Source organism: Phoca vitulina, unplaced genomic scaffold, assembly GCF_004348235.1.
Source record: "Phoca vitulina isolate PV1807 unplaced genomic scaffold, GSC_HSeal_1.0 scaffold23, whole genome shotgun sequence".
Classification (NCBI taxonomy): domain Eukaryota; kingdom Metazoa; phylum Chordata; class Mammalia; order Carnivora; family Phocidae; genus Phoca; species Phoca vitulina.
Window position 1 is genome coordinate 20,685,739 of NW_022589726.1, and position 129,478 is coordinate 20,815,216.

General features: G+C 49.6%; 6 protein-coding genes across 13 annotated transcripts; 1 reads left to right on the forward strand and 5 right to left on the reverse strand.

Moving 5' to 3' along the window:
* Nucleotides 1-8,410: 8,410 nt before the first annotated feature.
* On the reverse strand, nt 8,411-13,657 carry LOC116642278 (cytochrome c oxidase assembly protein COX14). Of its 2 annotated transcripts, none has more exons than XM_032420550.1 (2): nt 13,536-13,657; nt 8,411-8,818 (listed from the first exon to the last, which is right to left on the reverse strand). In XM_032420550.1, exon 2 carries the CDS (start codon nt 8,808-8,810, stop codon nt 8,637-8,639), a length of 174 nt encoding a protein of 57 aa, XP_032276441.1. In that variant the 5' UTR covers nt 8,811-8,818; nt 13,536-13,657; the 3' UTR covers nt 8,411-8,636. The 2 variants fall into 2 exon arrangements, with proteins under 2 accessions (XP_032276441.1, XP_032276442.1); XM_032420551.1 differs by having other exon boundaries at nt 13,349-13,648.
* Nucleotides 13,658-14,066: 409 nt separating this feature from the next.
* GPD1 (glycerol-3-phosphate dehydrogenase 1) lies at nt 14,067-21,935 on the reverse strand. Its single transcript, XM_032420549.1, has 8 exons — nt 21,180-21,935; nt 20,541-20,718; nt 19,600-19,740; nt 18,836-18,974; nt 18,496-18,608; nt 17,551-17,784; nt 17,222-17,328; nt 14,067-16,226 (listed from the first exon to the last, which is right to left on the reverse strand). The coding sequence occupies exons 1-8, from the start codon at nt 21,218-21,220 to the stop codon at nt 16,130-16,132; spliced, it is 1,050 nt and encodes a 349-aa protein (XP_032276440.1). The 5' UTR covers nt 21,221-21,935; the 3' UTR covers nt 14,067-16,129.
* A 1,860-nt stretch (nt 21,936-23,795) lies between these two features.
* SMARCD1 (SWI/SNF related, matrix associated, actin dependent regulator of chromatin, subfamily d, member 1) lies at nt 23,796-36,638 on the reverse strand. The gene is made up of 13 exons (XM_032420548.1): nt 36,336-36,638; nt 35,487-35,674; nt 35,159-35,201; nt 34,942-35,064; nt 34,355-34,477; nt 32,993-33,109; nt 31,616-31,717; nt 31,160-31,321; nt 30,966-31,063; nt 29,070-29,205; nt 27,424-27,546; nt 25,961-26,062; nt 23,796-25,834 (listed from the first exon to the last, which is right to left on the reverse strand). The coding sequence occupies exons 1-13, from the start codon at nt 36,510-36,512 to the stop codon at nt 25,781-25,783; spliced, it is 1,548 nt and encodes a 515-aa protein (XP_032276439.1). The 5' UTR covers nt 36,513-36,638; the 3' UTR covers nt 23,796-25,780.
* Nucleotides 36,639-37,445: 807 nt separating this feature from the next.
* Nucleotides 37,446-80,651, reverse strand: ASIC1 (acid sensing ion channel subunit 1). Of its 4 annotated transcripts, none has more exons than XM_032420545.1 (12): nt 80,562-80,651; nt 60,343-60,720; nt 59,493-59,688; nt 43,291-43,441; nt 42,535-42,662; nt 42,102-42,252; nt 41,661-41,717; nt 41,064-41,217; nt 40,537-40,628; nt 39,953-40,032; nt 39,762-39,866; nt 37,446-39,578 (listed from the first exon to the last, which is right to left on the reverse strand). In XM_032420545.1, exons 2-12 carry the CDS (start codon nt 60,702-60,704, stop codon nt 39,474-39,476), a joined length of 1,581 nt encoding a protein of 526 aa, XP_032276436.1. In that variant the 5' UTR covers nt 60,705-60,720; nt 80,562-80,651; the 3' UTR covers nt 37,446-39,473. The 4 variants fall into 4 exon arrangements, with proteins under 4 accessions (XP_032276436.1, XP_032276437.1, XP_032276435.1 ...); XM_032420546.1 differs by lacking the exon at nt 80,562-80,651 and adding an exon at nt 79,489-79,505; XM_032420544.1 differs by lacking the exon at nt 80,562-80,651 and adding an exon at nt 61,543-61,656.
* RACGAP1 (Rac GTPase activating protein 1) lies at nt 61,509-110,621 on the forward strand. Of its 4 annotated transcripts, XM_032420541.1 has the most exons (18): nt 61,509-61,527; nt 84,386-84,516; nt 91,126-91,214; nt 96,868-97,070; nt 98,092-98,228; nt 99,378-99,447; nt 101,390-101,443; nt 102,108-102,188; nt 102,799-102,925; nt 103,470-103,600; nt 104,242-104,406; nt 105,621-105,716; nt 106,003-106,201; nt 107,422-107,527; nt 107,704-107,836; nt 107,963-108,098; nt 109,019-109,127; nt 109,454-110,621. In XM_032420541.1, exons 3-18 carry the CDS (start codon nt 91,130-91,132, stop codon nt 109,527-109,529), a joined length of 1,908 nt encoding a protein of 635 aa, XP_032276432.1. In that variant the 5' UTR covers nt 61,509-61,527; nt 84,386-84,516; nt 91,126-91,129; the 3' UTR covers nt 109,530-110,621. The 4 variants fall into 4 exon arrangements, with proteins under 4 accessions (XP_032276432.1, XP_032276431.1, XP_032276433.1 ...); XM_032420540.1 differs by lacking the exon at nt 61,509-61,527 and having other exon boundaries at nt 84,273-84,516; XM_032420542.1 differs by lacking the exon at nt 61,509-61,527 and having other exon boundaries at nt 84,273-84,516; nt 91,130-91,214.
* A 10,138-nt stretch (nt 110,622-120,759) lies between these two features.
* AQP6 (aquaporin 6) lies at nt 120,760-123,274 on the reverse strand. The gene is made up of 4 exons (XM_032421096.1): nt 122,912-123,274; nt 121,973-122,131; nt 121,629-121,709; nt 120,760-120,972 (listed from the first exon to the last, which is right to left on the reverse strand). Exons 1-4 carry the CDS (start codon nt 123,272-123,274, stop codon nt 120,760-120,762), a joined length of 816 nt encoding a protein of 271 aa, XP_032276987.1.
* Between the last annotated feature and the right edge of the window lie 6,204 nt (nt 123,275-129,478).

Consider the following 129,478-nt stretch of genomic DNA (forward strand, 5'->3'; position numbering starts at 1 on the left):
ATTCTATATTATAAATACACATACATACACACATATACATGTCAGCTTTGTTGTTTCTATCATTCATTTCCTCTCAGTCCTTATTCTATTCTTCTAGCACTGTTCAGTTTTTTGTTTTTTGTTTTTTTAAGTAGACTCCCTGCCCAGCATGGAGCCCAATGTGGGACTTGAACTCATGACCCTAAGATCGAGACCTGAGCTGATATCCAGTCAGACGCTTAACCAGCTGAGCCACCCAGGCGCCCCTAGTGCTGTTCCAATTCTTAAAAAAAGTATAATAAAGTCTCTCACTATAATTGTATTTTTATCCTGTTCTCCTTGCTTTCCTAAGAATTTTTGCTTTAGTTTCTTAATCGCTTTGTTCGTTTCAAACAAATTTATGAGGGTCATCCCTTCTTATTTCTTTTTACATTAGCAAATGATCCTTTTACTGTTTAGTATTTGTTAACTTTTCTTAATATTATCACTCTTTATATGTCTGCATTTTCCAGGAATGTCTTACCCATCTATATTCAGTCTCTCTGTAATAATAATGAGCATGTTTATTAGAAACTACATATAATCTGATTTGCTTTTTTAGCCCAATCTATTAGTCTTTGTCTTTTAATTCAGTCCATTGATAGTGAAATAACTAATGAATTTGACTGTGTTCATCTTAATTTGATATGTCTATTCTTCATCAAACAGATGGGCGCCTGGGTGGCTGTCGTTAAGCGTCTGCCTTCGGCTCAGATCGTGATCCCAGGGTCCTGGGATCGAGTCCTGCATCGGGCTCTTTGCTCAGCGGGGAGCCTGCTTCTCCCTCTGCCTGCTGTTCCCCCTGCTTGTGCGCTCTCTCTCCCTCTGTCTCTCTGACAAATAAATAAATAAAATTTTTTAAAAATAAAGGGAGGGAGGGAGAGAGAGAGAGGGAGGAAGGAAGGAAGGAAGGAGAAAGAAAGTTCATGCTCAGTAAAGATAAAAAAAAAGATTAAACAATTGCTTGAGTTTAGGTTTTGACAAGCTGTATTTGAAATGACAGTAGGTGTTCCAAGTGAAAATGACTGTTAGACCATTAGAAGTAAGGGAGGACTTGAACCTGGGCCAGAAAACCAGACTGGACAGCTACATATTGGCATTATCTGCTCTATTAGGTTTTTTTAATAAAGTTTTTATTTAAATTCCAGTTAGTTAATATACAGTGTAATAATTAGTTTCAAGTATACAATACAGTGATTCAACACTTCCATACAACACATAGTGCTCATCACAAGTGCCCTCCTTCATCCCCATCCCCTATTTCACACATCCCTCCACCCACCTCCCCTCTGGTACCCATCCGTTTGTTCTCTATGGCTAAGAGTCTGTTTCTTGGTTTGTCTCTCTTTTCTTTTCCTTTGCTCGTTTGTTTCTTAAATTCCACATGAGTGAAATCATATTGCATTTGTCGTTCTCTGACTTACTTCTCTTAGCATAATACTATCTAGTTCCATCCATGTCATTGCAAATGGCAAGATTTCATTCTTTTTTATATCTAATATTCCACTGTGTGTGTGTATATGTGTGTGTGTGTGTATGTGTATTCCACCTGTTCTTTATCCATTTATCTGTTGATGGACAGTTAGTTATCTCCTAAATTTGGCTACTATAGATAATGCTGCTATAAACATAAGGGTGCATGTATCCCTCTGAATTCATATTTTTGTATTCTTTGGGTAAATACCTAGTAGTATATTTTGCTTTAGTGTAAATTGCTGGATCATAGGGTAGTTCTATTAACTTTTTTGAGGAACCTCCATACTGTTTTCCACAATGGCCGCACCAGCTTGCATTCCCACCAACAGTGTAGGAGGGTTCCCCTTTCTCCGCATCCTTGCTAACACCTGCTCTTTCTTGTGTTGTTGATTTTATTTTATTTTTTTAAAGATTTTATTTATTCATTTATTTGAGAGAGTGAGAGAGAGAGAGAGCACATGAGAGGGGGGAAGGTCAGAGGGAGAAGCAGACTCCCTGCCGAGCAGGGAGCCCGATGCGGGACTCAATCCTGGGACTCCAGGATCATGACCTGAGCCGAAGGCAGTCGCTTAACCACTGAGCCACCCAGGCACCCTGTGTTGTTGATTTTAGCCATTCTGATAGGTGTGAGGTGATAGCTCATTGTAGTTTTGATTTGCATGTCCCTGATAAGAGATGTTGAGCATCTTTTCATATGTCTGTTGGCCATCTATATGTCTTCTTTGGAAAAATGTGTATTCATGTCTTCTGCCCATTTTTTAAAAAGATTTATTTATTCATTTTAAAGAAAGAGAGCATGCATGTGAGCAGGGGAGGGGCAAGGGGAGAGAGAGAGAGAATCTCAAGCAGACTCCCCGCTGAGCTTGGAACCCAATGCAGGGATTGATCCCACAACCCGGAGACCACGACCTGAGCCGAAATCAGAGATGGACACTCAACTGACTGAGCCACCCAGGCGCCCCCACCCATTTTTTAATTGGATCATTTGTTTTTTGGGTATTGAGTTTTTGTCTTGTTTTTAAGATTTTTTTTAAGTAATCTCTACACCCAGTGTGGGACTTGAACTCACAATCCCAAGATGGAGTTGCATGTTCTACCGAATGAACCAGCCTAGTGCCCCAGGTAATTGAATTTTATAAATTCTCTGTATATCTTGGATACCAACCCCTTATCAGGTATGACATTTGCTCTATTAGAGTTCTCCAGGGAAACAGAACCAATAGGTTAGAAAGAAAGCAGAGTTAGAAACTTATTTAAGGAATTGGCTCATATTATTGTAGCAACTGGCAAATCTGAAATGCTGGAAGGCTGGAAGTTCAGGTAAGAGTTGATAATGCAGTCCATGATCTACAAGCTGGAGGGACACCTGGCTGGCTCCGTCGGTGGAGCATGTGACTCTTGATCTTGGGGTTGTGAGTTCAAGCCCCACTTTGGATGTAGAGATTGCTTTAAATTGGTGAATGGGTGGCTCAGTCGTTAAGCGTCTGCCTTCGGCTCAGGTCATGATCCCAGGGTCCTGGGATCGAGCCCCGCATCGGGCTCCCTGCTCGGCGGGAAGCCTGCTTCTCCCTCTCCCACCCCTGCTGCTTGTGTTTCTTCTCTCGCTGTGTCTCTCTCTGTCAAATAATAAATAAATCAAATAAATATTTTATTTATCAAATAAATAAATAAAATCTTTAAAGAAAAAAAAAAAAAGATCTACAAGCTGGAAACTCAGGGTTTCTATGTTACACTTTTTTTTTTTTTTTTAAAGATTAAAAAAAATTTTTTTTAAGTAACCTCTCCACCCAACGCAGGGCTCAAACTTACAACCCTGAGATCTAGAATCATATGCTCTACTGGCTGAGCCAGCCAGGCAGCCCCTATGTTACAGTCTTGATGTAGAACTCCTTCTTTGGGTACTCTCAAGTCTTTGCTCTTAAGGCCTTCAACTGATTGGATGAGACCCATCCACATTATGGAGGACAATCTGCTTTACTGAAAGTCTGATTTAAATGTTGATTACATCTAAAAATTACCTTCACAGCAGCATCCAGACTGATGTTTGACCAAACAACTGAGCACCATAGCCTAGCTAAGTTGACACAAAATTAACCATGACCTTAGCACCACAGCAAAAGATGACCAAAAGTGAATTATTTCTATGATGAGCATTTGTCACTCTCCTGTTGCTAACCTTAAATACAATTAATAATTATTTAACATACTGATGCACATAATTTTTAAAAATCAGCATAATACCCTAATAGTAACATAAAGGAGAATTTTAAAACAATTTGTAATAAAATGATTTCTGTGTGTAAATACTTGGACATAGTTATACTAGCATTTAGGTGACTGCCCTTCTGCACGTTCACCATCAATTCAGTGGCTACAAATGCATACTGTTACAATCACATTGTGTCAGAGACTCAAATACCAAGAACAGGCTTTGCCATCAATGACATGGCTGAGATGGTATGCAGAAGTTCTGAATAAAACGAATTACTGTAGTCTTCCCTCCATTTTATATAAAGTTGCATGCCTAGAGAAATCCGAGTACACTAAACCTGTACAAAAGGTACATTTGTGTTTATATGGAAAAGAGAGATTATAGGCTCGGCTAATTATAAACTGTCTTTTCACTTATTTGAATATCTATGGAGACATCTGATAGTTGTGCAGGACTTGGGACTTGTTGTGCCAAGACTATCCCAGGCATTGCAAAAAATCTAGCATCCTTGGCCTCCACCCACCAAATGCCAGAGGTGCTTCCCAATCATTGTGACACTCAAAACACTTTCACCTCAGGTGGTCATGGGTGGAGGGGGGCGATTACTACTTTGGCTAAGAACAACTGTAGTGAACAGAAAGCCATCAAAAATAGTTCCCCCCAAGTTTTTCTTTGAGCAATTGGAAAAAAAATGCAGAAAAATAAGGAATAATATATACTCCCATTATTTCCAACACCCAGAATTAACATCTCTAACATTTTGTCTTATCGCCAATCTTACTTGTAAAAGAAGTACAAAATTAGAGACCTGTGACATGGTGATATAAGAAACACAGGGGCACCTGGCTGGCTCAGTCAGTAGAGCATGTGACTCTTGATCTCTGGCTTGAGTTCAAGCCCCACGTTGAGGGCAGAGTTTACTTAAAAAAAGAAAGCAATACATACATACATATTTGGTCTTCTTCCCAGTTATTGGCAGTTTCTAAGACTCTGTAATCTCCAGAGTGATGTCTGTATGTTAATGAGGTGACTTGGTGGGCCCCTAGCTAGTTTCAGGATGGGAGGTGATTGCCATAGCAACAGGACCAAAGGCATAATTAGAGGACTGCAATTTTCAGCCTCACTCTCCCAACTTCCAGGCTGGGGCTAAGGGTTGGAGACTGAGCTAACTACCAATGGTCAATGATTTAATCAATCATGCTTATGTAATGGGACCTCCATAAAAACCCTAAACAATGGGGTTCAGAGAGCTTCCGGGATGGTGAACACACTAAGGTGTTGATAGGGTGGTATGCCTTTACCCTGCCTTAATCATCTCTTCCATTTGGCTGTTTCTGAGTGGTATCCTTTATAATAAACCAGGAATAATAAAGTGTTTCCCTAGTTCAGCTCTGTGAGCCATCATAACAAATGATCAAACCTAAGGTCATCATGGGAACTGATTTCTAGTCAAGACAGGCAGAGTGTGGATAACCTGGGGATCTACTACTTGTGATTGGCATCTTAAGTGGGAGCCAGTCTTGTGAGACTAAGCCTTTAACCTGTGGGGTCTGTGCTAACTCCAGGTAGCTAAGGGCAGAACTGAATTGTGGGATACTCAGCTGCTATCTGCAGAGGTGGGAAAATTGTTGTGTGTGGGAAAAACACATTTGGTGTCAGAAGTCTTGTGAATAGGGGCGCCTGGGTGGCTCAGTTGTTGGGCATCTGCCTTCAGCTCAGGTCATGATCCCAGGGTCCTGGGATGGAGCCCCGCATCGGGCTCCCTGCTCTGTGGGAAGCCTGCTTCTCCCTCTCCCACTCCCCGTTTGTGTTCCCTCTCTCGCTATTTCTCTCTCTCTGTCAAATAAATAAATAAATAAAATCTTTAAAAAAAAAAAAGTCTTGTGAATAGAAGGAACAGTTGTCATTTAAGAACCCCTTCTACCTCTGCCCTACTCCATCTCACCTCACCCCCAATATAACTGCTATTGTGAGTTTGGTGTGTCCTTTCAATCTATTTTTTTTTTTGTACTTTTACAATCATAAATATATAGGAGATATATATATATATATATATATATATAAAATCTCCACCTCCACAACATAGAGGACAGTTTTCCCCATGGGTTTGTGCTACTCTATCATACTCAATTTCTCACATACATGCTGATCTGTTTGAGTTTATTATACTACGACAATGACCTATTCATCTATTCCTACACTAATATCACTACATTTGGATTACTCTAAGTCTTGATATCTGGTAGGGCCAACCCATCTTCTTTGTTCCTCTTCAAAACTGTCTTAGCTACTTGTGCTTTTAAAGATTTTTTAAAAGGAAAAGTGGTATCTTCTACAGACATGTGGCCCAGTATGGGAGAGTGAAGAGTCCAAGAAACGTTATTGGAAAAAGAGAAAAGAGAAGATAAGGGGGTGGGGGGGATAGATACCTGGGATATTCTATTCAGAGAGAAAGCACAAACAGGCATGGAACAAGAAACAGCATGCAAGCATACAGGCAGTTGATATTACCAGAACAAAAAGGATGAGGTAGGGACATAGAATGGGTCAGGTCTTAAGGACCTCAGACGCCATACTAAGGAGTCTGGACTTGACTCTACAGGTCAAAGATTCTTAACCTGTTGTCTGTGGTTGAGCTTCAGAGGAGATCAAAAGCAAGAGAGTGCCGTAATCAAGTTAGTCCAAATAGAGGTCTCTGATAACAATGTGGCAGATAAATCTGATGAGGTCAAGATTGGAATCAAGACCTCTAAAAGGCTTCTGCAAAATTATAAGCAAGAAATGATAAGGATTGAACTGATTAAGTAGATGTTTAAATGGTAAAAATTAAAAAGACAATTACTTGGTTGGGAGGATACAGGAAGTCTAACAAAACTCATATTATTGGGGCGCCTGGGTGGCTCAGTTGTTAAACGTCATCTGCCTTCGGCTCAGGTCATGATCCCTGGGTGCTGGGATCAAGTCCCACATCGGGCTCCCTGCTCAGCGGGAAGCCTGCTTCTCCCTCTCCCAATCCCTCTGCTTGTGTTCCTGCTCTCGCTCTCTGTCAAATAAATAAAATCATTAAAAATAAATAAATAAATAAAATCTTAAAAAAAAACCTCCAATTATTTCTGATTTGATGATAGCATCATTAACTAAAGTAGGGGGAAAAACATACCAAGTTAGAGAGGACTATAGGATATTCAAGTAGGTATGTTAAGCAACTGGGTATAGCTGAAACCCAAAAGGTCTACCTGGAAGATACAGATTTGGAGGTCAGCAGTAGGCATTAACAGCTGACATCTACTGAGTGCTTATCATATGCCAGACAAAGAAATACTTAATTTGAATTATCTCATTTAATCTTTAAACTAATCTCTTAAATTAGGAACTATTATTTTTTTAATCCCCATTAGACAGAGGTAAACTGAGGAGTTAAGAGTAAGTAATTGGCCTACTGCAATATGGTTAGAATGGTAGAGTTGGGATATCAACACTGAGCACTTAACTATTTTCATGTTAAAACCACTGAGTACCTAGAATAATCTAGGAAAAACATACAGAATGAGAGCAATGGTCTAAGAACAAAACTTTGAAGCACATCAGTGTTTAAAGTGGGCAGAAATTCCCAAAGGAAATCAAAAGGAAAAGTCAAAGGCATAGGAGGAAACAAGATAGTGGTCCCACCCTGTGGCCAAAGCAGAACTTCAGTGCAGCTTCGAAACAGCCAGGGACAGACTGAAATCATCAGTGGGTGTGACACAATAGAGGCCATGTTAACCAGGAGTTTCAACACAATGGTGTTGGTGGAAGGATGTTATACTTTTTGAAAGTGCACAGGGGAGCTGGGAGAATGGTGATCCTCCGGGGATATAGGAAGTGAGAAAGCAGAGGCCGTGGAGTTCTTGGTTAACACACCAAGAGAGGATGGGAGTAAAAGGCCTGGTGGTATAGGAAAGCTGGATTTTTTTAATCACCGAAGAGGGCTTTCAGGTGAAAGGTTTAGGAGTAGAAGGACAAAGGTCAGAGCAGTATGCACAGAAAGCAGGAGAGAGGACAGATGTCCAAGAGGACTGTTATCTCGGGCGATGTGAAGTCTACTTGCAAGCCTCAAGGCTCAAAATGGAGTAAGTGGCAGGAACAGCTCTCTTCATAGTTGGGTTTTACCTTGAATGCACTGTCTTCTTTCAAATCCTCTTCACAACTTTGCAAAAAGACCTGCAGGCAGCTCTCCTGTGCAGTGGCACAGGGAGAAACCAACCCTATGCTAACGCTACACCCACTGAGCCTAAGGAGCTGGACTGCATTAGTATAGGCTGCCCAACAACCCTTCCCTTTGGGAACTACGCCTCCTCCACTTTGGGAAGTTTTGATAGGGCTGTTAAACAAGGGCCTCTGCCTTCCTTAACCGAGGGGCACACATGTGGCCATGAGCGGCCCAGAGTACCCCTTTACCTGAACACAGTACTTGGTCTAGGAATGGTCACTGACCAAAGAGCTGTGGTCTTTACTGAGTCTTTTCAGGGGATTTGTAGAGATGCTGGGACAGTCTTCTGTCTGAGATCATGAGTTGACCCTTCTACTCCTAAAACTGCATACCCCCACTTCACGGGTGCTGAGAGCTCAAAAGATGGAAATCCAGTCTGTGACTAGAAACTGGTAGTCAAGGCCCCACCTCTGCCTTCCATACGCTACGTAAGTAAACAAAAATACCAAGACACAGACGTGGCAAAATATTTAATGTGCACAGATGTGCCTCACCCTCCCATTCCTGCTGTGATCCCACAGCCGCCCAAACCCGCGGTACCAGGGAAAGCAGGGGCACTTTTTCTCAGCACGATTTGAAAACCATTAAGGACCTAGTTCTCTCGACTTGGAAATGACTGCAGGTGAGATCATTCCACAGCACGCCTCAGGCCTCTCTGCTCAAGGAGAAAAACCTGCAGTGCTACAGGACTCCTGAGGTCTTCTGTTCTTCTGCAGCCTGGCGCTGGGAGCTGCGCCGCTGGAAGTAACGGTAGACCCGGGCACTGCACAGGTAACCCCCGTACACAGTGAGGAGCATCATGGAGGTAGAGAAGGTCTTGTAGCCAATGTCAGCTAGCTGCTTGGCAGTTGGCATGTTGTCCCCTACAAAGAGAGAATGGATTTAGACCCAAGAATAAGGCCTCATCTGCCCAGCCCCCTTCTCTTTTTGAGGCCACTCCACATCTTCTGCATCCTGCTTAGTCTGCCTGGACTCTACTCTGAACGGCCCCTACACATATGCCAGAGGAAGGGGCGCCTGGGTGGCTCAGTCGGTTAAGCATCTGCTTTCAGCTCAGGTCATGATCCCCGGGTCCTGGGATCGAATCCCTCATCGGGCTCCCTGCTCAGCAGGGAGCCTGCTTCTCCCTCTCCCTCTGCCGTTCCCCTCCGCTTGGGCTCTCTGGCACGCGCGGTCTCTCTGTCAAATAAATAAATAAAATCTTAAAAAAAAAAAAGATTCAGAAAGATAAAGTCTGCAAAGGAGATACAGAAACACAGCTGGAAATAGGTGCATTTGAATGACATTACAGGGAAAACCTGGCCCTCTAAGTTTGTGAGATAAAGCACTGGTATGAACCACCCAGAAATGTTCTTAATTGATATACAAATACAAGCACACATCAATTTTTCTGGCTAGTAGGGAATTAATGGGGGTAATCGGGGATTAAACATTAGCAGTAAATTATTCTCTCTGGGAGGATCAAATGGGAGCCTTCTACACAATAACCAATTTGTTTTCCCATGAAAACAATCTTGTTCATGGTGGCTAAGTTCCCATGTTAGCCCTCAAGCATCTGTGTAAGCCATAATATACCTGAAATAATGCCAACAGTACACTGATATTATTTCAATTACACTTAACCTTCTATGGCATTAATTCTAAGTTCCAAACACAATACCAAGAACCTATCCCAAGGGTTAAAAAAGAAACTTACTGAGTCCCCAACAAATTGTTTGCAAAAGATAAATTACTTCTAATTTAGCAGTTCCCTGGATATTCTGAACTAGGGAATAAGATAAAGTTTAGCATGGGACTCTTTCATCCTGAACAAAATGTTCTTCAATTTAGAACTATGAATGTGTTCTTAGGCTCCTCACTGTTGAGGGAATTGATATTACAAGACTGACTGAGGGCGCCTGGGTGGCTCAGTTGTTAAGCGTCTGCCTTCGGCTCAGGTCATGATCCCAGGGTCCTGGGATCGAGTCCCACATTGGGCTCCCTGCTCAGCGGGAAGCCTGCTTGTCCCTCTCCCACTCCCCCTGCTTGTGTTCCTGCTCTCGCTATCTCTCTCTCTGTCAAATTAAAAAAAAATCTTAAAAAAAAAAAAAAAGACTGAAATTAGTGAGAATAGGTGTCTTAAAAGTCAAGAATTTGGAAGAAGCGAAGCTCAGGATTAGCTGGTTTAGGGGGTCAAGAGTAGGGTGAGACACATAAGCGCTTCTCAGAGTGAGTCCTGTTGGCTAAACACTGCTGTTGAGCCATTCCTTGAGAGCGGAACCCAAGATGAGCTGAGAGACAGCTTCCTTGAATTATAATCCCAAATGACTACAGAAAGTGACATTAAATAAGGCCAGAGGAAGAAAACCAAATGGCACAGGTTGAGGTAAGAAAGAGTTGTGATTGGGTTATCTGAGGTTTGAAAGGACCCCAAGCTGTGAGACTGTGAAGAAAACACACACACACACACACACACACACACAGAGCAGGACACTAAGGTGGTAAACAAGCTCCCAGCAAAGAGACCTGCAACCTTCAACGTCTTCCTCATTTATTCCTTCTCCACCTACCCCCCATTACCCTGGCTAGATGCTAACCAGTTATAGGACCACTTCTTCAAGGGGCTGGAGGAAGAAGGCCAGAAGCATTCACCAGCTAACAAAGTAAAAGGATGGTACACCTTGGCCAGGAGAATGACAGAAGACCTACTAACAGATGTAATTTTGGTGTCCAGAACTTCACTTCCGTCTCTTGTCTAATCCCAACGAGAGATTTCTATTTTCACATTAACCAAAACTCTCCACAGGCCCTGAGCTAAGGCAGGGCAGTAGAAAAGGAGAGGACAGATGCAGCAGTTATTTTGGAAGTAGAACAAGATTTATTAACGGAATGGATTAGGGCAAAGCTGAAAATATCTCCACGGCAGCAAATCAGGAAACTGTGGATTGGGATACTGTTAATAGGAATAAGAAATGAAAAAAAACAGGTGTGTATCACTGTGTGTATGGGGGTAGTAGTGGCAATGAGTGGCAGTCAAGATCATGAACTGGGTTTTGGACATGTTAAAACTAAGATGTTCAACCCAACATTCATGTGATGATGTCTTTCAGGCAGATGGATATGCAAATCTGGACATATCTTGGGAGAGAGGCTAGGCTACAGATACAAAGAGAGGTAACAAGTGACACCAAGCAGAGGATAAGACCGGAGACAGAAGCCAAGGGAATGCTAATCTGAAGGAGGAAAATAGTGAAAGAAAGCAGATGGGAAATTTCAGAAACATCTGGGGGGCTTTTTTATTCAACTACATCTCCCCTCCTGGTTGAAAATCACTCCTGTATCAAGTCACTGCCACTGATAGAGATGTGCTGTATCCTTCCCACCTGTTGAGCCAAAATGAAAACTGGGAACCATGACTGCAATTAAGTGCCATGAACACTGCTCAGATCGGATCGCTGGATGGGAAAAGGTGACTAGATCACAGGTAAACAAACAGTCCTAGGGTAGAAGTCAATTTAGTGCACTGAACTGGAACAGGCATTAAGTAAACGCACAGATTCTTTTTTTTTTTTCCTTTAAGGTAGGCTCCACACCCAAGGTGGGGCTCAAACTCACCACGCAAGATCAAGAGTCCCATGCTCTACCGACTGAGCCTGCGAGGCGCCCCAACAAAGCACAGATTTTTAGCTCCAGCAGGCCCACAAACCCCAAGTTTCATGTGCCTAGGCATTTTTCCGAGACAGAGAGAAACAGGTTATTAGAAGGATAACCCCTTCACCTCATAGCTAAGAATTCTTGTGATTTTCTGGTTAAGGGAATACAAGTGATAAGGCAGCGCTTGAGAAGGCAACAAGCTCAAGGAAATTCTAGTATGTCTTGCTTACTGGTAAGGAAGATTTGAATATGCTTTAGAGAAGAAGCAGCTGGTGGGTAAACAGAGGATAAAAGAGGTGGGCAGGATGCAACAAGATCTGGGATGGCCCAGGAAAAGGTGAAATTAGAAGCCCAGGTAGAAGGATTTACCTTGGAAATGAAACTTTTGAGGTTAGCAAAACACTGTCATGTGAGAGACATCAATTTCCTTTAAAAAAAAAAAAAAAAGTCGGGGCGCCTGGGTGGCTCAGTCGTTAAGCGTCTGCCTTCGGCTCGGGTCATGATCCCAGGGTCCTGGGATCGAGCCCCACCCACATCGGGCTCCCTGCTCGGCGGGAAGCCTGCTTCTCTCTCTCCCACTCCCCCTGCTTGTGTTCCCTCTCTCGCTGTGTCTCTATCTGTCAAATAATAAATAAAATCTTAAAAAAAAAAAAAGTCAATGCTGGGTCTGTTATGGGGTGATGGGGTTAAACTGAAGGTTTCCAAAAACAGGGGAAAAAAACCACAAGTACCAGTATGGAAAATTCCATAGGAGTGCAATCTGCAAAGTTCGGGCTCTTCTCTTTTTCTGCCCCCTAAACGTGGGAGTACCTCAAGGCTCGGGGTTCTCCTCTGGAAATCATTTCTTTCTTTTTTTTTTTTTTTTTTTAAGATTTTATTTATTCATTTGAGACAGAGAGACAGAGAGACAGAGAGAGAACACGCAGGGGGAGAAGCAGAATCCCCGCTGCGCAGGGAGCCCTACGGGGGTGGGGGGGCAATCCCAAGACCTGGAGATCATGGCTTGAGCTCAAGGCAGACGCTCAACCGACTGAGCCACCCAGGCGCCCCTGGAAATCATTTCCTCAAATGTGTTCCATCCACCTCCGCTTAGATTTACTCATTTATCTGTTTACCTTTTACTCCTGCAATGAAAGCCACGGAGAAGAAAAAGTCTGTCTCAAAGCAGCTTATGGCCGATGGGGAAAAGTCATAGATCCCTAATTCGGTTACATAACGTAGAAGACGGGCGGTGACCAGAAGAGAAGAAGCGAAGTGAGAGCTCAGAGAAAAGGTGGGGGCTCAAGAAGTTAGCAGTAAGCGCGGGGGGGGGGGGGGGGGGGGGGAGGTGTGGCTTTGTCCTTTAGAAGGACGGACAGGATTTATACCAGTAGGGAAAAGGGAGGGGGAAGAGCATTCCGGGAGCTGAAAGCGGCAAAGGAGTGGAGCTGTTTAATCCATCAGCACGAAGGGTGCCCGGGAGAGCCGCACACCAAGGCGCAGCTGACTGTAAGGCAAGGAAGGGTCAGAGCTACTGAAGTCAGAGCCTGGAGGGCCAAGACGCCGGGTTGGAGTCAAGGTTTGACAGGCACCTACGGCTGTCAGGGGTCTGCTGGGCTGGAAGCGGTGCGGCTGGCGGCTCGCGCTCCGCGGCCCAGGATACGCGGGGATCTCAAGGGCACTGAAGGCCGGGGCGTGGGAGGATGGGTAAACAAAGGCCGGCCCGAGACGGGGCGCCTCAGCGGACGCGCGGCCCCCGCGGGGCCCTGGCAACGGCGTACCTGGGTGCTGCCGCTTCCCGGCGTCCCGCCGCGGCCTCGGCCAGCAGCGTCTGGCCGCCGCACTCTGCGCAATTTCCTAGCGCAGCCGGACGCAGCACGCCGGGCCACGTACGCGAGGGTAGCGGCCTTTCCTGGGGCGCTACGGGAGCGGAAACCACTCTTTCTGCCTGCCACCCGTCCCGCTTACCCTCTAGGACTCGGCTCCCGACGCGAGAGAGGTCAGCACGCGCCCGAGCCAACACAAAGCCGCCCACTGTGGAGGGAGCCTGCGCACGGCGCAGCGCGGCGGCTCGGCGCCTTTGCGCTTCCGGGCCAGTCCCCCTTACTGCGCATCCTCAGACCGGTCTTCCTCGCGGAGAGGACTGTTGAATTCTGGGGGTTGTAGCCATTCTCCATTGACAGAGGGTATTTGATGACTCCCGCTCTAGAACCGGAACTTTTAGGATACACAGTCACCAGAGAAAAGACGGTCTTTCTCGCCGACTCAGAGTCAGCCAATCCCCAGCCTGGGCGCCGCGACGCCTCCGGGAGCTGGGTAGATTCTGTCGGGGGCAGCCCTCTGGAGGCGGGCCGCGCGCCCCCTAGAGCCTGGAGCTGCCCTTTTCCGCGTGGCCCGTTTCGGCCGAACTCAGGGAGGGACCCGACTGGCACCGCGAGGCCAGGACCGCCAAGAAGGCTGCAGGTTTGGTCACGGCCACAGAGTGGGTACGAGGGACGAATCTCTAACGTTTCTGGCCCGTGTTGTGAACTCCCCGCTTGCAAGAAGCGCGGTTAAGACCCAAAGACGCGCCGGGTTTAGGGTACCACTTGCGGGGAGAGGGACGGCGTGGGCACCCCTGCCAGGGGCCGGGGGTGGCTGGCATTATCGAGGAGGGATTTCCTTCTTTTCTTCATTTTTCCCTGTGGCATGACTGGAAACATATATGCAGTGATACACCACAGCGTACGAACTGGCGCATGCACTGAAGCGCCCTTCCCCAACTCCTTTCCGGGAAAACCACGATTTATTGAGTAGACAAGAGGTAGGCTTGATGGGAAGGCCTCAGATTGTTAACTGTGGAGTGAACAAAAGTAGGCAAAGGTGTCGGACTAGCTAACAAGGTTACAGCTGCAGCCGAAGGAAAAGAGCTGTGTGTCCGCCCCCACTTTGACCTCCTGGGGAGGCAGCTCTGGGTTCAGTCAGAGCCCTAACCTGGGCCCAGCCAAATCTGGGGTGGCTGTGCCTGCACTCCCGCAGTCTGATCCACGCAGCTCTGCCCTTCCCTGGTAAGAGTGAATCCTCAAGGGCTAGGGCTGAGGAGCCGAGCCCACCTCCCTGATTGGGCAGGGAGTAAGAAAGGGTTAACATAATGCTGGCCAGAGCCACAGTGTGCCAGGTGCTGCCACATAGGAAGCTGAGATCCTCTGCTGAACATGGCTGGAGCCTGGCAGGCCCACAGGGCCTATTTGTAGCCAGGGGCCCAGGCTGCTGACCTGTGACATTCCCTGGCTGCCAACGCATCCTGGAACAAGGCCAGTTCAAAGCACATTCCCTCCTCCCCTTCCTGTTCTTCCCTCACGACAGTGGGTAGGGTGGTTTTAATTTTTTCCTCCTTGACTTTCCCAGCTCCTGAGGTGCTGATGGAGTCAGCCTTCAAGTGACAAAGGAGGACTGGCCTTGGAATGTCGGGGGCCATCAACAAGGACCTGCTCACCCCTCCCTGCTCACAATCCCTGATCAGCCTTTGGGCCACTCTCTGGCCCCCTGGCCTCCTGATGCGGGTGCTGGTTAGCTGCCCTGGCTGCTCTGGGGGCAGCTGAGAAATAGGCACAGGGTTTGGGAGGAGGAAAGGGGTGAAGCCCAGGATGTCCTTGGGAAGATAGAAGCAGGAGGGACCCAACTGACACCTCCCCCAACCAGAGAAGGGAGGCGGGGCAAATACAAAGGTCATAGGGAGCTGAGTGATCTGAGCCTGCTATGAAAAGGTGTAGCTGTCAGCAGATTAGGTTCCTGCTCTCTGAAGAGGGTGCTGGCCAGGAGGGCGAGGGAAGGCTTAGAAAGGTCATGCATGGTGGGGAGGAGCTAGCAAGAACTAGGAAGTCCCTGGGGAGGATGACAAGCCCCAGGGCCAGAGATGCCAGCATGGCAGCAGCTCTGGTGCCAGGGCAGCTTGGGGGAGGTGGGGAGGAACGACCAGAGGTTTCTGAGGACGCAGATGTTGCCAGAAGCTAGGAGGGGGTTGAGAGCTTTGTATTTTGTTAACAGACACTGAGATCCATTGATGCTGTGTGGAGCCTGGCAGAGGTCAGAGCAAAGGGGTCCCTCAGGCCTGTGTCAGCTCAAAAGCCCGACACCTCCTTGGCAGCCCTTGCCTCATTCCTCCTGTGGCTGAGGTACTTCTTTAGCCATTTAACTGGGCTTCGGGATGGGACTCCTGGTCTGTGTGAGGCAGCAGTGGGTAGCTCTTGCCTCCCTCTCCCTTCATCCTCCCCCCAACACACACACCCAAAGCAGACAGCACTGGGCCTTGATTCTACCCCTCCCAGAAGACAAGGAGAAAGCCCCACATCTGGAGAGGGACAAGGCAACTCCATTTCTGGTGAGAGGTGGTGGCAAGAGGCTATAGGCTGCTTGATGGTTCAGGATCCCCAGGTAGATAGTTGGGCCCCACAGCCTCCTTATCCTCCAGGAGAAGAGGCTGCTCCATGGAGCGTCCCAGAGATCCTGGTGGCCAGGTACCCCAAGCTGCTGACTGTCTCCATTGGGATAAAGAAGCTGCCTGGCCTGGGCCCCAGTTCCGTTCACGAGTGTTCTGGATGATTCTGCAAGCAATGGATGAATTCACCCACTGGCTGGCTCTCATAGCATATCCTGTACACAGCCATGAACAGAGGAAACCTAGAATGGAGAAGGAAAGACCCAGTTTAGCCTTCTAGTATACCCCTACCCCCCTTTACCCCCGCCCACTCCCCCTCCACCTCCTAACCCTCCACTCCCCTACTCTCCCACCTTTGAGCTCAGGCAGACTCTGGCTGTCAATTTCCAGTTGCTGAGGATTTGAACTTCCTAGTCCTGGGTTTAGGGTCAGGTTGTTGATTGCCCTGTTCCCTATCATATTGAACTTGCCTATATGATTCCCTGGGATGAATTATTTGTTCTAGTTGGGCCAGCCAGTTAACCTCTCTAAGCCTCAGTATCATCAACTGTAAAATGGGACTAACAGAACAAAGTGCAGAAGGGATTATGTATTAATGTGAAGGTGCTCAATAAATGCATTTCCTTCTTCCCATCCTCTTGCACAGGCTGCTTCCTTTACCTGGGGCTTTCCCTTGACCAGCCATGAGCTGATCTTCTGAACCTGTTTCACACTCTTACACTAGGATTCTTTCAGACCAACACAGCTCCGCTCTGATCAGCCCATCACCCCCACTGTGTTTGTGCTCCCTGAAAAGGAGCACCTTGACACAGAGACTGTCCTCCTCACGCCTTAGCACCCAGGAGAGGATTCAGGGTACAGAAGGGTTGGCCTCCAGGTAGTGGCTTAGACTGGGGTGGAGGGACAGAGAAGTGGGACAGTCAGTTGAGTTTATTCCTGCTGCCCCAGAGCTCCAGCCCTCATAGCAGAGGACAGGAGGAAAGGACAGGAAGTGAGGCTACATAGAGGTGTCCAAGCAGTGTGGTTAAAGAACACTAGCCTGGAGGTAGTTCAAAGACTATGAACTAGCTGGGGGAGAGTGGACAGAGCAGACTCTTTCCACGTTCTAGTCTCTGTCTGTAAACATAAGGTTCCCTCTCCGCCCGCTTCACCGATGGAGGAGGGATGAGGAAGATGAATGTGGAGAGCACTTCTGGCTGTGGTTCCCTTCCCCAGTGGGGCTGGGGCAGACACCTACTTGTCCACCAGGCCCTTGTGCTGGAGGATGTTGTGTAGCTCCCGGGCTGTTGGGGGCCCCTGCAGCTTCTGCCCATTCAGCATCTCTCTCTCCAGCTGCTCAATGGGCTGTGAAGGAAATAGGACGGGTGATGGAAATGGGAGAGGAAGGTTGTCTGTGGGAGGTGGAGAGTCTGGGGCTCGGATGGGAGGTGGGGTCTTAGTAGGAAAGAAAGGCTGGGAATGCTCACAACAGTCTTAATGTTTGTGCTCAAGAGATGCCTCAAGCTAAATCCCTCTACGTTGAACCTGTTGGGCCGCCCTCCATCCTCCATTGTCCCAGGGTCCCACCTTTCCTGTGCGGGCGAAGGCTTCTGCCACCTTTCGGTTCCGCCCTCCGTAGCAGGTAGTGATGAGGTCAGCAATACCGCAGCTCTCCAAGAAGGTGGCACAGGACACAGGGCCACTGCAGAAGAGCTTGGCAAAGCTGATCATCTCCATGAGTCCCAGTCGGATCACTGCTGCCTTGGTGTTGTCGCCAAAGCCCAGCCCGTCACAGAAGCCAGCGCCCACGGCCACTACATTCTTTGGAGAGTGGAGGTCACAGGTGAGAAAGGATCCCTCCCTGCAGGCCCCTCGGCACCTACCTCACGCTCCTTCCATCAGCCACGACACGCCACTGAATTAAGTGAAGCACAGTGGGTGGGCTCCTCAACTATTTCCACCTCTTGAGTTTCCCACTTGCTGTACCCCTGGGCTCGTGCTTCCTGGCTCCCCAACCCTGCCCCATACTCCATCCTTGAGAACTTTTCCTGAAAACCAGTCTTCTGTCCAGCTGGCCCTCCCATCCATGACTGTTCTGTTCCATATCCCTGATGTCCTCAGCTCTATCCAAGATCCAGAGTTCTGGCCATCAATCTGCCTGGGTGTCCTGGATGTCTTATCTCCTGTTAGCCCGGGTCCTTCCCCAGGACATCTCCTCTTCCCCCTGGACCACCCACTGGAGGCAGGGATAGGGATGTCCCACAAGGAGCTATAGGAAGAAAGGAAGAAGGAGGTCCAGTGTTTGATAGTGAATAACTGGCAGGCCTGAATGACCCTGACCTTACTGCTACAATTCTTCGTGTGTGTGTGTGTGTGTGTGTGTGTGTGTGTGTGTGTGTGTGTGACTTGGTGGGGAAGGGGAGCAATTGCCCAAGAGTGAGAGCCCAGAGTACCAGCAACCTCGTAGAGCTAAGCCAGGCCCTCCTTCAGGGCCTTCTCCCCACCCCATAGCTGCCTCTGCACCCCTCTCACCTTTAAGGCCCCACAGATCTCTACTGTATCCACCTCTTGCACCACTGTGATGCGGAAATTGGGTGTCTGCATCAGCTTTTTCAGAAGCTGTCCTTGGGTCTGGTCCTTGCAGCCTAAAGTGGGAAGGGGGCAAGGCTTTAAAAGGGGATTCTTGACTCTTCCCACACCTGCCCTAAGCAGGACCTGCAACCCTTTCCCTGGGGGGATGTCCCAGTCCTCCCTCACCCCTGGTGCTTGGGACGCCTGATTAATGGGGAGAAGATGGCTAAATGGGGGGGCGGGGAGTACAGAGCGGGGACGTATGCTGTGCTGTGTATGTAGGTGACGACAGGGCTCTCACCAATGGTGGTCTCACAGAACTGCTCATCAGCCACCTCGCTGGCAATGTTGGCCCCCATCAGCACGCTCATGGGGAGGCCCAGCTGCTCCCCAATCACTTCAGAGATGAGCTTCAGCCCGTGAGGGCCCTCGTCTACCCCCTGGGCACAGGATGGAGCTCAGGCCAGGTGTCCTTTATGCCCAACTGAGGGCTTCCCACCCAGAAATCCTGCCCCTTCCAAATCCACTGTTCATCAGTGTCCATCCCCAAAGGCCTCTTCCCCCTGGACCACCCACTGGATTTGGGTGGAGCCTCCCTCCCCCATTCCAATGCAGCCAGAGCTTGCTGTGAGGACGGTAGATCGCACGTGAAAATGAGTCCTTTTGAAAATTCTCCTTCCAAATACCTTCAATCAACCTACGTCTCCAAGGCAGTGTATCCCCTCCACATCCCTAAACAACCCCCCACAGAGTACCCCAAACCAGCTTCCATCCCAGACACTGCTCCAAACCAGCCCACTTCTCATACCCACAGACATCCCTTGTATGCCTCCTAAATTCCTCAAGACATCGGCCTCCAAACCGATCTCTTACTCCCCAACCAGCCTCCCCTCCCCAGTGGCCCCCAGCACCTATTTCTCAGCCTCCCCAAAGCGACTCCTCCCCTCTCTCCAAAAAACTCTTGGCCTTCTTCTGCCACTTTCTGTTCTCTTCTCTTCCCCCACCCTGACCCCACAACAGTTAGCTGCACTCCCCCCCCCATCCACATGAAGATGTTCCTGGCACCTTAATAAGAGATACACCAATGGCGTTTGCCTTCAGGTGGCCCTTGAGCTGATCACAAATCTTGCCGATGAACTGATGAGGCACCACAAAGATCAGGATGTCAGCATCCGCTGCAGCCTGGACCACGTCTGGTACAGCCACCTGTGGGGGTGACCAGTGCTCATGGGCTTCACAGACTTCTAGCCTCTGTGGAAGCCCATTCAGGAGATCTAGGAGCTAAAGAGGGAGGCTGGTGGGGGGAGAAGGAAGGACAGTTGGGAGATTGAATCTGGAAAGGCTGAACCTGGAGGAATGAAACTGTCTTCCCTCCCCCTCATCATCATCCCTCTCCCTCCAGCTGCCCAGGGCTCTTGAGGACTCCTGGGAACCTCCACTCAGTACTCTTCTAGCCCTTGGCTGTGGGACAGTGAGGGAGGCCACAGGAGGCCTAAGCTTGGCAGGAGGAAGAGGCCAAGTAAGATTTCATCACCCAGCTTCTTAGGGCCCCCAACTGGGAAGGGAAAGCTCTCCCTGCTGTCTTCCCTGCTCCCCCTCTCCAGGTTGGGAGCAAGCCACATGGATTTGACCAGGGACCTTAAGTCCAAGGAACAGCCTCCAACTCAGCTAATAGCCCAGTGAATAAGTAACAGGATTAGAGCCTGAGGCAGGTGCTACCCAGACCCCCAGTCTTTGGTTGCCATGGAAACCAACTTCCTTGTCCCCCTCCCTTTTCTGCCTGGAAGCCCATAAGTGTATCGGGGGGGTGGGGATGGGTTCAGGTTCTCCTCAGTTCTAGAAAGTCCTGGGAGAGCACTTTGGGGGTTGTGCATAGGGGTGCCTTATGTCTACAGCAGCCATCCCAAGACGCTTCCTAAGTCCAAGTAGCAGCTGAAATGGCCCCCTCTCAGCAGGAAGCACCCCTCCACTTCCCTCTCCCTTCCTTGCAGGGTTTTGGGGCTCACCACGTTGGGGGGCAGCTTGTGCCCTGGCAGGTATTTGACGTTCTCATGCTGCGTGTTGATGATCTCTGTCAGCTTTCTCCCCCCGATGTCTTCCTCAAACACCCACATGGTCACCCGGGGGTCAAAGTGTGACAGCTGGGCTGCATTGCCTCCCACAATCTTGGCAATAGCTGAGCCCCTAGTGGGAGGGGGAGGACAGAAAGTAGAAGAGTCAGGGCATGAAGGAGGAACGGGGGCAGGGGAGGAGGCACAGGGTGGCGGTGAGGGGACAGCGCAGCAGCCCACCAGATTATTTCCTTGCGAGCCCCCGCCACCGTGAAAGTGTGTCCCTGGCAGTAGAAAGGAGACTCAGTCTACCTTACACTTTGCAGCTGGAGAAGTGGGCCAGACTTCTGATCTCCCCAAACCCCACCCCCAAGCAGCTTTTCAGGCAGGGAGCACTCTGGAAACTCCCTTTCTGTGGCAAACAGGTGCAGCTGCCCAGGCAGGCAAGGACCCGAAAGGTTTGGGCACCATCTGCCCTGTGGGGGTAGGCACAGAAGATAGCAGGGGTGGAACAGAAATTGGAGGGCACTTCCTACCCACCGTCTGCCTCCTGCCCCTCGCCCTAGCCTTGTACTCCTTGACAGGGCCACTTACCAGTTGCCGGAGCCTACAATGCAGACTTTCTTGCCAGCCATGGTGCCACTTCTCTAACTGACCAGCTCAGTGCTCTGCTCCCCAGCTCCTCTGCCGACTAGGAGCATATAACTCTGCCACACGTGGGTGCAGCCAAGTCCCGCCCTCCAGGGGCGGGTTGGGAGGCGGGTGCCCAGGGAGACAGGGACTCTGGTAAAGCCAGGGAAAGGGGAGAAAAGGGTAGAGACAGGTGGTGAACAGGAATGGGGCAGAGTCCAGGCCCCTCTTCCTTTTAGGTTTGCCAGCTGATGGTGCTAATGAGCTGCTTCCCTTGGCCCCAGCCCTCCCTCCCTGTAATGGTCTCATTTTGAGGTCTGCCAAGAAATAGCCCAGATGAGGAGCAAGTGACTGCCCCCCCTTCCCTTCTGTCCCCCAGCACTGAAATAAATTGTATTCAGTCCTAGTAGCAGATGCAGGAATGCTTTCTTTTCCAAGGTAGGAATCACCCCACATAGCCTCTTAGGAACCCAAAATCTCCTCTACAGGTTTGTCCTCTAGCAGTGACAAAGACTGTCACTGGCCCCACGCTAGCTCTACCACAGGGCTGGGTGTGAGTGAGGTAGGCGGCTGTGGGCTCACTTTTAAAGACCACATAAGAGCTAGGGGCCTGCTTTGGGGGCATCCCAGCCCAAGGATGAGAGACCCCAGGGGCCCCGAGGGAAAAGGTCATCTGTTACCCATAGTGGTCATCTCAGGGACTCCCCCTTGGGCTTCTCTCCTCACCTCAAAGGATCCTCACCTGAATGTCTTCCAGGATGAGAAGGTGGGAAACGTCAGAGTTAGAAGCTCTGATGCCAAGCAGATTCTGGGCTTGAAGAGGACAGGAGAGCAAAGAAGGTGGCTAAAGCGTTCACTGTTCTTGAGAGGCTTTGAGCTTCCTCCAGTTCTTTCTTGGGTTTCCCAGCTACCACACTAGGGGCTTCCTCAAGTTAGTGGCTGGCTTGCAAGAAGCCAGAAAGGGGAAGGGAGGCAGCACCTGGGGCAGCCGTTAACTTCTGTGGCGCTTTGTGTTCCTAGATCCTATAATTGAGAGTAAGTGGGGTGTGTGATTTGGGACATGGGAAGAGGCTGGGAAGAACACACTGAGCAGTCTGGGACTCTACATCACCCACAGCCATCTGTTTGACAAGGAAGAGAAGCGGCTCTCGTTCCTAGGCTGATCTGGAGTGAGGCAATTGCCCCTACGCTCCGGCTTCCTGTGCCCCTTGGCCTAGAGGGCGGACACCAGTGTCTGCCCACGTGCGGACCTCCTGGCTCGGCGGAGTGCTGAGTGGGCGTTTTCACCCCCTGGGGCCCCTGCTGGCCGGCAACAGCAGTGAGCACCAGGCCAGAGAGGAGTCTGGGTGCAACCACCGAGAAAGGGTCAATGGGCCCGAGGGCAAGACTGGGGGGGAGAAGGTTTTTCTAAGTTCTAGGGACTGCCCAGGAGGGGCCCACCGTATTCCCCTCCCATGGCAGGGAGTTCCTCTCACCGGGGAACATACATGAAGTTGGTAGTTGATGGTTTCCCTTAGGAGTGAAAATGCACCTGCTACAGAGCCAGCCTCATTACCGCGCTGGCACTGAGACAAAGGACCAGCGCCAAGTGCCATTCTGGGTGACGCAAGAGAAAGAACGCTTTTGTCCCTGGCACATATGGCGGGAACCCCGGAGAATGGATATTTATGCATAAAATAACCCCTGGTTTTTTGCCTAAATTCTCCCATCTCTCATTTTGCCCCTAAAATCATTTTCAGTAGTATGGAGACAACGAACTTGTGCATTTATATGGGAATAAAGAGTGTGCAGATTCAGAACTGGCTCATCACAGAAGCTACTAGAGCTTTTCCCCAGAGCGAGCTGTAGATTATCTGCTTGAAATTAATAATGGCTCATCAGCCATTCATTATACATGTAATTAGCCTGTGTAAAAACAGATGCCATTTCAGTGTCCTTGACATCAGTTTTTTCCACTCCCAAGTTATCAACCCCACACATTCTCCTTTTCCCTACTCAAGTCCGATAAACCCCCAAGTTCCAAATTGAGAACAAGCTGTAACCTGGGTGGGTGTGACTGCATGCAAGGCACTACTTGTGTGTTCCCATCCACGAAGGCACAGGATAATTTTTTTTACTACAAGTTTGGAATGTGGTCGCACTCCCCCTACATTCTGAAGCCCCTTCTCGGGTAGCACCAAACAAGACAGCGGCACAAAGGAGGCAGGCACGAGCCGCCAGGTGAGGAGCAAGCACATTATGATGGGAGCTGCAGAATTTCATGCTTCTGCTAACAGATCAATCCCGAGGGGCAGGTTATCTGTAGCCACGAGGAGCACAACACAGCACTTCCATGCCAGTGTTAAGAACTGAAATCTCTCAGGGCCGTGAAAGTGGAACCGTAAAAGGACTGGCAGGCAGAGGCACACAGTCCTCGCTGCGCAGGCCCCCGCTAGAAAGGCGCCCTGGGAGGAACTCGCCCACAGGTGGCTCGGGATCAGCAAGCCTCAGGAACCGCAGGCGCCCCCCGGGCAGTGCTCTGGAGCCGGCGGGTGCCACAGGGAGCTCAGCAGGGTGAGGGAGGAGATCGCAGTGCTACTGGCTCGTAGGACCTCCCTACCGAGAGCTGGGGGCAGGACGCTCAGACCCAGTGAGGAAGCCCAATAATCCCAACCAGTACCCGGCCTGCTTGGACCACTGGGCTGACAGAAGCAGCTCTCAGGTGAGAACCTGAGGTCCACAGGGTAGAAACCGTGTTTTCCACCCTATCTCTAGTGCCTAGCACCACAGCGAGCACACAGCAGGCGCTCAAGAAATATTTGTTATTCAAATAAAATGAACAGACACCACGAGCACGGCTAATGGTATCAGAGAAAGAGCTCAGCGAAGAGCTCTCCCTCAATAGGTAGGGGGACCCATCCTTCAGAAGATTCTTTTATTAAAACTGGGTGACATCGGTAAGGGGACAGTACAAAAAAAATTTTGGTCCATGAAAAAAACATAATAATTCAGTTAATAAAAACAGTTATCTTCAACAGGGACACTGTGTAGGAGTGCTGAACTTCCTTCTCATGGTCCCAGCCCCAAGGACAGAGGTTGTCCAGTGTCTGTGGGGAGAACCTTTTAAGGGAGGGATGGGATAATGGGAGGAAGGGGAAGATGAGGAGAAAATTCTGTCCCCGGTGTGGAAGAGGCAGGGATATGGGGCTGGAGGATGTGCTCGCAGGAGCCTGAGGAGGGGGTGGGGAAGCAGGGGCTTTTGTCAGTTCTGTGGGTTTAGAGCCCAGGCTGAACGGAATTCCCCCTCTGTGCCCAGCTGTCTCCCACCCTGCTATGTTGAGTCTGCGAGCCTGGGATATGCTAACTTGGGGTGATACAACCTGGAAGAAGAATCTGAGGCTCTCCTGGAAAGATGCAAAACCATCTCAGTTCCAAGGGGCCAAGATCACAAGGTCCTGCTGCTACCTGAGGGGTCTGAAGCTTTGAGGGCAGGGGCTGGGGAGTCACAATCCTGTGAGGCAGGGAGAGGGAAGAGTCACAAACCCAACTCAGAGCTATTCGCCAGCCCTAGGCGCTTTCACTCCTCAGTGCCCTAGAAGTCACCAGTGGGTGTCAACTGGGCAGACAAGGGACAGGAAGACAGGGATGGCCCAGGGCTTTTACCCGTTTGATTTCAGGCCTGTTTCTCTATGAAGGGATAGGGGAGGCAGGATGGAGTGAATAAATGAGTCACACCTCCAAGCAACAGCAGGAAGGAACGGCCTCTGCTGGCAAGGACAATACCCCAGGTTAGATCCCTGGGGCTCTGACAGAGAAAGGCAAGATTCCCCTACCCAAATGCCCTGCGTTAGGACAGCTCGAGAGCAGGGGATCCTAAAGACAGCAGCTACAGGGAGTGTGCTGGGAGGGAGCACTAGTTAACAAACTCCAATACTGATGTGGACCCCCTACGAGGGAGGAAGAGAAGCACTGAGACAGCAGGCCAATCCAGAGGGCTGCGGACTGACCTGGGGCTCAGTGGGGCCCAAGAACCAGGGTTCCTTTAGTGCTAGAGGGCAACAAGTAAAGGGAGAGTGTGCTCCAAACCTGTGGAGGCGAGGAAGGAAATTGGATTCTGTTATCCAGAGAGCCAAGATCAACTAGCTTATAGAGTGCCCCCAGGCCTGAGTCTCAGAGAAGGGGCTAAAGCTCCCAACTCCTGGGTCTCTGAAGGGCAGGATCAGTGTAGCCGGTCCCCTTGAAGACCACCTGGCCTTAGGCCCAATCCATTCAATGCACTGATTACCACTACAGGTTCTCTCTCTAATACTATCTAGAGGTCCTATGTAGACCAGGGGAGGGTAGAGGCACATGGGAACTTTGTGGGGCAAAGGGAAGCTGGGGGACAGGAAGGGATGGGGTGGGAGAAGAGGGTGACAGGTGTCTTGTGGGACAGAAATGTGAGACCCTCTTCATTCTGGTGTTGTCCTTGAACCAACAGCATCCCCTGGAAGGCCCCAAGCAAGACCAAGGCAGGTGCTATGAGGCAGGCAGCACAGGGCCCAAATACGAATCGGTGCAGCCAAATCAGGGCTGTGGGAGAGGCCCTATGTATTTCGGATTCCCAAGGCTTGCTCTAATTCTTGTCGTCTCTGCTGCACCTAGGGAGAAAATAGTGGAGGGAGCAGAAGATGAGACAAACCAGAAGCTGGCACCTCATACCACTGACCCCCATCTGGGGTTCAGACCCCTTGCTTTTTGTCAGTTTCCCACGCCCAGGCACCTACCTTGGAGTAGAAGTATCGGCACACAGCCTCCTGAGCCCAAGGCTGGAAGTAAAACTCGGCTCGGCGCTCTTCCTCTGGGTTACCCACCACATCGGTCATGGTCTGGGGGATATGGGAGGGGGAAGAGAGAGGAGAATAGACTTGTCTCCCTCCTTCACACCTGTTATGGACTGAATTGTATCCCCCCAAAAGATGTCAAAAATCCTAACCCCCCAGTACCTGTGAATGTGACCTTATTTGGAAATAGGGTCTCTGCAGATGATCAAGTTAAGATGAAGTCATTAGGGTGGGCCTAATCCAACATGACTGGTATCCTTATAAAAAGGGGGAACTTGGACACAGAGACAGACATGCACAGAGGGAAGACGATGTGAAGACACTTGGAGAACACCATCTGCAAACCAAGGAATGCCTGAGGCTACCACAAGCTAGGGGAGCGGCCTGGAACAGAGTCTCCCTCACAGCCCTCAGAAGCAGCCAACCCTGCCAACACTCTGATTTCAGAATGCCAGCCTCCAGATAAAAATAAATTTTTGTTTAAGGCATTCAGTTTGTGGTACTTTACTATGGCAGCCCTCGCAAACTACTAATACAACGACCGAAGTCACCCCTTGCTATCAGTGAGTCTATTGCTTTGTTCAGGGACCCTTTCTGGCACCCCTTGTCCCTCGCTCCTCTGCTCGGCCTTTGTAATTAGTCACAGTCACCTTTCATGGAAAAGGAGAAAACTGCGGGCACATTTCACTCGTTCAATGCTCACCCCCCCCTTCCTTGCCTAAGCTTGTGGTGCTCCCCTCTCTGAGAAACACCTCAGATCCCACCTTCACCATGGGGCGTTCCCCAGCTATCCCAGCCTCACCTACCTCCCTTCTCCTCTGAATTATCGCAGTGGTAGTGGTGAGTTCCCATCATGACTTACGTGGTTTACAACTTTTTTATATCGGATCAGTTGGTTCTCTTCCCCGCAAAAGAAAATAACCTGGTCTGAAACAATCCTTTCTTTGCTTCTGCTAATAACTTCCTTGCTCCTCCCCCCACGCCTGTTTATCAAAACCTTCCATTCTGTACAACTCCTCAGAGGGCCCATTTACTAGAAGGGATGCTGCCTAATTCATGAATCACTGAATAAAACCAATTAGATCTTCACATTTTAAAAAAATAAATAAATGTATAAATCCTATTAGCCTAGTTTCTCCAAACAGAATGCAGGTTGCTCTGAAAGCAGAGATCCAGGTCTGCACTCCGCATCCCCTACAATGTGACACCTCACAGTAAGGAGACTGGATAAACACTCGATGGCTCCACCTCATATCCTGACTCGATTAGAAAATGGACCTGAGAGCAGGCTAAAGAAAGTCTGGTCCTTCACTTCCCCCTCCGGCTCTTCTACCAGATGCTACAGAAACAAAGCAAATGTGTGCCTCACTGACCTAAGGCCCTATGCACCTTTCCTAGTTCTTTACCTTGAGGTCCCGGCACTGGGACTGTAGCCAATCATTGATGAAACCCTGAGGGTCTCTGGCGAAGCTCAGCATGAACTCCCGCTGGGTCTTCAGCTGATTGATAGTTTCTATTGTCTCATGGATCTGAAAGGAAGAGAAGGACGCTCCTAACATTTCAGACTGGGAAATGCGAAGTTACACGGCAGACAGCGCCTGCCACTCCCAACCGGGGCCCGGAGTGCTGCCCCGAGCCCCACCTCGTGCTGCCCAGCGCTCGGCATTCTTTCAGCAGATATGTGCACAGTGTCACACACCCCACGTGGCCGAAGTTCTCCTTCTGGTCTCCACAACGTCCACCATGGGGGAAGCTGCACGGCGAATACTTAATCCACAGCACAAATAGGTGCAAAAACACTCTGAGGTAGGAGCAGTGGTACAGACCGCTGGCTCAAAAGCTGTGCCCCAGAGGTCTGTTCCTGCCCTCCCCTCAACATCCATACTCGTCCTGGCAACTTCCTTCACTGACAGATCTTCCATTACCACTGACAGGTTCGTGAGTCCTCAGTCTACAGACCAGTCCATTTTCTAAACTCCAACCACTCCATCTGTTTGGACATCTCAAGGCATCTGAAACTCTCCAAAATGAAATTCACTACCTTTCCCCCAACACTCACTTCTGTTCTCCTGTTGCCAATCTGGATGAATACTACCATGCATCCGAGCTGAAACCCTGGGAGTCATAATGCCTCCTCCTCCCTCAAGCCGCTCCCCGCCATCCAAATCTCTTCAGTTCCACTTTGACACCTCTCAGATCTACTTTTCATCCTTACTGTCAGTACCACAGGTTTAGGCCTCCACATGTCTCCCATGCGTTACTGCACTGGCCTCCTATCTGGGCTTCTGGCCTCCAGATCCGCCCCTCTTACAACTCACTTTCCACTTTCCTGCCAGTGATCATTCTAAATGCAAAGAGCATCACTGCCTCCAGTCTTCAGGACGAAATAGAAACCAGTTTCCCTGTACCAAAGCTCCTTCATGGTTAGGCTCCTGCTTCCCTGTCCAGTTTCTTTTCCCCAAATTTCCCATCCCTGGCACCCTGAAATAGATCTAGCACATTAAACAGCTTGTACTTCTTGAACATACTTCTCTCTCATTTTTACATACCCTGTTCTCTCTTTTTGCAATGTCCTCTGCTTCCCACACCCCTAAGCACTATCCTTTCTCCCCTTTCACTAACTCTCACTTTGTCCTTCAAGATTTAGTTGGGGCACCAACTCTTCCAGGAAAGCCTCCCTGTTCTTTGTGTTCCTTCGAGCCTTTTCTGGCTTTACCTGCATGGACTATGTCTAACCAAGATAATAGCAGAAATAGCAGCAGTTCTTGTTTTCATGTGCCAGATACCGTGTCGTCTTTACATACATCGTCTCACTGAATCCTCACAACAACCTTATAAAAAAGCGATAGTCTCTATTTCACGGTTCAAAAACTAAGGCTCAAAGCTCTTTGAAGTTACGGCCAGAATCCTAGCATCCAGCTCCAACTGGTACCTGTGCTGGCGTATACTAGGTGTTAATACATCCTGAACCAATGTCGAGAATCAAAAGACAGCCTACGAGCTGTGGCAGAGGGCTGGTGGCACCCAAGCTACCCAAGGCAGGGGCCCCTACCTTGTTGTCTAGAGTAGCTATCTCCTGCTGGCTGGCAGTCGACAGCAGGAAAGAATTCATCTGGGTCTTCAAAGTATCATCCACTTCCACATCGATGTCATAACAAGCGGTCTTTTTCTGATCATTTGGGTCAACACTGGGGAGGAAACCAAAAGGGACTGGTAAAGGGCTCGTCCCCTAAGACCTATTTACACAAGATCCAGAAGAAGGCCCAAGAATGAAGGTAAGGGGTCGACTGCAAGAAGGCACAAGAGAACCTCTGCATGTAACAGAAACTTCCTGTACCTTCCTTCCGATGGTAGCTACATGGTGTTACATTTGACAAACTCTCGAACTACACTTCAAGTGTGTGTGACCTACTGTATATAAACCCCAACAAAGCTACTGTGTTTTTTTAGATCAGTGGTAAAAATTCAAATGGTCCAAAAGATATCCAGTGAAAATGCAGTTTCTCTCCCTCCCAAAGGAAACTACCACTGTAGTATCTTACATACCTTTCTCCCTGTTAAACTAAAATTGACCCTGAAAATAAATTCAAATAAAACACACACCATACAAAATAAAGTAAAAAGCAGCTTAACTTTAAGCACAGGGCAGATGAGCTATTAACAATCCAACATATAAATCGTAGGAGTTACTGTTGGCTGAGTGACAGCTCAGGACATAAAGGAAGGAAAGCCTTATTGGAATTAACACGGAGTAAGGGAAAGAAGGCAGAGAGACTGTAGCCAGCCGCCTGCTGCTCTGAGGAGGGGGAAGGGCATTCCTTCACTCCATATCCAGTAAGGCGCCTTGCCATCCATCTTCTGAACGGAACAGTGAAAGGAGATAATGGAACCGTGGAGTCTCAGGCTGGAATGTTTTACCATCCACAGAAGAGATGGGAGCCCGTCCGCGATGGGTTGGTAAATGTCTAACAACTGATTCTCCGAAAGAGGAGGAAAAAAAAAGCCAATTTGGAGCATTTGCTGATTTCTGTGGTTTAAATATTCCCAACGTGGCTGGGTTCAAGCTGCCAATGTTCTGTCACTGATCACGGAGCTGCGATGAGATGTGCAGTAACACGCCGTAACACATTATAGCACTTTACTTTTCCAGAAGACCTACGTTAGTTTTTCCGAGGAGGATCTTCCCGTTTACGAGAACAGGCGAGAAGCAAAACCAGCGCTCGGCACCGCTGTCGCGGCAGCACACCCCCGAGGCAGCGCGTGCCCCGAGCAGCTTCTCTGGGAGGACCAGAGCCAGCATCTCGGCAGCGAGCCGCCACGGCTGTGACTTGTGTCTGTGAGCACGCGGACTTGGTTTCTATTCATTTTGTGTGAAAGAGGTCCTTTTGGGGGTCTGGGACGCTCAAAAATGTTTCCACGTGGGCGCCTGGGTGGCTCAGTTGGTTAAGCGACTGCCTTCGGCTCAGGTCATGATCCTGGAGTCCCTGGATCGAGTCCCGCATTGGGCTCCCTGCTCGGCAGGGAGTCTGCTTCTCCCTCTGACCCTCCCCCCTCTCATGTGCTCTCTCTCTCAAAAAAAAAAAAAAAAAAAAAAGTTTCCACGTAAATTAAAGGTAATCGCTTTGTTGCTTTATGCCACTTTAGCTTGTGAGAAAGTCTTCGCGGGAACTCTCTACTCTTGGATAGCAGGAGAAACGGACTGCTGTTTCCACCAGACGTACGCAGCAGACATAAGTAACCTCGCAAACACAAATACTGGTAAGATGTAATAAAACAATTAAGAAATTTTGAGTTTGGGGGTATATGCTACCCTCCTTTTCACTAAACTGAGTTTAAAGAATTTACATCACTGCTATTTGACAACCTGCTCCCTGAAAATCAGACAACCGGTTTGGGAGAGCTGGTGCCAGGCCACCGCGGCCCACGGCTGCCTCCCCTACGTACCCACCTGATGACGTGATTAATGATGATGGGCTCTGGTGGCATTAGCAAGGCGTGCAGCCGTTGAGGGATCTCTGAAAACTTCATACGTTGAGACTCGAAGATCTGTGTGAAAGAGGAAAAAGGCAGCTAAGAAGTGGGCATTTTGAGCACAACTAATGCTCCACTGGACTCCGGCAAAAGAATGGGTCCTTTTCTTACCTGCTGGAGGTACTTGTCACAGATGACAAACTCCCGCTCGTGAGGGTCCTGGAGCTTATGTGTCTTAATATATTGCCACAGTGCTTGGATGATCACTGGACGGGTCTGGGTGTGGATGCCCAGGAGCCGAGCCAGGCGAGGGTCTAATTTAAACTGGGGAGGCTGCAGAGAACCAAAGAGGACAGAGATGAAGCTAGTGAGCTGGGTCTATATGCATTTTGGGGTGCTTTAGCGTGGCCACACATTCAAGCCATTCAACAAGCATTAATGTAGTGCTTTCTCTGGGGCCAAAAAACACTAGGAAGAACTCAGAGATGACTAAGCCCCTCTCCTTATATTTAGGGAGTTTATCATCTGGTGACAAATTACCCACAACTAGACTTAAACCTCTGAGTATCAGGCTGCTGATGGGAGGTGGCTGTGAAAGCTAGGTCCCCTGACGTCACCCCAGAATACCTGGTAGTCCAGCATCAGGAGGACAGTACACCGTACATTCACGTCTCCTGGCCGCTTCACCTGGAAGCCGTCCGTCTCCTGGGTAGTGGCGGTCCTGTGCCACTACAGAGAGGAAGATGTCAGGGGCTGCTCTCCCAGAGGAAGAGCTGGGGTGGGAGGGAAGAGCGTCTGTAATGACTGAATATTCAACTTTGATTACTGAGGCTATTGGGAAAGAGCAATAGCATGAGACATTTCTAAACATTGCATAAAGGTCTCGGATTACTGTCTGTCCATAAACAGATTAACCTTTGATTCTATTTAGGGTCACATTTAAATTAGCCTAAATTTTCAGTGGTAACTTTATCCACCAAATGGATAATACATTATGTGCACAGTAAAAAAAACCGTGGCTATCATTTCTTGAATACTTACTACGTTCAAGAGTCTTCTAAGACCTTTACCTGGGATTATCTCATTTAATTCCCACAACTTCCACATAAGATAGACACAATTAAACCTATTTTACAGATGAGCAAACTAATGCTTAGACGAGTGGAGTAACTTGCCTAAGGTCAAACAACCACTAAGTGGTAGCGCTGTGATTTGAGCTCTGGCATGTCTGATTCTAAAGCCCACTTTCTTAGCCACTATACTCTACTGCTATAAAGTCAAGTTAAATATATTTACAAATTTCTATTGATTCTATGACTTACTTCCCTTATTAGATGGTAAAGACCTTTCCATGTCTCTTAGTGGTTGAGGTTAAGGGGCTGCAGCTACACTGGCAAAGAAAGGAGCAGGTTAAGTTCACTCAGGGAGCTGGACTGTCTCATTCTGTTTTGACTGTACCCCAAAGAACACTGTCGCTAACATGGTCTTCAGAACACTGTGTAACCAGGCTTTATAACAAAGGATCTCTGATGATGTGGAAAGTGAATCTAAACAGAACAGGAGCCAAAAGGAAGTCCCCGATCTATCTATAGAGGTAACCTTGCAAGGACTAGAACCCTATTAGCTAACCGCCTTAATTACAGCACCTGCTATCAGGAAAAAGTATGAGTAGGGTGTGGATAACTACATCTCACCATTATTAATAAGCAAGATGCAGAGATAACCTGGAATGTATAAGAGGCCTCCATTAGAATTTCCCTTGGGGCAGCAACCAGGATAATAACATTAAAAAGGTGGGACAAGTCAGACTGCAAGAGCTCTTGGGTTCAAACAGTACCAGAACAGCTAGTGCCACCTGGAGGTCAACGTGCAAACTGCAAGGGTAGTACTTTATACTGGGGGTAACCCTGTATACCTCCCCCTCTCCCTAAACATTAAAGTTGGGCTCCCAAGTCCCTCATCCTCCAGTCATGAAGTCAAAGCCTAGAGGACAGAACTACTCACTTCTACCAGATGGTTGTCTGGCCCATACAGGTCTTTGTCCAGTTCGATCACCAAGGACTTAAAAAAGGAAGAGAATTTCCTCTTTTGTTTGGTGGCATCATATTTGGACAAAGCTGACTAGAGGAGAGAGAGGAGAGATCATGTTAGAAAAGACCAGAAGAAATTCCTCAAGACAAAAATCCCATTAAAAAGGAACCCACGGGCGCCTGGGTGGCTCAGTTGGTTAAGCGACTGCCTTCGGCTCAGGTCATGATCCTGGAGTCCCGGGATCGAGTCCCGCATCGGGCTCCCTGCTCAGCAGGGAGTCTGCTTCTCCCTCTGACCCTCCCCCCTCTCATGTGCTCTCTCTCTCTCCTCTCATCCTCTCTCAAATAAATAAATAAAATCTTAAAAAAAAAAAAAAAAGGAACCCACAACAGCAATGGGAAAAAAACTCAAAAAACTGTCTTCTGAATCTCTCTCAGGAGATGACAAGGTCGGTGTCCGGGGCTATTAAACCCATCAGGGTAGCCACAGAACCCTGAAGAAGCAGCCAATAACATGTACAGGGTCACTGACTTATCCACCTCATTTCCCTAAGGGAAATGAGGCAAGTTAAGCCAAACCGTTGCCCGTAACAAAGCAAGTCTGAACAGAGAAAAGTCTGACTTTAGAGGGGAAATGAATCACAGGCAATAAGCAGCCAGAACAAAAACAGCTTTATTTGGATGGAATGACACCACCAGCAGATGGACTGGACCTATATAGAGAAGGAAGCTCTGACACGGAGCCCCGGTTTTCCTGCAAAAATGCATTCAAATTGGCTTGCTTATGAACAGCTAAAAACAGAGGGTGCAAGGAATGAAAGGTGAGCTTCTGGGGTAGGAAGTTTGGGCTAATACCTGTCAGCTGATGTTCCCCATGAAGCAAAGAAAACTATCCCTCTTAAACTGTGAGAGGTCTCCAATGACAGTTGGGAAGGTGGAGATACTGCAGTGGGAATCAAGGACCTCAAGGACTCAGAGAGAAAAGCATGTCTTCAAGTGCTAAGTGCAAACTCACTTGATTTTTAAGAAACAAAAAACAAAAACTGAATAATCTGCAGATGCTAAGTCCAATGGCCAGCACCATCAGAAGGAAGGTAAACAACAAATCAAATCCCAGAACAATAAGGTTCTTGATATGATACCACAGCGAGGGCCAAGCTGTAGGAGCCAGACACAAAGAACCATTGTCTTTTAGTGCAGGGAACACAGTGACCCTCTCCCTGCTGTTCCCAACAGGAGCTGTGAGCACTGATCAGGCTTCCTGCCAACCAGACAACATTGCTTGCTCCCAGCAGCTCCCACCCTAGACGTCAACCACAGTGGACTTTGAACTCACATCCTCCAGGAGCCGTCCTTCTACCCGAAGCTCCCAGGAAGCCACCGTCCCTTCCCCATCCTCGGCATCTGATTTAGCCGGATTGAAAGTGTTAGAAATGAAAATTCGCAGCTTCCGTTTTTGCTGAGGAAGGCAGAAACAGGATTGATGGTGGGGCTTCAGTGGTTTAATACTGAAGACAAGCTCTCCCCAAACCCCCAAATTACTCCTAACAGACTGGCTTACTATCTACCCATTCCCTGGGGTGGGTGGATAGAGATTCCATCTATAAGAATACAGGCCACTGGCCTGAGTGCAAGTGCATACACGAGGATGCCAAACAAAGTCATGCAAGGTGCCAGGTTCCCAAGGTAGCAGGGCAGTTATGGCAAAAACACGGACAGGGTGTATTTCTGGTGCAAGAGATAGCAAAAGCCCCTCCCCCTCTGCTGTTCCGTTCTAATGTAATTCTCAGTTCGTAGGCGGAAGGGAGATGTAATTTAAATGCCAAGGAGAGCTGCGCTGCGCCTTTGATTTCTCATCCTAAGCCCACTGAAGGTTCCCGAGCCCTCTCCTTTGGCTCTCTGCCTAGCACTCTCCTGCATTACCTTGATGGGACGTTTCAAGGCCTCCTGGATATCTAGCCGTTTCCTCATGATAGTCTGGTCCAGTTTCCTTTCAAAAGCCAAGAGATCCATATAGGCCTGGGATTCTGGTACCAGTTCACGAATCTTAGGAACAAAAAGATATCATTGGGATCTAGAGCTGACCATTTCTATTTTCAAACTCAGCACATCCTCAAGAAGACCTACAGCCTGGACTCACCCTTTGAGGTAGAATTTTGTCAGCCATCTTCTTTTTCTTTGCACTGTTTGGAATAAATACTGTTATCAGGTTGCGATAAAACTAGCCAGAACATGAAGACAGACTGGTCAGCACCTCCGTTTATAGGAAAATGAAGGGACTGCAAAGCATCTCTCAAATCAAAGACACTCCGCCCATCCCCACCCCCACCCATGTGAGGCATTCTGAAGAATGAGCACCCATCTGCTGACACAGCACCACCACTTCTGGGTTCAGTCTCTCCCATCACCTGTGTCCTCACGGGCTTCCTCCCTCCTTCCCTCCCTCCCTCGCCCCAGAGTCATCTTACTTGTGGTTTCGATTTTGGACCGCCTGCTGCTGGACCTGCTGTATCTGCTGAGGTGCAGGTCTCTTGCGGGACTGGTCCATCCCTGACTGGGCCAGGCCAGGTCGGACTGAAGGGTTCCCCCCATAGCCAGGGGGTCCCATGGAAGGTCCCTGAGGTGTCATTCGGCTGCCTGGCAGCATACCTGGTCTCTATAGAGAGGAGAGGACCCAGAGATGTCATGGCTTCCCTACAAACCCCACCAAGAAAAAGTGGGAGACGGCCTGAGTTCTTTGAATGAACAAGGCTGGGGGTGGGGTGAAGCACAATGGAAGGAGAGCCCTCTGTCTCTGAAATCCAAATAACTGGAGCATCCTGTACTCCAGGTACAATTCCACAGGAGAATATAGCCCCAGAGCTAAGAGATACCCAGATTATACTCAAATGCTCCCCAGTCTATTTTGTATGACACACTGGGCATCTTCTCTAAGTCCCACATTTACTCAGATGGTACTGCCAGCTATCGTTTCCTTAGAAGCTGACCTCAATTTGCTTGCTACACCTTCTGTGTTCCTCCGGGCACTGGAACTGCCCTAGCCCTTTTGCACTCCGGTCCTCACATGCCCACCTCTGGCCCCACTTCAACCACGCTGTTTCTGTTCCCTGACTCCCCAACGGAAACAATGCTCCCAGGAGCAGGTGGGGATGCTAACCGCCTCCCTTCTCTTCCTCCGCACTGCCTCCCCTCACCCCCACTCGGGGCCCGAATCCCTCCCAGGAGAGTCCCTCCTACTTCTCCCCCACCCCTGTCAGTCCCAGGCCCCCGCTCGGCCCCGCCCCCGGCCCGCGCGCCCCTCCTCCTGCCCCACTCACCGGATAGGCCGCTCCGGGCATCGGGGAGCGGTACAGCCCTTGACCCGGCGCCGGGCCCATTCGCACGGGAGGCCCCGGAGTCCCGCCCGGACCCAGGGCAGCCGCCGCGCCCGCCCCTCCTGAGGCTCCGGCACCGCCGCTCGGAGCCACAGACTGGAAACCCGCCCGGGCCGCCATCTTCCCCCGAGCCGCTGCTGCAGCTGCACAAAGAACCGGAACCGGAACTCCCCCCGCCCCCCGCGCGCCCCCCGCACGCCCGCCTGTCCGCCCGGCCGGCCGGCCGGCACGGGAGGCTCGGGGCAGCGAGACTGTGGGCTAGAGGGGGGCGACTAGCGGAAAAGGCGTGCTGACCACTCCCTCCCGTCTTCGCGCTCCGGGAGGGAAGACCATAGAGAAGAATTCCGGGATAGAGAGGCCCTGTGAGCGGGCGCCCCCAGGCCGACGGGAGGAAGACAAGGCCCTGGAAAGGGGGACCACACCTCAGCCTCAGAGCTCTGATGACGGGGGTGATGGAGTAACTGCTTCATGCAGGCGCAGGAGATTTAACTTTCTAAAGCGCTTTGTTTTTCGTTACCTTCTCTTACTGCTGTAAGCCTGGGGTGCTGAAGAGGAGAATGCACTGTTTATTCCATTTTACAAACCGGAAAGCTGATCTTAGTGAATGACTTCGCAAAGATCAACCAACAAGTTAGCAGTAAAGCCAAAGCCCAGAATCCAGATCTTCTAGCTCATAGCCCAGGGCTCATTCCACAGATACAGTACCTCAATAACTACCTCACACCGCAATTTGAACCCAACTTTGTCCCTGACCTTTAAAACCTAACCTGCTTCCAGATTTTATTTTTGGATTTTGACCCTGCCCCCTCTCTAAAGAATCCTTTGTGCTAGGACTTCTCTTTGGGACTTTTGTTGCCTTTCACCTCGCCCTCTTTTCCTGGCCAGCGGTTGAAACCATTCCTGGTGTGATGGTCAGTCGGCCCCATCCCAGGAGGCTCAAGCCTTCTTACTTCTCCCTGATTGTTGGGCCCCAAGCTAAGCTCAGCTCTAGGCACTTCTTGGTGAGGCCTCAGTACTGTTAAAAAAAGAGAAGAACGACACTGAAGAGATGGTTGAAACCCAGTTTATTAGACCAGAGGCATGCGTCACCCATAGCCCTGCCTGCGGTTCCCCATCCGGTGCACACCCATGGGCCTTGCTCCTGCTTCCCTCTGGAGAGGTCTGATCTCCAAAGAACTTCTAGGAACCAAGAGTTCCCGAAAATCCCATAGCCTCACTCTGCAGCTCCAGACCAATGCACAGGTGACCTGCCAAAGTCCTGTTCTGGGGTTGGAGACCAAGAGACAGTTGGGTAGAGAAGGCTTGGGAAGGGGTAGGGCTCTGGCCTAGGAGGAGTGCCTGGGGGAGGGGGCATGGCAGGCCCTCTACCTCATTCATTTCTCATTAAGATAGGAAGGGAGGGACAGAACAGCAGAGCTTTAAAAACTACCCCTCTAGGCCTGTATTTTTCCCACCATTACCAAACCGTACCTCGCCAGAAAATATAAGTTGTGGGCTTGGGTATCAGGTGAGGAAAGGAGGCTGGGCACCCAGAAGAAAGGAGAGGTCACTGACTGAGGACCTCAACTTCTGCTTGTCAGCACCCCACTGCTCCAGCTACAAGAGTCACCAATCCACAGCTCCCCTTGTCTCTGATGCCCTTGGCTTAGTGTGCAGAGCAGATCTCCATTCCCTGGGTGGGGGGCTCTGTCTGTACCTACCCCTTCCCTGGGGAGGCCACAGTCAGCCAGGCAAAGGGCACTGGGATGGTGGAACAGGGGAGGGAATGTTAAGGCTCCAGGGAGGGCGTAGGGTGCCCGGGGTTGGGGGGAGAGGGTGAGGCCAAAAAGAGGCAGAGCTTGTGATTCACAGCTTCCTTTATGTCGCCACCGAGACAGTGCGAAGGTTACAATGCGCGTGTCGTCTCCTTGTGCTTCTCAGAGGGATGTGTGTACACAGTACAGACACCAGGGGAGAGAGTCCAACTCTTTATACAGGCAAAGGCATTCAGAGACCAGGGAGGGAGTGGAAACACAGAAAGGGGAACTTTGGGTGGGAGGATGGTTCTTAGAGACAAGAGGGGATGGGATAGAGACAGACAGAGTTAGGGGAAAGTATATACAGAGATATAGCAATATAGAGTCTGTATCATATAGAAATAGAAAATGCAGATGAGGTTGTTGAGAGAAGCAAATGAAGTTGGGGAAGAGGACTTGGGAGAGTTCCATAAGAAAATTTATGGATGTGGCCCTCTGCAGGGGCCCCTGGGAGAGGGACCAGTGAGGTTAGGCACCAGTGCCCCTCTCCCTGAGCTGGAAGCCAACCAGCTGGATCTTTCATGGGATGGTAGAGGAGTGCTACCTCTTGGGATTTCTCTCCAGCAGTTCTGGGGTGGGGGTGAACTTACAGGTATCAGGATGTGGCCTACAGCACCAGGGCCACATCTTCTCCCCATCATCCACTTCTTCAGGGGATACCCCACCCCCAACTCCCTAGAGACTTCACATGTAAGGGGGTGGGGATGGGGACTAGGGTCTTAGTTCCTGCCTGGAGACTTGGGGTTGGGGGGGGTCACTGGGCTGAGAGGGTCTCTTAAGGCTGGGGAAGCCCCCCCCACTAGCCCTCCCCTTCAAGGTACATTCTCTGGTTTGGGGCCAAATTCCAGACCCCAAGGATCCCCTCCACCCCCCACTGGGAGGGGCTTTGGTGACTGGTGGCAGCAGAATGTAGGTGGACACTCAGATGACAGACAGCCAGACAGACAGAATTCAGGCTGGGAGCTGGGGGAGGCAGCATGGAGCAGAGAGGGGCAGCCTGAGGTCACCTGCCCCTTTCTCTCTTTTTAGTTAAGTTTAGTTTGTTGTTGTTGTTTTAGATTAGTTTCGGTAAAAATAAAAAGAATGGGATAGAGGCAGGGAGAGGGCTCTATGGTCAAGATTCCTTCCTCACCACAGACAAGAGGAAAGGACTGCCCAGGAGTGGGGGTCTACCTTGGGAGGGGGGAGTGAGTCTCCAGGGCAGATGTGGGGGGGGCGCGGCCGAGGGCCCCCTTACTGTCCTAGCCCTCCCCACCTAGGCCTTTGGTACAGTGGCCTGCGGGGCTCAGCAGGTAAAGTCCTCAAAAGTGCCTCGGGCCGGATGGTGAGGTAGGATGTTGGCAGCATATGTCATCCCAGCAGGGTGGCCCCGGAGGCTCTCACACGGGTTCTAGGGGAACGGCACAGGACAGGGACTGGTTATCAGAAGGGCCACAGGTGGTCCTGGGGCGTGGGGGAGTCAGAGGAGAAAAGGTGGTAAGGCGGAGGGGGGGGAGGGGGAAGAGGAGGGGGGTGGACCTGGGGTGGGGGGGAAGGGGCGGGGCCGGAGGGCACCTCTCTCTCGCTCCCTCACATGTCTTTTGACGTCATCCAGGCTAAGGGCCACACCCTTGTCCGCGCTGCTCCTTTTGGCCTCCTTCTGGCACTTTCCTCTTCTGCACAGCTTGTGCTTGATGACCTGGGACGGAGGTGGGGTGGTGAGTGGTTGGGCGGGCTAGAACCCCGCCCCCCCGTGACCCCACCCCAACGCCCCACCCCGCTTACCTCGTAGGCGTAGTCAAAGAGCTCCAGTACCGTGAGGATGCTGGCCCCAATGAACAGCCCCATCTGGCCCCCAATGTCACCTGCAGGGGGGCACGGGGAGGTCAGTGGTGTCAGGACACCTGGAAGCAGCAGAGCTCACTGGGACAGGGGCAGGCAAGTCGTATTTGCAAAAAGATCAACAGCCTTTGTACAGAAGGAGCACAAAGCAATTCTGGTGGGGTTCTTACTTTCTTCTCTATGTTTTTCTGCATTTTTCTACTTTCCTAAAGCGAACAGATATTATTCAGAAAACATAAAATACCCCAACATTCATTCTCTGGGTAAATTTTCAAAGGCTTATGAAATAGTCCCCCATTCATGCCCACAGGCCTGTCTCTTCCACTTTGCCCTAAGAGAAGGTTCAGCCCCCTCCTCCCACTACATACCAAGACAACAGTGTTTGGGGAAAGGCCCTGGGTGGGGGGGGGGGGGAATGGCAGGGGAGGAAGGAACGTGTGGGACAGAGGTGGGCAGCCTGCTTTGGGTGGTAGGGTGTCGCACCATGCCCATGGCATGGGAAGGGGACAGTGCCATGAGCAGCTCACCCAGGAGCCCTGCAATTTCATAGGCCTTCTTCTGCTCAATAGTCTCATAGTTGAGGACTTCAAAGAAAATGTCCAGCACCAGGATGTTCTCCCTGCAAAGGGGTTGGGGGAGGAGACCTAGGTTCAGGTCACATCTCTGTCCCTCACTGGCTAGATGACCTTAGCAAGTTACCCTCTCTGAATCTGTCTCTGCATCCATAAAATGAGATGTTGATGGGGGTACCTGCCTTGTAGAATTGTCGTGAGGATCAAATGTGATGGCAAAAACGAAAAGACGCTCTGCACACTGGCAGGCGTGGAGTGATTCCAGTTACAGCAGTGAAGATGAAGATACAGAATGAAGCACCAAAGAGAGGTGCTTCCTTTGCTTGTTCCAACTTGATCTGCCCTCCATGCCCACCCCAGACTCTTTGGTTGTCTTCCCCTTGTCATCTCCAACTCCTCCTGTCTGCCGGCCCCTCAAAGCCCGCTCATACCCTTTACGGTCCCAGCCCAAGGGCCCTGCCCTGCACAGTCAGAGCCCTTACCCTATGTACTGCTCAGACTTGTTGAACTTCTTGGCCAGGTACTTGGCTGATGCTTTGCTGGGGATCTTGACCATGGACAGCTCCTTGCCATAGCGGGTTAGGTTGCAGGGCATTTCACACACACAGTACTCCTGGTCCTTCTCCACCAGGAAGTCTGTGCCCGACCAGGCGAGAGGCACTAGCTGAGTGGTGCCCTTCAGCCAGCACCTTCCTAACATGAACATTCTGGCCCTGTCCAAAGGAAACCTGGGCCCCTTTCTCTTTTTCTGACCTGTCCTTCACCTCAGCCCTGTGCCTGCCCTGTGCCCACCTTGTGCTCCCCATGGGTATTTCTCAATCCTATATCTCATTGCCTCAGGGCCCTCGGGGGTCAAGCAGCTGAGATGCTGATGAGAGAGGGCCCCTCCCAGGTACTCCTGCTCATTTTTCAGAGGGGCCTTTAGAGATGCTATTCCCAGCTTTGCTAAAGTCAGACACAAGAGAGTTCAAGTGAAGCCTGATCCAGGAGTTACTTGAAGCTTCTGGGAACTTGGCCTGAAACCCCTATGCATTTGGCTCCTTCCTTCCCCCAGACTGCCCCAAGACAGGGGTGCTCACCCAGAGCAGGATCCGCACACTCCTTGTACTGTTCTGGAGTGCAGTATGGGGCATCCCCTAACAGAGGAGAAAAGACAGTGGTGCAGGATGGAGATTAAAGGGTCTTGTGATGATGGTGGTACCAAGAGCCTAGAAACTGGAAGATGGGAGTGGGCTGGAGGGCAGGACTAGCTAGCCCCCATCGTGTTCTGCAGGTGACCCACCCCACAGTCCATCCCTCCTAGACCCCTTCCCGCACGTTTCTGTGGGTACAGGCAGGAATTGAGGTGAGAGGGACAAGAGCTTTAGGGGTATGGAATGGGGTTAGAACTGGGCTGGGGAGAAGGCATTTAATCTTGCTTCCGTGTTGGCAGGAGGTTGATATGCGTGGGGAGCTGGTGAGGGGCAGTGCAGTGCAGGCTGAGGGGCCCCAAGATCGTGTCTGGAGCTTTGGGGCCTGACCTGGCATGTGCACCATACGACAGTTACAGTTCTCCACCAGGTAGCGTGTCTCACAGTCGATGCGGCAGGCAGTAATGCTGTAGGAGTCGAAGAAATCCGAGTCCATGGTAACAGCTTTGCAGGTGCCCCAGGGCGGGGGCAGGTAGATGAGCTGCTGGGAGAGCCGGGGAGCTGGGGGGTGTGGGGACTTCTCCCCGAGTCACCTTGATGGACTTCTCTGACAAGACGCAGAGCTCGGGAGTCCTGCTCCCTGTCCCTCCGCAGACTCTGAGGGTCTCACAGTTTACAGAGCATTCCTGTTCATTCATGCTGCTCACTCATCAGATCGGTACCCAGGCCCTAGCTCACCCGTCCCTCCTGTATTGATTACCCACCACTCCATCTCGATCCCTCAACACCCCACCCTGGGACCAGCCTCCTGTGGCCCTCTCACCCGCTGCTCCTGGCAGGACACAAAGGTCTGGAACCCCGGGGCCACACCAAAGCCCAGCTGGTCGATGAAGGGAGGTTCATCCTGACTGTGGATCTGCACTTTGATGCCCGCTTCGAAGGACGTCTCATCTATGGGAATGAGGGGCAGGGGGTGGATTGGGAGGGCTTCTGACTCCCTAACCTCCTTCAGAGCTGGGGCCATGCTACCTCTCCTAGGGATAAGCACAGTGCACACTGGGACACTGGGGGAAGGGTTAATCTATAGGGGCCCTAGCCCATCCCCAGCCTCCTTCCGGGTTCGCTAGCTCCATGCTGCCCTGATGAACCTTGTATCCTACATACTTTTCTTACCTGGCTTCGGCTGTGCATCTTGGTGTTTCAAATTCTTTCCCAGACACTCTCTATTTCTCTCCCTCCTCATCTCCCTTCTCCCTAGCTCTCTCAGCCCCAAGGTCCCCCTGAGACCAGACTGATGGCAGGCAGCCCAAGAAGAGAGGGAGTTATTTATAGAGCGAGTGGCGGCCACTGGTGGAAAGGGATGGCTGGTTACCTTGGAGAGTAACTGAGCCAGGAAGGGGGAGCTAGAGAACTGTGAGGGTGGCAGTCAGGTAGAGTCGGAGATGGAGATGGCAAGATGCTGAGAGGAAGGGAGGAGAGCCCGAGTCCTGCCTCAGGTCCCACAGTGGATCTCAGGAGTCCCCTGGTGGAGGCTGATGGCTAGGGACATGGGAAGGGGCCCCTGAGAGAAGTGACATACCAGTCTCTCCCCATACAGGCAGGTACTCGTCCTGCTGGATGTCCAGCATGATCTCCAGCCCATTGCCAGTCCCACCCTTCATGGTCTTCAGCCGTGGACGCCCATCTCGGCCCGAGTTGAATGTGTAGCACTTGCCATACCGTGTGAAGACCTGGCGAGGGCAGAGTGGAGAGCCTGAGAGTCCTGCCAGCACCCCCTACTTACCAAGGGCTGTCCCCAGACCGCTCCGCTGCTGGAATCTCAACACGCTTCAGGAACGGTCCCTTCTGTGCAGCCCATTCTCCATTTGTCCTCCCTCCTGCTCATTCTCTGCCATTCTTTGCCCTGATATGGGCCCCAGGAAAGCTGATCCCTGTGGGGTGCACTGCCCGTGTTCTTCTGCCACTTGGACAGGCTTCGGGTTGGGTTGGCCAACGCGAGCTATCAGTGAGGGATCAGAGGGCAGGAGGGAGCTCTCAATCAGGGTGTGCATCCTTCCCCACCCCTCACCCCTCTGAGAATGCTCTGGCAGTGGTTTCGATCCTCTGAGACTATAGATCCTGCCAGGAGGGCTCCCTGCAAAGCACTGCCGTTCCCCTGTGCCCCTTTAGCCTGTTGGTGACAATTTCCCACTATCACCAGGTGCCTCAGGCCCCTTCAGGCAGAGTTTCCTTCACTCTGCCCACAGCTCTATAAACAGTCCCCTTGTTCGAGTCTTTTCAATTAAACTATCTGAGTGGCAGTCTTCTTCCTGCTGGGACCCTGACATACACACCTCCATCGCCAGGATCCCATCACTGCCATTCTCCAGGTCCCTCCTTGGGACCTTCTCTTCAGGCCCAAGCGCCCAGGGCCTTCTGAGATAGATCTTCTCTTCTCCTGGATTTTGCCCCAGGCATCTGAAATCCTGCTCTCCCCAAGGTCCTTCCCCCAAACCAAGCTAAGCGTTTTCCTTTTCTCCAGCCATTAGCCCCTTGTGTCCATCATTGTCCTGTCATCACCAGAACCTGAGAGCAGACCCAGTTGCCATCGCAAGGACCATGCTCACCCAAGCCCCAGCTTTGGTACTGGATTTGGTAGTGAGCCTCCAGGGCAAGGCACGCTTGGCAATGCTTGTGCAGAACTAAGAGGGCCTCAGAGGAGCTCTCTGCCCTGGGGGCAGTCTTCCCACTCCAGGCCTCGGAGCAGCCCTTATCGCGGCTCTGATGACAGCCACAGAGGGAAGAGCGAACCAATTCTTTACGGCCCTCTCCCCACAGTTTCTCAGAATGTTTCCAGGTTCCCACAAATGGGGTGAGTGTGCTTTTCCTACAGCCTGATGGTGACAGAGTCCACGAAGTGAGTCAGAAGGTAAGGACAGACATAGCCCAGAGAAAGAGAGAGACAGTGTCAGGCCAGACCAGAGCGGTCGGTGGTGTGGGGGATACTAGTCCCCTTCTCCCTTCCTAGAACAACCTCTGCCCCCATCTAGAAAAGAAAAGGCAAAGTCCACAGATGAGGTAGAGAGGGAACTCCCACGACTCCTAACCCCCCAGCCCGCTACCAGGTTTTGTAGCATTCTGTCACAGGCTCAAGACACACACCCCTGCCTACCCTTCACCTGGGGGCGTGAGGGACTCCACGTGGCTGAGAACGCCAGCCTTGCTTGGGCAGAGCTGTGCTGCAGGCCCGCAGACTGCTGCCGCCACCTGGTGGTCCTATGTGAGAAGTGTCTGCTCTACCCTTAGGTCCAGAGGAAGCCAGGTTGACTCCTTCGTTATCCCATGTTCCTCTATTTCCTGGCCTGCCTGAGGCCCAGTGGCCCAAACCTCCAGATCCCTGTCTGCAGTTGGTCCACAACGCACTTATATGATGACACCCACCTGCTCCTGCGCCAGGGCGGAGTTGGGGGACGGAGGGGGGGTAGTGTGTGGGAAGGGAAGGTCTGGCATCTGGCACCTAGAGGGGGTAGAAGAGTCAGGCCAGACAGAACTGGAAGCTGAACTGGGGAGCGGATGGGGTGCCACTTGGTCTCTCAGCAAGGAAGACCTTAAACTCCAGAGTGGGAGGGCAAGCAGGAGGCTGACTCCCCATTGAGGGCTTCCCCAGGGAAGAGGATCCCTGATCACCTAGAGCTGGGGGGAGGGGAAGATTTAGAGGAAGACTGTTATTCTCCCTCAGACAGACAGACAGACGGACACACACGCACACACACACACACACATACACACACTGTAGGAGGAGCACTGAAAGACCAAGTGAGGATGCACTCAAGTCCCTGCTGTGGTCACTACTGAGAAGGGGCGTGGTGGGGTAGAGTCTGGGACTGTCCTCACCCCTCCCCCTCCCTCCCACACCCTTCTCCTGCACCTCCGGAGACCAGGTGACACCTGCCCTAGCTCCAGTCCAGGGGTCATAGTCAAAATTGTTAAGGCCAGGTGTGGGTCCCCACCATCAGATCAAAGGTTGACCTCAAAGACAGAGTAAGGTCCTAGGCTCTGCTGGATCACAGGGAGGTCTGGGGAAGGGCTGGAGATGCTGGAGAATATTCAGGAAGACACCAGGGGCCTCGGGGCAGCAACTAATTACCAACCAGTACAGACGGATTTCCAGATTCTAACAGGAAGAGCAGTACTGGTACAGACCCAAAAATAGCAGCCCAGCCACAGACCCTGGGGCTCCCAGGGCAAGCTCTCTGGCCAGCCTCCCTGAGGCCTGTCAGAAGGGGCGGGGGGGGGGGGGGGGCCCCGGGGGGGGGGGGGGGGGGCAGGATGGCCACCAGTCCCAGCCCCAGCCAGCGACGCTCAGGGTGAGCCGTGGCAGACACCCCTGGGGGACGGTGCCAGGCGTGGGCCCCCACTCACCGCCGAGAAGTTGTGAGGGCCACAGGGCCCCCCGCAGTAGGAGCAATAGAGCAGCATGTCCTCCAGCCGGTGGCAGGAGCGATTGTAGAAGCGGTGCAGGTTAAAGGGCTCCCCAGAGAAGGCCTCGGGCCCCGGTGGGGCAAGGGGCACCCCAGGGTCATCACTTTCGTCCAGCCCCAGCATGGGGGCCAGGTAGAGCAAGTCGGGGTAGCTGAGCTGGGACAGGCGCACGGCATTGGTGTTGCAGAGGGTGACGGCCGGGAAGGCCAGCTCCGTGGTGGCCACCTCGTCCAGCAGAGTCACGTGCGGGTAGCTGAGGTAATAGGCGACACGGTCCCCCACCTGGCACAAGAAGGCGCCCAGGGCCAGGACAAAGGCCACTGCCCACAGGGCCTGCCTCGGCCCCGGACCCTCCTCCACGAAGATGTGGCTGGCGCCGTGCAGGGTGCAGCTGTTGGCAAAGGCCACCAAATCCATGGGCGATTCCCCCTCTCTAGGCTCCTTCCTCACTGCCTCCTTTTCCTTCTCTTCTTCCTCCTCTTCTGATTCTGAGTTGTCCCACTGTTGCTGCCGCCGCCGCTGGTGGGGACCCCAGACATCTCCCAAGGGCCCTGGGGCCTCCTCTCCAGAGGAAAAGGACACAGAGCAGAAGATCTGGATGGGCATCTTCTTCAGGGGCTTCCTGGCCCTTGGGGGATTGGCAGGAGAAGGGAGAAGCGGATAGGATCTCGGGCAGAATCCCGCAGGGCCAGCCACCCAGCCCGAGTCAGCCAGGTCCCGGCAGCCCAGCCAGCCGGCTGTTCTTCCTCACCGGGGCCTTGGTGGCGGTGTGGCTGAGATGGGGCGGGGCGTGGAGAGGAGGACCTGCCTGCCTAGCCGGGAGGGGGAAGGGGGAGGGCAGGCGTCTGGGCTGATGAATAATGGATGGCAGTGGGAAAGGGAGGCAGATGGAGAGGAGGGGGGCCAGAGCCCCTTTCCAGTCACCAGCTCCAGCAGGACAGAGAGGGTGGAAGACAGTGGAAACCATGGAAAAGCCTCAGGGCTCCAGGTGAGATGGGCCCTAGGAGATTCTTCTGCTCCCACAGCCCGGAGCAACAGTCCCTGCCCCTCCCCCATGATGTTCAAGCCTCCCTATCACCCTCCCATCTGCTCCTCAGCATCTCCCTCGGTCCTCCTACCCCAATTCTGGGTCCTCGCCCCCATTCTCACCTGGTGCAGCCGTTCCCTTGAGACCCTGGAGCTCCGTACTCTCTCAGACCTCTAATTCCTCCTTGACTCCCCCTGACTCATAATCTCCCCCCTTCCAGTTATTTCATTGACCACACCCCCACCTTCTCCCAATACACTCCTAAGACCCCAGTTCCCTTTCAGTCACTACCGTGACCCCAATTTACTCTCTTACCTCCTGAACCCTTAATTCCCCTGCAATCATTGCCTTGACCTCCAATTTCCCTCCAGCCAGTCCTTGACCCCATTTATCCTCCCCTCCCTCCCCTGACCCTGGCTGAGCTTCAAGTCAGCACCCTCCCCCATGCTGAGCTGCACTTAGGTCACTCTCCCCTCCTCCACCTTTCCCTTTTGTGGCTTGGGGGGCAGCCCAGGTTCCATTAGCAGAGGTCTCTCACTGACCACAGACTCATTTATGGCCAGTTCCCGGCACCAGGGGGGAGGGACCCTGTCTCTTGCAGCTGAAAAGCTTCCTGGCAGATCACCACTCCCCCTCCCAGCTTGCCCACCCCTCACTGGTCCAGGAGAGGAGTTCGAGGAATCCTTTCTGGTAGGTGGAAGAAATTGAGATCAGAGCAATCTGCTAGGTCAGGTGGAGAGTGTCAGGAACCAACCTGGGGTGCCCCCCAAAACCCTCAGCCCTAGCCCTTCTGAGGGTCCCCTTGCCCCCAGTTTACCATTCTCTGACCCCGGGTCCCTGGCCCCTCTGTGCTCTGGTTACTCAGGGCCACTGATTGAGGAACTTGAGCCACCAGTCAAGTCTCCAGGGCCTAGAAGGTGACCTGAGGGGAGGAGTGTAAGGGAGGGAGGGAGGGAGGGGAAGCATGTTAACCCTTCCTCTGCAGGGCCAGAGACAAAGCAGTGGGGGTCAGATGAGTCTACTTGGGCCTTGTGATTCCTTAACTATCCCACAGCTCCAGTCCCCCTTCCCCTCCTTTTCTCCTCTCCCTCCCTGCTCCTACACCTCTTCCCTTCTCCATTTGCATGCGGGGACCCTGGAGTATGTTGGGGATGGGAGGCAAGATGCCAAGTTCCAGCAGAACTGACTGATGTGGGACCTTTGGCCTCAACTTTGCTGCCAGGGACACAGAGGCCCCAAAAGAAGAGCAGGCTTTGAGATCTGGCTCCTCTCCATCCTTTCCCCATTGCCCTCAGACTGGCCTCCACCTCTTTTGCCTAAACATTGGCCTACCAACCGGTCTCCCTAACTCCCTGCCTCCCCACAGTTTCTCCCCACTTTATATAATTCTGTATGTAATTCTGACCGTTCTCCAGCCCTGAGACCTTCTTCACTCCTTAGTGCCTCTTGGTGAAATCACCCCCATCTCAGGTAAAGTTATGTGAGGCCTTTGCAATTTACCTTCCAGCCTCCCTTCCCCACCCTTCCACAGCAGTTTAGCCTCTAGCCACCATGCCCTTCTCCCATTCTGCAGACCCGCTAGGCTCATCCACAGCTCCATGCCTTCCCTGGACTCCATCTGGAGAATTTCTCCTCATTTTTCAAGACCTTGCTCACACGTTACCTCCTCCAAGAAGCCTTCCCTGACTGCACAGGGCATAGTGAGTACCCACCCAGGAAACAGAATGAAGGGCCCAATTCTGCTCAAGTCCCTTCAGGCATGAGTAGTAACCAATAGCTCCTTGAGGACAGAGACTATGAGAATGAAAGAGCAAGACGCAGGGACCATGTGAAGAAAGTAGAACCAAGGAAGACCAGGAACACCCAGGGCAACCAGCGAGGTCACTGCAGAGATGAGGAGAGAGATAAACCCTCACCCCACTTCCAGCTGTTGTCTTCAGGCTTCTTCTGCATGAACTCAGGAGTTCCTTTTATGTTTCCGGCCCTGTGTGCATTTGCTTCCCCCCTACCAGACCTCAGCTCTCAGAGGGCTCTGCACGTCAACAGGCTGTGTTTCAGAGGTAAGTTCTAGGCCTGGGTTGGGGGTGGGGAGGCTGCAGTTACCCATGTGTTCCACACCCACTAGAGGGCACTGTTCCCCACCTTCAGACTTCCTGGAAGGGGAAGCCGATTAGACCTCCAGAGGGAAGAAACTAAGGCAGGGGACACTTCCACCACGCGGCTTCACTAGACAGAAGGACATGCACACACAGAGAAGCTTCAGAGGACAGCGCATCCAGGATGGCAGGACCCGTCTTCCCCCACACCAACACAAAAACCCACACTGCACACCTACACATCACCACACACAGCTCCCTTGTGGGGCAACAAACACACACACACACACACACCCCAACCGCAGTTCCTCCCTCCTCTAACATCCTCTCCCGCCTCATCTTGTTCCAGTAGACCAATCCAAACTTTTCACAGTAATGGGAGGTAAGGACAGTCTCAAGCATCACATGCAGACCCGCAAGCACACAGAGGCCCCAGGAGAAGTGGCCGAGCAGACACCCATGCAGGACAACACCCACTTCTGAACCCTCTGTCCAAGGAGGCAAGCTTTCCCCCGGTCAATCCCTACCCAGTACCTCTCTCAAACTGTGTGTGGCAACTCAGTGGTTTCTGACTTTCTCCGCATCTCTTTCTAAACACACCTCCCCACCCCCCGCCCCGCTGCTGCCAACATCTGTAAAATGTTTCATGCTTTTCAGTGGCTATCTCATGGGATCCTTGTACAACCTAGTGAAATAAGCAGGTTTGAGTAACCTCACCCCCATTTGACAAATGAGGAAACTGAGGCACAGTGACCTGTTCAAGTTTCATGGAGAGCAAGTGGTGCGCATGAGATTAGAATTAGATCATCCCCTTGCAAATCCCTCCTTTATTCTTTCATTTACTCATCAACTATTTCCTGAGTGTCTATGTGCTGAGGACACATGAAGAATATACAATGGACTGGGATCCTGCCCTTGTGGAGCTTACTGTCTAATGCGGGAGACAGACACCATTTTCTAAAAATTGCACAAGTGAATATTTAATTGCAAATCATGGTAAGTGCTATGAAAAGATAATTTGGCTCTATGGGAGGGAGTGACAGAAGGATCTGACCCACCCTAGGGAATCAAAGCAGGTTTCTCTGAGGAAGTGATGCTTGAATTGTGATCTAAAGAATAATGAGAATAAGGAGGAATAATTACGTCTGTATGAGGTGGAGTGGGGGAATATTCCAGAGGGCAGAGTCATGCAAAGGCCCTGAAGACCCCAGATGGATTGGGTGGAGAGCTCAGAGGAGGAGAATATAGCTGGAGAGCCAGAGCGGGGTAAGAACAGGCTGGATAAACAGGCAGGACCCAGACCCCTCTGGGGCCTTGAAGGTCACAGCAAAGATTCTGGTCCAAGGACAATAGGAGGTGCACCATGGAAGGGTTTCAAGTGATCAGAGCAGTGTTTTGAAGAGACAACTTGGGAACAGCCAGAGGAGGTGCTGGAAGACCTGTCAGGAAACCATCGCAGGGTGTAGGTGAGACAGGGAGTGGACCGGCTTGGAATGGGGTGATAGGGTGGAGATGTTTAGGAGCCAAGAGTGGCAGATCCCGTTAAGGGAGGTGAGGGAGATGGAATGTAGGGATGCTTGCTAGTTTGCATAAGTGGCTGAATGGTGGGGTGGCTCACTAGGCCAGGAACACAAGGAAAGGGCTAGTTTGGGAGATAAGATGATGAATTTGGCTTTGCACATGCTGGGTTTTTCGAGCCTCGGGGACATCCAAGTGGAGATGTGAAGAGGGAGATTGGCCACCGGCGCAGAGGCTGGGAGGAAAGAGCCAGACGGAAGCACACATCTGGCCTGCCAGGGTCTAGATGCTGACTGGAGTCATGAGTGAAGACAAGATGGCCCAAGGATAGAAAGTCGAAAGGAAGGAAGGAAGGGAGGGAAAGAGATCGAGCTTGATTTGTCAATATCCACCAAAGCCAAACAGAATCCCAACCTGTGACTTAACCACAGCCCCTAGTTATATACCCAAAATATGAGTACATAGGACAACCAGAAAACATAAGCAAGAATGTTCATGGTAGCTTTATTTATAACAGCCAAAAAACTAGTAACAACCCAAACGTCTAGCAAGAGTAGAATGGACAAATACATTTTGGTGTATTTATATAATGAGATACTACACAGCATTGACAAAGCGCTAACTACCACCACACAAAATGAGACAATCTCAGAGACAAAATCCTAAGCAAAAGAAGACAGGCACAAAAGTGTGCATACTGTATGGAGGATACTGTACTCTAGGAACTTCAAAACAGGTGGAACTTATCTGTACTGACAGAAGTCAGAATAATGGTTAACTCTTGTGGGGTAGTATTGACCAGGAAGGGGCCCAAAGGAACTTTCTGGGGTGTTGGAAATGTTTTACACTTTTTTTTCTTTTTTGAGAGAGAGAGTGTGCGATGAGCGGGGTTGAGGGTAGGGGCAGAGGGAGAGGGAGAGAGAGAATCTCAAGCAGACTCTGTGCTGAGCACGGAGCCAGACGCAGGGCTCGATCTCATGACCCTGAGATCATGACCTGAGCTGAAATCGAGAGTTGGACGCTTGATTGAGCCACGCAGGCACCCCAGGAAAGAACAGTTTAAAGAAGAGGAGGTGGTCAACCATTTTGAATGTTGAGAGATTAAGAATAAAAAATGTTTGCAGGATCTGGCCACATGGAGGTCGCTGGTGGCCTTAGCTCTAACCGTTTTGGTGGAGTGCTGGGGGCGGGCAGAAGGCAGCCTGAAGTGGATTGGACAGTGAGTTTGAGATGAGACAATGAAGACAGTGGACTATATATATATCATTTTTCAGAATTTTGTCCGGGAAAGGAAATGGGGGGGAGGGGCTGGAGGGAGCTGTGGAGTTGAGATACCTTTGGTTTTTGGTTTTTATGTTAACCTCAACCCTGATACATAGTAAGGGCTCAATAAATGTTAGCTGTCATTGTAGCTATATATTTCAAGATGAGAGAATCTTAAGCACGTTTCAGTGTCAACAGGTAGATTCCACTGCAGAGGGACAGACTGACTATAGACAATGGAGAGGCAGAATCTTTAGGGTAACATTCCTATACAGGTAGAAGGAGATCAGATGGAAAGATTAGGTTGAGATTTCAGCCTAGAGAGGAGGGATGCTCCCTTCCGAGAAGGGGGAAGGTCTTGGCTGAGGCTTCTATCTTCTCTATGAAGCAGAAGACAAGGTCATCTGCCGAGGGCGTGAGGGGGGCCAGGAAGGGTGGCTGTTTGAGATGAGTGGAGAAGTCTGCAGTAGTCACTGGGGCCAGCAAGGTGACCCGGAAAACAGGGGGTTGCCAGGGGGCACTGCCCGCCCATTTCAGGATATTGATCATGAGCACAAGGTGATTTCAAGCTGGCCTGTTGTGTGACCTCCTCTGGCAGAGCCTGGCTGCCCCAGAGCCGCCTGAGGAAAGCCAGTGCTGGGCCATCCATAGGGTTGGGGTTTGGCCAAACGGTGCAGTGAAAAGGCAGAGGAGTCAAAAGGCTTTGGTGTGGCCAGCCCAAGTCTGGGGTTCCTTCTCCTTTGCACTCTTGCTTTTGCGTCTTGCCGCCAGCTTCTTTAGAGAGCATGGCAAGCTGGGGGCCGGACACCCTCCTCCCCCTGCTCCACACACCTGCTCCTACAGTCACACACAAAGAAGCTGGACTTCGAAGATCTGAAGTCAAGGTCCCACTCTGGCATTCACCGGCTATGTGACCTCGGGCAAGTCACCCAACATCTCTGAGCCTCAGTTTCCTCATCTCTCAAGTGAAGATATTAATACCTGCCTGCCTCCCAGAATGAGGAGGATCATGAGCTAAAGTAAAGGGAATTTGTAAATTGCAAAGCTCGACTGGAAGAGATGATTAATTTTGCTGGTATGTGCTCTGCATGTGACCAGAGGTTTGCCTGCACACAGGTTCCCTCCCACAACCGCACTAAGTGAGCTGCGTACGCCCCCAAGCACATCCACACACGTCCACTACACACCCTAATCCACATCCACGTTCTTGCACACTCGGGGCACACATGCAGTGAGCGTGTCACAGGAAGGCTGAGTCGGCCGCTGTCCATGGTCAGGGCCACTGCAGCAGTCTCACCCCAGGAAGGTCCCCAGCCTGGCTGGCTGATGCAACGCATCAATTAGAGACGCACACACTAAGCTACATGGCCCAACCTCTCAGCCCCCTCCCCACCGGGACTGCAGCCATGTCAAGGGGGTGCGGGTGAGAGGGATGGGAAGGGTTTTCTTTCCAAGAACTCATAGTAGCTCAGAAAAACTAGCACTTGCCCTCCCTCTCCCCCGGGAGTGGCCTTGGAGAGCCTGGGGTGGCAGTCTCTCCCCTTACAGTTTCTTAAGGGAACTTCCCCTCTAGGTGAATGCACAGCTGTTTCGTGCTCATTTTACAATTTTCCATGAGGAAGATGTCTGATCCATGTGTCTGGGAAAGTCAGTACCACACAGCCATTCCATGCATGGGCCAGGACGGGCTTAGCCAGAGAGTCCCAGAGGCTGGAGGAGGGGCTGCCCCTTGGCAAAGAATAATTTAGCCATCTATTTAGGGCCTCCTTACCTCACAGGAAATTGTGCCTAGAAGCCAGATGGAACTATGCCTAAAATAGAACCCAGGGGGTCCCAGTGTCCAGCCGCATCCTCCGCCAGAACTAGGCACCACTTCTCAGTCTTGCTGTCTGCTTCCCAGTTTTGCCTCCCAGAATCCCCACACAAGGGTACTGACTGGAAGGTTCTCGGCTGCCCGAGGTTAGAAGCTCCTGGAGCCGCCACCTCAGACTTCCAGTGCTGGCAGGCTTGTGCTCCGGGGGCTAGCCAACGGCAGGCAATGACCCCTGCTGGACAGCGGTGGGCTGCGCACCTGCTGCGGGAGGACAGCTCGGCGGAGACGCCCCACAGTCTATAAAACTGGAGTTTCTGAATAGCTGAGCTGGGCTGGGGAGATTGGAAGGACTCCACCTAGAAGTCCAGGGTCCTGTGCTACCTGGCACGTGACTCCCTGTTCCCTACGGCTGCCTTTGTTACCATCCCCACCGCTCAGCTCAGAGCCTCCCTGGGAACCACACTTCACTCTAAGCTCCCTGAGGGCAGGAACCGGGTCTGTCCGCCCCTACACTCTGGCGCCCAGCGCGGGGCCTGGCACTTCGAAGGGGCTCTGTCACAGGAAGGAACCAAGCGGACCTTTGCGTTTCCAACAACCCGGCTCTCCCACATCATGCCCCCTCTCCCCCAGAACTGAAATTGCCTTCCACAAAGTCGAAGCATGCTCAGAAGCAACCTCCGCCCACAGCAAAAACGTGGGACCTCTCGGCAGGCCTCCCCCTTGCTTCTTGGACACACACCAGGTGCAGCAGTGACCATACCTTTGAGTTTTCCGCAGGCTGGGGCAGGAGAAAGGCCCAAGGCTTGGAAGCACTCCTCCTCCCCACCCCCGCATTTCCGACTCTGCCCCCAGAGGCATTTAGTTACTTACATCAATTCCCTATTACTTTAGCCAGCAGCCCAGAGATCAATTAACTGAGAGTAGCCTCTTAGCTAACTGCAGTCTGGGAGAGAGGTGGAGTCCAGAACGGCAGGGGAGGAAGGAAGGAAGGAGAGGGAGAGGAGGTGAGAGAGAGGAAACTACGTTATCCAAAGGATGCTGGTGTGTATAGGTGTATGAGAGAGAGAGACAGAAAGGGAGAGAGAGAGAGAGAGACCCCACCTGGGTCCCCTGGATTCTGGCAACTTCCAGTCTCTTCCCTCCAACCTCAGGTACTTTGGAGGGAGAGAGAGAAAGGAAGGATAAGTCTGGAAGGTTAACCTCTCCACTCCAGCCTCTCTTCTGTCCCGCTGCAATCTGTGCATGCTCCCCTTCCTGCCTCCCCCCCCCCCCCCCCCCCCCCCCCCCTGCACAAAGACCACCAGGCCTCTGCCCCTGGGCAGGGTGCCTCAGGACCCTCCTGCTCTCTACAGCAGTCTGGGCAGCCTTTTCCTTCAGCAGCCCCTCCACTCGCTGCTAGCTGGGGGGAAGAGACCCAGGTAGTGAGGCTGGGCCCTCCCCAGGGACTCCTGGTTTGAGCTGCTATGGGGTGGGAGGCGGGCGAGGCAAGCTAGGGTGTGTGGGTGTGAGGGGTGTCAGTGAAGGGGCAGAGCTAAGTCGGTGATAAGGAAGCCCTCATGCTGGCCTGGCTCTCTCTGGGACCTGCCATCCCTGGTTCAGCTTGCTTTAAGATGGCCTCTCCCACCCCTGTCCAGGTCCCAGGATCACCCACCTACACCCACTGCTTCTATCAGCTTCTCATCCTATAGATGCTCCAGAAGAGTCCTGTCCCCCTCCAGAACCTTCAGGGGATTTCCGTGCCCACCCCCCTCACTCCATCTCTCCTCTAGGGAATTCCTGCCTCCACTCCAGGGTCCTGGGGGGACTCCTATGGACCCCCTCAAGGATTCGTGTCCCCTATCCCTTGTCCCCCAATTCCACCCCCTCCTGAGAGAGAATACTGTCTCCACTGCAGACCCACCCCCAAGATTTCCATTTTCTGCCCTCCCCTTCCTTCTCTTGCAGGGTCCAGAAATTAATTCCCTGCTCTCTCTCCCCCAGGCAAAGGCTCTGGGTCTCAGCTGGAGGAGGAGGATGGCATAGGGCTGACTGGGCAGCCATCTGCCAGCCCCCTCCCCTTGGGGCTGCTCAGCATTCCAGCCACATAGGCGCTCCCACTGCCAGGGACAGATAAGGTGCAGCTGGAGGCTGGCACCAGCTGCGACTGTGCTCACTCCCTCCGGCCCCCACCCAGACACGGGCACACAGCTGCGCCCCTGGTCCCCCTCCATGGAGCCCCTGCCCTGCCTTGGCCTGACTGGCCTTGAGGTGGGGTGGGAGAGCAGAGCCTCAGACCCCGTTGCCCTGGCGACCACGCATCCCACCTCAAAGGAAAAGAGGTGGCCAGGGAAGAGGGGTCCTTGAAAGTGGGTCGTTGGTTGCTTTTTTGGTAGTTCAAGAGAGAGCTACTAAGGTCGACCCTCTGCCTCTTCAGTCTGAAACCAGTTTCGCCCAGATTTAGCCCAGGTTTCCCATATTTATCCCCACTCTCCCAAGCTGACTCAGCTACAGCTGGGGGATGGACCCAGTCAAACACTCTGTGACCACCAGTCCATCCCCCTGTGGTTGAGCTGGATTCAGAAGCACATCTGAGGGGGAACGCTCATCACTGCAGACCCCTGCCAGAGGAGGGACCAGAATATGCCCCTTCCTATGCCTCCTGAACTGTCCTCCATGAGCAGGGTTCTCACAAGTTGGATGATTTTGGCCCTTGGAAACCCACAGCGGACTTCACATGTACCTGTGCACATTTTATTTTGCAAAAACTTTGAGCCAGGGCTTGGACTTCCAGTTAGAACCTCTGTTTCAAAGCAGCAGAAGATGCCAAGACGGTCTCTCCTAAGCTCTGACCCAACAGGCAAATGTTTTCTGTCAGTGCCACATCTGTCCAGGGGCTAGAAACACACCTTTTGACCTAGCAGAGAATGGCAAGGATGGAGAGGCAGATGTTAACTATTAGACCAAAGGAGAAGAGAGAGAAGGTGGAGCCTGTCTACGCCCCTTGGTACCAGGGAGCTGGAGGAGGGTGCCGGAGCCCTTCTTTTCCCCCACGGAGTTGTCAGACATGGACTCACAACCAAACTCCCATCTGTGTAGGAACATCCATAAAGGCAGAAGTGATAGAGTTCCTGACACAGAAACATTGACAGGGAGGTCAATGAGAGAGGGTAGAAGGAGGGGCTGAGAGCCTTGGGTGCAGCCAGATTCCGGGTCAAGTCTTTGACATGGGCTCAAAAACATAAAAAACCTAGTCTTCCCTGGCAACCCAGAACCCAGAAATGCCAGTGCTGGGCCTGCCTGCAGGCTACTAGCTCTCATATCTCCCCCCCCCCCCGCCCCAACCTCACACAAGAGGAAGAACTCAGATTGCTCCAGAACTTTGTGAACCAGTCATATCTCCATCTGACTACTTAGAATTGTCCCCTCAGATAACATGGACCAGTCACATTTCAGTATCTCCATTTTCATGAACCTAACATGTCCTAGCATCATCACCTAGAATCTTTCTGGACCTGAGGGACAAATGGAGCCTCAATTAAACACTTTCTATGGACTATTGTACCCCCACATTATACCTTCTCAGGTTGAGCCAAGTAGTCTGCCCTTCATCCAATACTACAAACCATCCAAGCTAATGGGTTTTCTCTTCCTTGCTGCTCCCTTCTGCTGTGTATTGGGTATGCTGCAGAGGAGGAAGGCTCTGCCTTTCACCCTCAGTTAACTTCTACTACTCATTGGTACATAGTTGGTGAGCCTGGGAACCCTTTGGTCTCAGGCTCTGGAGAATCCAGGACTTTCCCTGTTTTGAGAAAGGATAAGAGGGAAGTGGTTAATGCATCACCCTTTGCTCCCCATCAGCTTGGCTCAGCAAGGAGTATGGTCATGTAACCTTTGTCTGGCAGGATTGACAAAGGCCCACGAAACTGGTCTGCAGAGCAGGGATTAAAGAGATTGGGAATTCTTGTGTAACCTCAGCAGGAAAAAAACAAGCATGACCACGGCTCCAACATTTCTACACAAACAAATGCGGTTCATGCTCCCATAATGCTAGGAGGAAGCAAGCAAGCAGGGGAGAAAATGAGCAGGGAGAAAAGGGAGTCTCTGAGAGCAGAGAATTAGGGGCGGGCATGGATAGCTAGAGGGTCCTAGGGGAGACTGGGTTTTCAAAGAGCAATCACCAGAATTGGAAGTGAACACGAGGACTGCAGGGTCAGCAACAGTAACAAAAAGAGCACACTAGGTTGGATCTTTACAAGACATGAGTTCTAATCCTGAACCTGTCACTAACCAGCTACTTGAGCTCAGGCAACTCATTCCACCTCTCTGTGTCTCAGTTTGTGCATATGTAAAATAGAGATAATATGGCTATTTATCCAGGGGATTGAAGGAGAGCCTACAAAGCATTCTGAAGAGTTACAAGCATCAGTTTCTCATCTGGTGTTATTTTTCACATCTGGCTTCAGGTCCTTTGGTCCCTTTCCAGCCTCTGTCTGGTTGTAACCTCTCAGGAGCCTGTATGACTTGCCCAGGATCACCTGGCACATGAGATACAAGTCAGTTCCCCTAACCCTCCCCGGGATGCTGGCTTTGAGGCAGCCCCATCTGTGGGGAGTGGTGGGTGGGTCTGTGGGGCAGCTCCATTCTTTTTTTTAAGATTTTATTTATTTATTTGACAGAGAGAGAGAGAGCTCGGGCACATACAAGCAGGGGGAGTAGCAGGCAGGAGAGGGAGAAGCAGGCACCCCGCAGAGCAGGGAGCCTGAGAGTGAGATGCGGGCTCGATCCCAGGACCCTGGGATCATGACCTGAGCCGAAGGCAGATGCTTAACTGACTGAGGGGCATCTCCATTTTAAGAAGCAAAGAGATGAAAAAAAGAAGAAGAAGAAGAAGAAGAAGCAAAGGGAGCCTCCAGTTCGGCCATCACTGTGTACCCCAAATAATCTCTCCTTCCTCAGACACTGGCTCTTGTTGGCCAGGAGGGAACCCAATCAGACAGTATGCATGTGTGTGTGGGAGGGGGTGGCACAGAGAGAATTACCTGTCTAGCTATGTGAGAGAAAGCTTCCCTTACTTCCCATGTTTCATGGTGCTTCTCTAACTTAAATTCAAATCACCTGCTAAAATGCAAATTCTGATTCAGTAGGTCTGGGAAGTGGGGTGGCTCAGTCCCGCAGTTCTTTCAATCTCTCTGGTGATGGTCCTCAGACCTCATTTCAAGTAACAAGGTTGCAGCTTACCCACCACCACGTCCAACTCTGACACCTGTGGCCCAAAAAGTAAGCGTGATGGGGTGGGGGTCGAGCCAAGCTCTGTGTGTGTGTGTGTGTGTGTGTGTGTGAGAGTGAGTGAGTGTGTGAGTGTGTGTGAGAGAACCTCTGCGTGTTGTGCACTGAGCGCTCTCTTTCCTGTCATCGTGGTCACGAGGCTGATGCTGAGGCCCTCACACAGAGCAAATGGACCCCGGTGCTGAACCAAGTCCCCCTCCTGACAGAAGCAAACCCCAGGGACACACAGCTTCCTCTCCGGAGTAGCAAGCTTGATGGGAGGTCCTTGGGCTCCTAATCCTCTCCTCCTCCTCAGGGGGCAGGACTGACTCCTGCCCCACACCAGGGGACTCACTCACCACCTTGAAGTCTTCAGCGCTGCAGACCTCCCCCCGGAAGTGGCAGGAGAGCAGCATGTCTCGAATGTCGTGCCCCGCGCGGTCGTAGAACTCGCGCATGTTGAAGGGCTTGGGCTTGAAGCTGCGGAAGTTGGCCTTGTCCTGCAGGATCTCCAGCTGCTTTTCATCTGCCATCTGTGTGTCCGGTATCTCATACCTGGAGGCCAGGGGTGAGCGGTGAATGGATCAGCATGACCTTCCGTCCCTGCCTCCATTTGGCCTCCAGGGTCCCATACCCAACCTTGGTGGGGGAGGTGGTGGCAGGGATCCATCTGGGGTCAGCCATCAGCCCCGGGGATCTGGCCTGGGCATAGGCACAGGAGAGCTGGGTGTGTCCAGAGGACCTGCCCCATGGGGTCTGAGAAGCCATTAGGATGTGCAGTGGCTGCATGGGGAAGGGAGGGGTGGGCAGAGAGATCAAGGCAGGGGCTGTCTTTTACACTACAGTCTCCACCCTTTAAAGATGGTCTGCCCCCAGCCCTCAAGTGAGAAGAAGATCAAGATACACTGGCAGGAAGGTGGCAAAGGTCACTCCAGAGAGGCTGCTGATGTCTCACAGCTCAGGCTGGGTAGGGGCAGAGCTGTTTGGGACTATGCTGCGATCAGAGATAGGGTGCCCTTAATTGCGTTGCTCAGCAGTGCCCCGATTCCTTTGCTGTGAGTGGCAGGTTTGGGGGTGCCTGGGAGACAAGACAGGGTGGTCCGGGCTCTATGGTGGGTTTCGAGAGGCAAGGACCTGAGGGGGGTACCCAGGAGCTGGGGCGCATGCAACTCCGGGAGCCCAGCGAGCAGCCGGGTGGGAGCCGCCCACCTGTTGTTGAGCAGGGCCAGCAGCTCCCCAGCGTGGTACAGGTCATTCTTGGAGACTTGGCTGAAGCGGAACTCGTTGAGGTTGCACAGCGTGACGGCGGGGAAGGTAAGCTGGGAGGCGGCCACCTCGTCGAGCTTGGTGACGTGGTGGTAATGGAAGTAGTACTGCACCCGCTCGGTGCACACACACAGCAGCACGGCCAGCGAGCCCAGGAAGCACAGGGCCCAGAGCGCCCGCTTCAGAGACAGCCGCTCGTAGGAGAAGATGTGCGCCAGGCCGTGCAGCGTGGAGCTGCTAGCGAAGGCCTGGATGCTCACCGGCTGGACGCCGCCCGCCTCCTCCTCCTCGGCCTTCAGTTCCATCCTGACCGAGGGGATCCTGGGGAAGGGGGCGGGGAGAGTCTGTTATCCTGAGATAAGAGTACACATGGAGGTCCCTGCAAAGGCGTCCATTCGGGATCCCCATCGCCAGAGGTCACTGCTTCTGGGGCAGGAGACTTCCCTCGTGTGTGAGCCCAGAGGTGGCTGACCAAGGGACGCACTCCTAGAAAAGGGTTCCTCCAAATGCAGGGGCTCTGGGTTCAGCTCAGGCCAAAAGAATGCTTTCCCAGGCCAGGGGAGACCCCAGTTGTAGACATCCGAGAGCGAGAGGGAAGTCCCAATATTTTTCCACAGGCAGGCACAGGAGTTCCCTCCAGATGTGGGGTCACTCTGGGACAGGAATGTCCACCCCATCCTGGAGACGAAAACTCCCCCAGACGGACAGAACCCAGGGTCAGGAGCTCCTGGCCAAGGATGTCCCCAGGACCGGGCTTTCACCCGGGTAAACTAAACCTGGGCTAAAAACCCCTCAGGGAGGGGGGGAGGGGCCCAGCCCGAGTCCTCACCTGCGGGCGTCTCCAGTTTTAACGGCGCAGGCTGTGTCTATGTTTGGGGTGGGGGGTGGGGGGTGGAGGGCAGCCCGAGGTGGATGCATGGTGGCGGGGAACGCGGTTCCCTATGACAGCTAGCTGTCCCCGCCCCGGACGCAACCCCCCTCCAGTCCAGCTTCTCGACGCAGCCAGATCCCCTGCTCGGCCCCCGCCCCCCTCCCCAGCCACCGAGCCGCCCCAGCAGCTGGGGAAAGCGAGAGGGGAGGAAAGTCCTGGCTTCGCGGCGCTGGGGAGTCCCGCAGCCAAAGGCGGAGGTATCGGAGACCCACCTGAGGGGGCTTCGGGAACCCGGCAAGCGGCGGCGGGTCCTGGGGCGCGGGGCCGGACGCGGGCTCAGCGCCGAGCCGCGGAGGGGCTCATGGCCCGGAGCGGGAGCCCGCGGCTGCCGCGGCACGCCGCGCAGAGCCCTGCAGGGAGCGGCCCGCCCGGCCCGGCTCGGCTCGGCTCCGTCCGCTCGCCCGCGCGCGCTCGCTCGCTCGCCAGCCTCGGCTCGGTCCGCCCGGGCTCGGCGCGGTGCGCGGTGCTCTCAGCCCCGGGATCTGCAGGGATCCATCGTCCGGCCGGGAGGCGGCGGGAGGGAAGGCGGAGGGGGGAGGGGAGAGGGTGCGCGTGCGCGCCTACGAGTGTCTGCGAGGGTGTCTCTGGCCCGGTGTGCGCGCGGGGCCCCCGGACGCGGGAGCGGGACCGAGGGCTCCCCCCCTCCACGGCTGCCTCGCCCCCTCCTCCCGGCCGCTCTCCGCGGCTCTGCCTCCCTCCGGTCCGGGAGCCGTCTCCCTGCCTGCGAGGCCCTATGGCTTGTGTGTGTGACTATGTGTGGCGTGTGTGCGCGCGCGCGCGTGCCCCCGCGCGCGAGAGGGAGGGAGTCTGCCCCCAGCGTCCCCCTCCCCGCGCTGTCTCCTTCGGATCGATGCTCCTGCCTCTGCTGCTGCTTCCTCTGGTGGCACGCGCGCGGGCGGGCGGGCGCGCGCGCGCGCGCGCACACACACACACACACACACACACACGCAAGCTCCGAGTCACACTTGACTGATTCAAGCACTTGCTCGTATGGAGACACAGACACTCATAAGACCAGAGTCACACCACGCCACTCACAGTCACACACACACACACACACACACCCCACAGATACCACACATCCCAGAGGTCTGGCCTACAGGGTAGGCACTCAGGAGCTTACACTTATTCACACCTGTTCTTATCCCTGCTCCCACCTATGTGTGACATGTACACACATGCACATATGTAAACAAACACAGCTTGGCTGCCCAAACCCCATCCTTGTAGCCTTGAGCTTGCCTTTACAGGGTGGCATGTTTGTAGCCCCTCACTGCCAAACCTCTAAAGAAGGAGCATAAAGAAAGAAGAGATAGCCAGAGGTCAAGGGAATTTGGACAGAAGTCAAGAAGCAGGGAAAGAGAAGGGGGTGGGATGAGGTGGGAAGGTGGAGGGTTAGGAGGGTGGGGATGGACAGGATGAGGAAGGGATGGAAGGAGGAGCTGTACTCAGGAATGGAGCAGAATTCTGGGGCACTAAGCCCAGGCCTGGGGGCTGCTCCTATAGCTCTCACTTCTCTCCTTCTCTCCCTTCCTTCTCCTCCCTGAGAGGCCTTGGGGGGCCCTCCCTATCCAATTAACAGAGAAGGAGCAATCAAAGGGAAGTTGTTAATTTGCTGATGCTCATTAGGGGCTCTTAGCACGGAGACTGTTGAGGTCTGATGGTGTCAGATGATGAGGAAGGGGGTGTGGGGGACCAGAATTCTATCTCTAGCAACTCCTTCAATCCACTTGCAGGTTGGCACAGCTCTGGCAGAAGGAAGGTGAGAGATGTGTTCCCAGGGCTTTAAGTGAGAAGAAAGAACTTGTAATGAGAAGAGTGGCACAATGGAAAGAAGTTGGATGAGAAGTTGTGAGGTGTTGGGGGCAGGGGGTACATGAGAAAGCAGAGAAGGGAGCTGGAGATCCCTATAGAGGGTGTGGGCTTAGGACCCCAGGAGGGAGAGTGGGATCCATTTACTAGGGGCCTGCTCATGGTGCTACCAAAGGGAAGGGAGGATCTTGAGTTCCGGTATTGAGTTGGGGAGCTGTCCAGCAGCACCAGGCGGTGCTGGAGGGCTGCCATATCCCTGGGCAGCCACTGGGTGGCAGCACTGTTCCAGATACTTAGAATCAACCCAAGGGGGCATTTGGGAGTGGGAATTTGACCCCAAACAGGGACGGGGGGAGCATGGGGCAGGATTCTTGAATTCCAAGTGTCTCAGGAGAGGGGAGGACCATCTTGGAGCATCTGTAATTCCCATAACTCCCCACCCTCGCAGGTTGAGTGACACATGGAGCTTCCTCAAATGGCTGCAAATTGCTTCAGTCACCTGGGATGTTATTGAGGGAGCAGCGGGGGTGGAAGGAAGGTGATGAGGTGAGGTGGAGGCAGACAAGGACTAATCGAGGCCAACGAGCAGCCTCAAGAGTCTGAGGGAAGATAAAAGTTGTGAATCAGGTAATCTCAGCTTCCAGAACTGGCCCTGTCATTCATTAGCATGGGCAGGTCTCTTGACCTCTCTGAGCTCAGTTTCCTCATCTGTAAGATGGGGATAATATTTATTTCACAGGAATTTCTGAGGATTATATAAGCTCATGCATAGAAAGTGTTAGCACATTAGCTTGTACCTAGTAAATACCCAATAAGTAACTATTATTAGTAGCATTAGTGTTTAGATCCAGCCATAAAAGCACCAGACTCTGAGAGCGGTTCGCAACCCAGGCTGCACGTTTGAATCACCTAGGAAGCTTTTTAAAGTGATGCTGTGGCTCCACCTTAGTCCAATTAAATCAGAATCTCTGAGTGTGCGGCTCAGATTTCCCAGCTTTTCAAGACCTCTAATAAATAGCAGCCAGTCTTGAGAAACCTCGATCTTGAGAATCCACAGGTCTGAACCAAGGCTTCAGTATGGTTCCTTGTATGACAGGCCCAGACTCAGAAGTTCTTTCTTTTTTGTTTTTTAAAGATTTTATTTATTTCAGAGAGCGAGCAGGTGCCTGGGTGGCTCAGTCGGTTGGGCATCTGGCTGCGGCTCAGGTCATGATCTCAGGGTCCTGGGCTTGAGCCCTGGATCTCATGCATTGGGCTTCCTGCTCAACGGGGAGCCTGCTTCTCCCCCTCCCTCTGCCCCTCTCCCCTGTGTGTGCACGCTCTCTCTCTCAAATAAATAGAAAAAAATCTTAAAAAAAAAAAAAAAGAGACAGAGCACACGAGTGGGGGTGGGGTTGGGGGAAGGGCAGAGAGAGAAGCAGACTCCCTGCTGAGCAGGGAGCCCAGGCGGGCCTCAATGCAGAGGCAGGGCTTGATCCCAAGACCCTGGGATAAGGACCTGAGCCCAAGGCAGATGCTTAGCCGACTGAGCCACCCAGGCGCCCTGGAAGTTCTTTCTTATGCACAACCTAAGTACATCATGTTATTGTTTCCTCTTCATTTGAGGTGAGATGGATCCCCCCCGCACAGATGCCCCCCCATCCCTGCCCTGTACATTTCGGCAAACCTACACTGTGTGAAATCCCAGGATTGGCCCTGGGGACATGGTGAGGAGTGGCATGGTCACTGTCTTCAAAATTTTCCAGTGTCAAAGGAGAGGTGGATGTGTTGACAAGTGACTCTAGTGCAAAGGCCAGGAGTGAAAATGAGGGATGGGCCAGGGCTGCCGGCATGGAGTGGCAGAGGGGCAAGTCATACTGACAGGGGTTTGGGTTGAAAGGATGAGGAAAAGGGGTAGTTGACTTCAGCAAGATGACACTTGAGGGATCCAAGGACTGTGATTAGTGTCCCACTGCTCCTTTCTGCTTCTCTGGACCCACCTACCTCTTATGCAGGATGTGACAGATCCTAGCTCCTTCACCCTCCTCGCAGTCCCTTGCCCACACGTTCCTCCTCTCTGGCTCCTATAGTCCCTAGACCTCAGTGTCCTTTCTGCCCTGGGGCTGAGAGAAAAGTAGGCCTGGAAATATTCCTCCCTCCACTGGCATGAGACATCTGGCCAGGACCCCCCCAGCCCCCCACCCCTCCCCCACCCCCCACCACCAGAGCTTTGGCCTTCTGCTGACCTGGGATTCAAATCCCACCTCTGTCACACCAGTGCTGTGTGATTATGGACAAGTTACTCAACCTGTCTGAGCCTCACTCTTTCAGAGTGGCTATCTGGCTAAAGCTCACAAGGATGAAATAATGTGTGCCTAGTAAACAGTAGGTGTTCCATCAATAGTAGCAAGTATTATTTTCACCCCGGAGAGGCTGATGGGGGCAAATTCCCCATGGACACTTCCTTTGCTGATGGCCCCATCTGCTCTAGGTACAGAAGCACCCTCCAGCCTCTCAGAGACAAGGGGGAAGGGAGGAGGGCAAAGAGGGGGGCGAAGCCCCCTGGGACTCCCAGGCAGCTCTTCTCTGCTCCCGCATGCGTGAAATCACACAAGCCCCAATCTGTCTGCATCCACTTCGTCTGCCAGCTCAGCAAATGCAGAGACAATTAAGGAGTTAATTAGCAGGCGGGTGGGAAGGGGCTGTGGACCTGAGGCTGATGGGACCCATCAACACACTCCTCCCTCACCCCTCTGGGTTCCACGTTGCCCCCTGTGATTCTCATCTTCCCCCCCTGCTTTCTCTTTTCTGGTTCAAATGCTCCCCTTACCCTCCTGGCTCATTTCTCTGCTACCCTCGCCCTTTCCCTTCAACCCCATGCTGTTTTCCTCTCTTCTTACCTGTCCTGTCTCTGATCTCTCTCCTCCCCCATTTAGCTTGCCCTCCCTTTCCCTTTCCCACCCAAGTCATTGCCTCTTCCATCTTTTGGGGCTCACCCTTCTCCCCATGTCCTCCTCTTCCTCTAGCCCCACTTCACTCTCCACCTCTTCTCCCTCTGCCCTCATCACTCCTCCTCTCCAACTTGAATGTGGGTCTCAGAGAATGTGGCTTGTTCACTCATACAGAGTGCTGCGGGGCTCCAGGAGACAGGGGGTTCAAGGTCGTCTGCCAGGCTGAGTCCTTACCTCTGTCATTTGAAGGGGTCTCCTCTGGTCCTTACCTTCTCCTAGCACCTCTCACTCCTGACTCTTTGGAGGGGTGGTATCTGTCTCTTTCCTACGTCAGTGCCTCTCTGGGGGCTCTCTCCCCAAACTGCTCCTGCTGACGTTCTGAGTCTTGGCAGTTCTTGTGCACATCCAGGACCATGCTGGACCCTTCTTTTTTCTCCCTTCCTCCCCACGGAAGGGGGCCAGCAGATGGGCACTTTTCTTCCATCATACATCCCAATTTGTGTGTCATCATGACACTCAGGGAGTCATGGCTTCAAAAGAAAGGGATGATTAAAGAGAAAACAGAGAGATTGAGAGACAGAGAAAGGCAGAGTGCAAGAGACAGGTGGAGAAATTGGGGCCAAGGCAGAGATTAAAAGGGCAGATGTTGGTGGGGGTGGGGAAGGAGGAGGGAAGAGAGATTGAGGGGGAGAGAAAGGATGAGGAGAAGGTGGTAATAGAGACTGCAAGATAGGGAAGAGACCGCTAAGGTCCCATCCCTGCTTTAAAATGCTGGCTCTTTGAAGAGTGAACAAAGGAGAAACAAAAGACCCACAGAGTGCCTGGGCCTTTTCCTCTTCCAGGAAACTTCCCTGGTTAATCCCTCACCCTAGCACTGACCTCCCATTCCCTGCTGCACCAGCTGCCTTGGTCTCTGTTTCATGAGCTCTGGCTGCCCTGAGAGCAGGTCTGTCCTCGCACCCCCTCCTCAAGGTGAAGTGCTTCCCCAGAGTGGGTAGTAGCTATCTAGACCTCCACGGGAGGGAAGGAGGTAAGGGTTGTGGACAAGGCAAATGGAAGGGGGCGGTGACTGTGTTCTACCCACACTCAGTAGATGCCCTGGATCCTGGGTTCCTTGAGGGCAGGGACTGCATCGGCAGCTCCAGGATGCCAGGACTTGGCCCTGGCCTGGCACTTATAGCTGCTCAAAAGTGTTTAGTGAGTTGCATAAATGAGGAGCATCCCTGGGGGCCATAGCTGGGTCTGAGGGTCCCTTGGGCTTGGGGACATCCTCCATCCTCTGCATCAATTGGCCCAGTGGGGCACTTATGTCTGTGAGCTGTCCCTCAGCTGAGCGCAGTCCTCCCCTCTCCCTGCCCACCCCCCCCCATCCCCACCCCAGGAGGACCGTTCCACAGCCCATGCCTTTCCCCATAGACCCTCCTCCCACCTTACCCAGGCCCCTCTGGAAGGCGCAATCTCAGCGCTCAGGGCAGCCTTTGAGCAGGAGGAGGAAGTGCCGGTGAATAATTCATGGGGCTGGGAGGCCCTTATCTCCCAGGCCGGCCCCACCCGGGGCCCCTGAGCTGGGCCGCTGTCCCGCGGCTCCCCGCTTTATCTTGACGCCCAGCTTGTAATGCAGCCCGCCATATCACAGGCAGAAGGGGAGATTAATTTTCTGGTTTTGCATGGGTGGGGAGAAGGAGGGGGTGTGGGGAGGTGCTGGGGAGCAGAAGCTGGGATCTTTCCGATTTCAGACTCCAGCGGCTTAATCCTCTCCCAGGCCTGCAGGAAGGGGAGGAAGAGGGTGTTGCAAGCCAAATTTCATCATCAGCGGCAGCCCCAACAGAGGGAGGAGGAGGCGAGGGGCAAACAGAAGGGAGAAGCAGGGCTCTGGCGCAGAAAAGGGAGTTGTTTGGAAACAGGGTAAAAGGCAGCCCTCTCAGCCTGGGCTTACAGACTGCTCGGCTTGTCAGGAGAAGAGCCTTGGGCACGTGGGGCGCACGTGTGGGCACACATATGTGTACACACAGGAGTTCTGGGCACATGGGCATACCTCTTAGGGAAGTGGCACCAGCATTAGTGTCTGTCACACCTCACACGGGGCCTGGCACAGGAGAATCCAAAAAAAAAAAAAAAATGTTGACTGACTGAGGGGTTGAATGTCTGGGAGAATGCTGATGAGCTGAGCAGATAGAGCTCCACATGCTCCTGGAATGTGGCTCTGCCATTTTTCCACCTGCCCCAGGGGCCCTGGCACACACAGACTGCTGGCTCCTTTGGTTTCCTGTGCCTCTAGGGTCTACATAGGCCAGCGAGGGTGGGGACAGGCCTGGGGAGCCTGGAGGTCCCTGCTGCTTCTGCTTAGATGATACAATCACCCCCGAGCTAGAGGAATCTAACACCTGTTCACTGAGCGCCTCTTAATGCACCAGGACCTGGGCCCGGCAGCCATGAGTCCCTCAAGATCAATATTAGAAGTGAATCTCACCTTCAAGGAGCTTATGGCCCCACTGGGAGGACCAGACACATAAGTAGTGGACTGCGATGCATGACAGAATGTGATGCTTGCCAGGAAAGAACTACTAATCAAGTGCTCCAAGGAGGAAGAGAGTTGAAGATGACCAAGAAAGTGTCCTGGAGGATGGAGCATTTGAGATGGGTTTTGAAGCATGGGTAGGAGTTTGAGTTAGCCATAATGGCATATGAAGGAGGCAAGGCATTTTAGGAGGAGGAAGAAATGGGAGAAATGGTCATAGAGGCTGAGGGTGAAGCAAAGAGATAGTGACTTTGTCTGGTGGGTGAGGGGGAATAGTGAGGACCGAGGTTGGGAAGCAGGCAGAGGTGAGGACATGAAGGTTCTTGACATGTGGAAGGAGCTTGCATTTGTCTGGGGTCATTGGGGAGCAATTGCAGGGTTTTGAGCAGGAGGTGGCATAATTAAAGTGGTACTGGGGGAAGATAAAGATAGCCAACATTATTGAGCTGTTGTGCGCTGGGTATTGTTCTAAGTGTTATGGAAGCAATTTTCTCATTTAATTCTCACAGCTCCCCTCTAAGTAGGTGGTAATATTATCCCATTTTATAGATGAGCACATGGGGTCATAGAGGTCTTGGCAAGAGGATGGGAATTAATTGAAGACAGCAGAAATCACAGATGGGAAGTTTAGGATGATAAATTCTTTAATGTCTCAAGCACTTTGGGGAATGGAGGGGAATACTCATTTTTTTTCTACTTTGATGTCTAATTTATTAATCTTTACTCAATTATTAACATTTCCCTAAATATTCTCATACCACTTATACAACCAATAAATAAAAAAACGTATGAATTTGGCAAATTGTATTTCCCCAAATATTTAAACATTGACTGCAAATGGAATTAATTCAACTCTTCATAAATCAGGTTTTCTTAAAAACTTTCAACATCTTAAAGAGCAGACAAAACAAACAATATTACTGGGTGCCTGGGTGGCTCAGTCGGTTAAGTGTCTGCCTTCGGCTCAGGTCAGGATCCCAGGGTCCTGGGATGGAGTCTTGCATCCCACATCGGGCTCCCTGTTCAGCGGGGAGCCAGCTTCTCCCTCTGCCCCTCCCCCCACTCGTGGTCTCTCTTTCTCTCCCTCTCTCAAAAATAAATAAAATCTTAAAAAAACCCAAATAATATTACAATGGTTGTCCCCCCTCAAAAGCCCATTACAAAAACAATATCATGAATTTAAATTTCTTTGTTCAATATTTCTAATATTATTTTCTTCATTCTTATTCTCTTTTCTTCCTGGGGCAGGATTTTCCTGACTTAACCTAGAGAGTCAAGGTTTACTGGCTCCAGCAGGCTGAGGGTGCAGATTGGGTTGCCTGGGGTTGATCTGGGACCAGGCACAGGGTCCTGGTAGGGTGGGGCTTCCAGAGAGATTCTCCTGGACGTCATTATGCAGCCCTTCACCTATTTCATCAGGGAACTGTCCTCTTTATGCTTGGACCAATCACAGATTCTGAATTTTTGTGTGTGACCCTAATCTTTTCCCCAGAATAATTCTACTTCTGAGTGCCTTATCTTTACAGTACAGCCCACTGTTTTCGGAGTGGGGCCTGGTCTGGTTCAGCTAAGTCTAAAGCCCTTGGTCAATTGGTTAACTGGAACTACATCCTTCCCTTCAACTCTGCTGCTAAGACCTACACTATTGTGAGCTAGGGCGCTGAAGCAAGGGTCTAAGATGAGGCATTAAAGGCTTGAATTAAAGCAGTGGCAATGGAAATAAAAAGGAAAGGACAGTTTTCAGAGACTCCATGAAGGCAAAATTGACTTCTATTTAATGGAAGAGAATAGTTTACCTCATAGAATCAAATAAAAATACATGTGAAGGTCCTTTGTGGCGTATAAGAACCACTAAATCCGAGTTGTTTTTGCTTTTGTTATTATGTTACCATTTTGAGATGGCCAAGGACAAAGCCTTAGGGAGTTCACCCAAATTTAAGGGGTGTGCAGCAGGATGGGAGGCAGGAAAGGAGGCTGGAAGAGAAAGGGAACTGAGGAAGATGGTCAAAGAGAAGAACCAGGAGAGAGAGGTGTGGTACAGACCAAGTGGGTGGGAGGCATGAGGACAGTCAGGTGTATCTTCTGGAGGTCCAGGAGAGAAGAGGCTAAGGTATGAATGAGGGTGGGGACAATATGGGTGTGTTGGGAGGAAGGAAGGAAACAAAAGAGGTGAGTGATATCTTAGAAGTGGCAGATGGGGACTGTCTGGACAGGCTGATGAGGGCCAGAGCGGGGGCCAGCAATTCTAAGGTCATGCACCTCAGGGTGGGGAACCTGGGCAAATGCAGGAAAGGAAGGTTGGGGTGGCCCTGGGGCCCTATGGTGCACAGAGCGAAAGGCTCCCCACTATGACCAGGTTTGACTATCCTTTGCAGACACTATTCTGTCAGCCACATGGCCCTTGGCCTTGTAGCCAGGCCATCATCCTCCACTCAACCTCCACCATTCTCATGGGAATTAGAACCAGAGAAGTTCAGAACTGGCGGGGTCTTCAGAGGTCATCTGATCTATCCTCCACCTTCAACTACCACCATTAAACAGATGAGGACATTGAGCAGAAGTGGCATGGTTAGTGAGTGACAAATCTGGGATTAGAATCCTGGTCTCCTTACTCCCAATCTAATATATTTTACCCCTGTCACTCAACCTGATGATTCTACTGCAAGAAGACTTGGGTCCATGACACCCAATATCACCTGGCTGCTTAAAGAGACTTTTCCAGATAATAGGCTTTATTTTGGCTTACCAGACCTAAAAACCTTGGCACTGGGGTAGGATTAGGGGGCTTAGTGATAGTCATGGAATGTATGAGACATCAGAAAAGATGAGCCTCTTCTGTGCTTATCAAAGAACAGAGGTAATATTGGGGGGATTTTAAGAAATAGCAGGTAGTCAGAAGTGGGGAGAGATTAGAGGAAGGAGCTAGAGGCAGGGGGGACTGGAGAGGATGGGCTACCCTGAGCTTAGCAAAGCTCTAGCCTAAAGCCTATGTGAAGAATTGAGAGAGGGAAGATAAAGTGATGGTGGTGGTGGGCTTTGTCTTATGGGAATGTGGAGCAAGAGACTGAGGACGTGAGGACTCAGTATAGGGTCAGGTGGATGGCTTTATCCAACTTGCGAGAACAGCAGCCCAGCCCCCAAACTGGCAGCACCTCTCTGTCTCCCTTAGGCCTCTGACCACTCTCTTCTTCCTTCCTTTGATTGCTGGTGGTAATTGCTCTCGATTTGGCCATTACTTAGCTCATTAATTGCCCAAAGGAGAACATCAGCCTAGGGTGAGGGTGATTGGCAAAGAAAGCAATAGGGAGGGAGGACTCTAGGGGAAGGGATATGGACATGGGCCTGGGATGGGGCTGGAGTGCAGTGGAGGAGAGCGGGTCTTGTGTATCTGGCTCTAGTCAATGGCACTCCTCTGCCCAGATCTAGTTTGGAGGAACCACTTTTCAACTTTAATTTGGACACTAATACTTTCACTCTCTGACACCCTACCATCCCTGATGCAATCATACTCTCCATCTTTCCTCCTCCACCATCATCATTACCACCATCACCATTGTAATAGGCAGCCTCTAAGGTGACTCCCACTGGCCACTGCCTCCCAGCATTCATGCCCTTGTGTAATCCTATCCCCTCAAGTATGGGCTGTATTAGTGTTGGGGAGGATGTGGAGAAAAAGGAACCCTCGTGCACTGTTGGTGGGAATGCAAGCTGGTGCAGCCACCGTGGAAAACAGCATGGAGTTTCCTCAAAAAGTTAAAAATAGAACTACTCTACGATCAAAAAAAACAAAAACAAAAACAAACAACTACTCTATGATCCAGTAATTGCACTACTGTGTACTTACCCAAAGAAAACAAAAACACTAATTTGAAAAGATATATATGCACCCCGTGTTTACTGCAGCATTATTTACAATAGCCAAATATGGAAGCAACCTGTGTCCATCAAGAGACAAATGGATAAAAAAGATGTGATCTGTGTGTGTGTGTGTGTGTGTGTGTGTGTAAAGAATATTATGCAGCCTTAAGAAAGGATGAGATATGCCATTTGTTACAACATAGATGGACATAGAGGGTATTATGCTAAGTGAAATAAGTCAGACTAAGATACCATATGATTTCACTCATATATGGAATCTAAGGTAACAAATGAATAAACAAAATAAATGCAGAATCAGACCTCTAAATACAGAGAACAAACTGATGGTTGCCAGAGTAGGGGGGGGGAAGGTGGGCAAAACGGGGAGGGGGAGATACAGGCTTCCAGTTATGGAGTGAACACGTCAGGGGGATGAGAGGCACAGCGTAGGGAACAGAGTCAGATGTACTGTAAGAGCGTTGCATGGTGACAGACGGCAGCCACACTTGTGGGGAGCCCAGCACACACATAGAGAAGTTGAATCACTGCGTTGTACACCTGAAACTAATGTAACATTGTGTGTCAGCTATACTCAAATAAGAACTTTTTTTAAAGTATGGGCTGTATTTATTTATTTATTTTTTTTTTAAAGATTTTATTTATTTATTTGACAGAGAGAGAGAGATAGTGAGAGAGGGAACACAAGCAGGGGGAGTGGGAGAGGGAGAAGCAGGCCTCCTGCGGAGCAGGGAGCCCGATGCGGGGCTCGATCCCAGAACCCTGGGATCACGACCCGAGCCGAAGGCAGACGCTTAACGACTGAGCCACCCAGGCACCCCAGTATGGGCTGTATTTAATAACTCATTTCTAGTGACTAGAATACAGCAGAGGTGATGGGACGTTACATCAAGATTAGGTTACAACGAGACTGTAGCTTCTGTCCTGGGTGCTGTCTCACTTGCACTGAGGAAAGCCGGCTGCCATGTTACCAGCCTACCCCTACAAATGGGGACAAAGAACTGAGGGAGGCCTCAGGCCAACATCCAGCAAGGCCCCAGAGCGCAAGAGGAACTGAATCCTGCCGACAACCACGTGTGTGAGTTTGGAAGCAGATCCTCCCCCGGTGGAGACTGCAGACGAGACTGGAGCCCCTGCTGACGCCTTGGTTGCAGTCTTATGAGAAAATGAGCCAGAGGGACCCACCTAAACCATGCCCAGCTTCCTGACCTGCAGGAACTACAAGATATCAGTTGGGGACTCTCTTGTGGGATCAGGACACGTTCATAAAAAGTGAACAGTAAATCAAGGAAGTCTATCCTTATTGCCATTTTGCATGGTAGGCAAGGCTTCATGGAGGCCTCAAAGGATGGGTGAGATCTAGATAGGCAAAGGGGGAGGGGAAGACATGAATCAGCCTGATGTGTCAGGCGGAAAATAAAGTGAGATCTGGCCAGAGGGGAGGACCATGCAGGGGGCAGTGGGAAATGAAGTTGGAACCGGAAAAGAAGCACATGAAGGTATAATGCATTTGTGTGGGGCTCTACACTTCCCAAAGTATTCTCTGTGCTCAGCTGGCTAAGTAGTGCCATCCTCTTAAAGCTCTGCCCAGGTTTCCAGCTCAGCCAAAGGAACCAGGCCTGGGACTGAAGCTTCAAACCTTTTGCTCCAATTGGAGGCAGCATGGAGTGATGTTGTCCAGCCCACCTGAGTCACACATCCTTCCGGCATATAAAAATGGGCAAGTATCCAACCTCGCGTTGGTTACATCTCCTTCTCAGGCTGATGTAGAGACCAGATATCATATGAAAAACACTGCAGATGTTTCTGGGCAGCCTGGAAATGAATATTAATTCCATCCCCTAGGCTCCCTGCACCCTCCCCTGCCTAGCACCTTGTCCATTTGCCTGGAGGCTGGGCAGAAGTTGCCTCATTTGCATCCATTGCACAACTCCAGAGGGCAGTTAGCTTATAAACATGAGGATAGGAGGTTGGAAAGACACACTATTGACCAGCGCTTCTAAAACCTCCCCCTCCAGAATGTCTTCCAGGATTGGCCCAGGAGAGTCAACTCCTTAGTTCAGGTCTATCTGACCAAAAAAAAAAAAAAAAAAAAAATTCCCCTCATCTGCCTTTTCCAGAGAAACTATTCCGTCTGCCCACTGGGGTGGGTGGGGCCCAGAGCCACGATCCTAAAGCTGGAAGGAACCCTCTAGAGCTTCTGGATGAAGCTCAGGCCCATCCTCGGCCAGGGAACATACCAGAATCCCCATGTAACAAGGACACAATGCTATGCCACACTGTTTACAGTTTTCTCATCCTGAGGCTTTGTTGACACTCACCACCACCCTAGGACATAGACAGGCCTTATTATTTGCTTCATCCCCACTTTATAGATGAACAAATGGGAGCTCAGAGAGGTTAAGTGACGTGACCCAAGAGCACTGAAGTGGTGAACGGCTGAGCTGACCTCAGGATGCCAAATGCCCTGTGGTCCCCCAACCCCACCCTGCCCCAGGCTTAGAGACGCTCAATGACTTGCCTGAAGTCCCTCATAGACGCTGCAGGGGGCTTAGAACCCAGGCCTCCTCTCCAGCCCCCAGAGCAGGGTTCTTTCTGCTCCATCACCCTGCACTGGGTAGAAAAACTGCTTGGGGAAAGCACAAGTTTGGCAGTGAGAAGGGAGAAATGATGGGAGGGGAGGGAGGAGGGAGCTGCAACCCTGCAGATGACTGCAGAGGATGGGGTCGATATGGAGATGGGAAGGCTAAGACTCTGGGGTCCCCAGGTGGCTGGGCTGGGACCAGCCCTCCCCACTCCATCAGGCCTGAGGCTGCAGGCTGCCAGTGTTCCTCCGCCAAGACCCCTGGAGAGCCCGAAATCAAATATTCCTCTTCCCCTGTTCAGGCAGCCTTATTGCCATTGACAGCAAATGTATTGCTCTAATCTTTTCTCATTTTGCCAAGATGGGCTCCATTCTGACCTCCCTCCCAGCCTTGAAGGCTTCACAGAGGTGGGAGGGATGCACTGAGGTGGGAGGGAGGTGCAGGGGCTGGGCTGTAAATGGGGCAGCTGCAGTGATCCCAGATTTGATATGGTCTCATCTCTAGAAGCCTGCAAGACTCAAAAATCGGGAGATGTCTGGGGGGAACCCATGACTGAGGGTTCCCCTGTGAAAGCAGATGGGAAAGGCTTGGTGGGCAATGGGGAAACTGGTCCTAGGGGCCCCAGGGAAGCAGACTTCTGCAGAGCAGACAGGCCTGGTGTGTGTGTGTGTGTGCGTGTGCGTGTGTGTGTGTGCGTGTGTATACACACGCTTTTGTGTTGGAGCCAAAATTCTAAGCTTGGGAGATGGTCGTGTTGAGATGGGGGAAGGTAGGGTGTGCCTACCCTCTCCAGAGTGTCTGGCCTCCCCCGTCTGTCCTGCTGTCCGCTCTGCTGTCCAGAGAAGCCTTGCCAACATGAATGCCCCCTGCTTTTCTGCCTCTCCTTCTGGTCTTCTCTGCTTAGATGAGCACGCAGGCTTGGCAGACCTCAGAAAGGTATCGTGGAAGGGCCAGAAGTGTGGGAGGGCAGAAGGAACAAGGCTTGGGAGACATGCAGCCTGGGGGTCAGGGCTGGTACCCAGAGCCCAGGCAAAGGGGAAGAGGGGCTGTGTAGGGCAGAGTGGTTGTGGGAAGGAATTCACTGCTTAGAGCCAGCTGGGATACATAAGAGAGGAATAGCTGATGAGCGGAGCTTGGCCAGGGAGAAGCGGGTGCCCATCTAGAGCAAGAGTAAGGCAGTAAGGGGTGAGGGTACAGTCCTCAGGCCCAAGGGGGCTGGGGGCCCTGGGTCCTTCTTCATTTGTTCTGCTAAGATCAAGCCTGAGAGAGACAGAGAGAGAGTCAGTTTGGGGGGGGGAGGGGCGGCGTGTAGAGTCTTTGGGTCCCATCACAGTGAGCACCTGTCTGTCTGTGTATACCTTCAGGTTGGGCTGGAAAGTCTTCTGGATCCTGACAGGTTGAGTATGACAGTCTCAGCCTCTGGGATTTGTGTGTGGGAGCCCCCTTCCCTCTGGCCCTTGCCAGGGAGAAATCCCTGACTGGAGAGGCTGAGCTGGGTCAGAGCTCTGCCTTGGGTTCTGCAGGTCTGGGGTGGGGTGGGGGGTGTGGTGAGAGAGTGGAGGGAGGGTGCTGGCCTCTCCTGTCCCCTCTTGCCGCGAGCTGCTGCCTCCTATTATCAAGCGATAATTATTTCCCTTTTTATACAGAACTCCCTGCCTGAACTGACCTTCCTGCTCCTCTCTGATTGTCCTCAACTCCACCTTCAGAAAGGCTTCCCTGCCTCCACAGGTCTTCATCAGTTCCCTGCATCCCTGAGCTGTGTGCCAAAGCCACTCAGGAGGGCCATCTGTGCCTTGTTTGGTACCTTTTCTTCCCTCAGTCCCTTCCCCTTGCCTGGGGATAGCTGAGGGAAAATGTGAGGACCCTTCTATGTGGCAGGCTAGGAACTGGAGCTCAAGGTCCAACCAGATGGGAATTACCACTCACTACCACAGGTGTATGCACAGTGCTAAGTGCCCTGGGACACGGGTCACTGTCCCCTCTGGGTCCCTTACCTCCCTCAACTCTGGAGATACATCTCTCTTACCGAGCCTGTGTGTAACAGGTCCCGGCTGTGGGTTACAGACCCAGGACTGGAACCTTGGTCCCACCCTATCTCAGTTTGGAACAGCCCTCTGGCCCTTGGGCCTCAGTTTCCACGTAGTATGGGGCTTCAGCACCCCCTGGTGGTCTAAAGCCCATTCACCAGTGCAGCTGTGTAGGATGGCAGTTGAAAGGGCTTCAGAGGATATTTAGCCCAGAGGTTTCCAACCTTTTTAATTCCAAAAAAATTTCCATGATCCTGACATGTTAACAGTCGTATTTTTTGTAAGTAAACTCTACGCCCAATGTGGAGCTCAAACTCACGACCCAAGATCAAGAGTTGCATGCTCTACTGTCTGAGCCAGCCAGGTGTCCCAACAGTTGTATTTTTGATATCTGTTGGTTGAGAAAATACATAATGACTGAATTTTGGACTGCATCATTAAAACTCATTTGTATTTTATTTTTCCCCCAGCAATCACAGTTACACAAAGACTCCTCAGAGTCTTCATAGGGTCAAGGGCTGAATCTCCTGTGATCACTCTATGGCCTCTACAGTCTGGGAACCACAGATTTAAACCACTCCTCATGTCACAGATGATGAAACAAGCTAGAAGGGAAGAGATCTGTTTAAATTCACATAGCTAGTGAGGGTGTCGCACCATACTTGCTATGATTTACATAAATCTCTGATCTTTTTAAAGAACCAGCTATTTTCCTCTCTCATTCCATAGCTATTAGAGAGCAGTGGTTCCCAAAGTGTGGTCCCCAGAACAGTAGCATCAGCATTACCTGGAAATGTGTTAGAAATGCAAATTCTCAAGCCCCACCAAAGACCCACTGAATCAGAAATTCTAATGGTGGGCAAAAAAAAAAAAAAAAAAATTCTAATGGTGGGACCCAACAATCTGTGTTTTAACAAGAACTCTGGAAGGGATTCTAATGCACACCAACATCTGAGAACCACCCGTATAGAGCAGGGACCTACTGAAGGTCAGGCATGTTGTCAGAGATGGGACAAAGTGGGGTTAAATGAGCTGTGGTCTCTGTTTTTTATTTTTATTTTATTTCTAAAGATTTTATTTATTTGACAGAGAGAGAAAGACAACCAGAGAGGAAACATAAGCAGGGGGAGTGGGAGAGGGAGAAGCAGGCTTCCCGAAGAGCAGGGAGCCCAACGGGGGGCTCGATCCCAGGACCCCGGGATCATGACTTGAGCCGAAGGCAGACGCCCAACGACTGAGCCACCCGGGCGCCCCAGTCTCTGTTTTTTAAAGAGACTGGAATCGGGGGGAGTTGAGTTCAGTACAATAACCACACCCCTCCCCTAAGCAAGGCTTCTGGGTGCTTGGGAGAGGCTCTGGTGTTTCTGAAGGGGCCTTGGTTCTCTTACAGTCTGATTTAGTTCGACTAAATTTTTAGTTCGACTGATTTTATTCATTGTGAGAGGGTGGTTCCTAGGCATGAAGTGGGGAAACCATGGATTGGGGAAGATTTGTTTTTGTTTTGATGAGAGGGAGAAGGGTCATCAAAAGAAAGAGAAGAGGGATGCCTGGGTGGCTCAGTCAGTTAAGCATCCGCCTTCCGCTCAGGTTGATCCCAGGGTCCTAGGATAGAGTCCTGTGTCGTTGGGCTCCCTGGGCTCCCTGCTCAGCAGGGAGTCTGCTTTTCCCTCTCCCTTGTGTGCTCTCTCTCTCTCAAATAAATAAATAAAATATTTTTAAAAATTGTTTAAAGAAAAGAAGAAAGAGACAAAAGAGACGAAAGAAACAGGAGGACAGGGAGACACACAAAATAATAGTAACTGATCCTTTGGAGCACTATGTGCCAGGCAATGTACTGAGAGTTTTGCAAACACTGTTTCATTGAATCCTCCCAACAGCCCTTCACGCTATCATTCTCATCCCCATTTAATAGATAGGGAAATAGAGGCACAGAGAAGTCAAGTTGCCCATAAGGTCGTAAGTAATGGAAGTAGACTTTGAACCAGGGCCAGTACAACCCAGAGCTCACCCATTTAACCACTCTACTTTGCTGCTTCTTTTAGAGAAATTGGAAGAAATAAGGCTGACAGGGCGCCTGGCTTGGCTCAGTCGCTTAAGGTTAAGCGTCTAACTTCAGCTCAGGTCCTGATCTCAAGGTCCTGGGATGGGTGGGGCTCCCCACTCAGCGGAGAGTCTGCTTCTCCCTCTGCCCCTCCCCCACTCTCCCTCCTCCCTGCTCTCTCATTCTCAAATAAATAAATAAATAAATAAATAAATAAAATCTTAAAAAAAAAAGGCAGTCCTGTTATTTGCTCAGGAACCTTCAATGACTCACTAGTGCCTCGAGAATGAAATTGAACTTATTTGGCACGGTATTCAAGGCCCCTCACACTGTGAAGTCAAAATTCTTACCAGTTTTACCCCTACTCACCAGTCAGGGTCCTTGCACTTCCGCCACACTGGATCAACTAACTTCTCCGTTTTCTCTTAGAACTTCCGGACCACTTCACTTCCTACTCCCTTCCCCGTTGGGATCCTATCCAAACTTCAAAGCTCAGTTCAAATGCCTCTTCTTCCGGGCAGACTCTCCTGATCCTCAGCCAGAAGTGCGGCTGGCTCTCCCTGAACGCCAGCCAGAACACAATCCACCTCTGCACTCTGCACGCTTTGTACCCCACCGCACCCCCACCTCCCTGCCTAGCGCACTGCCTGGAACGCAGAAGTGCCCACAACATCTCGGTTTAATTGACAGGGAGAACAATTCTCGAATGGAGGTAGGGAGTGAGACCTCTAGAGATGGAGATCAGAGAAGGAACCGGGCGGCAAGAAACCGAGACGGGCAGAAAGGATGAAGACGCACACCCGGGTGTGATTAGACGGACCGCAGCGAGGGGAGCAGGTCTCCCCTCGCCCCGCCAGGCCTCTTCCCACCGCCCGGGGACCCACGGTGACAGTTCCTCTGTCGCGACTTCGGGGCAGGCGGCCCGGCCCTGGAGAGGTGGGGCGCGGGGGCGGCGGGGCGCGGGCGCGCTCGGGCGGTCACCCGCGTCCTCGTCATTAGCATAAATCCCATTAGCGGCTCCCGGCGCGAAGCGGCGGCGCGGGCGGCTGGGGCGGGGCGGGGGGGGGAGCGGGCTCAGGTGACCGCCCTCCCCCCGCCGGCTGCGAGGGCGGCGCGTCCCGGTGCTCACGCGTCCTCCGACGGCGCGTTAGGAGGCAGAAGGCCCTTTTACAGCCATTACTTCGCTGGCACCGCAGAACTACCCGGCGAGTGAGACTCGGGAAGCAGGAGATTAAGTAACCAAGCCCAGATCTCGCCTCCAATAAGTGGCAGAGCCGGGAATCAAACCCATGCTTTTTGGCACCAGCTTTCACAATTTTCCCTTAACAGGTGCAGCCCCAGGATGCCTCCCTCACCAGAGAACTGTAGTTTGGGAAGAAAGGGGGTTAAGAACCTTCCTCCCCGCCCCCCCGCCCCACCAACACATACACACACAACCTTACCTTTTCTGTGTCTTCTCCCCGGGCTTGTGCAACAGGAAAGGGGCTTGAGTGGAACAGGAGGGGTGTGGTGGTGTCTTGGGTGGAGGGAGGTGTAGGCGGGCAGACAGTGTGTCCAACCCTCATGGCTACCACCATCCCACTGAACTCACTTCTGCTCACTCAGATGGCTACTGGAGCTGCAAAAGCAAGAGAATATAGCAGTAAATGAGAGGAATACCATCTTCAGTTCGCTGGGAGTTTATAGTTTAGTAGGGAAGATAAGGAATATTTACTGAGCACTTACTGTGTACCAGGCACTATGCTAAGTGCTTTACATGGTATCTCATTTATTCCTCTCAACAACTCTATGAAATAGGTACTATTATGATTTCCATTTATAGACGAGTGAGCAAAGGCACAGATGACTTGTGAAAGGCCATATAACTGGTAACTGGAAGAACCCCAGTAAAAATGAGGTGACATGTGTGGAGGGGCAGGGTGCTAAGGGAGCTTCTAACAAAGCCATGGCTCCAGGCCTCAGAGACCTCTGAAACAGACAGAAAACTCTTAAGCTGCCCTGGAAGGGTGAGTAGAACTTAGCCAGTTGAAAAGGCAGTGGGGGTGGGGAGGGAGAAGTGCAAAGAAAAGCTAGAAGGGTCAGCAAGTGCAGCTCCAGGGGCAAGCCAGGCCAGGTTAGGGGAGCCTTGGTAGGGATTTTGGTCTTTACTGAGGAGGAAGTTGAAATCATTAATGATTTTAAACAAGACAGAGACATGATCAGAGTTGCATTTTTTAAAAGATCACTCGGGGTGTAAAGAATGTAAGAGAGGGGTAAACAATTTCATTGGTGGCTAGGACTACTGAATTGGACTAGGGTGGTGGCGGTAGGGAGGAGACAAGTGTGCACACAAGAGATACTTAACAGTTGCGCTCAGTAACTGGACAAGAGGTGAAATGGAGAGAGAGAAAACTGAGTCATTTCGCGCCCTCTTCTCTCTTTCTAATCATTAGGTCCAATCGTTTAATAAATGCACTTCATTTCATGAATATCTTTCCCATCTGCCCCTCCTTTCCAACCCTCCTGCCACTGGCCTAATTTGGCCATGTCTTTTTTTCCCTAACGACACAGGAAGAGTCTTTCTACTTTCAGGTTTTTCCCTCTCCAGACAATCCTCCATGCCAGCTGAGCATATGACCCATGTAAAATGCAAACCTAAGTCAAAGTCCTCGAACCCCATTGTCTTGTCATTGTGTCTATTACAGGACAAAGTCCAATTCCTTCCTAGTGTGGTTTCTACATGTTTTCTAGCTGCTTCTTCCCTTCCTCAAGCCAAAGCTGCTTAAGAAGGCACCACACTCACTGAACCCCCAACATCACCTGAGGGTTGAGGTAAATGTTCCTTCACAACCCTAAACCTTCAAAAATTGTTTGCTTGTTTATTTATTTATTTATTAAAGATTTTATTTATTTATTTGACAGAGACACAGCGAGAGGGGGAATACAAGCAGGGGGAGTGGGAGAGGGAGAAGCAGGCTTCCCGCTGAGCAGGGAGCCCGATGTGGGGCTCGATGTGAGGCTCGATCCCAGGACCTGGAATCATGACCTGAGTCGAAGGCAGATGCTTAATGACTGAGCCACCCAGGCGCCCCTGCTTGTGTATTTATTAAATATACACATGACTCATTCCTGAGAGGTCACAGGATCCTCCCATTGCTAGGAAGGTGCCACCCCCTTCAATCTGGTAAATTCCTATTACATTTCAAGTCCCAGCTGACATGAAGTCTCTGTAGGTTTTACTAACACTCCCACTCCCCAGACAGGATTAACTGCTTCCTCGTCTGTACTTCTTCTTTTTTTTTTTTTTTTAAAGATTTTATTTATTTACTTGACAGAGAGAGACACAGTGAGAGAGGGAACACAAGCAGGGGGAGTGGGAGAGGGAGAGGGAGAAGCAGGCTTCCCGCCGAGCAGGGAGCCCGATGTGGGGCTCGATCCCGGGACCCCGGGATCATGACCTGAGCCGAAGGCAGGAGCTTAACGACTGAGCCACCCAGGCGCCCCCTCGTCTGTACTTCTAAAGCACTTTACACATATTGTGTCCTCAGGGCGCCTGGGTGGCTCAGTTGGTTAAGCGACTGCCTTCGGCTCAGGTCATGATCCTGGGGTCCCTGGATTGAGTCCCGCATCGGGCTCCCTGCTCGGCAGGGAGTCTGCTTCTCCCTCTGACCCTCCCCCCTCTCGTGTGCTCTCTCTCTCTCATTCTCTCTGTCTCAAATAAATAAATAAAATCTTTAAAAAAAAAAAAATATTGTGTCCTCAAACTTATCATATGATAGGTATCTAAGGAGGCACAGACTAATGCAATCAATGAGTGCTCCTGATCTTAAAGGTTGTGGGGAGGATTAAGTGGGATAATAGGTGTACAGTTAATATTTACTTTCTTCATATCTTCCCTAATAATGTTAATAACAATCCGTATTACAGTTTACAAAGTGTAAACTTTGATCGTGTTCCACACACTCTTTTGTTTGATCTGGGACTAAACGTGTGAGACAGGGATAGTACTATTATTTCTGTTTTATAGTTGGAGAACATGAAGTACAGAAGGGTTACAAAGTGATAATGCAACTGGTTCGGTGGTATGCCTGCTGCACAGAAGGGCTCCAACAGTATTTGCTGAAAATGTTTAAATGGAGTCAAGTTTTCTGGTTATAAAACCTGTGACCTTTCTTTTAGATAGACCACACTGCTTGTATGTGTTAGCCAGTATTTTTTAAAATTGCAGGTAGCCACTCATTATTGAGTGATGAATTCAATGATGTAGAGACAACCAACATGGAGGTGGGGGTGGGGGAGAATAGAAAAGTTCAGAGCACATTACATTGTAGTAAGGATGAGCAGATTTCTGTGATACTTGGTTGTAATGTGAAATGTATTTCTCACTGTGAGTCTGCATGAAAAAGTAAGAAAGCTCTGTGCTTAGCACAATGCCAAGTTCTAAGTGAACACTTATTAAATGGAATTATAGCACTTTTATTTTTGCATTTATTTTTTTTCCCTTGGGCTGTCTCTTCCATTCTTGGCTACTGGAAAGCAAAGATCATATAATTTTTTTTTTTTTTAAGATTTTATTTATTTATTTGAGAGAGAGAGAGAGAGAGAGAGAGAGCGCGCGCGCGCGCACGACCAGGGGGGAGGGGCACAGGGAGAGGGAAAAGCACATTCCCCACTGAGCAGGGAGCCCTATGCGGGGCTAGGTCCCAGGACCCCAGGATCATGACCTGAGCGGAAGGTAGACCCTTGAGTCAGGGAGCCACCCAGGCACCCCTCATCTTTATTTTTCTGATACCTAGTATAGCGCTTGTTATGCTTGGACTCAATAAATGTGTGTCAAGTGAAAACCTGGATGAATGTACTAATGAATTAAGGTATTGTATATCTCAATAAATATGGTTACAAATAACTGTTCTATCTCCTTCCAGAATTCTTCCTATTCAACAGCGGGACCTGACACTGTTCAATTGATAATTTCCAAAAGCTCTATTTCCCTGCCTGGGGGAAAAAAACAGCAAGGCCATTCAGGAAGTATCACTTGCCCTTAGTCAACATGGTATCCTGAACGGCTTCAGGAAAGGGATCTGGGGAGGAGAGACCCTAAAAACAGACAACGCCCCCGCCCACCTGCTGACCTTAGTCAAAATGGCTGCCTTTGGCGTCGTTTTTATCAGCAAGCGCATGCCCGGCCCTGGCCCCGCCGCTCCTCACCCCTTGGCGCTGTTGCGTGCGTCGCAACGTAGAGGGGCAGCGCGGGAGGAATAAATTTCTCTGTGATTGGTTGGTGCAGGATTTCAAACCGTCGCTGGAGGCGCGGTGCTGTTCTGCCGTTGGGTGAGGCGCGGAGGGAAGTAAGAGGAAGGCGGCCCAAGTGGGGCCAGGCGGACCCGGCCAGGTGGGCGCTAGAGGCTGCGGGAACAGGTGCGTCTGACTCTGGGTGTGTGGTAGGAGGGAGGGTGTCCGAGGTGCTGAGCCGTGGCCACCGCGGGTTCAGGGAGAAGACCGGCACCTGCAGCCCCTCTGGGGCTCTCCACGGGTCGGGGGAGGCTGCGGCCCGAATGGGTGGTGGCTGGGAGTGGGGGGCTTCTTTCTCCTAGCCGTGTTTTGCGGAAAGCTGGGGGCGTCTTTTTGAGGTGGTGGCTTGAACAGGGCAGGAACCGCCCCCAAGAAGTGACTTTAAGTTAAATACAGAGTTTGAGAGTGGGTGGGGTAATACCCCCATTCTCTTCAGAGGAGCAAGGAGTTTTGGAAGGGAGAAGCCCTGGTGTTTGAGAGGCGGGGGCGGCTTGAAGTGGAGCCTCTCTCCCTTGTGGGCTGTGTGTATCCAGGTAGGCTGGCTGAAGCAATGACATCTTGCCTGTCCCATCCTAATTCTTAGCTTTAGGAAAAACGAGGCCTTACTTTTACAATTTCACGTACGTTTCTCTTCCCTGGATTTCGTTCGTAGGCGGAGGGAGTGTTTAGCAACGTAGGGTGGGTGAGAAGATAAGGCTTTTTTTTTTTTTTTTTTTAAAGAAATGCCATTATCATTCTTTTGAATGTGTGGGGTGAGCTTTTCGAATTATTGAAAGTGCTTAGAAAAGGCGCCTTTCCTATAGCTTAATCATTCAACAGGTATTTAATCAGTGCATAATGTAAGTACAATACAATCTTATTTAGCCTTAAAGGAGCTTGCACTTTATTTGGGCTGATAGAACTGAAGATAACTGTGGTGAATCTAGTAGGCCTCTACCCTATTGAGTATACTGTACATTAGTATAGCCCTTTTAGAAAATATCTTGGCAGGGCGCCTAGGTGGCTCAGATGGTTAAGCGTCTGCCTTCGGCTCAGGTCATGATCTCAGGGTCCTGGGATCGAGTCCCGCATCGGGTTCCCTGCTCAGTGCAGAGCCTGCTTCTCCCTCTCCCTCTGCTTGTGCTCTTCTATCTCTGTCAAATAAATAAATAAAACCTTTAAAAAAATATATATTTTGGCAATATTTATCAAGAGCTATAAGAGGTTTTTACCCTACGATATAGTAATCCCAGCCTTGGAAATCTATTCTAAGGAATACAGCCACCTAAAGAAAAAAACCTGTTCACAGTGATGTTCAATTCATTCATTCAGTGAATGTCGATTAATCATTTGCCAAATGTCAGGCCCTATTCTGGGTACAGGGGCTCAGAGTGAACAAAACAGACAAAAATCTGTGCATTCTTGGAACTTAAACTGTTGGGGAGACAATAAACAAAGAATTTAATATGAAAGTATCTTAGGTGAAGACAAGTGCTTTGGAGGAAAATAAAGCAGAGAAGTGTAGGGGGTAAAGGCTGCAATTGGAAATTGGGTAGTTAGGAAAGACATCAATGAGAAAACGACATTTGAATAAATCCCTGAAGGAGGTGAGGGAGTGACCATGCAGGAGATTCCAGGTAGATGTAACTGAAAAACTGAAAATTACATTAATATCCAAAGAAGAGGATCGTTAAATAACCGCTAATCAACTTTTTGTAACTTAATGGAAACATGATGGAGAAAAGCAAAACACAAAGTTATATCAATCTATGATTGCAATATTATGAGATATGAGTATATAATGGGCAAAGATTAGTTAAGGAGATGCATGTAACTTTCACGATTAAAAAAATTAATTTTTTTGAACTTAGAAAAGTCACAGTTGAAGCAGTGTTTTATATCTGCCAAATGAATGTTATCAATAATAGAGATAATAATTTTGGACTGAAACTGTTAGGGAATGTTTTAGTGAATTGGTAAGACACCAGACCTTGAAGAATGGAACACTGCAGAATGGGAAGAATCCACAGAATAGGAAGTAAAAAAAGAGACCTTAGTATACTAAACTGGTAATAATTTTCTGAGAAATAATAATTCAACTCGTCTTTTTATTTTAGTCTTCATTCACGTTGGACTGAGAACATTCTGTTTACTCTTTCTGCAATTCATTTGTTCATAACATTTGGTTTCAAGATATTCCTTCTGTCTGCCAGTTGTATAGAGGCTTCTTATACAGTAAAGCAGAAGCTGGACATTTGGGAAAAAGAATTGCTCTGAAATGCTTTCATATGAAAGAATCTTGTAGTATTGAGACTTTCTTAGGAAATGGTTTTCTTTGGCAGTGGGAAACCTGTATTGCTGAATTCTTGGGAATCTCCAGATTTAGTAATGTTTGTGAGAATGTTTTTCATTAAAACTCTTTCCTGAAAAACTCAGACAACCTTCCATTGCTTTGTCTTACAATATTTAACACCCTTGGTGGATCTAAAATGTGATGTATAGGTCTCTTAATAATGTTGTTTCTAGGAGGAAGAAGAGGATAGAGACTTTTCCCAGGATACTCTGCAGTTAAGATCTGTAATAATCTGTTATTCTGAAGGATGATGTCTGTCTCTTGGCTGGGTGATTGAAATTAAATTGGGGACTCAAAGCAATCACATCAAGCTGAGACTCTTTCCTGGTGATGTGAAATTGCTCCCTCAGGGATACTCACAGATTGGGAATCTGTAACATAGTGACTTCTCCACCTCTGGGGCTTCTCATCAATAACAGCTGAGATTCTCTAGCACCTTTTTGTTTAAAGTGCTCCACAAACTGATTTCCTTGCTACACACAGGGATCATTTCAGCTTTCCCAAAAGGCAGCTGCCTCTATAGTGAAAAGTGACAGCTGTTTTACAGCTACAAAGCAATGTACTACAATATGACTTTGTTTTTGTTTCCTTTCACATAAGTGTATCTCCTAGCTACAGAGCTAAATAATAAAGGGGGAGAAATAAAGGAGTGTTCATGTGGGTGAAAATGTGACCCAACAGGAAAATTAACATCATTTTTAATTGACATTGAATAGGATGAGTAAATTTTAGCTTTTTGAGTTACAATTTGGCAGAGATATCAGAGTTAGTACTGATGCAGAAAGATATTTTTGTCATCTATAAATAATTCCTGAATGTCACTTCTATAGAACATTAATAAAAATACATGGTCCCCTGGCATATAAAGAGAAGAGGATTATATTTTGCTAGTGCCGTTTTTGGATTACCCTAAGTAAACCTGTGTTAGAGGAAAAGCTATTTTCAGATGCTACAAGCCTCAATGTAAGACAGCTTGCTAAAGAGCCTAGACCTGGTCAAATTTTGCTGTCTTCTCCATTCTTCTTGGTCTGGGTTCCAGCTATGATTTGGTAATCACTGTGGTAGGATGTAAATAACAACTATCAGACCAAAACAGAAAACAAAAAAAATGTCATACTCACTATAATACCCTATAGTAAGGTTCAATTTATACATTATAAAACTTACCTAAGTGAATTGATGCTATTCTGTGAGGTCAATAGGCCAAATGTTATTGTTCCCACTTCTAAATGAGTCTCAGAATTTGACTTACCCCAGGTTATACTAGCAAATAGAAGAACTAAAACTTTATCCCAGGGCTTCTGTCCAAGCCACGCCTTTTTTAAACTGTTGTTTCAGTTTTCATCTATATTACACATTGATGTTCAGGAAGAATAGAAATTCTTTTGACAGTAGACTCATGGGTGTGTGTATGTGTTCTCTGATTTTCTTTTATTATTTATTTATTTATTTATTTAGTAAACTCTACGCCCAACATAGGGCTCCCACTCATGACCCTGAGATCAAGAGTAGCACGCTTTACTGACTGAGCCAGCGAGGCACCCCTATCAATTATTTATTTTTAAATATTGAGTGTGTGTGTATGTGTGTGTGTAATACAGTAGTGCCAAAGGTAAGGTTTCTCCTCTCACATGTACAGTCTACCTGGGATATAGGGTAGAACATGAGAGAAGAGTCCATGGGTATGGTGATCATACTTGTCAGAAAGGGAGTAACTTAAGGTGGTCCTGAGGTTTGGAACTGAGTGAATAATAAGGAAATCAAAATTGGGAGTTGGTGGAGTAGGTCAGTGGGTAGAGTAGTTGCTGATATAGAACAAAGTCTCTGAATCAAGCTTCACCTCCAGGGCATCCCAAGCAAATTAAGAGCTATAGGACTGCAGTTAGGAGAGAGGCTGGAGAAGGATGGGTGATCATCTGGAGAGCTGTAATGACTAACATGGGATAGTTTGATAAGTTCTTCGAGAGATTGGAGGATTGAATTTTAGGGAATATCTGGTGTCGAGAGGGAAGAATAGAAAAAAATCCATAAACCCTTCCTAAAACTCTAAATCTGGAGAGTCTGATGGTCTGACAGTTGAAGGTTACCTCTGTTGTTTTATAGCAGAGCACTGGCAGTTCAGTTAAACAGCTGCCTCCTGGGTACCAGGCATGTTTGTAGATGGAGGTAGTTGTATGAGATAACTGTTACTACGATGAAGAGATGTCCCCAGGTAGGTTCTCTGTGTCTTTAGTCTTTTTAGGAATCTGGTTGTGTTTTCAAGAGCGTACCTCCCCACAACCCTCACTCTAGGGAGTGATATACACAAAGAACATAGGCGAGAAGAATAGTGGGTTAGAGGAACTTGAGAAAATGTGAGGATTTCTTTTAAAGGGGACAAATACAACCTGTTGTATTGTCATTTAAAACAAACCTTCTGATTTTTTTTTTTTTTTAACAACCAGTTTTTTAATACTCTAGTTGCACTGTGAAATCTTCCTTTTCTGCATTCTTGGGCAGTTAGAAGTTTTCCTATGTGCAGAGTTCACTGTCTTAGTCTCAGAATGTATAGATGACTGCTGAGATAATGAAAATCAGTGCCCTACATTAAAGTTGATCAGTCTCTTCCCATTTTTACTGGAGCCAAAGGAAATCATCATTTGAATAAACTACTGAATGCCCTGCTCCTGCCCTGTAGCACTGGGTATATGTGCCTGTTTTGTCATACTGTTAAATCCATGGGCATCTCCACGGCTTCCAGATCTCTTCCTGCCAGTTTTCATGCTATTCTTTTAGTTTTGTTCTTAGTTTAGAGAAAGATCTTTGTAATAAATTTGTTAGTCTGGTTGCTTAGCAGCTTGCTGTGATTATGTAGCTTGGAACAGATACATTGCCATTTGAAAATCTTGGTTTCCGGCTCTGATTCAGGTATATGTTGCCTCCAAGTTTGGAATTGAAAGCTTTTTGGCTATTAGACCAATCATCATTTGAGTGCAAATGAATAACTCTGTAGCATTTAGTAGAAAATATCTTTATGTTTATATATCCCTTTGTCCTTTGTGGGTTTTTTTGTTTTTCGTTTTTTACCCTCATAGCTTATGGCACAATCTTACAGACATTGTAAAATCACTAAACCTTCATAAAAGAGTTATTTTTTCTTTCTTTTTTTTTTTTTTTTTAAAGATTTTATTTATTTGACACAGAGAGAGCACACAAACAGGCAGAGCTGCAGGCAGAGGGAGAGGGAGAAGCGGACTCCCTGCTGAGCAGGGAGCCTGATGCTGGGCTCCATCCCGGGACGGACCCTGGGATCATGACCTGAGCCACCCAGGTGCCCCCATAAAAGAGTTCTTAAAATTTTATTTAGATGCATGAAATAAGGACCTAGACCAGAATGTTGAAGGGTGATTTGGAGAAACACAAGAATCCTTTAATGGTATTTCTAAGGATGTTCAATTTTCAAATGAAATTTATTTTTTATTTCATTTCCTTGATAATTTTTGTAACGTCCAGTTGATGTCTTTTTTTCTTGATTGTTAAATGAAGACCTTATTTCCTCAAAGTGTTTCCAGTTAAAGTCTATTCAGAACAGAACTGTCTGTAAGGACACCGTTTTTAATGTAATATCAGCAGGTCTTTGGGGGGAAATATGAAGCCTGAAATTCACTTCACAGAACACAGTAGCAAATGATTTTTTTACTTTGCCCTTCTAACTGTGAAGGTGGGGTATTGTCTCCTTGACGCCAGAATGTGGTACAACATAATCCTTTGCCTATACTTAGTATAAATTTATTAGACATAGTCCCTGCACACAGTCCAACAGAGAGCCCTGCATTACAGAAATAATTCTTGTGCTGCTGAGCTGGCGCTTTCCTCACTTAATCACTCGTGTGACGTCATCTGAGCCGTTGGTAGGAAATGTGCTGACCATGTCCTGCGTTTTCAAAGGCAGTTGCAATAGGGGTACTAGCTAAAAATGAAATTAAAAATAAACCTTTTAAGTTAACGTTGAAGGTCTTCAAAGTCCAGAAGGATTAAAGTGGCAAAAGCATATTAATCAATAGACTAAGAGCCACATTTTATAGTTGGTCACCTAGTAATCAACTGACATGCTTGTCCTTAATTGCTTTCCTCACAGCTCCAGAGTGATTGCAGAGTGGAGGAAAAGAAGTAGGCAGGAAGGGGATGTTATATTTGGAGGTCTGAAGTGCTTTTCTGATTTTCAAATGAATGTTAAACATTCCAACTTTGTTTTTATAATAAAGATCATACAAAACACTGATTGTTGGCTTGAGATCCTTATAATGGTAGCTACAAATGGAAGAGTCCAGATGTTAGTCACTGATGGCTATATTGGATTGCTACCGAATCTTTTGTCTGGGGGAGAAGGCAGGACCCCTAATGTATATTTGATTTCTTGGCAGAAAGATGGATACGACGATGCTGAATTTGCGGAATCTGTTTGAGCAGCTTGCACGCCGGGTGGAGATTCTCAGTGAAGGAAATGAACTCCGTAAGTCATCCTGAGCTGGCCTGTGTGAAGAGAAAAAACAGATTTCAGATTTGGGTTTTCTGCAAAGCTGAAGTGTGCTCCAATCTTAAAAATTGTTTTTCATTTGGGCTTCCTAAAAGGAAAATGATGGTCACTTATCCATGGTCAGAGCTTAATGGACACTCATTCTAACTGGTCGCTTTTTTCCTATAGTTGTTCTTAAGTGGGTGTACCCAGATTTCTTTCATTATCAAGAGTCTCTTTCCATTGAATACTTGGCATTAGTTGCCAATTTCACTTTCATACCAAGAACTGGGTAAAATCTGAAGTTCCAAGGATGTTGCTTCTTTCTTTAGAGTAGTTGTTGTCTATATTTTTTATCCTGGGCTTTCCCTCTGTGCTATAAAACATTTTCAGTTGAAGAGGAGAAAAATGTCATAATTTCTATTTGAAGAAGGGACTGTTCATCTGCTTTCACCTATTTCACGTATTTGATTCTTAGGAAGAAAGGATTGAAATTGGGTAGAGAGTTGGGGAGAAAAAGGAGGTGGTGATAGAACGATGGTCTGGGAAGTAGATTAGTGCAGAAGGAGGGGGACTGATGGCCCTGACTTAAGTGATCTAAGGAATTATTTTTTATCAGCTTTTCTTTGGGTTGCCATCATCTTCCATTTCAGATTTTCATTAATACCTAATTTAGTAAGCGTTGCTCTTAAGTCAGCCTCATTGGTATAAAAGTAATGTAAGAACTGTGTCTCTAACCTTTATTTATTTATTTATTTATTTATTCATTCATTCATTCATTCATTCATTTATAGATTTTCACAGTACTTAGTATGGTGTCCTGCTTATGCCATTCAGCATTTTCTTTATTTGATGTTTTTAGTAGCTCTTATCCACTTACCTTTTAAAACAATATTCTATTTTCTCTCTCTTAATAGCTGTTGCATGACCCTATCATCTGATAACCAGCTCAGTAACCATGATGGCATACTAATTAGGCTTCTCTTTGAGGTCACATCATCTCAGAAGATGGATTACTTTGGAGCCCAGTGGGGAAGAGTATTGAATAAGAGATCTTAAAATTCAGGCTCATTCAGCAAATATTTAGCAAGAACCTAAAACAGCTTCTAGCACATGTTGAGTTGAAGGAAAGGGATGACTGACTAAATGGCTTCATGGATGAAAGTGGGGTGGAGCCGTAGATGTAGGGTAGGATCCCAACAGACACAGACGAAAGAGGGCATTTAGGGTGGAGGCAAGCGGGTGTGGGGCTTGAGGGGAATAGGAGTAAGGGGGGAGTGGCATAATCAGAGCAGAGCTTTTGGAAGATGACCCTGGCAGAGGGGGAGGCCAGGAGACCGATGAGGATGTGGTTGCCATAGCTCAGGGAAGAGGCAGAAGGAGCCCTAAGTAGAATGGGGTTTGTGAAGAGGGAAATAAGGGGAAATGGGTAGAAGAGACTGTGATAATAAGGTCTCTATGAGGAGGCAGCTGATAGGATATGGGGGCAGAGGAAGGAATCTGCGGTTTGGAGTCCCAATAACTCGGGCTGGCTTTTAACTCATTTCTGTGTCTTTGTTTCCATCTGTAAAATAGGAATTCAAGTGTCTTTATCTTTGTGGGAGTGCTGTGAGCATTTGCGGATAAAAAATGAGAGACTGGTTAGTTGTGAAAATACTTTGGAAGTAATTATGCCGAAAAAGTTAGATATTTATTTTTACAGGTATCCTTGTTTTATAAAAACATTTCTATCTTCCCATTGATTCCTGTTCTAAAATAGAGGTATGTTTTGCCTCCCTCTCCAAATCCCTAACTTGGAATGTTGGCTTTTGAGTAAATAGGGTGGCTTCATGTTTTCTAGACTCTAGAATCTCCTTTATACAACCACCTCAGTCTCTGTCCTCTTCTTTGATCCTAGGAATTCCTCCCATGGTTAAGTATCCTGACTCTTTATTCTTGTCTTTCATCGGTCACTTCATTTTTCTCTCTCCTTCTTGTATAGGTTTGTTCATGTTGTTGTTGTTTTTAGCTAAGTCCAAGATTCCTGAAAGATCAGAGTGAAGGTTAATATTCAAATAAAATGACTGTAATAACCTACTTATCTTTGATTTCCCTGGTCTACATTGTTTTTATCTTCTATTCTTATTTTATCATGAGCTGCCTGAATTTTTTTTCATGTCGTTGGTGTGTAAATTGGGAATAAATGTAACTTCATATTTATCAGGTATCTATTGTGTACCAACACAATGCTAGTGTGTTGTAGGTACAATGCTGTGTACAGTAGGTGATACTACAGTGTATATGACTTGGTGCCTATCTTCAAGGAGATTATGGTATTTAAGTTTCAGAGATAGGTTTCTTATGAAACAGAAGATAATACAAGGGTCAAAATAATATGCTTTTGGGAAGTATAGAAAAATGTAATGTGGAACAAACGGATTAGGAAAGGATTCATAGAACAGATGGGACTAGAATGGATACATAAAGAAGAGTGTAGGTAGAGCATTCTGTTTGGAGTACACAGCTTGATCACAAGGGAGAAGGCAGAAATAAGCATGGGTCTGTTCTGGGAGCAGGGACAAGAAAGGGTATTGTGTAGTGGTGGAGGTAAGTTTGAATAGACTGGTGAGGTGGGCTTGGATGCCTGGAGTTTAAATTTGATCTGAACAGCAATTCTTCATTTATTTGTTCAATGAATATTTAAGTGCCTACTGTGTGCTACAAGGCACTGGAGATAAAAGAGACACAGCGCCCTTGCCCTTAAGAAGCTTAGAGAGTGATGGGGAAAACAAAGGAAGAGCCTGTGCAAAGGCACCAGGAGGAGTGAGCTGAGAAAACAAGATCTCTGGGACGGTTTTTTTTTTTTTTTTAAAGATTTTTATTTATTTATTTATTAGAGAGAGAGAATGACAGGGAGAGAGAGCATGAGAGCAGGGAGGGTCAGAGGGAGAAGCAGACTCCCCGCTGAGCAGGGAGCACGATGTGGGACTCGATCCCGAGACTCCAGGATCATGACCTGAGCTGAAGGCAGTCGCTTAACCAACTGAGCCACCCAGGCGCCCCTCTGGGACGGTTTTAATCTATTTGCTGAACTATGAATCAAATCCTTTTTGTTGTTGTTGCTCTTTTGTTTTTAATGAATCAGAGATTATCCTCAATTTGTTTTAAGGAAGTTTCCCTTAATTCCTTTTTGATAGATGCATTTCATAGTTTAATATATACATAACTAGGAAGTTAATACATCTTTTGAACGTGTACTTCATGACAGGGGCTAGTACCAAGTTGGAATTGTGATTCACAAACTGACCCAAAAAATGCCATGTTTATTGATCTCCAATATCAGAATTTTTCCTGATCTGTGATCTAACGTGCCATTTTGACCCATCCTGGCAAACTTAGTTCATAACAGAAATGTTCCTAAGTAATATCTTAGGTATGCAAATGTTCTGGTTTTGGTCTAACACAAACCAAGTTGAACTAGTAATTGAATCATTCATACTATTAAAATAGGAACTCTTTCCTGGAAATGAACTGATACTTTATTTGGTTTGAGTTCCATCGTCCAATTCACTTAGACTTATAATATATGCCAATTAACAATGAGTAGGGATTAAACCCCAAATTTAATAAGGTTTATCAAGAAGGAGTGTCCTTGGGGTGCCTGGGTGGCTCAGGTCATAATCTCAGGGTCCTGGGATGGAGTCTGCTTCTCCCTCTCCCTCTGCCCCTCCCCCCACTCATTCTCTCTCTCTCTCTCTCTCTCTCTCTCTCTCTCTCAAATAAATAAATAAAATCTTTTTTTAAAAAAGGAGTGTCCTAAAGAACAAACAAATGAGCAAAATTAGGTCCAATGGAAATCTTTTCATTCTCAAAATTGTTTTTCAATTCAGCAGGTATTTGTGTGTGTATGCAGCACTATATTTAGAAACATTTAATGGACCACAGTGTGGAGCTAGAAAGTTTTTAGACGTGTAGTTGAAAAGTATATTTCTTGTTCTTTATTTTTTTGAAATTGAAGTACTATTACATACATCAGAAAAGTACACAAATCATAAGTGTAGTACTTGATGAATTGCCAGAGTGAACATGGCTAAGAACCAGCTCTTTAAAAAAATTTTTTGTGAATCTACATTGTTGAAATAGTTAAATTGGCAAAAGGATGTATTCTCTTTTTCTTTAAATTAAGAAGGAAAAAAATTTAGTTATGTGTTCTAAACTTAACAAAACCAACATACTATTTAAAGCTATTTGAATTGTAGCTATATATATATGTATGTATATGTGTACATATATTTATCTTTTTTTTTTTTAAGATTTTATTTATTTATTTGAGAGAGAGCATGAGAGAGAGAGAGTACATGAGAGGGGGAGAGTCAGAGGGAGAAGCAGACTCCCTGCTGAGCAGGGAGCCCGATGCGGGACTCGATCCTGGGACTCCAGGATCATGACCTGAGCCGAAGGCAGTCGCCCAACCAGCTGAGCCACCCAGGCGCCCCATATATTTATCTTTGATAGTTGCATTGTCTAAGATAACTAGGTCATAATATCCTGTTCTGCTAAAACCTGTTGTTTGTTACAAACTGAAGTGTCCTTTGTGTAAGACGCTTTCTCTAGATTGAATTGGCAGTCTAATTTGTAAGTTTGAAATTTAGTCCAATTATTAAGACTGAAAAGGGCGCTATATTCATTGTTCCTATGCTCTTAGGTTAAATTCAAACAGGAAAAGTGCCCTTACTACCCAAGAATCTGCTAGCTTTGTGTGCCTGTGGCCTAGTTTCAGCTGTAAACTGGGTTAATTTGGCCAGCAGCAGATGTACACCTTGGGAACTTCCTCCATGAAGGTGGTGGGGAGTGATGCCTAGAGATAGATCAAGGGTAACGAGAAAATAGGAAGGCAATGTAGAACAGTCTTTGCCAATAGCAGGTGGCAAGCGTGAACGCCACCAGGGTTATCATGCTTTGAGGCACTGTGCTCTCTCTGCAGACATGTGGAAAGAGTCCATATTCCGCCATCAGTGACTCACCCAAAGTTAGTATGATCTGTTCTTCTTGTGTCTTTCCCACTGAAACGTTTATACACCCTTTAGGGCAGTGTTAAACAGCACAAGCAAATTGGCTCTTTACTTTCAAATCAATATTTGTATAATTATATAGTTGAATGGAATTGCAGGCCTAGACATCTATAATATTAATCTACATCTACTGGAGCATATTACAGCAGTTACATTTGAATTTGCTGTTTAACGTCTCTCTGATACAGCAATGCGTGACTCTAAAGGAGGCTGTTTTTGTTTTATAGCTGTAACTGTCCTGGTGCGCGACAGCTGCCCCAAAGGTATCCCCCTTTGATTGCCTTCTGTTCAGGAGCTTTCAGTGTTGGTATTACATCTGGAGCCAGGTGACTAATGAGTTACTTATTCCATAGCAGATGCCACTGGCTAAGCCAAAGTAAGTGGCCAATTGAAACAGGAATTGCTCTCCACAAAGCTGTCATGCAGGGTGATGAACATATATCCAGGATCTGCTCCTGGTTATTTTCAGCTGGCTTTGTCTAGAGTTTAGCTGGTCCCTTAATTATATATTTGGAGGAAAACTGACTAGAGGACTCAGTCATTAGAGCATTAGTACTGTGTTTGGAGCTCGAATTATTGAAGTTTCCCCCTTTCCTCAGAATTCATCCAGTTGGCAAAGGACTTTGAGGATTTCCGTAGAAAGTGGCAGAGAACAGACCACGAGCTGGGGAAGTACAAGGATCTTTTGATGAAAGCAGAGACTGAGCGTAGTGCTCTGGATGTTAAACTGAAGCACGCACGCAATCAGGTGGATGTCGAGATCAAACGGAGACAGCGAGCTGAGGCTGACTGCGAAAAGCTGGTGTGTATTGTTCTGTACGCCAGAACTGTGGCAGTGGGGGGAGGGGGCGGCATCATTTGGTCATGTTTCCACCTGCCAGTTATACTCAGTTTCTTCTTCCACATTAAAGAACTAAAAGCAACCCATCCATTGACAAGTTGGCCTTGATTGGAGCTGAAATTGCAGCGTAGGAACCCTGCTCTTCATAGGCTGAAATTTAAATTTTTTTTTCTCTTTTAGACTTGAAACTATTACTTACTAGATTTCAGATGAGAATTTAAAGAATTAAAATTAGGCAGGGAATTCCTAGCGTGCTTGGTCTGTCACAAGATGTTGGCTATCTCTTATGCTGCCCAGAATGGCCTCATCCTTTTGTCAATAGCTAGTACTTTGTTATTGATACAGGCAAGACAACTCTAAGGTTTTCCATCATTACTGCTCCTCATTCAGGGTCAGGGGCTAGATGTATTCAGTCAGTTGAGCAATGTGACTAACGTGGAACACTATCATTTTTGATGTACCAGGATGGGTCATGGTACAAAGGAAGGCCTTCATGAAGAGGCACTAATCCATCTTGGTACAGTGTTAAATGCCTCAGTAAGCTCAAATTGACTGGTTCCAGTGTGTCACAGCTTTGTATCCATTTTAATGCATTTTGCTCCACCATTTAGAAAGGTGGGTGGCTGCTTTGATCCATAGAGGAAGCCAATAATTGTCCTGATAAAATGACACTAAATTGTTTTTGCTAGCGAAATCTATTTTGGGACTCTCATTCTGCAATACTGTCTTGGATTTCCAGCTTGACCTAAAAGTCTTGTAGCAGAAAGCCCACTATTCTGGATGGAGTTCATTTTACCAGTCAGAAATCAGAGACCCAATCTGGGCTTGATGTGAATTAATATGCTATCGGTGTAGCAGCTTTCCTGAAGGCTCATTTGCATAATGCTGTATTTTAATGTCTTCTGGTCTGCCCGTCCCATAAATTTGAGGTGAAGTTTCTCTCCTGGTTAGTTAGGATGTTTTACTCTGCTTTGGTCTGCAGGAAAGACAGATTCAGCTGATTCGAGAGATGCTCATGTGTGACACATCTGGTAGCATTCAACTAAGTGAGGAGCAAAAATCAGCTCTGGCTTTTCTCAACAGAGGCCAGCCGTCCAGCGGCAATGCTGGGAACAAAAGGTGGGGAAACTGCATCTGTTGTTATCTGATCACGAGCAACGCAGCTGTCACAAGTTCTTGCTATCTGAACTCTTAAATAGGCTGCTTCTGGAATGTGTGCTGAATAAAGCGGAAAAAGACTTTGGAGGAAGGGTGGGTGGGAAATAAAGGCACAGGGGCCTCCCAATTTCTTTTATCTTCTTTTGTTTTTGATCTTTCCTTAGGATGTTGTTTCACCATGGGTAAAATTTTGATGTTGGTGCTAAACTGCACAGCAATAACTAATCCCACTCATTGCTAAGAAACCTAAAGGTGAAAGTGGCAGTTCAGCAGTACTTTCAGTGTTTACTCTCCAGAGAGCTCTTGTAGCTCTTCTGGTTTAGAAGGCCTTCTGTGAGCCAAGACCAGACAATAATTTTGGTTCCACTGCATCACTATTTAAAATAGTCTCAACCAGGCTTAGAATTTAACACCCCCAATACAATACGTAGGGAAAGGTCAGCACTCTTCGAGCTATTTATTTTGTTGCCTGGTTGTTTTATGGGGAATCTTTATAACTGAGAAGATATATGGGCTTAATTTCTTCAAAAGCTAATGCTGGGTAATACTCTTTCTTGTAGAAAGCACCCACAATTGGGATCAGATTAAACTTTACTCTTCTGTCTGTGAATTTTTAGTAGCCTGTTCAGCAGGGAGTAGCACCCATGCTGTTGTAACTTTCTTTTTTATTTATTTATTTGAGAGAGAGAGAGTGAGAAAGAGCATGAGACGGGAGAGGGTCAGAGGGAGAAGCAGACTCCCCACTGAGTGGGGAGCCCGACGTGGACTCGATCCTGGGACTCCAGGATCACGACCTGAGCTGAAGGCAGTTGTTTAACCAACTGAGCCACCCAGGCGCCCTGACTGTAACTTTCAACTGCTGTTGTGAGGTCTTTGCCGAAAAAGCAGCTGTGCTGCGTGTGTCCTCATGCATGCACAGCCACGCTCTCCCATGGAAACCATAGCAAGCAGCCACCACAACTAGGCTTTGAACTTGTAGTTGTCGCCATAGGAAAGCACTGCTATGAAATTGCTGGTGGTTACCTGACCACTGTGACTTGTTCTGAGCGTTCATGCATTTTATTTTCCAGAGTCTTCTGTATCTAATACTGTGTTGTTTCTCTCATCTAGATTGTCAACTATTGACGAATCTGGTTCCATTTTATCAGATATCAGCTTTGACAAGACTGACGAATCGCTGGTAATAAACGTTTGATCTCTGAGAATTGTCTATTTTTCTTACCCCTGCTCCCTCAGGAATCTCTCTCTTGTCCTCTCTTCTGGAATTCCTTTATTACTGTTTTATTAGTTGATGTGTTACAGATACTGAGCTAGCATTTTATTTTATTTTATTGATTAATTTCTTTAAAGATTTTACTTATTTATGAGAGAGAGAGAGAAAGAGAACGCATGGTGTAGGGGAGGGGCAGCGGGAGAGGGAGAAAGTGTCTTTAAGCAGACTCTGCACTGAGAGTGGAACCGGATGCAGCAGGGCTCGATCTCAGACCCTGAGATCACGACCTGAGCCAAAACCAAGAGTCAAACACTTAACCAACTGCACCTGAGATCACGACCTGAGCCAAAACCAAGAGTCAAACACTTAACCAACTGCACCACTCAGGCGCCCCTGTGCTAGCATTTTAAAATAAAAATCCACACAGGCTATAAGAGACTGGCTTATATATTTAGTTTCTGGAAGTGAGAATATAGAATTCAGGATTTGGTATGAGGTTAAATTTATTTAATGGATCTGTGAGCTACATGTACTAATTGACTGTATCTTGGCTTATTCAAAAGCCCCAGCTAGCAATAAAAAAAAAAATTTAGTAAGATTCTACCCAGGCAGGGTTTATTTGCTGCTCTTGGAGAGAATAGACTTGTGCCTTATTCAGAATTAGTTTGGTTCTTGAAGAAAACTTAGTCATACTTCACAATTAGAAGGAAACCAGTGCTCTAGAGCTTCAGCCAGAAGACTGACAAAGTTTCCAGGCACTCTATAATGCTTTGTTCAACAGTGATTAACTGGTCTAAACTCTTTGTTACCCTGCTTTTGTGGGGCAGCACCCTTTTCTTAACTTATGGTGGTGTTTCTGCATAAAAGGTCATCTCTTGATATTTCAGTCTTTGATGTTCAGAGACTGGTGGTTTATTGGTTTGTGTATCTTGCCTGTTTTACTGGCCGAAAGCTAGCAAACAAAGCAATAAATCAGGAGGTTATTTGTGGTTGGTTTTCTGATAGTGAAAGAAGTGATGACTACTTGTTATATGGGCTAGGAGCGTTCTGTCCTAAATCAGTGTTTGGGGAAATCATTGCCATTTTATAGATATAAATAATAAGGAATGATATGAATAGGTCTGGGATATATAATAAAACTAGAACATATTAATAGCTGATTTTGGAGCTAGACCTACTTATGGTGTATCTGTTGTAACCCAAACTGAATCAAATAATTAGTAGCTAAATTAAATTACGTGACCAGGAATTGGAGAGATTAGATTTCATTTAGCTAAGCTACCAGTTGCTATGTACTACTGTTTCTGGGTTTTGTGTTTTCAGGGATTATTAGGAGTAAGGAAATCACATGAATGTAAATGGTTAAACTAAGTGAAGTGAAACTAGACCACGGTAAAAAACATAATTCTCCAGTGGTGAATGTCTTTGTTGGGGCCCAAGGAATAGGGATGTTTGGGAAATGTAAAACCTGAACTAGAACTTTTTAAGTGGCTACATTGTACAGAACGTCTGATTAGATAGCAATCCCTTAAGAGTAAGAAGGACATCTAACCCGATCAGTATAGTGCCTGAGATTCTGTGAGTTCTACAACTAATTACAGAAATAGTCAGAAATAAAGGACCAGGCACTGGAGATAATCACGACAGAAGTTGATTCTCTAACCTTTTCTTGCCTCTGTGGTATTGACTCCTGACTCTATTATAATAGCTTCAATTTTGGAAAGAAAGCAAGTTAACTTACCATAGCTCTGTAGCTACAGCACCTGAGACCCTCCCTTCCCCTTTGCCCAAATTGTAAGTTAGGCAGTCTGACTCAAAAAGCCTTTAAAGTTCTCTGTAAATTTATTTGCACAGGGTTTAGGGGAGGCCTAATAACAGAAAGAAATTAATGCAGTGTAATTGTCAACAGGATTGGGATTCTTCTTTGGTAAAGACTTTCAAACTGAAGAAGAGAGAAAAGAGGGTACGTATGGTTTTGTTTAGTTTTTGTTGTTTTTACAAAATTACAATAAAGGAGTTTTCTTTAGAAAATTTTCCATGATACAGCATTCCTGACATGTTGCTCTAACCATAGTTAAACACCCATTACAAATGAATTCATGCTGGGGGGTGGTATGGCCGATCCTCAGGGTAGTAACTCAGGACAGAACCTTTCCTATTTCACTGTTCTGGCTGCCTTAGTTCATTCATGGAGTGGAAAAGGATATACTTGAGTTTGTTTTGAGTTGTCATAGGAATTTTTATGCAGGACTTTTGTACTCTAATAGAATTTTCAGATGAAATGTGTGTATAATGGGATATGCAGAGCTCTGTGTGTGCTTGTTTAGGGTACTTAATATGTTTCCAAAGACTTCATGTCCTTAGATAGGATTACAGCTCGACTCTTTCTGGTGCTGTCATCTAAATTTTTCCAAAGCTTGTTTGTTTCTTTTAGGGCACTGAGGGCATTTTTGTGTTGGTACAACTTAAGCTTCATGTGGAAATAGAATGAGAGAGAGGATATTGTTATTTACCATAGCCCTGGTACCTAGGACTTTCACCCAAGTTGTCTAATGGAATAATTTTATTTTCCGTGCTTCAGAACTTCTGTTTCGCACTGAACTCCTTGGTCTTTGTCTCCTTTCCAGCGCTCTAGTAGCCGACAGTTCATTGATGGTCCCCCTGGACCTGTAAAGAAGACTCGTTCCATTGGCTCCACAGTAGACCAGGTAAGAATAGTCAGGCCAAGAGAATTGTGGTTGTGAACACATCAGAGGTTAGTGGCCCCAGCCATGAAGAATCCTGAGTCAAGGGGTGCTTGGGTGGTTCAGTCGGTTAAGCATTTGACTTTGGCTCAGGTCATGATCTCGGGGTTCTGGGGTCAAGCCCCACGTTGGGCTCCTTGCTCAGTGGGGAGTCTCCTTATCCCTCTCCCTCCCCTTCTGCCCCTCCCCCTGTTTGCACTCTCTCTGTCTCTCTGTCTCAAATAAATAATTAAATAAATAGAATCCTGAGTCAACGTTGCAACGTTATTTTGAGAGAGAGATTTGGTGAGTTTTTCTATGTAATAATAGGATCCTTATCATCCATATGAATGGAATCACTCTGATTGAGTAAACAACTGTCAGCTTTGTATTTGTTTCTTAGTTGCTTGTATGTATGCCTCTGTGACCTATATTTCTGTTCGAAAGTATGAGGTTTCAACTGAGTGTTTTTGAGCTGGGTCTGTAGTTCCTGACCAAGATTCAGGAATTTTTCAACCACTCCAGAATTACCGTATAGTGGAGGGGAAATTAGTTTCACATGTTTGTCCTTCCCTCATTTCTACTTTTGTTTCAGGGGAATGAATCCATAGTTGCAAAAACTACAGTGACTGTTCCCAATGATGGCGGGCCCATCGAAGCTGTGTCCACAATTGAGACTGTGCCATACTGGACAAGAAGCCGAAGGAAAACAGGTCCACTGGGTTTGTAGCTAAATCGCCTGTGTAAAACAACTGGTGAAATTTCGGGAGACTTGGCTTTTTAGAACCCTTTGAGGCAGGGATTGGATAGTGTGGGTAGTTTCTTGCTCCTGCTTTCCGAAGGCCAGAGCACTGTATTATACTCTACCTTTGGATTGCTAGCCTGGCCTGTGCCACTCACACATAATATGTTCTTTCTTTCTTTCTTTTTTTTTTTAATATTTATTTATTTATTGGAGAGAGAGGGAGGGGCAGAGGGAGAGGATCTTCACGCAGACTCCCCGATGAGCATGGGCCCATACGGGCCTTGATCCCAGGACCCATGAGAGCATGACCTGAGCCGAAACCAAGAGTCGGATGCTCAACCGACTAAGCCACCCAGGTGCCCCATAACTCATTATTCTTGAAATGATTTTTTCTGCATAGCCATTGTTGTCGCTTCTGATTATGGTTACAAATTACTGGTTGTCTACTAGTTATATTAAAATCGGGGTTAAAATTCACAAGGAACAAAATATTAAGAAGCTTAAAGTTGCTTGTTTTCTAGGTACTTTGCAACCTTGGAATAGCGACTCCACCTTGAGCAATAGGCAGCTGGAGCCAAGAACTGAGACAGACAGTTCCAGCACTCCACAGAGTAATGGAGGGATGCGCCTGCATGACTTTGTCTCTAAGACGGTAGATGAGATCGCTCTTTCTTCTTTTGGGCACACTTAATTTTTTTATTGTGAAAATAATATATACTGGGAACAGATTTAAATAACTTAGTGTTAGAAAGTTAAATGTCAGATCTCCTTTCAGTTCTACTCTTCAGGGCTGACTGCTGGTTACAGAGGGTCTATATCTTTCCATTCTGTGAGTAATATTACATTAAAGCAGCTTTTCAGAAGCAGTTGTTTATGCTTTTTAGTGATATGTATTTACATAGTATGCTTAAATATAGCACATTTTACCTTTGTCCCATTGGATTTCCTCATAAAAAACCAAGCAACCTGAGGCTCAGAAGAGTTAACTGCTTTGTTTGAGCCACAGGACAGCAAGTGGCAGAGTTAACATGGAGATTTTGTCAACAGGTTCTTTCCACTACTGCACACTGCCCCCTTCCAGCTGGATGACCTTATGCAAATTACACAGCCTCGTTGGCTTCTGTTTCCTTAGCTTAAAGAACAAAACCTGTGTTGTAGGACTATTGTGAGAATTACACAAGTATTTGTAAAGGGATTAGGAAGTTGTTTGGCACATCCTAAGTGCTTAATAAATGCTGGTTGTTGATGATGATAATTTTCTAATTCAGACCCCTCTGTTATTTCTGTCCTCAGGTTATTAAACCTGAATCTTGTGTTCCATGTGGAAAGCGGATAAAATTTGGCAAGCTGTCTCTGAAGTGTCGCGACTGTCGTGTGGTCTCTCATCCAGAATGTCGGGACCGCTGTCCCCTTCCCTGCATTCCTACCCTAATAGGAACGCCTGTCAAGATTGGAGAGGTAGAACCTATGGGGGCCGTCCTTGTGTTACCGCTTCTTTAGCTTTTTCAAAGCTTAATGTCAGTTTTTATCCTAAAATTAGTGATGCCAAGCATAGTTTTTCCCACAAATGATGAAGAGAAATGATAAAATGTTAACTTGCAGCCAAGTCCTGCTTGGGTTTGTCTGTTTAGTAACTTTTTTATACCAGACTTCTCTTCCCTTCCCTCCTTCCACCCTCTCCCCTCTTCCCTACTCATCCTCCCTCCCTCCCTTTCCTTCTTTCCTTCCTTCTTCCTCCCGCCCCCTTCCGCTTCCTTTCTTCCTCTGCTCTTCCTTCTGCTCCACATCCTATTCTTGTTTTGTAAAATTCCAAACATATACAGAAGTAGATTAGGATAACTAACCTCTGGTTCCTATCACTCAACTTCTGTGATTACTAGTTCATGTCCAATCTTGATTTATCAGTACCCCCATGTCCTCCTCCTGGCCCTGTCCAGTGAATTACCTTGAAACAAATCCCAGCCATCGTATAATTTCATCTGTGAATGTACTTCCTCTTATGTTAGAGGTATCCCATACTAAGCTATTAAGATTCGATTGCTTATTTTTAAAAACTGATTCAATCTATTAAGAAATTATTTATTGTATGAATAACATTAACAAGATTCAGAACAAAATGATTATGCTGCTACCCAGCCCCTAGCAAATCAAATGTTACTTTTCTTTAATCTTAACAGTTCTTATTCGTGCATGTAATTGGTTACAAATTTTTTCTGCTCTGATAGAGAACCATGGAGTTCTCCTCTACAGATAGGTTGGTGTCCCGATCAACTGTGAGTTGTGTTAAATAATTTTTCTAAGAAAAATTAAAGGGTAAAAAAGGTTTTCTTTTTTAGAATAATAAATTCATATTAAAGACCATACCTGTAATCTCATTATTGCTTGCTTTCTGAGGCCCTTGAGGAGAGGAGAAGCAGGGGCAGAGTTGTAGCTAGTGGTCTTATTACTTGTTCATGCAAGAGTGTGGTATATGTGACCATAGATCAGTCCTGTTGGGGTTGTAGGAAAAATACAGCTGAGAGTCTCTGTTCTAATATATGGTTTGGGAATAGGAGTTTAAAAGTAAACCTGATGTCCCAGCCTGAGTATTAGTTTGGAGATGGTTCTTCCTACTAGTCTTGATTTGCTGGTCTAAGTGGTATAAATAATAATTTAAAACTCTCCCATTTCAGGGAATGCTGGCAGATTATGTGTCCCAGACTTCTCCAATGATCCCCTCCATTGTTGTCCATTGCGTAAATGAGATTGAGCAGAGAGGGCTGACTGAGGTAAGAGTCGGCCTTCAGGGGTGCCTGGGTGGCTCAGTTAAGCCACCAACTCTTGATATCCGTTCAGGTCATGGTCTCAGGGTTGTGAGACTGGGCCTGTGTCAGGCTCCGAGCTGGGCGTGGAGTCTGCTTAAGATTCTCTCTCCCTCTCCCTCTTTCCCACTCCCGCCCACCCCCGCCCCCCACTCTCTCTTAAAAAAAAAAAAAAATACCTTCAGAGAGTGTGAATTTGTTATTTGTGTTAATAATTAGGAGTTCTTAACTGACAGTGTCACTTTGATAATAGACAGGCCTGTATCGGATCTCTGGCTGTGACCGGACAGTAAAAGAGCTGAAAGAGAAATTCCTCAGAGTGAAAACTGTACCCCTCCTCAGCAAAGTGGATGATATCCACGCTATCTGTAGCCTCCTGAAGGACTTCCTCCGAAACCTCAAAGAACCCCTTCTGACTTTTCGGCTAAACAAGACTTTCATGGAGGCGGCAGGTAAGAGGAGATCTTACTACTAGAATGTGAGTCCCATAGGGGCAGGAAATTTTGACTCTTCTTGTACCACTCAGTACAATGCCTGCAACATTGTGGATGCACACATGCTTTGATGGAAGAAGAACTATATCAGTGTTCTTGGTGCCCGTCCTCTTCTTCTCTAAACTATGTAAGGTACTGACAGGGGGGCCATGTGAAGGACTGTGAATCTTGTTAGCAAAGGTCTTGTAAAATTTGTCTTAAAATTGAAATTTGCCACTCCTACTGCTACCACTCTTGACATCTGTCATCCTGGAGTGGCAAAAGAACTTACTGATTTTCCTCTTTCTGTTCTCCGCCCTCTGTATGATCCTCAAACAGTATCTAGAGGGGTCTTTCCAAAATTTAAATTAGATGATGTCTCTTCTGTCCTTAGTTTTCTCCAGTGACTTCCCATTGCTCTCAAAATAAAATCCACAGTCCTTCACATGGCCCCAAAGACTCCACCTGTAGGATTCGGCTCCTGGTTACGTCTCTAGAATCATTTATCTCAACAACCTTCCCTTCTTTCTTCTCCCGATACGCTGGGATGCTTGCAGTTCTTAGCACATAACCAAGCTTACTCCCCTCTTGAGGCCGTTGCATTCGTTACTGTCTCAGCCTGGAATGTATTTGCATGATTTGCTCCTTTATTTCTTTCAGGTTTCTTTGTGGGTATCTTGTCCTCAGAAATACCTTTCCTGACCACCTTGTCCAAGATAACTGTGCCCATTACTTTCTAGCTGCTACTATATAGCACTAACTGATAGATACCTGCTTTTTGACTCACTCCTCCAATAGAATGTGAGTTCCATGAGGCAAGGTCTTTGTTTAATTCTGCTTTACCTGAGCACCTAGAATAGTACCTGGTCCATAGTAGGCCCCTGACCACGGTTTAAAAACGAACACTTTCTTGGTAATTGTAGTCGCTGCAGTTGTGTGCCTGCCTTCCCAGCACGTGGGTTGCTAGCTGCTTTCCCTAACTGCAGGAGCCGATTTTTTTTTTAAAGGTTCTGATTTCTACTATTGAGCTGTTGGCCAGTATCCTGCTTGGTAATGAAACTGGAGTTTGATGCAGTCATGAAGCTAATCAGAAGTTTCAGAAGCTTACTGTATAGATGAGACTTTGTGGTCGATCACTTGGAAGCATGCTGTCAAGGGAAAGAAGTCTAGGCCTCTTGGTGTTCTCTTTTCATTTGCAGAACTCACAGATGAGGACAACAGCATAGCTGCCATGTACCAGGCTGTTGGTGAACTGCCCCAGGCCAACAGAGACACATTAGCTTTCCTCATGATTCACTTGCAGAGGTGAGTACAGCAGAAACTTGCTTCTGGGAGCTTGGGAATTTGCCACGGGGAACATAATGTGGGTTGGGTGTTAGGGAGGGAATGTGACGGGTGAATTGTTTTCTGGTAGATCTTATCTTTTGGTCTGTGTTTAAGCAGAAGAGCAAGTCTTCTAATTGAGTATTCTCTTGCTTTAGAGTGGCTCAGAGCCCAAACACTAAAATGGATGTGGCCAATCTGGCTAAAGTCTTTGGGCCTACCATAGTTGCCCATGCTGTGCCCAATCCAGATCCAGTGGTAATGTTACAGGACATCAAGCGTCAGCCCAAGGTAGGCAAGTGCACTGTATATATAAAATATATATATATAAACCTGTTTGACATGATAACATGAGAGAGTGGTGAGAGGTAGGCCCTAAGCTTTGGAAGTGTGCTAACCTTTTTGGTGGCTGTTTAGGTGGTAGAACGCCTGCTTTCACTGCCCCTGGAATACTGGAGTCAGTTCATGATGGTGGAACAAGAGAACATTGACCCCATGCATGTCATTGAAAACTCAAATGCCTTTTCAACACCACAGACACCAGATATTAAAGGTAAGGCCCGATCTGACTCCCTCTCTGGTTTTGGCCATGTACCCTCTCCCTGCCTTTGCTAGAGCTGTTTAGAATTCATATTCTTCAATAAAATTAAGTTTGTTATGAGGATTCTAACATTAAAAGAAAATTTGTACAGTTCTACCATCCTAACTTCTTTTTTCACTTTTATGGAACGTGGTTCTCCTTTTCCTTATACATATGGATATTTTAGAAATATAATAACAATTCAGATATAATTTGATCTTATTTCACTTAGCATATTGTGAGAATGTTTTCTGTCATTATATAATTTTATCATTTTTATGGTTGTAAATGGTAATTTACTTAACACATTCTATTAGGAATTGATGTTATTTTTGAATTTTCCATAGTTACTAATAGTGCTGACATCAGCATTATATGTATATACCTCTGTTTCCCCTAATACTAAATTCCCAGGAGTGGGAATCACTGAATTAAAAGGCTTGAACATTTTTATGTTTCACCAACTTGATTTCTTAAAGGCTTTTGCCAATTTGTATTGCCACCAAAAATGTTTGAGTTTGGTTTCTTCCAACTTTACTGGCATTGGAGACTTGACCTCTCATTTTTACAAGATCCTTTTTAAGAAAGAACGTTGTTTTTTCTAATATAGGTAAGAATCAAGTGGTCAAACATTAGATTTGTGAATGTTGGAGTTTGAGAATGGCCTAAATCAGGAAGTGAATGTCAGCTATTCATTGAGCAGTTGCCTACATAGTTCAGAAGATAGACTGGTGTGTTACAGACGATGACAAAAATGATCTCTAGGACTTTGCTTGGGTCTCTAACCTTAGCTCTTAAGTGCTTCATAGGGTATTCAGCTGAAAACTGGTCACCCACAAGGGTGCTTTTCTTTTTGCCCTTCCTTTAAAAATATGTCTTAACTTTGATTGAAGTGAGTTTACTGGGGCCCGTGACCACTCCTGAGCATCAGCTTCTCAAGACTCCTTCATCTAGTTCCCTGTCGCAGAGAGTGCGCTCCACCCTCACCAAGAACACGCCCAGGTATGTGGAACCGGCTGGCTTGGGAACTAAAAAAGGACTCTTTCCTTAGACCTGTCTTCCCAGCATACCGAAGCTCGTATTGAAGGGAAAATGGAATGAGGCCTTCAGCTAGCAGCTAGCCTTTAAAAGCTAATCTGGAGCCATAAGGACCCCTTTTTGAAAAGGGTCTAAAGGTTTTGTTTCTCCTCTCTCATCTCAGGCGACAAAGAGTAGTTTGCCGAGTAGTTGAGGAGGGTTTCCTATTTTTAGCTGATAATATCAAGTAATGTTAGAGTTGTTTATTTGCCTTCTTTTCATAGAATACTGTTTTGGTTCATTCTCCGTAGATTTGGGAGCAAAAGCAAGTCTGCCACCAACCTAGGACGACAAGGCAACTTTTTTGCTTCTCCGATGCTCAAGTGAAGTCACATCTCCTGTTACTTGCCCGCATTCCCTGACTGCAAGGAAGGGCGCACCTGTATTCTCTGCTCTGCAGCCTCCTGTACTCATTACTACTTTTAGCATTCTCCAGGCTTTTCATCAAGTTTAATTGTGCATGGGGGTTTTATTAAAACTATATATATCTCCCTCTCTTTCTCCTCAAGTAATGTCATATCAACACCTTGTGCTGTCGTTGTTGGGAGCTTTTAGATGGGAGATCTTTACAGCGGTAGAAGGGAGAATATGGAATTCATTGTGATTGGGGGTGGGGGGGGCTGGGGGGGGCGCATCCCTTTGGCTTAAAGCCAAATGCTGCTCATGACTGATCCTTCTCTGGTGTTATTTAGAACTAATTTCCATGAGACAGTGACAGAAGCTGCACCTCTTTGGTTAAGAGTGACTTGTCTCAGGGTGGGAGGTGGGAGGGCAGGGTAAAGAAAGGTTGGACAGAGGATTTAGGATGGCTCCTTCTGAGAACTTGGAGGTCCCCTTCCCCCAGTATGAACTCAGCTGTAACGTGGAGCCTTCATAAAAATGGATAGGGTGAGGACAGAACCAGTGATGGGGGTGTGCTTATTATTAGCTTTGATTCGGATTGATTAGGTGTAATAGTGTTAAGTGGCACAACCTTGTAAAAGTGATACTACAACTTGTATTTATCTCTAATGGGCCTGTGGCTGGACTTTGGGTTTGCTTGGGGTCAAAGCCAGTTTGTATTTCAGTTGCATTCGTTCTGATGCTTGACCCTCCTGTCCCCTTGTCCATTGGAGCCCGACTTCTAAAGGTCATATGCCGTCTATTTGGCGTCCCAGTTCACAATTAAGAGTAGGCTATAAGGGGAGATTGTCAATATTTTGTGTGGCAAGAAAAGCCACAGTCATTTTGTCTTTGCACTTTGGTTGCTAAAATCTTCCTATGGAACATAGCCACATCTAGATAAATATGAACTTTTTCTTTTATTAAAATTATTTCCAATGTCTACAAAAATGCTTTCTTCTGTAGAATGTTTTTGACCCATAGTCACCTTTGTCTGTAAAACACATATTTAGAATAATATTTGGAAAAAAGTAAATCGTATTTTCAAAAGTTCTGCGAGGTTGGTTTTCTTGTCCTGGAAGGTAACCTTCAACGCCTTTTTAAAGAAAATATTTTTCCTCAGTGTTTTGGTCCATTGTTCATTTTCATTCTTTCCCATCCCCCAGTGCGGCCCCCACCAGGAGTTTGTTTCTTCGTTTCTCATTCAGTCTCTTTCATTGTCCAAATTGAAGTCCTAGATTTGTCCTTTGACTGTTATCCTCTCATTTGAAGAAACTACTTTAAACAAAAACCAAACTTTTTAGACAAGTCTTCAGGGACCAGAATGGTGCAGTTTAAAAAAAAAAAAAAGACAACTCTGGCTGGCTGACTGCCTGGAACATCCTTCACTGCTGGAAGTGCCTCTGGAGTGAGCTGGGATGATTAACTGAGGGCACCTGCACTTGGAACTCTGAAGCTGGTGAACAGAATGTATCTGAGATTGAGCGTAAACAGTTGCAGGCTTAATATGTAACCGCGGAGAGGAGGCAACCTACTGGCTTTATTCCCAGGAGGTGGCAGCTCTCAGCAGGGAGATTTTGCCTCAGCAAATTGAAAGAGGACGGGTCCCTTCTCCTCTTACCCCCCTTTACACACACACACACGACTGTTAAGTTTTATTTTATTTTTTACCTTTGTCCTAGATGCCGACGTTTTCCTTACGTCTATGCAAGCCTGTGTTGGCCTGGCTCCATGTTTGCTGTTCTGTAGTATCTCCCCAAGGTGCGTTTTAAGTCACTAATGTGGAGGAAGTAAATGGATTGTGTAATGTTAGTGAAGGCAAGACGACCCTATGCAGGAACTGATGGCCCATTAACGAAAAAGGAAATGGTCCTGTGTATCAAATGTTGGCAGCCAGTTGCTCAGCTTCGGGCTAGGCCAGGAGACCTCAGCCATGAAAATAATTCTGATATTAGCAAAGGGAAATATGTACCCACCTTCAACTTCTTTAATAGTACTTCATGTGGAACAGCTTGAATTTCGAGGGCTTTCTTAATTAAATTGTATTTCCTTGATGTGAGATCTAAGGAAAGGGTCCAGTGCTTTGGAGTAGCAGGAGTAGCTCCTGCCACTAACCCTTTCTGATGCTGCCTCTTACCCCACCTTTAATGCAGTTTAACTTTACTCTCTCACTTGCTAAATAACCAGAATCTAAATTTTTAAGTCCGTTCTCCCTCAGTCTAGGTAAGACTCCTAAGTTTGATGTTTCTCTAACTGGGCAAGCATTACATGGTTTGATTCAGCAGCAACAATTTGCATTTATTACTGGGTGTCTAATGATTTCTCCCTCCTTAAGAACGTGAATTCATTGCAGAAATAGAAAGCATCTGAGTTTCCATCAGAGGACTATAGAGTATTCAAGTGATTTACCATGACAAAAATGGCCATTTTTGGCTATGAACTACACCTGTGACATTGAAAGGGGTCTTGAATTCTTAAATTCCTGCTTAAATTAATGGGCAGCACAAAGTGACCAGGAGTGCTGAGTGCAGGGAGCAAACCCATCAGCCTTGCTGGGTTGGTTTTGTTAACAGCAGGGCCCCCCGCCCACCTCAAGCTTCAAACAGACACATAAGCATATACATACAGTACGTGATACACTGTGTGATTTCCTGGGATGTGATTTCCCGGTGGAAAAACATTTGGGAGACCCACCATGGTGAGTCTGGGATTTTGAGCAGTGGTTTGCTTACTCACGTGTCACCTTTTCTGAGGCTCCACGAGGCACAAGGAAGGGGCTGTTACAGAGTCCAGGTCTGAGAAGCAAGGGAGGCACAGTTCATACAGCAGGGTCTCGATCCATGTGCTTCGATGATAGTCTTGATCGTGACTCGGGTTTCGGCCACTGGTGCAAAAAGCTTTTAAGCATGCAGAGTTGGGGCATGTTAGTCATTGTGCTTTTCGTATAAACAGGATTTGGAGAATGGTCACTTAACCTAGGAATTTAGTGATTTTTAAAAAAATCTGCTCCCTGGAGTTGGTCTGTTTTGTAAATAAGTGAAGGCCCCAGGCCAGGGGCCAGGGTTCTTAACTTGTATAATTTATCAGACTCTGGTTCTCAGAGTCTGTATTTGTTGATGGTTTCTATTCACGAAGTCAAGCAGAAGGCAGTTTGACGTCACTAGGAATAACCTTGTAGTGTGTGGGAGCCATGTCCTCCGCAGTTGTGTGGGATGGGAAAGGAGGCCACTTTTCAGGGACTCGGAGTTGGAAGCAGGAATTTTCCTTTTGTCTACCTTCTCCCTCTGTAACTCTTGGCAGCTTCATTTAGTTGCATTGTTCCGATACAGATTGCTCTCGCATCTCACACAGTTGGACCCCATCTGTGTGCTAGGCTCAGACACATATAAATGGATATTTAGATTTCTAATAAAGCACTTGCCAGTTAATATCTTCTCTGGCCTTCAGTGAAGATGGAATTAACCGATTCCTCATAAAGTCTCTAGGAAATGTAATATGGTGATTGACAGTATACCAAGTGCTTTCATTCATCATCTTACCTGATGTCACCACATCCATGTAGGGTGGGCAGGTAATCTTATCCCAGTTGACAAATTCAGAGGGGTGATTTGGCTTAAATTCCCACAAACTAATCTATAGTTTAGCAGGGATAAGAACCTGGGGATTACAGCTCCTACTGGAGTTCAGCTGTGGTGCTTGCTATTTTAGATCAGCATTGTGGGGTCTGTTGATATATTATTAGGTACATAAATGATTCCACTCAAGGCTGTATGCGGATGTGCTTATTTACAGATGACCCAGAAGGAGCAGGGAGGCCCAGACTGCTGGGAAAAGCATTTGGGACAGGAGAATGAAATGTCTTAATGGTTGGGCTTATTGTCTTGTAGAGTGGGAGCCCTGGGCTTGGTTGGTGACCCAGGGCTGCTTTCTGTGTGGAAGGAGGTGGATGAGCTGGTGTGAGTGTTTGAGGTTCCTCCTGGTGGGAGTCCGTTCCCGGGTTACCCATGTGCATCTTGAGTGCTCTGAAGCTCAGAGCCAAAAACAGGCGAGTCTCTGAGCCAAAGCCATCAGCCTGCTTCTAGAAACGTGTCAGCGGATTAGCTTATTGGCTTTCCCCCTGAGTGGCATTAGCTCTCACCCTGTCTCATGTTCACCATCTGGCTTTGAGTAAGAAGTCGTCGAGTGATCTCTCTTCAGCAGCCTGCTCTGTGCCAGGGCTTTCTGAGGGCTGCTCAGCTTTCTTCCTCATCCACCCCAGGGCCCAGTGCTGTCCAAGAAGAGGTAGTCAGTCTGTTGTGTCCACACATATGCACACCTGGGATCAGAAGAATAGACCTCAGAGGAAAGAAAAAAAAATCAGCTCAAAGGAGAATGCGTCTGTGTGGTTAGTGGCCTAAAGTCTTTTGTTGTCAAAACTAACAAGTGGATCTGTCCTTAGGTGAGTTTTTAAAATGGAGTTGCTCCTGCCTGTAAGATGATACAGTTTGTCCAGATTTTAGTAGAGCAAGACATACGAAGGGACTGGGATTTTTCTTCCTCATTGGAAAACAAGGCCTCAGGTGGGGTGCTTAAATGAACCACCTCTCGTCCCCCCAGGGAGCTGGCTGCTCTCTCCTCCTAGGTTAATAGATGTTGACTGGGGCTAAATGCCTGATGCTTACGGACAGAGCCCAGCCCCTCAGCAGAGAAGCCGCACTGTGGAGATACAGCGGCTGCCATTAAAGGGCTAAGCCCTCTCCAGCTGCTTTGCTTTAACGGGCACTGCCTGCAGGCGGCAGCTTAACGGAGCTGTCTTAGCCCGATTAGGAGGAAATGACTAATCTCAGCATCTTCTCCAGGCACTGGCCTGGAGGCTCTGGGGAAGATAACCCGCTAGGGTGGGAAGTGGTTGGATAAATGGTGTTGGAGTGCTAGGCGATTATCCCCTCAAAAATGGTGGTCACTGCTTGGCATGGCTTGTGTCTTACTTTGTCTCCTTAAAAAAAAGTGGGCTTTTCTTCACTGGCCTCCCTGGCACTGAGGGAGAAGTGATGTTAACCATGTTGGGCGGCCTGGGTATTGAAACCCTGCAATAGAGTTGAGAGCATATGAGGGCAATGGTGCCCATCCCCCTTAGAGGAAGAAGACCTGAGACCCTCCAGTGTGGTCCCCACTTTGGCCTTACATTCCCCTTCACTTCATTCATTCATTCATTCATTCATTCATTCATTCATAGTAGGCTCCACACCCAGGATGGAGCCTAATTTGGGGCTTAAACTCAAGATCAAGACTCAGACACTTAACCAACTGAGCCACCCAGGTGCCCTTCCCCTTCACTTTGAAGTCTGACTTAAAGAGCCAAGATTTGGGGCGCCTGGGTGGCTCAGTCGGTTAAGTGTCCGACTCTTGGTTTCGGCTCAGGTTATGATCTCAGGGTTGTGGGATAGAGGCCTGCGTTGGGCTCTGTGCTCGGCACAGTCTGCTTAAGATTCTTCCCTCTCCCCTTCCTTCCCCCTCTGCCCCTCCCTCCACTCGAGTGCCTGCAAGTGCACTCTTTCTCTCTAATAAATCTTAAAAAGTAATAATCATAATAAAGAGCCAAGATCTGAAGGAGAAATGATCATTTCCTTGGTTGTAAGATGCACTTAAAATATATGTTTTAATATTTCTGAGAATTGGGATATCTTAGAATCAATGGCATCTTACAAAAACAATGTAGTGTTTTTTCTTCTTTAGTGACTCAGAATAGTCAAGCATCTTATTATCGACGTTATTTGGGTTGGAAGTGTTAGCTGTTTGCAGGAGACAGGCTGTTGGCTAGACCAGATGTGGAGGTCAGGGAACCTCCTTCTTAGCTGTGGTCCAAGAGCTTTAAAACAGGGAATTCCTTGTGTCTGAGAGAAGCCACAGGATGGGGAAAAGGAGGGCTCAGCCCCAGAACATCTGGCACCAAGAGACAGACAGGCAATATGTATGATAGGATCAAAATCTGTCCAGTCATGACCCCTAGAGCCATTAGATGTGACCCTCAAGTCTGGGAAGGGTAGGAAAAAAGCCCCTGTGGATCAGTGAGGCTATGAACAAAATCCTAGTCCTCCCCGATGGAGTTGTGAAGTGAGTATAGCACCAAAACACCGGGGTGCTTCAACACAGGAGGTTAGAGGTCCGCTCGAGCAGGGAGCTGGGAGTGTTTATTGCAATCCTTTGTCCAATTTGCTCACCAATTCCAGAATATCAGAGGTCTTTCCTCCCGTGAAACTGGAAGGCCATGGTTTGGGGACCAACAAAGAAAGGACAGAGAGTCAAGTTAGGGAAACGTTGCCCTGAGATGAGAAGTAGACTAAAAATCTAATTTTGTTTAAGAATCGTCTTCCTGTTGCGGTAGAGAGAGGTGTTCAAATAACTGTGAAGTAGTGTGTTCGGTGCCAGGATGGAGGTGTGTGCAGAGTGCTGGGGGAGCTCAGGAGGGAGGGGCTGGAGGCTTACCAGCCTCAGAGGTGATGACATTAGGCAGCGTCTCAGGATGCACAGGGCAGCTAGAGAGGCCCGGGAAGCATACTCCGGACGGAGAGGCACCTCCAGCCCGGGGCCGCATAACTGGACGCCGACGACCATCCTGGCCTCTCCTCTGATCTCACGCTGGGCCCTGGCCTGGCTGGGCCTTGTTCCATCCTTCCGCGGAGCTGTGGGGGGGTGGGGGTTGTTGGTCCCTGCTGCCCTCAGTGGCATCCTCCACCCCCAGTTTTGGCAGTAACTGCCCCTTTCGCTGACTTAATCAGAGCTCTGAAACAGTTTGCATTTCTCTCTTTTCTGCCCATTCACTGCAGCCTACTAATTAGTGCTGTCAGACTCCACAGTCTCCTAAACCCCCTTCCCTAACCGCACCTCCCCTCCAGCTTTGGCTGACTGCCACCGCCCCTCCCCAAGAGGTGCAGACCCCCTGCCCCAGCTGCCCCGAGTGGCCACTGTTCAGCCGGATGGATGCTTCTTGATTAGCCCTTAACTTCTCCCCTCCCTTCTTCGCTCCCTGTCTTCCCCCCTAACATTGCCGGGCCTGCCATTAGCACTAGGTCAGCGTCCCTGCTGATAAGCAGCTCTCTTCCCGTGCTGCTCCGGGTGCTGGAGTGCAGTGCTGCGGGCTGGGAGGGACTGAGGCGATACCCTCTCCTGACCCAGTGTACTCTCCCATCAAGTCCCCTGTCAGCTTGTTCCAGATCATTTGACCTTATTATAGATGAGAGATCCCAGACTTTGATTTGTGCTGCCTCTTAAACCCTCAGCTCTGATGGCTGCTTCCCTTTTGTTTTCTTAGCTTTCATATGAAATTCCAGATGCTCAAAGTCCTGCGTCTTTTTACCCCTTTATACCCACCCGGCCTCCTTACTCTCATTCCCTGGATCTTCCAGCAAACCAACACTTGCCACAATCACTCCAGTGCTCCACCTCTCTGTTCTGGGGAGACCTTTCTTTCTTTCTTGGGTTTGATTCATTTTTTCTTTTTTTAAAAATTTATTTACTCTTGGTAATCTCTACAGCCAACGTGGGGCTCGAACTCACAACACCGAGATCAAGAGTGGCATACTTTTCCAACTGAGCCAGCCAGATGCCCTTTCGGTGTGATTCTTGACTCCTCTTTCCTCTGGGATCCTCCTCCCCCAACACACTCACACACACTCAACTTTGCTTAAGCTAACTAAGGATGGGGAATGGGGAGGGAGTGGGTCCTTCTTTAGTAATAGCCGCCTGGCCTGCTGGGCTGCGTTAGGAACTGTGGGGAAGCAGCTGAGCCAGCAGCAGAGGGAACGGCAGTCTGCCACAATGATGGTGACAACCGTACCACCGACTGAGATCTGTGTCAGGTGCCTTGCTAACCACATACATCCCGTGTGGTTCCAGCCCCCTTATTGAATTAGATTCCATTTTCCAGATGAGGAAAGTGAGGCTCAGGATTCTTAAGTAACTTGCTTAAGTTCACACAGCTATAACTGCTTGAGCCTGTATTTAAACTTTTTCAACCCTTTCAACCCCTATTATACCTTTATGTAGTCTTCTTCTTTTTTTTTAATATGGTGTATAGAATCCTTTAAGTCAAAGTGATTTTCTTCGGAAAGTGAAAGTCTCTGGATCATTGTCTTCTCCTCCTCTGCCCTCAGTCTGAGCAGCCCAGATGTGTCCCAGAGCCTGGCCCCTTCGTGGGCTCCCCGCAACACCCCCCCCACCCCCCCCACAGTGTGGTCCCAGTGTGTCCTCTTTCCAGCCAGAGGTAGCAGTGGGGGTGGGAGGTGGAGAGGGGCTTCCTGCCAGCCAATGGGGACGCTGCAGCCTAGGCTCTGGGCTCACATCATCTGTTCCTGCTAAGACAATCATCAACATAAAAGGCTAATTGTATTAATCACCAAGGCACCCCCCCCTCCCTTTCGGGAGAATTATGAATTGCAATTGCAGATGGCTTTGCTGATTGAAGGCAGTGCTCAGCAGGGAGAAGGGCCAGATCAGATTACACACCATTAATTAAAAACTTCCCCTGACAACCAGGAGGAAGGGAGTGCACACCAAGGGTCGGCCTGGTTGGGTCTCAGTCCTCCCCATGCTCCCACCGCCCCCTCCACCCAGGCCGAGGGGCTGGGGCTATGAAGCCCTGCTGTCGCAGGCTGGAACCTGTGAATTTGGCTCCCCAAGGGCCATCCAAACAGATGGCTGGCTGTCCTATTAAAGGGCTCCAGAGAAGGAGAAGCTAACCTTTGGTTACTCATTCCTATGTCTAACTTTGGACGCTCTTCAGATTCTAACCTATTTCCTCACTTTTCACGAAGCTTGTCTCCCCCTTGCTCTAGTCTATTCTGACAGAGCGCAGCTTTAAAGAACTCGTCATGAAAATAGCCCCCAACTCTCTCTGAGCAGTCACCCTCACCCTTTGGGCCCGGAGACAGGGGTTCCGCAGTCAGCTCTGGAGTAGGGGCTGGGGGCTCCGGGGTGCTATGCACCCTGGTCCCAGCTACCCCTCCCTGTGAGCATAGGTGTCTCAGCTGCTCTCATCCTGGCACATCTGAAGTTGTAACTCCTGAATTCTCGTGATCGATCCCCGCCTCCCCTCCCTCCCCAGTCACCTAGCCTCAGTCATTCATTCATCAAACTTTTATTGAGCACCCAGTGTGTGCTCAGCTCTGGGGACGCAGAGATAATTTGTCTAGGAGCTTCAGAGCCCTACTGTAGGAGCTCCACCCCCCTGCCCTTGTCAACCTTCTAGTTCTTGCCTCCCTCCTTCCTTCCTTCCTTCCTCTGGCTATATAACTTGTATAAGCCCCCCGGAGCTCTGTTTTGGAAAATTCTAAGCTGGGAGCTGAGGAGACCTTAGGGGGCTGTGGTACTGAGCTGGGTGACCTTTAGCAAGTCAATCACATCCCTCCCCACCTCCCCCCCACCCCCCCACACACCCAGCTGTCCCTGCTCATAAAAGGGCACAAGAAGCCCTGGGCCCAGAGAGATTGTGAAGATGGATGAGTGGGGCCCGGCTTGGACAGATGTGAATAGTACTCCACACTGACAATATCACAGAATCCTGAACACGGCCACTGTGGCCACGAGCACTTGGGGACTCAGCTCTCACTCTGGTCACCGGCTGGGCTCTGTCACCCTACCCTTGAAAGACTTTGGGAGCCCCTCCCATCCCCAGTGCCATTGGAGACATCATGGAAAAGGACCTATCTTTTTTATGGATTTGGTTGCTGTATCTCAGGGTACCATGGTGATGGGCACCATAGAGATGAGAAGAACTGACTTTTATTGGCTTGTCTCTTTGTTCCAGTGGCCCTCCTCAACCCCCTCCACACACACACAGCTCCTGGGTCAGTAGATCCAGGAGAGAAGGAGGCAGTGCGAGTAAGTGAAACAGATGAAAGGAGAAAAGCCTACTCTCTTTTCCCTCCCTCTCAATCATCCCCCTCTCCCTTCTTCCCTCCTCCCTCCCATTACCAACAGCAATTGTATTCAAACCCGATAATTACAGTAACAGTGACAATAATCATCATTTATTGGGTTTGTTTTTCTAGCATTTTAACTTCCGAAAACATTTTCCAGTCTCTTGTTTGTTTTCACAGCAGGCCCTGGGGGAGGACTGTGCCCATTTTATAGCTGGGGAAGCTGAGATCCAGATAGGGCCCCAAGTCATGGGGAGAGTATATTTACAGCAGCTTATAAATATTAACAAACCAACTGAGACTAATAGTCCTTCAGAGGCACTGAACTGCAAATCTTGGTTTCTTGGGTCATTCCTGAGTTCTTACCATCCTTGGGACTCATTCAGTAGCTTTTTGAGGATCCTGGCAGAATTGAGAATGAGGCTGGAGACAGCTTGTGGCCCAGATCAGGGACAGGTGGCTGGGATAGGGACTTACCCCTCTCAGGATTGTTCCCATGAGTGGGGCTGTGGGGTGGAAGGTGGGCAAACATCTGGGGAGAGCCTACCCTGGGAAAGGCCTGTTTGGCCCAAACCTCCCTTGTGTCTATCCTGCCCCTCTGCCAGCCCTAGAAAAGGCTCCTCTCTGTGTCAGCTCTTCCCAAAGGCAGGGTCCTCTCCTGAGCATTTAGAGGCGTGAGGAATGAAGATCGATCAGAAGGACAGTCTTTGTCCTCAGGAAGCACCCACCCTGAGGGCTGGTCTGTAGCCCGCAAACCATACCCAGGAGCAGAGATAGCCTTATGAGGAGCTCAGAGAATGTCCCAGGATCCAATTCTTCTGGGAATTCTGGTTTTCCCCTCAAGGATGGGTAAGACATTGGGGTTCCCCAAGGTCTCTATAGCCCTTAGTGTCTAAGCTGAGTGGCTGTCTGGGCTCCAATACCCAAGGCAAGGTGATCCAGAGGCTCAGGATGCCCACTAGGATCCAGATGGACGAGAGAAGGGGAGGGCAATCATGAATTTCCCTGCCTCCTTCTGCTCTGTCCCATTAAGAGATGTAGGAGGAGGAAACTGAACAGATTTGCTCCCCAGATTCTTTCTGTCTAGAAATATAACGCCAGGGATAGGGATTGGCATTCCCTGCCCACCCTGTTAGGACAAGAGGCCTAGCATCCCCATCCTTCCTGCCCTCATTCCCCCACCCTGGCCCCACCCCCTATAAAACCTGAAGTCTGGTTGTACAAGGCAAGCTACCCACCTAAAGGGCTCCTCTCAGAAGCCCAAAGGTGAAGGCCAAGTTCTATACCATCTGACACACGTTCCCCGTTTTAGTATCCCCTGAACTGGACTGGTATTCTCTCTTCTTGGGCTCCTCTTCTGCCACTGTCTCCATTTCTTCAGTACCCATGAGGATGGCCAGTCGCTGGGCCATGGTCTTGGTGTCAGGGAACAGGATAAAGTTGTAGATGAGCGAAGCCAGGACAGCTCCTGTCATGGGTCCCACCCAGAAGATCTGAGGGGGCAGAGAGAAGTGGGCATGAGTTATCAGGATCATAGGGTAGCTTTGGGACCCTCGCCTGGTTCCCTAGTATTAACTTGGTCTCCCAGGACCCCTCGAGCTGTCTACACGATGACAAAATGGAGAAGCAGGCATCCTGCCTGCCAAGTCTCTGCAGGTGAGGTGACCTTGCCTTGCACAGGGCAGGCCCAGTCTCCTCACCCCTCCTGTTTCCCTCTTCTCGCCTCCCCTGTTCCAACCAGGAGCCCTGGCTAAGTGCTGTTCCTGCTTCGGCTGGTGTGTGTGTGTGTCTATTTCTGTTTGTCTTTTTCTTTATCCAAGTTTGGAAACTGGTCCAGCTGGAGGAAGTGAATAAGGAAACAGCCAGGACTTGAGGCCTGGGCTGAGGCTGCATCTCCCGCCCTGGCCCATTTATCGACAGTCTACTGGGTCCCCTTGGCTATTGAAGCTGGAAAGAAAGGAAGTACAAGCCAGGATATTCGCCTTCGTCTTCTGAGCTTAGGGAAACCTCGCCTGGGGGTCAAGATGGTCCATGGTAGGGGGACCTGTCTCCCCAAGTCCCTGTGGACCCCCCACTGGTGAAGGCCACTGTCCCTAAGGGCCCCTGCCCAGCCCCTCCCCACCTCACAGCGGCCAGCAGAGGCTCTCACCCAGTGGACCTCGAACTTCCCGATGATGATCGCGGGGCCAAAGGAGCGGGCCGGGTTCATGGAGCAGCCGGTGAAGTAGACCTGAGCGGGAGAGTGCAGGTTCAGGGTGTGAGGAGGCTTAGGGCAGGCCCAGGAGGGGACAGCCCCCTCTGCCCTGGCTTAGAGCCTTGGTCCCAGCCTTGGCCACTGCGGCGCCGTATCCCAGACCTGGACTGTGGGAACACAGCTTCCACCCAACGCATGAGGGGCTTAGGGAGGGACCCTTCCTGGCCTTCAGGGTCCCTGCAGCCTCCTCAGGGAGAGACCAGTTTGTGCATGTACACGGTGTCCCCTTGGCCTCTTACCCCAATGAGGTGGCCCGGTGCCAGAGAGATCCCCATCATGGTGGCCGGGGAGCCCGATGCCTGGCGGCTATCGGTGGAAACGAAAACACAGAGCACCAGCTGCAGGGTGAGAACCAGCTCCACTGCCACAGCCTGGCCCGTCGAGACGCTGCTCCGGACCTGGGTGCAGAGGCTAGGCTGTAGGTGACACGGCTCTGCCAGTGGGTGGTGACCCGCTCGGGCCTCATTTCCTCACCGTAAGGAGGTGACGCCTCACCACCCCGGTTCCAGGCCCCGGGGAGATGGAGCGGGGAGAGCTGTACAGTGCAGTTCGGGTCAGCCCTGGACACCTGCTCCCTGCGGAAGGGAGTGGCCGCCCTCCTAGCCCCCGGGGGGCTGCAGCCAGTAGTTGGCGAAGGGCTCAGTTCTGTCGGGGAAGGGAAGGCTCGGAGCAGGGGGGTGCAGGTTTTCGGGCAGACTGGGAGGAGACCGTGGGTAGGAAGGGAAGGAGGGGACGGAGGGGGGGGATGTAGGTGGAAGGATAGATGATTAGGGGAATCTGGGGGAGTGAGACAGGCCTCAGGGTGCTGGGAAAGGAGGAACATGGGGACGCAGAAGAGCAGGGCACACGGGGTGGACCGGAAGAGAAGAAGGGCATGCCGGGTCCCCTGCCACTACCTGCAGCCCCAGGCGTCCCTGGCTACCCTGACCCTTCAATGCCCGGTCCTTTCCTGACTCCTGCCCTTGTGCCACCTTGTACCATAACCCCATTCCCGCTCTGCCTGCACTAAGGCCACAGTCTGGTTCCCCTGACTCCCAGGGCGCAGCCCAGAGCAGGCAAGGAACACGGGGCTCAGTTATTTCCTCCCTGTCCCCTCTCCTCAGGCCTGGCCGTCCACCCTTACCACCCGGGTGGGCATCCCTTTCCTGGTCCTGCCAGGTGCCCCTCCCTGCACCTACCATGTTAACCCTGAGGGTCTCTCGGATGTCTCCTGGGATGACCCCATAAAGCAGAGCAGCCCCCACAGTGGCCCCGGCCAGCTGGGCAGCCACATAGGCCACAGCACGGGGCAGGGAGATTTGGGAGCCCACAAGGAAGGCGAGAGTCACGGCGGGGTTGGTGTGGCCCCCGCTGGTCTTCCAGGTGATCTGCACAGCCACAGCCGTGGCCAGGTTGAAGGTGATGGCGATCTGCAGCACCGTGGGAAGCGCCGAGGGCCAGGGCAGGGCTGAGCCCACGCCGAAGAACCCATACGGCCCCGTGGCCAGGAACTCGGCGAACAGCGCCCTGCTGGTAGCTCTCCACAACGGGCAGGCCAGCATCCTGGCCCTGCGTCACCTGCCGGGCCGCCCTGGGTCCGGGCCCGGCTGCCTTGGCGGCTGCCTCTACTTCTCTGGGACCTCTGCTTCTCTGGCCTCTGATCTCGGCTGTCTCCGGGGGTCTCTTGTCTCTGGCCTGCTCCTCTCCTTCGCTGCTGACCCAGGGGCCTGCTGGTCAGACTGGCAGGAGCAGGCTGACAGGCTTGTGTGCGTCTGGGGGGGGCGGTGGGAGGCGTGAGGCCCGTATGAGGACTGGTGCTCCCCTGCTTGCTCCGCCCCCCCCACAGCTGGGGGAGGGGGGCAGCCCCTAGGCGCCGAGCTGGAAGCTGCAGGTTCCCAAGCCCGACAGACCTGACGCTGCTGCAGGCAGAGGCCCAGCCTGAGCGTAGCGGGTGCAGGAGTAATGGTGGGCATGGAATTCCAGCTTAGATGCAGCAAGCTCCTCAGATCCCCAAGTCCAAGGCCTGCTTCCGAGGGTCCCATGCACTCCCAGAGGCTCCTGTTCCCCTGGCCCCCTCTGCCTGCAGGCTCTGCCTCCAAATGGGCTCACACTATCCGATGCCCCATAAACCCAGATGTGAAATGAAGCTCTTTCCTCCATTCCCACCTAAATCCCTATTCACAGAAAGCAGATGTGAACAGAGTCAAATTTTCTAAGGACCTGGGTCTGTGTGGGTGCAGGGGCGACAGAGGGAGGAGGGGCTTATTCCACAGCTGATCAGATGACACACGCAGCAGTGGAGAATTTCCCCTGCGAGCTGGGAATTTCCACTGCTTTGTCCTTGCCCCGTCCTGTCTCCCTTGCCCGCCCCCTCCCTCTCAACCCTCTCCCCTCCATGCCCTGCTCTCCTCCTTCTCAGGGGCCTGAACAATTCCTCTCAAGTCTCACACAGGGCGGCTGAGCCATTTTTGTGACAATGCGGGCCCTAAGGTCAGCCAGGCCCTAGGCTCTGCCCTTTTAACCCCGGCAGCATATCAAGCTATTTTCCCAAACAAAGGGATCTCCTCCCTAAGAAGAATCTGTGGAGCTGTTGACGTAAGTCTTCACTCTTCATCACATCCGGGGGGCCCTGACCTCACCCCTGGCCATAACTTCCTGCTCAGTGGATATGCCCTGGTTGTCTTCAGGCTCCTCAAATGTGACCTGTCTCAAAATGAGATCTTCATCTCTCTCTGTGCGCCCCCCACCCCCCATGCACTCTTCCTGTTTTCTCCAGCTCAGCTGGGAGCACCTGGGAAGCATCCTTGAACCTTCTCTCCCTCCTGCCCCCAACCAATAAGGCATCAAGTCCGGCTGATTTGGAATCCTAAATATTTCCTGACTGGGCCCTCTTCTTGCCACCTGCTGCCCTGTGGCCTTGAACGAGTCTCTCTGTCTGCTTCCTCACTCAGCTCCAATCAATTATCCACACTGCAGCCTGAGAGATCTTTCTAAAATGCAAATCTGATCCTGCTGCTCCTTTGCTAAAATCCCTTCAAAGTGTCCCTCATGCCAGGCCTACAAGGTCCTCGGGGATCCTGCTCCTCCTACCTCACCTCTCCCCACTCCTTGCTTTGTCCTGTGGCCTCACCAAATGACCAGTAGTTCCGCAACACGTTATGCTGGTCACTCCTTGGAGGACGCTCTGTCCCTCTCCTTGGATAGCCTTTCCCACGTCTTTTGCTTGGGTAACTCCTAACTCATCCCTGAAGGTCAGCTTCAGAGTCATCTCCTCCTTTGCTGGGTGATGACCCCTCCGTGTGCTCCCCCCCCCATCTGGGCACTTCTGTACACTTCAGTCACTGCAGAGTGCCGTCATGGTGATAATGTGTCTCCTTAATGAGGCGGTGAGCCCCTCGGGGGGCCGGAACCAAATTTTGCTCATCCCTACATCTAGTGTCTTGCACAGGGATTGGCCATAGTTGGTGCTTGATAAGTATATTTTTTAAAGATTTTATTTATTTGACAGAGAGAGCACACACGTAGGAGGAGAGGCAGGCAGAAGGAGAGGGAGAAGCAGGCTCCCCGCTGAGCAAGAAGCCTATATGGGGCTCAATCCCAGGACCTCGGGATCATAACCTGAGCCAAAGGCAGACGCTTTAACCTACTGAGCCACCCGGGTGCCCCGTGCTCAATAAATATTTATTGATGAAAGAATGAATGAATAAAAGCTTCTTGACCTCCTGGAGGCAGGTGAATTTCACATCTACTTCATTCCAGCCAGCTCTTCTTCCGGCCTTATACCCATCCCACCTGGGACTGAGCTCTCTGAAATCTTCAAGTGGAATAGCCCAGCTCTGGTTACAGGCTCTGTCCATGCACCCTCTTCCATTCCCTTTCCTGGCCTCACCCTCCCCTCCCCAGCCAGATCCCCTGGCATCAGTGCCTCCACTGTCCTGCCCCCCCCCCTTCTCTCCACCCCAGCCCCTGCATGTCTCCGTTCCTTTCTCCTCCACCGCCCTCTGGCCCCATCCAGATCTGCGCCGCTGAGCGCCGCTGGAACAACTCGCCCAGCATGCAAGCTTCTGCCACGAAGAGTCCACGGGTCCCTGGCTTCAGCGGGGGTCACAGCTCTGCTCAGCAATCCTTACACCATCCTCAGTCGGCTTTCTCTCTCCCCATTCTTCTAAGGCCGACTTCCAACCTTGCCCACGCTCTCCAAGTGCCCTACTCCAGCTTTCTTCTAGCAGCTCAGCTTGCCCCCTGTCCTACCTAGAAAGAGAAACTAGCAGGTAAGACTTCTTCCCATCCTTCTTCCCCAGCCACAAACCCACCTGCCACTGCTCCATGCCCTCACCAGCTTCCCTCTGGCCCTGAAGAAGAGGCAGCCCTTCTCCTGTCCAGTCAGGGGCCCCTCCTTGTGCTCCTGGCTCCCTTTGAGCGACTGGGATCCTCTCTGGGCTGGTCCCAGTCTTATCTGGGGTTTTTCACTTCTCCCTCTCAAGGCCGAGACTTGAAAATGGGGCCTGGGTAATCCCAGAGTAGTGGAGAGACTGTGGGTTTGAGGAAGGCTTTCCTCTTTGTCTCTCTCTCAAGACTTTGCTCAGGTCCAGTTCCTCTATGAAGCCTGCCCTGATTCTCCTCTCCAGCCAGTGGCTACTTCTGGCTTTGACCTCCTCAGGGCCTTCCCTGTTCCGGTGGAGACCCATGCTTGCCTGGTCTCAAAGAGGCTTTCAATAAATGCTCGAGGGAGGAAGGAATGTGGCCACGGGGGCAGCGTGGGCGACCCTCCTCCCTGGCACGGTGGGCTGTCCCAGGGAACCTCAGGGCATCGCTCTCCCTCCCTTCCTGCGGACAGGGCCGCGGAGGGCTCCCCTACACCCCACCGAGCCGCCGTGAAGCGCACCTGTGCGCCAAGCAGCCGGCAGCGCTAACGCCTAGCTGGTGAGCGCCTTTGACAAGGCAGCACGGGCGAAAGCGTTCACACATCGCCATGTATACCGCACCCCTGACCAGTGGGTAACTTCTGTGAGCTGTTTCCCCACTTATAAATGGACATAATTCTCGTTGCCCCATGTGTCATTTGGGGTAAATGTGCTGATACCTAGGAGAGTGTCTCTGAGCCAAGAAAATTTTGGTTGTTCGGATCGCCCTCCCTCACCCCTCCAGGGAGACAGGTGTGAGGACTGGGGTGGGGTGGGAAGGGTCCTGGTTGCCATGGCAGCTCCCAGACAAGCAGCTCCCGGGGCCCCTGCTCTGGGCCCTGGAGGCTGAGAGAATCAAGGGCAGCCGAGCCCTGGTGTCCAGCTGGTCTAGAGCAGCGCCTCCTGGGGCCCTGTCTGGCCCAGCACAAGGTCGTTCAGCCCCTGAGGCCAGGTGGGCACGGGCCAGGGCTTTGCTCCAGCTCCAGCCAGCACCTCCCCGGACCCTGCCAGTCCTGGGCTCTACTGCGAAGCTCTCAGGTCCCTCATGCTCAGAGGCCCTTTGCCAAGGCCCCACGCCCAGCTGCCTACAGCTGCCTGTCGGTGGCCGTGGGCTTTTAACCCCCTAGAGGCCTGTCCAGCTGCTGTGGCGGCTAAGTCCGCGGGGAGTGGGGTGTGTAGGTGTGCGCACAAGGGGCAATGGGGGCTCTGACTGAGGTGCTCTCAGCTCGGGAAACAGAGGGGGAGCAAAAGGGAGGGGAAGGAGGGAGGTACTAGGAGAGCAGAGGAGGGAGAACGAAAGCACCCAGAAAGGGAAGGATTCAAGGTGGCTTCCCTCGCGTCATCTCACCAATCCTCCAGAATTGTGGAAGCCTCGTCCACACCTGACAGAGGAAGCTGAGGCTCCGGAGGGGCTTCGAGAGCTCACCCACCCCTCAACCCCTCCTCCCATCCCCCTAGACACCTGCGGCCAATTTCTTCCTTTACCCCCAGCCCTCCTCCATCTCCCCATCATGTCCCCATGTCCACCTTCCTACCAGGTGAAAACCAGCAGGCCCTGGGCAGAGGGGGAGGGGAGGAGTAGGAAACCTCCCGTAGGAGAACCAAGGCTTTTCCCGGCTTCCATTTCCAGGTGGAGCAGAGGCTCAGGGGGTGACTGAGCACGTGTGTACTTGGGTGTGATGCACGGAGCCAGGTTCCCAGGTCTGGTCCTCAGCAGCCCTGTGAGAGAATGGGGGAGGGTTGATGTGGCTCTTCACACACGCATGCGCGTACACACGCGCACACACACACCCCGCGTGAGCAGTTTATGCCCAGCAGACACAGCCCCTTGAGTACAACTGAAGGTCAGTGTAGATGTGCAGGGCTACTGTGTGCGTGTTCATGTGTGCGCAGGCCTCTGTGCGCTCCGGACCTGAGCGGCCTCCAAGTTCACACATCAAGGAACACAGCGCCCCCTGCTGGCCAAACCACCCGCCGCTGCATCTTGAGGGCCCAAAGCCCTACGGGGGGGACCCGCACCCTCTGGCCAGGCCAGGCCTGTACTCCCTCGAATTGGGTGCCCCACCCATCCCTGAGGGTCTGTCTCCCGTAGGCCCACCGTTCACCACGTTATGCTCCCCTTCCGACCCATCAAAAAAGGAACGCAGGTCGCTGGGCTGGAGGGAGAGGCTGGAGGGAGAGGCCCAGTCATGTCTGTGCCTGTACCTGAGGCCTGTGGGGGCGAGAGGGGTAGGGGTCCTCTCTCTTCTGCATCCCCTCCCGGATAGTGGACTGGGGGTAGCTGCTTCCTGGTGGCCTAGGGGACACAGGCCTGAGGGACTCCCCCTACCCCCGCGGGGCTAGGGCCCAGACCCAGGATTTGTGTTAGAGGAAGCCCAGCGGCTGCGGATTCGGTGGACGAGGTCCCCCCCTGCTGGTCGGAGCTGGGATTTGCGGCCTGGCTCGAGGGTAGGGGCCGGGGTGGATGAGGGCAGGTGAGGGACTACTCCTTTAAGGGGGCCCTGTGAGGTACACACACACACACCCCTTTAGGGGGCCCTGTGAGGTACACACACACACACACACACACACCCTCCCATTTACCGATACTAGGCTCAAGTTTGAAGGAGGGCTAGGAAGTCTGGCCCTCCTCACCCATGGTCCCTGGGACTGACACTGGCCAGCCAGGGTCTATGGCTTCTTCCACGCCGCCTCAGTCCCTCTCCTGACCCTACTGGCCCCTCCTCTTCAGAGGCAAAGCTGTAAGACCACAGGAGAGGTTCCCATTCCGGAGAAGCAGGAACTCAGGTTCAAACACTCCCAGGAGAGCAGGTGCCCAGAACTGGAGTGTGGCTGGGGTACCAGATGCGTATGTGCTGTGTTCTGTTCACACTAGTTTATTGAACACTCACTGAGGTGCTGGCCCTGTTTTCCTTCCATCCCCTGTCTCACTTTATGTTCCCAGCAACCCATGAGGTGGGTTCAAGTATCCCCATTTTATAGATGAGGGCTCCCTGCTCAGCGGGGAGTCGGCTTCTCCCTCAGCCCCTCCCCCTGCTCTTGCTCCTGTAGGCACTCTCTCTCTCTCTCAAATAAATAAATAAAACATCTTGCAAAAAACAAAACAACAAAAAAACCACAACTCAGAGAACCCATGTTACCCAAAGTTGCAAAATAGGATTTGAACTCCAAGCCAGACTCCTTAACTATGATGCAGGGCTGTGTCCCGAGCTGCTCTCCATTTTCCCTACAGAGAGCAGAATGGGCCCAGGTATCTCACTCCCTTAATCTTAAACCAGTCCCTCAGCAACCCTGTGAGGGAAGCATTTTTATCCTTGTTTCATAGCTTAAGAGACGGAGGCTCAGAGAGTTTAAGGCGGCTTC

What these genes read in the sequence shown, in the direction of transcription:
- LOC116642278 (XM_032420550.1), bottom strand. Translation starts at nt 8,810, where the DNA reads ATGCCAACTGCCAAGCAGCTAGCTGACATTGGCTACAAGACCTTCTCT.
- GPD1 (XM_032420549.1), bottom strand. Translation starts at nt 21,220, where the DNA reads ATGGCTGGCAAGAAAGTCTGCATTGTAGGCTCCGGCAACTG. An exon ending in AGATCTGTGGGGCCTTAAAG is followed by an intron (nt 17,785 to 18,495) that starts GTGAGAGGGGTG and finishes CACTCTCCAAAG; the next exon opens with AATGTAGTGGCCGTGGGCGC. An exon ending in CACAAGGGCCTGGTGGACAA is followed by an intron (nt 16,227 to 17,221) that starts GTAGGTGTCTGC and finishes TCTCCATTCTAG; the next exon opens with GTTTCCTCTGTTCATGGCTG.
- SMARCD1 (XM_032420548.1), bottom strand. Translation starts at nt 36,512, where the DNA reads ATGGCGGCCCGGGCGGGTTTCCAGTCTGTGGCTCCGAGCGGCGGTGCC. An exon ending in TCCTGATGCTGGACTACCAG is followed by an intron (nt 31,322 to 31,615) that starts GTATTCTGGGGT and finishes GGTTCTCTGCAG; the next exon opens with CCTCCCCAGTTTAAATTAGA. An exon ending in GTGACAAGTACCTCCAGCAG is followed by an intron (nt 31,064 to 31,159) that starts GTAAGAAAAGGA and finishes TCTTTCACACAG; the next exon opens with ATCTTCGAGTCTCAACGTAT.
- ASIC1 (XM_032420547.1), bottom strand. Translation starts at nt 46,778, where the DNA reads ATGCCCATCCAGATCTTCTGCTCTGTGTCCTTTTCCTCTGGAGAGGAG. An exon ending in TGTCCTGCCAGGAGCAGCGG is followed by an intron (nt 42,253 to 42,534) that starts GTGAGAGGGCCA and finishes CTCTCCCAGCAG; the next exon opens with CTCATCTACCTGCCCCCGCC. An exon ending in TCGTATGGTGCACATGCCAG is followed by an intron (nt 41,718 to 42,101) that starts GTCAGGCCCCAA and finishes CTCCTCTGTTAG; the next exon opens with GGGATGCCCCATACTGCACT.
- RACGAP1 (XM_032420541.1), top strand. Translation starts at nt 91,130, where the DNA reads ATGGATACGACGATGCTGAATTTGCGGAATCTGTTTGAGCAGCTTGCA. An exon ending in ACAAGACTGACGAATCGCTG is followed by an intron (nt 99,448 to 101,389) that starts GTAATAAACGTT and finishes AATTGTCAACAG; the next exon opens with GATTGGGATTCTTCTTTGGT. An exon ending in GACTTTCATGGAGGCGGCAG is followed by an intron (nt 106,202 to 107,421) that starts GTAAGAGGAGAT and finishes TTTCATTTGCAG; the next exon opens with AACTCACAGATGAGGACAAC.
- AQP6 (XM_032421096.1), bottom strand. Translation starts at nt 123,274, where the DNA reads ATGCTGGCCTGCCCGTTGTGGAGAGCTACCAGCAGGGCGCTGTTCGCC. An exon ending in CACCGGGCCACCTCATTGGG is followed by an intron (nt 121,710 to 121,972) that starts GTAAGAGGCCAA and finishes TCTCCCGCTCAG; the next exon opens with GTCTACTTCACCGGCTGCTC. An exon ending in GGAAGTTCGAGGTCCACTGG is followed by an intron (nt 120,973 to 121,628) that starts GTGAGAGCCTCT and finishes CTGCCCCCTCAG; the next exon opens with ATCTTCTGGGTGGGACCCAT.